Source organism: Desmodus rotundus, chromosome 11 (assembly GCF_022682495.2).
Source record: "Desmodus rotundus isolate HL8 chromosome 11, HLdesRot8A.1, whole genome shotgun sequence".
NCBI classification, from domain to species: domain Eukaryota; kingdom Metazoa; phylum Chordata; class Mammalia; order Chiroptera; family Phyllostomidae; genus Desmodus; species Desmodus rotundus.
The window spans coordinates 2,548,224-2,692,402 of NC_071397.1; the positions used below are offsets into that span (position 1 = coordinate 2,548,224).

Consider the following 144,179-nt stretch of genomic DNA (forward strand, 5'->3'; position numbering starts at 1 on the left):
TAGCTGGAAACACAGAAGGGCGGCGGCGCCCGCCGGCCCGGCAGTGAAGGCAGGCCTGGTGCTAACGGTGCCAGGGAGGGAAGGCACTGGCCCCTGCTCATCAGAGCCCCGGTGCCACAGAGAACTTCGCTGCCGGACAACATCTCCTGTTGTCGGTCAGCAAAGCACCAGCGAGACCCCTGCAGTTAACTGCTTCAACGGGACCCGTGCCTGTCAGGGAAAACGCTTCTTGGCACCGTTCCCTTTCCTGACTCAAAGACACCACGAACAACCCGAACTGGACCTGGTAAGCTCGTATGTTGTCACAGCAGCCCAGCAAAGACACCTTCAGGCCGGGAAAAAACGCACAACCACCGTTACACTGCGGCTCCCCTTCCAGGAGCGCTGACTGTTCTCCTGCGAAGCACCTCCAATCCACGTCACAAAGGTAGCGCGGGGCTGGGAGAACGTGATTCGGGATTCCACTCAGTGCCCAGTTGGTCTTACTTTATTTCCCCCGTAGGTATTTGAGCAGAACGTCAGATGCTGTGACCCGGGCACCAGCAGCAGCGTGCGTGTTTTCAGGCAGGACATGTGCAGTGAGCTGGCGTTTAGACTCCAATCCCATGCTGCTGTTTCTATCCAGTGGGACCCTAACTTGGGGACAGAATTCCTTTCCCAGAGGCAGGACGGCGCCCTAAGGACACTAGTGGCGCTGCCTGTGGTTCTGTGTTTAAGACTGGGAGAGAAGATGCCACGGAGAGTAGAACAAAATTTACACCCACCGACGGACGTCCCCCAGAATGCTGGAGACTCAGTGACACCACCGCCCACACATGCACATTCTACTAGTGGGAGGGAAGAGCAAAAGCTTTTCGAAGTTTGAGTATTTATTAGAATTTTTAAATAATGAGAGCTACGATTCTAATTTCACATCTTGGCTGTTTTGACAAAGGAGAAGCCACTACGGATATAGTGACAAGCTCCTGTCCCAAGCCAGGGACTGATCAGCGCCCCACCCCCCAGTATGAGGACCCTTACTTCCCAACGAAACAACACAAGTGGCAAATGTGGCAAATGACGCCGGCAGGAGACCCGCAGCAACGCTCACCGACGGCCTGCCGTGAGCCCGCGCACCACCATGCAGCTGCCGCTGCCCCAGTGCACGGGCAAGCAAGCGGCCCGACACACCGTTTCTCAGAAGGGAGGCCTTTGGCACCCCCGTGCGCGGCACAGTGTTTCTGAGCGTGCTCGTGGCGCACACACGTGCTGTAACATGACAAAGACAAGCACACACTTGGATTTTCCTCCTGTGCACTTTGCAGGAACTTAACGTGGCCACCCACAATGGGGACAGGGCTGCAGCCGCACTGCCGAGGACACTTGGCCACTTCGGCACACAAAGACAACGTCCAGTTTGGCAAGCTGTAAGGCAGTGAGCACAAGGAGACAGGCCACTGTCGGCGGTAAGTAGCATTACGGAAAAAATTCCAACCAGCAGGACAGGGACAGTGCCCGGCGTTCCAGTTGTTTTAGAAAGTAACCCCCAAAACCCAGTTCAGATCCCTATCGTCGACACGTAGGGAAGAATTCCATTTCTATCATTGTTTCTCCGGATCTGGAGAGGCCATTTGCTCCTGCCTTGGTAATAAAAAAGAAAATAGGTTTCTTCCTGGATCTTCCTTGGCATGGAAACAGCTGTGAGAAGAGAGGCCACGAACCCTGGATGCCGTGGCAGTGGTGCCCTCTCCCTGTCCCCACAACTGCAGCCATGACTGGGGAGGAGCAAGGACGGGGGGCTGAGTGAGCCACGGGCATCAAAAGGAAAGCGTGAATTGTGAGGCTCTCTGTTTCAGAGACGCCTCGAATTTAAGAAGCAAAACAAAACCTTGAAAAATCTGAACAGTTAAATTCCTCTTCTAAAAGTCATTTATTTACATATTATATGCCCAGTATATAATCTGTAGATAAATGTATCCAAATACATCCTGCAGTGAAAGGAACCAACCTACTGGACATTATAGCACATTATAGAACAAATTCTTGAAAGGTTTCATCTCATATTGGTATCTTTTAATTAAAAAAAAAATTAAAAATCAAAGAAAAAAGCCTGGCCAGGGCTAGAATGACAGACAGGAATACTTCAGAATCCAAGGTAGAGGAAGGCTGTTCGCCTCTTTTTAGAGAATGCAGGAGTGTGACTAGGCAGGGACAGGTCATGCACAAAAGTACTCACAAGTTACAACCCCTCAGTAAGAGAAGAAAAGCCCTATCATTTAACACCAAACAGCAACACTTGCGATGAGTGCTTTCTCTGCTGCCATCATGCCTTATCTGAGAGAGGAGGCCTGCGGGGGGGTGAGAAGAGCGAGGGTGAGAGGGAAGGTCAGGTCTGCACTGCAGTCTGGTTTCCACTTTCCATCTCTTCCAGGTCCGCAGTCATCTGATGTCCGACGTGGAGCTCTGAGCGGAAACCGAGTAGGTGGTGGCCACGACTGGGGTGCCGTTGTTGGCCGAGTAGCCTTGCCTCAGTGTCTCAAAATACGATGCCTGCACGGGTTTGTGGTACTGTAGCATTTTGATGGCATCTTCTATCTTAAACCACTCCCTCTTCCTTCCTGTAGAGGCACACAGAAAAAGAAATAAGGACACCAGGGAAGCAACAAAAGGTTTCTAATCATCTTTTTTAAAAAAAAAGATTTTATTTATTTATTTTTAGAGAATGGGGAAGGGAGGGAAAAAGGGAAACATCAATGTGTGGTTGCCTCTTGCACGCCCCCTACTGGGGACCCGGCCTGAAATCCAGGCATGTGCCCTAGACTGGGAATCGGACCAGGACCCTTTGGTTCACAGGCCCGCGCTCAATCCACTGAGCCACACCAGCCAGGGCTCTAATCATCTAACTTTTGAGAAAATGTAGAAGGAAATAAGAAAATAATGGTTGTCAACATTTTCAAAACATGTATTATAAATACATTTTTTAAATTTTCTTTTAGGAGTGAAAGCAAGCACATTCTATATGCTTCAAATACTGTACAAACGCCTAATGCAGAAATCAGGTGAGCAATCTGAACACTGAAGAGCTGACAGCGACCGTGTGACATACATGGCCCTGCAGACAGACCACAGTAGGCGGCTTCCTGCGGCGCTCCGGCCCCGGCCCTCCCTCGGCTTGCTCAAGAGCCTGAAGCCCAGCCAGCGTGCCCCTCCGAAGCATCAAGCTTCTAAAATTACCAGGATGGTTGGCTTACAATCAGTTACTTACTTTAGAAAACTTATATGAGTAATACAGCTATGTAATAGAAATATTACTTTAAAAAAAAGAAAAAAATCTCAACACAATCACTGTGAACTTTCGGTCTATTTCCTTTATGAAACCTGTGTTATGAGCCATTGGACTGGCTCTGCCCACTCTGTCCTGTCTCCTGTCTTCAGCAGCCCTGTTCAGCTCCTGCAGGCTCAGGCCTACGGCCTCCTTTATTCGGTCAATCCATCTCCTATTTGGTCTTCCTCTTAATACATGCTTTGAAATCTTTTATTTATTCATTTTTTAATAATAGAAGATCACTGTTTAAAGCTGGGGAAACAGAGGAAAGTATAATATAATTAGCCATAATCTTATAAACCAGAAACGACCACTCTCAATACCGTGGTGCATCTGCCCTTCTTTCATCGTATTTCGAAAAGACAATGTATCTGAACAACTGTAATTGACCATGCTTCCAGGTGCTCCGGGTCCCAAAAGGCTCTGCTGAAGTCATGGGTGGGACATGGGAGCTGATGCTAAAATGCTGAGCTCCAATCACGTCACTGGCTCTAAGGAGCTGTGCAAGTTAGTGAGTCTCTGTGCCCTATTTCCCTCATCTGTAGCGGAGGGAACAAATATTACCTATCTCACAAATCTGTTGTGGGAATTAGTATGTACAGTATTTGAACAATGCCTGGCACGTGGTGTGCTCTAAGAGTTTGCTTTTTATTATTACTATTATTATTGTTTCTTTTTTACTTCACAGTGCTTAAGCATTCTTCTATGTTATTAAAAATATAAACACAAATTTTTTTAAATTTATTTATTTTTAGAGAGGGGGAAGGGTGAGAGGAGAGAAACATCAATGTGTGGTTGCCTTTCGTGTACCCCCTACTGGGGACCTGGCCCACAAACCAGGCATGTGCCCTGACTGGGAATCAATCCAGCAACCCTTTGGTTCTTAGGCTAGCACTCAATCCACTGAGCCACACCAGCCAGGGCTGAAAATATGTAACATTTAGTGGCTATGCATTATATCATAACATCTGGCATGGATGTGCTGTCACTAATTTAACCGTTTCCCTATCACTGAACATAAATATCCTACGATTTTAATTATTATAAAGAATACTACGATTAAAAAACCCTTTATATGTTCTTTTTTTTTTAACCTCTCAGGGAAAGATCCCTAGAACTGAGATTGTAAGATAAAATCTGAACTCTAAAGGGCTCATGATACACAGTGCTGAACTGCTCTGAGACAGCCGCACCAACTCTGGTGCCTGCGCGTGTGCCCAGAGGGCTGGTCTCACACCCCAGCCAGCACCCTTGCCTTTTTTCGATCACTGGCAATTCTTTGTTTCCTTTCGAATTATTTCAATCTAACTCTAACTAGTGTGTGTACACACACACACACACACACACACATTTCTATATCCTGCTGTTTTCATTCACCAAACTATTTTCTAAGCACTTTTTTTCATCTGAAAAAGGCTCATATGAAGGAAGGCTCATGGCCTTACTCTCCGTGTGTTAGAGTACTTCATCGGGGTCAGCTGCAGAGGCTACAGGGTGGCGGTCCCTTGAAAATCCATACCCCCAGTGTGTGAGCCCTGTCCGACCGCGCACTCCGAGGACAGGGCCACGCCACACTCCTCTCTGCCTCCCTTGAGGCCCCAGCACCGGCTGTCACGGAGTCTATTTTTACTACGGCACCCCCTCCACCTTAAGCACACCGCGTCTTACCGGAAACAGAGCCATTAAAAACTGAAGGGCTGTGAAGTGCTCAAATCAGCAGTGTGGGGGGCAAAGCATACAGGCAGAAGTCCTGGCAAGTGTTTTATTTGTTTATCAATTTAAAACAGAAATTAAATTAATGTTATACTTTTCTAAAAAGTATTTTTGTTCAGAGGCAAAAGATTAAATCATGAACCAACCATTCAATCAGTTTAGTTTTTTAGTCCAAAAGAAACACATCCAACAGTGATCTTAGAGATCAAAGAAAATGGCTCTTTACAAGACCGCCAGGTGACCTGACGGGTGACGTGGGCGACACTGGAAACTGCTCCCACCACCTTGCATTTACGGAATGGCTCTGCAGAGGGGCTCACGCCACCAAACCCACAGTGTCTCTGACGGTGAGAATAAGCACCGCAAGGGCAGCCCAGGTCCTGCTCTCACCCAGGGTTCTGTGGCCAGCACGGGCCTGGCATCGTGGAGGAGGATCCAATCTGATTCTTAGAAACATTTCCGATTTTTCATGGGCCGTGTTTCTATTTGTTGGCCATGTATCCAACTTCAGCTTTCTTTTAAACATTTCAAAATACTAACTTTCACAAGTTTAAAAATGGACATGCTTGTTTCATTGAACACGTCCTCCTATAACTTCTCTTCTCCTCAGGCTGTTTCTGTTCTGAGTAACGACCTGGGCGGCGGCAAACTCTTTGGAGGCCACCTGGGGGGACTTACCGATGTTAACCGAGTCTTCCCAGTCTTCCAGCACCTCCGTGACGATGAGCACGTAGACATACGTTCTGTGCTTCCTCTCCTGGTTCTGAGGGCAGAGAGAGGAGCACAGAGGAAGAGTTACTGCTTACGGGGCTGAGACGACTCCACGGCGTGCACTCTCATACACGTTAAGACCGCTTAGACATAGGGTTCCTTCTGCTTTCTACTGTCCTCCAGCCAAACTCGAAACAGCACCAGATGTCCTACTCGAAACACGCCACAGTTGCACTGGAGGGTAAGCTCTTTGGCCATGCCCCTAGAGCCAAGGCTTTACTCTCTTTTTTCCTTCTACTTTACTTTCCTTAAGTGCAACTTCATGGAAAAGTTGTGAGCAGAGAGTTCATGACTTCTCAAGAAAAAGGCACCAAGTAAATTTAACTAGCTGGGCACCAGAAAGAGAAGAGACTGGATGGGCGAGGCCTCAACGCAAGCCAGCCAGCCAATCATCTCCCACATCCTCTTGCCCCTATGAACCCGGCTTACCTTTATTCCCTGACTTCTCTGTCCCTCCACCTTCCTCCAAATCTCCACCCCAGTTCGATTTCCTTGTTTCTTTCTCTTTTCTCTGTCTTTTCAACACTTAACCGCAATTTGCTGTGCATAACACACCCATGTTTTTGTTCACATTACACGTGGGATTGTTATACCCATATATAATGCGCACCTGTATTTTCCCCTCAAAAATATGGACAAAAAAGTGTGCATTATATATGGCAAAATACAGTATCTACCCCTCCTTACATCTTAGAGGAGGAAATGAGGAGAGGCAGAGACAGAATAAGTAATACAAATAATATTCTGGCTGTTTGGAGGAGACAAAGGCTGCAACGGATTGAGGATTTATGCCCCGCCCAAATTCGGAGGTTGAAATCCTAACCCTCGATGTGGTGGCATTAGGAGGTGGTCTTTGGGGGTGATGACGTTATGAGGGCTGACCTCATGAATGAAACGAGTGCCCGTGTAACAGAGACCTAGAGAGCCACGCTCCCTTTTCCACCATGTGAGGACACAGGGGAAAACAGTGGTCAATGGGCCATGAAGTAGGTCCTCAACCAGACACTGAATCTGCTGCTGCCTTGATCTTGAACTTCTAGCCTTCAGAATTGTGGAAAATCAATTTCTATTATATATAAGCCACCGAATATGTGATCTTTTGTTACAGCATCTGGATGGACTAAGACAAAGATATATGTGGTTATAAATATGATACGAATATGTACAAAGATTTTAACAGACTTACCTCAAAAATTCCGACTAGTCTTCCCAATGTCCCTTTTACTCCAGCCTGAAAAGTAGGGGGAAAAAATTAACACACCGACAGCTTATATTGTTGTCTTATTCTGAATCTTCTGTGCAGTGTGTAAAATAGAAATGAAAAACAAAAAGACGCAGGCCCTGGCAGGTGTGGCTCAGTGGATTGAGTGCCCCCTTGCAAACAGAAAGGTCACCGGTTTGATTCCCAGTCAGGGCACATGCCTAGGTTGAGAGCCAGGTCCCCAGTAGGGGGAACTCAAGAGGCACCCACACACTGATGTTTCTCTCCCTCTCTTTCTCCCTTTCTTGCTGTCTGCCTAAAAATAAATAAGTAAAATAAAATAAACTTAAATTAAAAATAAAAAGAAGAACAAGAGGACACAGTCTGGTGGGGGTCACACCAATGTTCCCTGGGTGTCACTGAGCAGAGCAGGATGTGCGCTGCAGAGGGAGAATTCCCCTCGGCCCCTCCCAGGCTCCTTCACCCTGCAAAGCAGGCCAAACAGAGCAGAAAATCATGGCCATGAATTACTTCACTCATTTACTCATTAATCCAACAAATATACATTGAATGCCTGATTTGAGCCAGATCACACTTGTAGGCACCAGAGATGTAGTGATGAATAGGCTAGAATAAAAGATCCATAAGCGCAAGACCTGTATCCTGACTTGTTCTCAGATGTCTCTGTACAGTATGCCCAGAACAGAGCTCAGCACCCCGAAGGTACTCAGTAAAACCAAGTCAACAAAAGCATAAATCTGGCCACTCTGCCAGTGACAGGTACTGACAGAGATGTTCAGAACAATGTGAGGGACAGCTACTGAGCAGAAGAGCGACAACTTCATAGAGTGGTTAAGCATTTGAGTATATACTCTCTTGCTCCCATTGGCCCTTTGGTAATTTTTCTTATATTTGTGTCTTTCTGATGCATTATCAATTAATTTTTCAGTCTATTCCAATTTACTAATTTTCTTTTAAACTGTATCCAGGCTAGAGTTATGCCAGCTCTAGTCTGTTTTTTATTTGACATTTTTCACTTCCACCCGTTCTTTACATATCTGTTTCCATTATGTACACCTTTGTTTCCGTATTTTGTTCTTTTAAAATGTAAGTTATTCCTTCATTTACTTCTTGATCATCTGAACGTATTTAAGTTGTCCGGCCATGCTGCAAAATTCATTGAATCTGAAGTATGTTCATGTGCCAAATGGTGAAGGGCTTCCTTGTGAGGTGGATTTACCAAGCTCTCCAGAGCCAGGTCTTAAGTGCCAGTTTAGACTCCTGCTCCAAGCTGATGTGGCGAATACTGCAGACAGAGCTATGGAGTCAGACGGTGGCTTGGCTCCATCCTTCATTGTGCACTGCACCTGTGTCTTCTCCTACCTAGGCCCACGTCTCTCTGAAAGTCTCAGCCCATGGTGTCCTTTCCTCTGGGACCCTGGGCTCCCCTTACTCTGAGGGGTCCAGGGAGGCTGCGGCTTTGCTGGGCTGCTCTGTTTCTGTTGTACGGAGGTAGTGTTCACCTTGCTTTCAAGCCACGCTATGTCTTTTTAGCTTTCACATTTTATATTTCATATCTGTCTCCACTAGGAGCAGAAGGGGTCCGTGTAATGCCATATTGCCCTGAAGATTCCAGATCTCGCCTGATCTGGGAAGCTAAGCAGGGTCGGACCTGGTTAGTACTTGGATGGGAGACCACCTGGGAATACCAGGTGTACAGTGTTGCCCTGGCCAGGTAGCTCAGTTGGTTAGTGTCGTCCTGATACATCAAGGCTGTGAGTTCAATCAATGACGGCACACACAAGAATCAACCAATGAATGCATACATAAGTGGAACAACAAATTGATGTTCTCTCTCTCCCCGCCCCTTTCCTCTCTAAAATTAATTTTTTTTAAGAAGTAGTCAAAGGTGAGGGAAAGATGAAGCCTGGAAATGCAATGGAATGCTGTAACTTGTTTCCTATGATTACTGCCTTACTTGTAAAATAAACTAAAAATTGAGGCAAAAATATTCTCTAAACACAACATAGTAGGTGCTCAGTAAATTTGTACAAAATGAGCAAAAAGTTAAAGTACTCGAAAAGTTTTAAGAGATATTTAATAATAGAAACAAAATAAGCCGATTTAAAGGCTTAGACTCCTGGGAGAACTACATCTTGAAGTTAATTTTTGCTAATTATCTGCCAAGGAATTCCAGTCCTTTCGCTTGCCCGTTTCTTTTCCTAGTTCTCTTCTACCTATTCTTGTCCCCATGTGGCTTTTAGTTTACTTGAATGGAAATGCCTATCTTTTCTTACTTAAATTGCTTTTCCACAGTTTTAGAAAAAACTGCACTCTCCGCAGCTGGATGAGACCAGCGAGACTGTTACTTCATGAATGAACCAGTGAAGCAGCCTGAACGAGTGGGACAAGATGGCAGGCCAGCCTGAGCTGGAAAGCCAATTCTGTCCTCTGATCCCGGCAGCCCAGACACTTGCCGATGTGTCACCTGTGCCCTTGCCACAGGTCTGCACTTACAGGACCTGGGAGTGGAGCTGTCAGGGTTGGGGTGGGCGTAAGGACAGACTCATGTAGGCCGTCATTCACTTTTCTCTTCTGCAAAGTGGAGAAAGTTCTCTTTAGTAGCAGTTACTGTCTCTAGTAGCAGATAATTAATTTTTATTTATCTAAAAAAAATCAAGACTTCTGGGCAAGATGGAGCTAAATGCAGCTCACCTCCTTGGACAACCACAGCAAATTACAGCTAGACTACAGAACAAATATCACTCAGAACTGTCAGAAAATCGAGCTGTATGCAAGTCTGACAGCTAAGGAATTAAAGAAACCACATTCATCCAGATGGGTAGGAGGGGTGGAGATATGGAGTGGGCTGGCCCCACATCCACGTGTGATGGATAAAAACAGGGATGGACATCTAGGGAGCCAGGGATCCCAGTGCCAGGAAGATACATCCCCACAACTTCTGGCTGTAAAAACAGTGGGGGTTGTGTTGGTGGGAGAAACTTTGGGATTTTCAGGCGTCTCCTCTTGGCAGCACCCCTGCCACCCCTTGCACAAGGACATACTTAGACTCGTGCCCTGTGGCCCCCTGCACTGGGGCAGCACCTTGAAGGGCACCAGTGGCATACAGGGAGGACCCGAAGTGTCTGGCATCAGGGCAGGAGCTAGAGGACAGCTCTTCCCAGACAGAACTGCAGACAGCGGTCACTGTGCCTGTTCTGAGCCCTTCCCCACGTACAGCCACAGTGCAGCAGCACCATACAAGTCTCCATTGACCTGACTCACACGGCAAGCCCAGCCCTGACGAGTAACTAGGGGTCTGCCCCATTCAAACTATGGGTCTACCCAAGCTGGTAACAGTGGCTTTTCCATATGAAGGCTGGACTAGGTACAGGCTTCAGACCTTCCTAAATCCACTCAAACAAGCAACAGCTGAGCCCAGCCCCCATACCTCTTGCAGAGTGGCCCCAGGCCTAGCACTAGCAGCAGCCATCTGCAGATTGCTTTACACCTTATGTCAAGGGACCCCAGACAGAACAGAGGTGGAGGCTGACCCTGACCCACATCATCTGGGAAACCCCAGAGCCTGCACTGCCAGCAGGCAGTTCCAGACCACATCGGATCACCACCTGACCACCTCCACAAGCCATGGAGGGAGGTGGCTGCTGGCCAGGGGTCACAGCCAGTCCTACCAGCTGTCTCACACTGACCTGCTGACAGCAATCAAGACTCATCTACAAGAGGGAGCACTCAGCCCACACAGATGGAACACCTCAAGGACCCAGTCTGGATGACAGGGGAGGCTGTGCCACTGGTCCCTACAGGACACCTACTACATGAGGCCACACTATGAAGACGTGGAGTCAAAGCAGCTCTACCCAATACACAGAAACAGACACAGGGAGGCTGCCAAAATGAGGAGACAAAGAAACATGGCCCAAATGAAAGAATGACAGAATGGAGATAAGCAATCTTTCTGTTGCAGAGTTCAAAACACTAGTTATAAGGGAGCTCAAAGAACCCAGTGGGTACTTCAACAGCATAAAGACGATCCATTCAGAAATGAAGAAGACACTATGTGAAATTAAGGACAATTTACAGGGAATTAACAGTAGAGTGGAAGAAGCCGAGAACCAAACCAATGTTTTAGAACACACAGAAGAAAAAGGTATTCAATTAGTACAGTAAGAAGAAAAAAAGAATCCAAAAAATCAAGGATAGTGTAAGCAGCCTCTGGGACAACTTCAAGCATACTGACATTCGCATCATAGGGGTGTCAGAAGAGAAAAGGCAAGAACTGGAAACCTATTTGAAAAAATAATAAAAGAAAATTTCCTTAATTTGGTGAAGGACGTAGACACACAACTCCAGGAAGCACAGAGTCCCAACCAAGATGGATACAAAGAGGCCCACACCAAGAACCATCATAATGCAAATGCCAAAGTCTAAAGGTAAAGAGAGAATCTTTATTTTTTATTATTTTTTTAATTGTTCAATTACAGTTGTCCCCATTTTTCCCCTATTTTTCTCCCCTGCCCTACCCACCCCCAACCTCCCACATTCAATCCTCCCCACTTTGTCTGTGCCCATGGGTCCTTTACACAAGTTCCTTGACTTGACCCTTCCCCTTCTTTCCCTTGTTAGTTCCCTCCCCCCTCCCCTCTGGTCACTGACAGTTTGTTCTTTATTTCCATGTCTCTGGTTCTATTTTGCCTCACTTGTTTGTTTTGTTGATTAGGTTCTCAAGAAAGAATCTTAAAAGCAGCAAGAGAAAAACAGAGAGTTATCTACAAAGGAGTTCTCATAAAACTATCAGCTGATTTCTCAAAAGAAACTTTGTAGACAAGGGACTGGCAAGAACTATTCAAAGTGATGAAAAGCAAGGACCTACAATCTAGATTACTCTTATCCAGCAAGGCTATCATTCAGAATGGAAGGACAGATAAAGTGCTTCCCAGACAAGGTAAAGCTAAAGGAGTTCCTCATCACCAAGCCCTTATTATATGAAATGTTAAAAGAACTTATTAAGAAAAAGATCAAAACTATGAACATTAGCCCCTGGCTGGTGTAGCTCAGTGGGTTGAGTACAGGCCAGAACTGAAAGGTCACTGGTTCCATTGCTGGTTGGGGCACATGCCTGGGTAAGTGGGCCAGGTCCCTGGCTGGGGGCATATGAGAGGCATCGGATCAATGTTTCCCTTGCACATCGATGGTTCTCTCCCTCTCTTTCTCCCTCCCTTATCCTCTCTCTAAAAAAAATAAAATAAAATCGTAAAAAAATAAAAAATAAAAAGCTATGAACATTAAACTGGAAATAAATACATAACTATCAACAACTGAATCTAAAAAACAAACTAAGCAAACACGCAGAACAGACACAGAATCATAGATGTGGGGAACACTGGGATGGCAGCCAGTGAGGAGGGGTGTCTGGGGGGGTGGGGGAGAAGGTGAGGGGATTAGGAAGTACAAATTGGTAGTTACAGAATAGGCAGGGGGATGTTAAGAGCAAGTAGAGGAGACAGAGTTGCCAAAGAACTTACATGAACGACCCATGGACATGAACAAAGGAGGGGGGATTGCTGGAGGGAGTGGGGGATGCTGGGTGGAAGGGGGCAAAGGGGGAAAAATTGGGACAACTATAATAGTATTATCAATAAAAAATTTTTTTAAAATCAAAAGTTTAGAAAACGGTCTTCAAATTTTAAGGGCATAAATCAACATCACATTATGACAATTCAGTATGATTGAAACCTTTTTATTTAATAATAATTTCTGCATTCAATACCAACATATACCCTGGATTTACTGTGTTGCATGCAGCTGGGACAAATAAAAATGCATTTTCCTTTATGAAATACATTCTTTAAAAGTCTACTGGAATTCAAATAATGCTGCCACCTGAACACTGACATTCCAGTGGCATTTATTTTCACTTCTCTTGAATCTTCAGGTTATAAAAACTAACAATAGTTTTACTTGTCTCTTTTGTTTCTTTCAAGTTTTGCGTTAACATTTAGGGGATGTACTTGTGAGAATTCTACTAAGGTGACCCTACCAATGATTCCATGGTAAAAAGCAAAGAAATATCCCCGTATCTACCAGTTTCCAAACTGAGATTCAGCAACGTTCTTAGGAGGGCTCTTCTTTAGTGAGAAAGAGGGTTTCAGTTCTTTCGAGTCACAGCGCTGAAAAGGACACAGGCTCCTCGCAGGCAAAGGCCCTCTAACACCGTGGCCGCTTCACTTCTCCGTGCTTTCCCACAGTCTAACTTTCACCTCTCCGCTCTCTCCAACGCCGCTGCGAGCAAGCGGACGGTTATTTTTACCTCTCACATGACCCTTGCAGGGTCACATCTCACAGATACTTTGCTCAGACATTGGGGGTAAGATTTGATTCAGGCTGTATATAAGGTGGTCCAGTCAGGGTGCTGGTATGAACCTGTTTTTCTCAAAATCATTTCAAAGCAGTTATAATTTCAATTTGTATGTCAAAAGCCCTTAACCCAGAGGAGACTTTATTTAAAAGTCCTTCTTAGCTACTAGTAAGCAATCCAAATGAATTCTTTACTGGCCTTTATTATCCAACCATATGCAGGTGGGTGCTTCCTTGAACTTTAAAGTATACAGTATTCTAGCACTTTAGGTCTAGTTAACAAAAATAATCTGAGCAACTGCCTATTTTTAAAAAGAAAAAAATTTCAAATGTCTTTTTTCCTTTAGTGTGTTTTACTGAGATTGGAAGTATTTATCTGCAACGAGCTGGATCAATTGGCAACCCCCCATCTTTCCGTCTAGTAGGAACCCCCACCCCCACCCCCAGTATGTAGGTGAGACTCGGCAGCAGTACTTTTGTGGGTGGGCCGCTGAGCCCACCACTACAATGATCTTCCACCAAGAACGCTTGCTTTGCTGTTTGTTATGGATGGCACAATGTGAGCCATCACCTTCTGAAACCAGTTTTTAACTCTAAGGTAGACATTTTGGCAGGCACGGATCGTGGTCCAGCCCACAGGCACTCCCCCCTCCAGAGCCTTGCTACAGGGAAGACCCAGACTCTGTCAGGTGAGAGCCAGGGACTGGGGTGCCGTGTGTGACCCAGTTCCGGATAAATGGCTCCTGGATGGTGTCTCCCAGGGGCTGCTGGGAAAGAGATTTCCCAGCATGATAAAAAGCACTGCACAAAAAGAAACCCTACGCCTCCTCCTTCTCATGTGGGCGCCTGAGACTTGGAGCTGCTACAGTCATCTTGTGACCGTAAAGGGAAGGCTGAGAGAATCTGCGAGAGGCCGAACCAGACCCTGACGCCGCCAAGCTGCTGAAGAAATGAGATAACCACCTAGCTCTATTTTCTTACATGAGAAAGTTAACTGGTGCTGTTGAAGCCACATTTAACTGGGTATTTTGGTACTTGGATGCGAAAGCCTCCTGCTACTTCTCTCGATTTAAAAGGCAGCTCTTTGAGAAGACTGGTCATCCCAAACCAAACATTCTGCACATTCAAGGGGGTGCTAGTACAAAAGTTCCCTTTATTTAAGCAATAAGCCCAGCCCTAAAATGAGCTCAGGGAAGCAACCCCAATCCAAGTATCTATATGAGGAAACCCACAAACAAAAACAAAGGTCTTCAAAGCACGTAACTTTCCATTTAAGTCCAGCGAAATCCCTTCCCAGGTGTTTTGTTTTTTAAATGAAATAGTTCGAACATTAAATTAAAAGCAAAGAAGAAAGCTCTGAGTGGTGTTGTTCAGTGGGTAGGGTATTGTTCCACAAACCCAAGGGTCGCCAGTTCGATTCCCAGCCAGGGCCCGTGCCTGGGTTGCAGGCCAGGTCCCTGGTTGGGGATAGTGAAAGGCAACCAACCGACTGATCTTTCTCTCACATACCGATGTTTCTCTCCCTCTCTTCTCTTCTCTCTAAAAATAAATGAATAAAATCTTATTTTTTTTAAGAAAGTAAAGAAAATAATAAACATTCAGGTCACCACTAGCCAGCTTTGTCAAATAATAATGTATCATTTTGTGTCTTTTTCTCCAAAGAAATAAAACCACTGGTATAACTAAAGGCCCTTCTGCGCTCCTCCCCCCTGCCAAAGGTAACTACGCACGTGAATTGGTGTTTATCACTCTCTTGCATGTTTTCATACTTTACAACTTAGGTACACATCCACTATTAGTGGTATACGGTGTTTTCTGCATGTTTCTCTACTCAATTTAAAAAAATCATACCTTCTGCAACTTCCACAATACCATGTCTCTGAGTTTCAGCTATACTGACACATGGAGTTCTAATTATTTCATTTTAATTGTTGGACAGTAATCTATTTCAAAAATTTTATCACATTAATCCATTTACTTGTTGGTAGACATTGAGTACTGTTACTATTTTTAAAAAATGTGACCAAACCACAGAAACTCCCTTGTAGATATTCTTTTATCTACCACGTGTGGGAGTTTAATCTCTCTACTAAAAGTCAAATTTCTGAATCACAGGGTAAAAATACGTCCAATTTCCCCACATATCAAGGTGCTCCCTGCAGCAAATCAACTGCAGAAATGGCTGCAATTCACTACCTCTCCCTTTATCCACATCCTTTGAAATGTAATTTTGCAGATCCCCCTATCAAGAGATAGAATCTATTTACCCTCTCCTGTACTAGGCTGGCCTTGTGCCGTGCTTTGGCCAACAGAATGCAGAAAGATGGTGTACCACATCCAAGCCTAGGCCTCAAGAGGCCTTACAGTTTCCACTTTTTCTCTGGGACTCTGCCAATGCCCTGTGAGCTAGTCTCCTAAAGGACGGAAGACCTGTCTCAGCTGAGGATATTACAAAGCAGCCTCCAGCCAGCTAACCTCCCCAATGTGCAAGGGCCTCCTAGCTGAGATCAGCAGAGCTTCCTACTTGACCCAGAGCTGGCTGCAGGCAGCCGAGGAGTCCAGCTGACACGGAAGCTGACTCATGGGCTTGTGAGTAAACGACAATACTTAGTATTTTAAGCCACTGAATTTTCAGACAGTTTGTTATATAACATTAACTGATACATTCTCCAAGTACACATACAAAGTTTTCACCACTGTTGTTCCTCTTTAATATTTGATGTTGTCAGTCTTTTCATTTCAGGTCATTATAATGAGTGTAAAGTTATATTGTATTATCTTTATACTAAAATCATGTACTTTTCCCTATGTTTAATGAACATTGAGTTTTTTCCTCTGGGAATTACATACACTTCACCCGTTTTTCCTGTTTGATTGCTAATGATTTTAATGATCTTAGTGCCTCTGCGGTAAACACTTGCTATTAATCTGGCACTTGTTTTTACCTCTGTTTTTGATGTCCTCTGCTAAACTTGTTTTATAAGCCATTGCTGATTTCACTCACCTTTTCCTTTTGTGTATTTAGTACCTTTTTAAGAAACACATTCCTATCCCAGTGGCTAACTATAAAGTTAGTCTCCTGTATTTTTTATAATACTTTGACAGTTTTATACTATGGTCCACCCAAATAAATTTGGAAATTTATTCCCAAATAGCCAATGGTCTAGAGACTCCAGAATAGACCCATGGTTGTTTTACTAATCTAGTTGTTAATTTACGTAATAATATAACATGGCTTTAACTAATAAAGCTTTCTTTTAATACCTAGAAAGGCATTCCCCTCTTCTGTTGTTCTTCAAAAACTCTGAAGCCATTTTTATACCTTTATTCTTTTTATCACTGAATTTTTCAATTAATTTGAGAAAAACTTGTATTTTCATAATATTTAGTCTTCTCATCCAAGAATAGATTATACCTCTCTATTTACTCAGGTCTTTTTTGATACCTTCAACAAAGTTTTATTGTAAAGATAGTGCACTTTATTAATCTACAGTAAGGCACTTTAGTTTTAGTCTAGTTTTGTTGCTATTGTGAATGGATATGTATTTTAAAGTTACATGTTTTCTAATTTATTACTGCAGGTTTAAAGAAACACTGCTGGTTTCTTGCAACCTGTCTAAATGCTTTTACTAGTTTTATTAGTTTCTGTTGTGCTCCTTAGGTTTTCTAAGTTAATTAATAATCATACCATCTGCAAATAATGACAATTTTGTATCTTCCTTTCAATCTTTATAATTTTATTTATTTTTGTCCTACTCCAGTGGATAGGGCCCCAGTTCAATGGCAGCATGATACCAGGCATAATTGCCTTTTTCCTGTCTGCTATGGGAATGCTTTGAAAATTGAAAAATATGTTATTTGTGTAGGTGTTATTAGATATCCTATTGAGATAGGAAATTTCCTTTTATTTTTCAACATATGGGTACCGAATTTTAATAAGTAATTTTCATTTACTGAGATAATTTTTTTCTATTTTAATTTCTTAATAAAGTAAATTGCATAAACATATTTTCTAAGACTGACCTATCCTTTACTCTTGGGATAATCCAGTTTTATGATACTTTGAGAAGGCTTTAGATTCTATTTGCTCTTATTTTACTTGGAATTTCTGTATTCATGTTTGTATGTGAGAATTTATTGTTCTTTTCTACTTTTAATTATCAAGATCAGGAGTTTGCAAACTATGGCCCATGAGCCAAATCTGTCTTGCCACTGGTTTTTGTAGAAGAAGTTTTATTGGAATACTGCCATGCTCATTCATTAAGTATTATGTAAGGGTGCATTTACACTGCAACAGCAGAGTTGAATATTTGTGACATATACACTATGGCTTCTAACTAAAATATTTTATATACATTTTTTATTGATTATGCTATTACAGTTGTCCCAATTCTTCCCCCTTTGCCACCCTCCGCCCAGTATCCCACTTCCCTCCAGCATTCCTCCCCTCCCTTAGTTCAAGTCCACGGGTCGTACATACAAGTTCTTTGGCTTCTCCATTTCCTATACTGTTCTTAACCTCCCCCCATCTATTTTGTGCCTACCATTTATGCTTCTTATCCCCTGTACCTTTTCCCCCATTCTCCCCCTCCTCCTCCCAGCTGATAACCCTCCCTGATCTCCGTTTCTGTGATTCTGTTCCTGTTCTGTTTGTTTGGTTCGTTTTCTTTTTTTTAGATTCAGTTGTTGATAGTTGTGAATTTGTTGCCATTTTAATGTTCATAGTTTTGATCTTCCTTTTCTTAAATAAGACCCTTTAACAGTTCATGTCATAATGGCTTGGTGATAATGAATTCCTTTAGTTTTACCTTGTTTGGGAAGCACTTTATCTGCCCTTTGATTCTAAATGATAACTTTGCTGGATAGAGTCATCTAGGTTGTAGGTCCTTGCCTTTCATCACTTTGAATAATTCTTGCCAGTCCCTTCTTGCCTGCAGTATTGAGAAATCAGCTGATGGTCTTATGGGAACTACTTTGTAGATAACTCTGTTTTTCTCTTGCTGCTTTTAAGATTCTTTATCTTTAACCTTTGGCATTTTAATTATGATGCGGCTTGCTGTGTCCCTCTTTGGGTCCCACTTGTTTGGGACTGTCTGCTTCCTGGACTTGTATGTCTGGTATAGTCCATTATATACATACACGTGGCTTCACCAGATTAGGGACATTTTCTTTCATTATTCTAATAAGTTTCTGATTTCTTGCTCTTCCTCTTCTCCTGCTGGCCCCTATCATTCGCATGTTGGCCCGTTTGGAGACGTCCCAGAGTCTTCTTATTCTCTCCTCATTTTTTTAAGTTGTTTCTTCTTGCTGTTCTGGTTGAATGTTTATTTCTTCCTTATGTTCCAAATCATTTATCTGAATCCTGGCTTCCTCCTCTTCACTGATGGTTCCCTGTAGATTTTTCTTCCTAGATACGATGAGATCAGGCACATCCAGCATGGCTTGGCCTTAGACTGTAGATTTTTCTTTATCTCACTTAGTTTAACCTTCACTTCTTCCTTTATGGTGTATCTATACGCAATGAGTTCTTTGAGCATCCTGATCACCAGTGTTTTGAACTCTGCATCTATATTTCATTTAGTTCTTTTTCTGGGGTTTTGTTCTATTCTTTCATTTGGGCCATATTTCTCTGTCTCCTCAATTTGGCAGCCTCCCTGTGTTTGTTTCTGGCTATTAGGTAGAGCTGCTTTGACTCCCTGTCTTGGTAGCGTGGCCTATTGTAGAAAAGTGCACCTGTAAATTATGTGGGGCAGTGCCTTATGGGGATTTATGTTCCTGGCTCTGGAACCCTGGGCTATGCAGTCTGGCCTGGGGCTAGGATTGTTTGCTCCCAACGTGGAAATGACCGTTCAGCTGCTGCTGCCACTGCCTCTCCGCACCACGCCTCTCCAAGTCTCCACCCCTCCTACCTGTTAGGATGAATGTGGCTTCTTTAAATCCTTGGTTGTTGGATGTCCATACAGCTTGATTTTCTGACGGTTCTGGGTGCTGTTTTGATGTTTAGTTGTAATTCTTTCTGTGGTTGCATGAGGAGGTAAAGCGTGTCTACCCTATGCTCCCATCTTGACTGGAAGGTATAAAATCTAAAATATTTATTATCTGACCCTTTACAGAAAATGTTTAAAAAAATGTTTTTAAAAATGTTATTTATTTATTTTTAGACAGAGGAGAAGGGAGGAGACAGTGAGGAAGAGAAACTTTGATGTGTGAGAGATGTATCAACTGGTACACTCCCAACTGGGGACCTGGCCCGCAACCCAAGCATGTGCCCTGACTGGGAACTGAACCAGCAACTTTTTAGTCTGCAGGCCAGCACTCAATCCACGGAGCCACACCGGCCAGGGCCCTTGACAGAAAATTTTGATGATTCGCTGATCAAGATTATACCAGCCTTACAAGAGGTATGTAGTTATCTTTCTCTAGCATAGTTCAATTAAGATAAGAATATGTATTTTTTTGCCCTGGCCATGTGGTTCAGTTGGTCGGAGTCTTGTGCCATGTATCAAAAGGTTGCAGGTTTGATTCCCAGTTGTGGTGCAGAGGGGAGGCAACCAATCGATGTATTTCTCTCTCTCTACCCACCCCCTTCCTTTCTCTAAACATATCCTTGGGTGAGGACTAAAAAAGAATGTGTATTTTTAGAAATTTTGGTATAATTCATCTAATCTGATCTTGGTACTTATTCTGGGGAAGAAGGGTGATTACTACTTAATTTCCATAGGGATTAATTATCTATATACAGGTTTTCTCATTTTTCTTCAGCAAATATGAGTAGGTTTTCTTTCTAAAAAGCTTTTATCAATGTTTCAATTTTTTTTGTAGCTCTTCCTAGCATTCTCTTAATTTCAAAGTCTCTATTATATCTGTTGCTATTTCTTTTTTGTTCCTTATTTATTTGTTGCATTCTCTTTTAAAGTTTCCTTTATCAGTCCTGTGAGAGGCTCATTTGTTTTATTAGGCAAATAAAAATAACCTACTTTGGTTTTGTTGATCATTTCTATTTTTTTCTATTAATTTTCGCCCTTTCCCTTGTTATTTCCATCCTTTAACTTTTTTGAGCACACCCAGTTCCCAGTTGTTTTTTCCAGCTTCTGGCAATGACTACTGAGTTTATTCAATGTCTCCTGCGCTTCCTAAGAAAAGCTTCTAAGGCTCAAAGAACTGAGTGAGCAGCATCTCGTAAGTCATGATACAGAGTGCTTTCATAATTGCTTCTCTATTTGCCTACTCATTTTTTTGTGATTTTTGCTTTAACTCAAGGATTATTTAGAACATTTTTTTCTATTTCCAAATATGTTTCTTCCTCTGTCAAGCTGGATCTAGTGTTGATTTCTGATTTTACTGCACTGTATCAGAGTATACACATATAATCCATGTTATTGATGTACTGGGATTTTTAATATTTCTTTTAAAACTTAACATATGGTTAGTTTGTATAATTCTTCCATGTGTGCTTGAGAAAATCATATACTTTTGTTGGATGCAAAGTTATCTCTTGATATAGCTATCTGACCAACTTTGTTAATGGTGTTAATCCAATTTTTCTTACTGTTTGCTGCATTTTCTATCAGTTTCTAAATGAGATGTTTTAAAGTTTTCAATCTGGCTACAGATTTGTCAACTTTTCCCCATAGATGAAGTTTGCTAGGTGCACATAAACTCATGAGTGCAGTTTGTCTGGGTATATTGTTCCTTTTATCAATATCAAATGTCCCTCTTATCCCTTTAAATATTTCCCATGTAATTCTATTTTGTCTGATATTACAATTATTATCTCAGTTTTCTTCTGTTTAGTATTTGCCTGACATACCTGTTCCAATGCCTTCATCCTTAGTCATTCAGCATTACTGTGTCTGAAAACAACATTTGGCAAGTTTTATTTTCTTTTTTAAGCCAAGTACATGTCTATTAATAAGTTGAAGTGAAATCAAGTTACATCTATTGTGATTTAACCTGGAAACTTAGCTTTTCACTGAGCCACACAGGGTCCCTTCAAGACGAGTTAGAAGCTGAGCCCCTAAACTTATTTCCTGTGTAGCAAACGAGCCCTCTGCTCCCACGTCTGCATTCGCAAGGTCAGTGAGCTACAGGGAGTTGCTAAGTGGCACCTCAGCTAGGCTAGTCGGACCTGCCCAGGAACAGTGGCTGTTGGTTGGTTAAAGATTGTGCAGCCTCTAGAGGCAAGAGTTGCATTTAGTATTTGCTGAAACCACTGTGAGTTGTACTGGAGTCAATGAGAAAGTCGGCTGTGGATGTACTTCCTAATGACTAAAACGCCTTTCCTGGAATGTGGAGCTGGGTGGGAAAGCAAATACAGCTCTTCTGGAAGAGTCATCTGGACTCAATTCATTTCGCAGAATGCACTTGGCACCTATCCCAGTAATTCAGTCTCTATTCAGAGTTCCAACACAAACCAGATCAAATACAGTACTATATTCTCTAAGAGGGCAGATTCTAATCTCTACACTAAGCCATTGAATTAACTATTCATCAATGGGTAGCATTAAATTATGTGTGATAATGTAGACAGATAAACTCAGTAAAAAGATACCTTTTTGAAAAAATTCCAGATTTTAAGAAATGGTTGAAAGGTAATTTAGGAGCAGTTATTTGCAGTAAAAGAGAGCTAATCTTTAAATCAGGTTCTCCTAGTTAAGTGTAGAATAAGTAATAAATGAGAACTAATATATATCAAGTCTTTGACTAAAGAGTGGTTCTTTTAAAAAGCAGCTAGTGTTTGAGATAAATCATACATAAAGATGACTGAATTTTTACAAAAACATGACCTACTTAGAATTTTTTATCTATTGAAAACAAGATATCCCTATTCAATGTCTTAGGTGATTAGCTTAGAGCAGCAATTTTCAACTTGTGTGCCACAAGAGTGTTTAAAATATGCAATACCTGACTTTAGTCAGGGGCACTGACCTCTTTCCCCTTAGACTGTCAGATAAAAAAAGAAATGACAACAGCCAAAACAACAGCCATCTGGGGTAAATGAATCAAAATTATACCTTTTTTTTTTGGTCAGATTGGTAAAATATGTATTTTTGGGTGTGCTGAAGAATTTCAGTAATTAGTTTATGTGTGCCACAAGATGAAAAAGGTTGAAAATCGCTAGCTCAGAAGGACAAAAAATATTTATATTTCTTCAGATGAAAAAGTATTTCTTCAGAGTCAAAGGAAAGAGAAGAGATATAATTCTAAAAATAAAATATTTTAACTAAAAAATATAATAGTAGATTGACTAAGCGTATTACCTCTTCTTCCTCAGATTCTACCCAGATGGAAGTAGGGAATAAGACTGGAAAGAAGCTGTTGGAAGCAAAGCGATTTTAAAAATTCCAAGATGCAGACTGATGAATTAGGGTTGAAAGGTGAAGAAAAGCAAAAGAAGCCAGCTCAGCTCCCGGACTCTGGGGAGGCTCCCGGATAGGATATGGCAGGCACACCAGAGTGCAAGCGAGAAGGGTCGTGGAAGCCAAAGGTCTGAACACCAACAGCCATCCCCACACATGGAAGTGGCCTGGAGCCGCGCCCCATCGCCCAGCCAACTCTGCGGGCTCAAACTGAAGCAGAAAAACTGGGACCTAGTACAGCTCATATATCTATAAACATCCCCAGAATAAAGCCCTCCCATTGGAGCATTCTTTAAAGGGCCCGGCACAACATCTTCACTTCCCTGCAGGTCAATCTGCACATCTACCCACTCGGTGCTGCTATTGCCTCAGCCGTGCCTGTGACGGGACAGCAGGACCACCTGACATCCAGAGAAGGTCACTAGAAGGAATCGAAGATCAAAATAAGCCAATGAAAACTGGCTCTGGTAAAAAGAAAAATTCAAGAACTCTGAGAAAATCAGTTCTTATCCTTAAGGAAATTTGAGAACCTGTGGCATCCTAAACAAGAACAAAATGTATATAAAAGCAACAAAGAATTAAAATGTCATCTTAGAACTTAAAAATGATTGCTAAAATAAAACATTCATTGGAAGAGTTACAAGATAAGTAAATAAAACTCCCTAAAACAGAGTAAGAAATGAAAAATACAACTGGGAAAGAGTAAAGGCTCAAGCCCCGGCCAGGCAGCTCAGTTGTCTGGAGAGGCTTCCCGATACACCAAGGCTGCAAGCTCGGTCCCCAGTCTGGGCACATACAAGAATCAATCAATGAATGCACAAATAAATGGAACAAATTGGTGTTTCTCTCTCTCTCTCTCACTCTCCCCCACCCCCCCGCCAGCTTCCTCTCACTAAAAAAGAAAAAAGAGTAAAGGCTCAATCTAAAGAATCTAATACATCATTAATAAAAATTAATATTTCCAGTCAAGATGGCAGTGTAGGCAGACGTGGCTCGCCCCTTCGCACAACCACAACAAAATCACAACTAAAATATAGAACGACACTGACAGAAACCGAGTTGAATGGAAGCCTGACAACTATGGAATTAAAGGAACCACATCCATCCAGACTGGGAGGAGGGGCGCAGACGCAGAACAGGCTGGTCCCACACCCATGATATGATGGATAAAACAGTCATGAAGGAGTGATCGTTTGTCATGGACCCTGCCAACATTCCTTCCTACTTCTTCCTGTATATTCGTCAGTGAGAGAGCTGGGCCAGCCAAGATGGAGGCACAGGTAGAACCTCTTCACTTCCTCGCACAACCAAAAGGATAACAACAGATTTAAAAACAAAAAACAACCAGAACTGCCAGAAAATCAAACTGCATGGAAGTCTGACAACCAAGGAGTAAAGAAGAAACATTCATCAAGACGGGTAGGAGGGGCCGAGATGGGAAGCCGGGTTAAGAGGTCTGGCAAGGCGGTGGACCGGGGTGGATGTGAGTTCCCACATTCATGTGTGGATAAGCCGGCAGGAACAACTGGGGAGCCAAACTGCACAATCCAGGGTTCCAGCACAAGAAATTAAAGCCTCAAAACTTTTGGCTGTAAAATCTTCAGGGTTTGTGGCAACGGGAAAAACTCCCAGTCACACGGGAGAGTCTGCTGGGGAGACCCACAAGGTCCTAGAACATCCATAAGCCCACCCACCCAGGGAAATGCCCCTGAAAGGGCAAAATTCACTTGTGGGAAGCGAGGGAAACTGACAGGACATGGGGCGAGAGCCAAGTGAACTATATTGTTCCCTCTCTGACCCCTCTCCCCACACAAGGAAGTATGTCTCCTCCCTCCCCACACAAACACTTAAGGTTCTGCCCCTTACAATGTAACAGGTGCGCCCAGACAAAGAAATACGGCCCAAATGAAAGAACAGATCAAAACTCCAGAAAAAGAAGTAAGAAACGAGGAGATAGCCATCTCATCAGATGCAGAGTTCAAAACACTGGTAACCAGGATGCTCACAGATATGACTGAGTTAGGTCACAAAATGAAGGCTATACAAAGTGAAATAAAGGAAAATATACTGGGAACCAACAGTGACGGGAAGGAAACCAGGACTCAAATCAATAGTTTGGAGCAGAAAGAAGAAATAAACATCCAACCAGAAAAGAATGAAGAAACAAGAATTCAAAAATATGAGGAGAGGCTGAGGAACCTCTGGGACAACTTTAAACATTCCAACATCTGAATCACAGGGGTGCCAGAAGGAGAAGAGGAAGAGCAAGAAATTGGAAATTTATTTGAACAAATAATAAAGGAGAACTTCCCCAATCTGGCAAAGGTGATAGACATGCAAGTTCAGCAAGCTCAGAGAGTCCCAAAGAAGCTGGATCCAAGAAGAAACACACCAAGGCACATCATAATTAAGTTATCCAAGATTAAAGAGAAGGAGAGAATCTTCAAAGCAGCAAGAAAAAGGAGACAGTTACCTACAAAGGAGTTCCCATAAGGCTGTCAGCTGATTTCTGAAAAGAAACCTTGCAGGCAAGAAGGGGCTGGAAAGAAGTATTCCAAGTCATGAAGGGCAAGGGCCTACATCCAAGATTACTGTATCCAGCAAAGCTATCATATAGAATGGAAGGGAAGAAAAAGGAGTTCATCATCACCCAGCCCTTATTATATGAAATGTTAAAGGGACTTATTCAAGAAAAAAGATGATCAAAACTATGAACAGCAAAATGATAACAGCTCACAACTATCAACAACTGAATCTGGGGGGAAAAAAAAAAACAACAACTAAGCAAACGACTAGAACAGGAACAGAATCACAGATACGGAGATCAGGGAGGGTTATCAGCTAGGATAGGAGGAGGAAAGGGCAGAATGAGAGTAAAGGTATAGGGATAATAGAATTACAAATAGGTAGTCACAAAATAGACACGGGGAGGTTAAGAACAGTATAGGAAATGGAGCAGCCAGAGAACTTATATGTACGACCCATGGGCATGACCTTAACAGGGGATGCTGGTGGGAATGGTGGTTCCCAGGTAGAGGCAGGGGCAAAGGGGGAAAAACTGGGATAACTGTAATAGCATAATTGATAAATTATATTAAAAAATTAAACTAGAAGAAGGGCAAATTAAACCCAAAGCAGAAAAGAAATAAAATTAGCACAGAAATGAATACATTTTGAAACAAAATCAAAAGAGAAATTAAAAACTGGTTCTTTTGAAGTAATCAACAAAAAGTAACTAGGATAAATAAGGAAAAAAGAAGACACAAATTATTAATATGAGAAACTAAATAGGACATCACTACAGATCCTATGAAAATCAAAAGGATAATAAAATATTGTGAATCAATGTATACTATATGCACAAATTTATTTTTAATTATATTTTATTGATTATGCTATTATAGTTGTCCCAATTTTTCACCGTTTGCCCCTGCCCACCCTGCACCCCAGATCCTTCAAGCAATCCTCACACCGTGGTTGAATATACAGATTAAGTTAGGAAGAACTGACATCTTGACAACACTGAGTCTTCCTAGTTATGAACGTGGAATATTTCTCCATTATTTAGGTTTTTATTTTTATCAGTTTTACAGTTATTTTTATATAGATCTTGTGCACATTTTGTTAGATTTATACATAAGTATTTCATTTGTGGGGGTGCTAATGTAAACGGTACTGTGTTTTTGTATCAGATTTCACTTGTTCATTTCTGTTATACAGGAAAGCAACTGACTTTTGTATATTACAGCTTGTATCCTGTGCCCTGACCAGTGTGGCCCAGTTGGCTGGGTGTCCTGCACAGTGAAAGGTTGCTGGTCCAATTCCTTGTCAGGACACATGCCCCGGTTGCTGGGCTGGACCCTGACTGGGGAGCCTGTGAGAGGCAGCCCATCGATGTTTTTCTCCCTGCTTTCTCCCTCTCTTCCCCTCTGTCTAAAAATAAATGTGTAAAATCATTTTGTAAAATTAAAAAAAAATTTACATCTTGCAACCTTGCTATAATCACTTACTAGTTCCACAAGTGTTTTTTTGTCATTATTTTTTTTTAAAGCACCTATATTTTAAAGATTTTATTTATTTATTTTTTAGAGAAAGGGGAAGGAAGGGAGAAAGATAGGGAGACAAACATGGATGTGTAAGAGAAACATCGACTGGTTTCCTATCTCAGGCCCCCAACTGGGTACCTGTCCTTCTACCCAGGCGTGTGCCCTGATTGGGAACTGAACCAGCAACCTTTCCGTTCACAGGCTGGCACTCAATTCACTGACCCACGCCAGCCAGGGTGCACCTATATTTTTAAACTAAAATGGTCACTAATGAAAATTCCTAGTCAAAAGCACCTACATAATAAATCTACAATAAAATGGTCACTAACACAAATATGTAATAACATTTTGAATACCACTTTTCATAAAGCCAAGAGCATAAAGTATTTTTGTAAAAGCCAAAATGAAGTCACTAAAAATTTTCATTTTAAATCTGACTCTAGAAGTAATCAATCACAGAAGTGACCCAGGAGTAGTCATTTGCCATTCTGTAACAGCCTTGGAACAGAGGCACCTTCCTCTGAAAGAAGAGGCCTCGTCACTCTGGTGGCGGCACTGAACTGCCCGCACACCGTGGGCCACAGAGCACAGCCAAGCGCTGAGCACAGGGGTCATCACAGCACTTCAAGCAGTCCCTCCACAGGAGGCAGCGTCTCTGCCAAGGTCTCCTTTCATCCCTGAATTGGAATGGAACTGAGGAGAGGCCCCTTCTGCATTCTTAGCTGCCAGAAACAAGACATTCAATACGGATGTACTTGAGGGCCTTTGCCACAGATCTGCAGGATTCGTTCTGTCCTCTAACATAAAACAGCCTCACAGCAACTTCCACGCTGAGACCTGGTATGTTTTCACTGTTCATTTTATATAATCAAAATTATTTTTCCTAAAAAAAAAGCTCTTTGCTTTTTTTGTTATATTTTTGTACATATGCTTTTCCTAGGAGGGCAGGATAAAGATGCTTCCACACACAAATACATATGTCCATGTTAAGTGAACAAAGGCTTTCCTAAAATTTTAAATCACATCTCCTAATTTATTTAGAAAGAACAAATCATCATCAGAAGATGATTACATATAATGCATTGAGACGTGATAACCTACATTTTATAATATGATCACTAAAGGAGCTAAAAATGTCTCCTTACAAGTAAAAACAAAGACGTGGTAGCACTTACAAAACACAGCTTATCTCAGGGAGAGGGGCGTTCAGCACACTGTTGTACCTCATAGTTTCCACCTTACAATCTTAAATATATTTAGCACATAATAATATTTGTGGCTATTTTCTGTCCAACTTTTTATTTTGAACAATTTCGAACATATAGAAATTTTCTTCTATTTTTGTGCCTGCTTTTAATATAAATCTATAGGTGTGAACAGACACACATGTACCTTATTACTAATAGTTCATATTTGTGTGATTTAAAATTCTTTATAAATTAAATAATAGAAATTCAGAAAATGCTATCTAAATAAAGCCTGCTTTTCAACAAACAAATGGGGATGATTTGTGATCTCTTTTGATTTTCAGTAATTTACATCGGGATATATGAGTATTTTCTCATACTAACATTGTCACTGAACAGTGAAGTATTCCCAAGGTTGAAAACCTTTATTTGCTCTCACTTGTTTAGGAGACTAAAAAAATAAGACTATGTTCTTCCAAAAAGCTGGAGCTTAGTTTATGGGTCAGAATAAAGTGAACACCTGGAGCACAGCTCACCCACCTACTTAAGAGCACATCTTCTGGACGTTTTCCATTATGTGTCTCTAGTACTACTGTTGCTGTTTCTTTTCACCTGTATGCATGTATTACATTGATTAATAAACTTCGCGAAAATTAGTTGCCTACATTGAAAGATCAGGAGATATGACATGAGAATCCAGCTTGAAACATCAGAGCCACGTTGGGTCCCCACTGCCTCATGACAACTGCGGGCTAAGCCCAAGCAGGGACTAGGGCAGGCTCCCCTCACTCCATCAGAGCTCCACCCACCGTTAACCGCCAGCCCCCCTTCCCTACAAGTCTAAGAGCGCAGGACCCTGGTCTACGAACATTCCTTCACCCTGTTTTAGGATGTTGAAATGACTGAAAATACTCAATATATTATGATACATAGTTTGTGATTAAAGTTCTGGATTTTTAAAAAATCATGTTATTCCTTAATAATTCTGTGATACTTTATCTCCATCTTCTATTCACAGTTGTTCACACTGTAAACATGAAAATACAACACAGCCATACAAAGCCTTCATTCTTTTCTCCATTTCAAAAGAGTCGAATACTTATGAGCTAAGAAAAAAGGTTAACAAAATTGTACTGTAAATTATTCCCAAGTAGTCACAAGCTTTTAAAATATTTTACTTGTGTATAATGAGATAGGAAAACTGCTTCCCTGTTAGACACAGTGCTGAGATACCCTTTGGAGAATTCTGGTTGCTAGGATACATACAAGAGAGTAGTATAAACATTTATTTGCAGGAACAAGGAACATACAGTACAAGAACTGGGATAAGAAGACAGACTTTTAAAATAAAGTTCACTGTAGTGTTTTCCATGTTCTTACACGGAAATACAAACGAAATCAAGAAGGGTTACAGTAACGTCTCGATAGGCTGACATAAGATGAGCAAGGCTATAGGTACTTGCGGAACAGCTCTGAGCTTGAGGCAGTTATGACCCTTGCACTATATTAAGGCATCCAGACATCCAAAAGTTTCTTAAATGAAAGTGTAAAACTGTTACTTTACGTAAGACAGTGTGCACCAACAACCTGAGGGAGGGCACCAAGGTACAAGGAAGTCTAAGGAGACGTCACCAAACTGAAGAAATTTCGGAGATGGGGAGTTTATATGACAAAGCAACAGGTGGGAAGAGCCAAAGCAGTAGCAAAGAAATGTGGTATTAGGACACAGTGAGAAAAAGCTACTTTTTTGTTTGTTTTTTAAAGCTAGGCCTATGTCACAGGTAAGTTATCAGGCTACCAACAAATACTTTATGTGCCAGAAATGGTTCCATGGATATGGGCCTTGCCGACAGGAAGCAGCAGATAAAAGGAATGGGCGTTTGGCCACACATTCTCAATTGTCATCACTGACTACATTTTTCTAAGGGCAAAAGATAACCCACAACATTGTCGACCTTGAAGAGAATGAAGCTGAAGGTATGCACATAATTTTCTGTTTCAGTTTTCAGATGTCCTGTATCTTTGTAATAATTTGGCTGAGGTGAGAGTGAGTAAAAGAAGTGGAAATGTTAACAGATCAACATTAGACAGAATAGCTTCAGACACAGATTCTCTTTTCTTCCTGTCAGCCAACAGTTTTACCTTTTCCACTGAATCAGCAAGAAAGAATAGCTCTGAAAACCACACAAAGAGGTGCTTTTCTTTTTTATTACAGGGAGAGTATCACATGGCTGCTCCAGCAAACCTCTGCTGCCCTGGGCTACAGATGCACCAAGGCCCCTCAGGGCACTGGGTGAAAGCCTCTGCCCCTAACCCTTTGAGAGTCACTATATTAGGATTTTAACTATAAGCAACTAAAAGAAATGGAGGCCAGATCACAAAAGGGAACAGGTTAGCCCTTTCTATGTAATTGCTAATTTCAAGCTCTACAGATTCATCTGTTTCAGAAGTTCAGACACTATGCCGCAACTTTTAAGCTGGCTGAACAAAGCTTCTGAACAAGCTGAGTTTGAGGGCTCCTGCCCTGCCATGATAAACTACGTATTAATCTCAGTCCATTCGTGTTTACACAGCACATTCTTCTAGTAACAAAGCAAATACATGTTAATGCAGAAAAAGCTGAAAATCTATGAACTAACTGAAGAGAACCGCAGTGAACGTGTGAGCGAACACTCTTTCCAGGGGCACAGCATTGGGAGTGTGGGTGCTCTGACCAGATGTTCTGGATGCAAATCTTACTAAGCACTTGGGCACATTTGGTTGGGCACAATTTGTGTGGACAACCTATTTACTCTCACTGAACCTCAGTCTTTCTCTCCTCTGTAAAATGTAGACAAGAACAGTTCCTATCTCACAGGATATGGTGAGAATTAAATGAGGCAATACATGCAAAATGCTGAGAACAGGGCTTAGCACACAGGGAGTGTATCAGCAGTGCTATCTATTCTTTCTACACAAATAGTTACATATTTCTTCCCCAATAAAAGATTTCATATCATAAATGTTGCTTTTTAGCCAGCTTTGATCACCTAGGAATGGGTTGCAAACATATTCCTGTATTCCTAAGTGTCTCTTCACCACGTGCAGAGGACCCTCGGGAGAGCTGCTGCAGAGAGTGGGAACACAGGCTGCTGTGCTGTCATACCACACGAATGCGCCATTCTCAGCACAGCTAGAGGAGTAAGAAATCAGCAACTGGGGCAAAGGCATAGCAGACACCTTCAAAATGTCCAGAAGCTGGCCATGTGGCCTGGCAACTCTGCCCAAAGGCCATAACTAGGCAAAACCAATCGGAGCCTCTCTTGGGAAAACTGAAAGTGAGATACACAGAGTCGATGGCAGGTGAGTGGTGACCAGGGAGGAAAAACGCAACACAAAAAGTGGTAAGCAGAGGCCAGGAGGCTGAGGTCCGAAAGGCTGCTCCTCCACATTGGAAGGGAGGGGCAGGGCCACCAGTGCAGGGACCAGGCTGCTTGTACTACGTGGCATTCCCAATGTCCACCCACCGTGAGCAAGACCTGTCTGCACTGTGACCCTGGTTTTCATTTCTGCACAGCCGGGCAGGGCAGCTGCTGCAGTACTGCCCCATTCTTCCTCATTTAACTGGAGGCCCTGGAGGCACGGTCACTCCTAACAACCTGAAGGTGTCTAACTCAGCTGCACTTACATGGCGGCTGCTCTACAGGCCACACTGATAATAGTGATAATTGTAAAATACAGCAGTTGTGTTTTTGTGAGCACTTGCTATGTGTTGAGCACTGGGGATTCAATAGTGAGCAAGAATGAATGGTACCTGACTACACGGAGTATAGATAGAGTTTAGCACAGAAGATTGAAGCAAGCAGTACCCAGAAAGGATGAAAACACCGTGATGCTGGAAGTGCAGACTGCACCGGGCACACAGAAAGAACAAGTCTACAGGGTGGGATCAGGAAGACTTCACCAGAGAAGTAATTCTCGGATTAAGACACAGAGTTAGCCAGATGTGCTAGATGCTGCAGACTGCTCACCCAGTACCCATTCCTGCACACGTGGGCTGTGTGGCCACCAGTCTTGTGAAGTAAGATAGCCCTGACCTCACTTAACGGGGAGGGCCGGTTTCTTTGGTGGGTAAGCATCTTTCAGTACTGGAAATATTTAGAATGAAATATAGAAGTGTTTGAGAATCAAAGTCATAGTAAATTTTATACTAAGAAGGAGACCAGACATATTTCGTAATGTTTAAAAGAATTTGGCCTATTAGATTGTAACCTCAATTTTGAAAATATAATTAATTTATTTCTGACTTAAGATTTTAAGTTGAAAGTCTTAAGTTTACATACACCATGGGAATATGAGGGGGACCCCCCCCCAAAACCAGAATTATCTTCTGGAGGGCAGGGCCCTTGTAGTACAGGCTTCCCCTGCTGGGTGAGTTCTAGGAACCCATCCATATCAGTGTACCAGCTGGTGTTGTTGTGAGAGGCTGCTTCAGTGAATTTTTTGGGAAGACTTTCAACGCATTTTCTCATTTCACGACAGGTGATTTGCGAGTGTACCCAGCCACATTGCATTGAGTGCTCAGCAGTTTTGACCAAAAATGGAATGACCCCCTTGCCCCAGCCTCCCTATTCACCTGATCTGGTCCTGAGCAACTCTTCCTTCGTTTGTTTCCCTGGATGAAAAAATTTCTCAAAGGGAAATGTTTTGCTGATATGGAAGAGGAGAAACAAAAAAATGGCAGAAGCACTAAAAGGCATGAAAATCGACAAGTTCAAACACTGTTTTGAGCAGTGGGAAACACGTGTCAATAGGTGTATTGCATCAAATGGAGAGAACTTTTAAGATGACTAAAGTTTAAATATGTAAGAAAAAATACACAATTTTCTATAAATAAATTGTTTTGTTTGGTCCCCTCATATTTAAAGAATCTAAGACTCACCTTATTTGTAAGTTTAACATATGAGATTCATAGGACATTTTTGTTGAAGAGTTTTGTGAGGTCTTTATTTTTTAAGTCAGATAACTGAAATTCTTTAAAAAGCAGTCAAATATGTAAAATCTGTAAATGCAACCTGAAACATCTGAAAGTCTTCAATTAACTGTCTAAGTATTACCCAAAGGCCTCTTAAAAGTGACTAACAGTCCTGGCTGGTGTGGCTCAGTGGATTAAGCGCCAGCCTGCAAACCAAAGGGTCGCTGGTTCCATTCCTTATCAGGGCACATGCCTGGGTTGCGGGTCAGAACCCCAGTTAGGGGAGTGTGAGAGGCAACCAGTCAGTGTATCTCTCACACATCGATGTTTCTCTCCCTCTCTCTCCCTTCCCATTTCTCTAAAAATAAATGAATAAAATCTTTAAAAAGTGACCAGTAAAGATCTCTGCTTACAGAGCAATCTGATCTATAAGCATTATGAAAGAACCAAGTTTTTGAACGTGTACAAGAAAAAAGTTGTAACATTTTGAAAACTAAACATATCCTTGATTAGTGACTTCTTCTTACTAAAGCTACCCTTTCAGGGCAATAAAAAACATCAACCTACATCCTCTCTGATTCCAAGTCTCATTCTCTGTTGTTAGATACGGCATTGGAAAAACTAACCTCTCCATTTTATTTTCATGGGAGCCACTGAAATGTTTGGTTTTGTAACGACACATTTCCTTAATTTTATTGTCTGTACACACATTTGTATTTGATAACTTATTCTAAAGTCCAAGCAGCCCTAGACATTTCTTTGTCCTCTCAATATAATGGAATGAGGCACAAGGATGGCATGACTCTCCCTGGACTGGAGGGGGAATTTTGCTCAGTCAGACAGGACTCTTCAGGGCTGAGAATGGCAGGCTCGGTTTAATTTTTAAGCTCAGGGTTCCCTTCAAGACGAGGCAGATCAGACACTGGACACATGAGAAATCGTGTTTAATTATCTGTGTCAGGTCATGGTCATTCACTTTCTCACGTGCCAAGCACTTTATTCCTACGTCACTCATTCTCCCTCTCACCTACCAAAGGGGGTGCAGTGTCCAGGAAAGGAAGGCGCGACGCCCTATACCCTGCCCTGCTCCCTCTCTGCGTTTCTTATGGCAACCATCTAGTTTTCTACACCTTAGTGGCACCTGCATAACCTAGGGGCAGTTCAGCCACAACACTCAAGAACAAGAACAGTAACAGCACCTCATGCTAGCTTTCCCAGGACGTGGCCAAACCCAAACGTCCTCTACACAGGTGGAGCTGCCAGAGCTCACCCCACAACTCCCAAAACCAAGCAGCGAGTTTGGAGCAGGGTCTCTGAACTTTCTCCTATCTTTCAATTCTAGACACATCGTTCTATTTCAGGTCTTCTAACACGTCAGAGTGCCACTGCCACCGATCTCTGTTGAACATCACTTCTGCCTAAGTGCTTCAGAACCTACCTACAGGAGCCAAATGGATTTAAATCAGAAGGAGGCAGCTGAGGCCCACCAACTGCCCTGTCACATTTACCTGAATAGTCAAACCTTTGGAATCCTCCAAAAAGAATGCTAGTAATTTCCACTGGGGGCATTTCTTCAGGGTTTTTATTATTTCATGTCACAGAAGCATGCAATAATTACCTTCTGTTCACCGAGCTGTGTACTAGGCACAGAAAGGGAGGATTTAAAGCAGGCAACATCACCTTCGTCCTCAGAGACTGCAATCTAATTGCAGACACCAGCTATATAATGAGAGTGACCCAGGAATCCCCGGAGGATTCCAAGGGTTAGACTAGCCGACAGGGACTTCAGCAAGTGCCGGACCCAAAAGGAATACAGAATTTAGGCTTGCTCTAAGTGTCATTTTACATGTCCTTAGAATCAGCCTTACATCCCCTCTGGAACAAGAAAATGGACCTCAAAATACTACTGATGTGGTGAGGGGAAGTAAATGGGAGTAATGAAATTTAAACCACCAATTAGGAGTTCCTCCATGAGATAACACAAACTGAGCAAGGCGTGGTGTTTCCCCAAGAGGCAGGAAACGTTAGTTTCTTCTTCCCGGTTTTGGATTGCAATCTTTCTTAGTTTCCCCAACCTAACTGTAAGCTCTTGAAGTAAGGGAACAAGGGCCTACGATTTTACTTCTTCTGACTGTTTATTCTGGAGTATCTAGTCAGATACTCCAGTATAAATCTACTCAGATACTGGAGTATCTAGTCAGATGTATGTTGAGTACCATGTGATTAAACTTTTTAAAAGAGATACTACTATCTCTCAAGCTGCACCACTAACAGCTTCTGGCTAACGGAAGTGTTGCTTTAGCCACTGCTCTATGGCCAGGACGGAGGAAACTGGGAAACTAGGGCCGCCTCCTCCTCATCCAAAGGTTAATGAGAACGAGCCATTTATACCAAGACAGCCTGTTCTTCTTATTTCTTAGGCTGATGAACTATTTGATTCTTGAGAGATGCAGTATTGGAAGAGATCCAAGGGAAATCACAGGGCTGTCTGGTATAATTAGACACAGTCACCACTATGAACCCTGGCCCTGCGTAGAGTGGTGCCTAATAAACATCACCATGTCAGAACCTGACTGCAGCAGGCACATGGTAACTGTTAAATGCCTTCCATGATCATGAGTATGTTTATCGTGAGTGGTAATAAATGAAGAACTACATACAGGAGAGCCCCACGACTACAGGGTACACCACGCTCTTGTTTCTCAGCGCATACCTCCTCACAGACTTCACGAGCTGCCGCCACGCTCGGCTCCTCTTCAGGCTCCATGCCTCCTCCAGGGACAATCCATCGGTCTGGATGGCGACTACTGCTCACAAGTAGCACCTGAAAGCCACACAGGTCACATGGGTGGTTAAAACCCTCAAAAGTTACATTCATACAAACTGAGAGTTTAAACACCACAGAAGTAAAATACCTAAGACACCTCTGTTTGTATCTTTCCAAATCACTTCTTGTAAGGCAACATTTACTTCTGTTTGAAAAAGTAGACCATCTACCTAGTAAAAGGAGAAAGACATCTAAAGCAGTGGCCACTACCTCTGCTTTCCTCTCAGACCCTGACACTCGCCCCATCTATCCCCTCCTCCATTCCTTTCTCTAAAGCCACCTGAATGCAGAGCTGACAAAAAAACTTAAAAAGATATGCTATGATAAGCTTGTGAGTGTTGCGAAGGGCTGGCCAGAAGGAAAGAAGTCCTTAGCTATGGTTGGTGCCACAGTTCCCACACCTCCCCTCCAAGGTTTCCACTCCCGTGTGTCCAGGTCCTGCTCCATCTCATGGCCAAGGCCAATACAACACACCATCCTATAGGCTTGAAGTGTGCACTGAGAACCTAATTCTCTCATCTGCATGAGAAGTAGAAAAACTTCTTTTCATCATGCTTTCAGCTGAGATAAAACGATTTTTTTACTAGGAAATTTTATTAAGAAATAAAAAGAGCCCTGGCTGGTGTAGCTCAGTGGACTGAGCATGGGCTTGCGAACTAAAGGTCACTGGATGGATTCCCAGTTAGGGTACATGCCTGGGTTGTGGACCAGGTCCCCAGTGCGGGGCATGAGAGAAGCAACCATACATTGATGTTTTTCTTTCTCTCTTTCTCCTTCTCTTCCCCTCTCTCTAAAAATAAATAAATAAAATCTTTTAAAAAAAGAAAAGCAAACACACAAAAATGCTCATATAAAATACAGTTTACTAATTCAAACTTAACCAGCATTTTAGTCATGGCTGAAATAAAATCTGGAATTTCCTCAGCCCCTCTTCCTTACCCCTCTCTAGGACAGATGCTAAGTAACCACAGTTAGCTGCACTCATTTGGGAGTAAAGTTGGATCGGCATTATTTCCAAAACTAAAGGAATCCTCAACTGTTCCCTAAACCATCACTTTCTGGCGATGTCTTTTGAGCCTCCATCTTCACCCCAAACTACATTCCTTACACTATCCTTCACCTTCAGTCCACCCCAGCACTTAACTTCTACTCTGCAGTTGTCTTTGTTGCCTGAAAGAAAATATTGCTTCCTGCCCTGACTCGTGTGGCTCAGTAGGTTGGGAGAAGTCTTTCAAATGGAAAGGTCACCAGTTGGATTCCCAGTAGGGTACATGCCTGGGTTGTGGGTTCAGTCCCCGGCCAGGGCATGTACAAGAGGCAGCCAACTGATGTTTCTCTCACTCTTTCTCCCTCTCTAAAAAAGAAAAATATACATATTACTTCCTCTCTAGCCCTTAGAGATTCCACCCCTGACTTCTGGTTACCTAGCTTCCAGTCATTTCCTTCCTCTCCCTTAAGGTCTCTGCAACTATGAGCCCTTGGAAATTCCATCTTTTGTTCAGCCCTCAACCCTTTACTTCCTGTCTTCATTATTATTCCTCGTGGTCCTCTACAGAGTCTGTGATCTGCAGGACCAGAGGGGACCAAAGAGTTACAAGAAGTAAATCCATGAATCCATGTATAATCATCAATATACAGCCCATGGGAGGTGGCCAAGATGGAGGCGTAGGTAGATACACTTTGCCTCCTGGCACAACAAAAAAGTATAACAACCAATTTGAAAACAAAAGACAACCAGAACTACCGGAAAATCGAACTGTATAGAAATCTGATGACCAAGGAGTTAAAGAAGAAACATTTGTCCATACTGGTAGGAGGGGTGGAGACGGGCAGCTGGGGCGGATAGGACACACGGTGAGGCAGTGGCTGGTGGACCAGGCGGTCCTACATTAGCATAAAGATAAAAAATGGAACAACTGGGGAGCAAGCAATAAAGACTATGCAACCCAGGGTTCCAGGGCTGGGAATTAAAGCCTTATAACCTCTAGCTGTAAAAACCTGTGGGGGTTGTGGCAGCGGAAAAAACAGCCAGTCTCTCAGGAGAGTCTGTTTGAGTGGCCCAAGGAGTCCTAGAATGTACACAAGCCCACCCACCTGGGAATCAGCAGCAGGGCAGCAACTGGAAGGGCGCCAGTTGCTTGCGGGAAGCAGAGGAAGTGACTGAAAGTAGGGCGAGAGCCAAGTAAGCTGCATTGTTCCCTCTCTGACTCCTCCCCCTTCCACACAGTGCCACAACTTGGAGAAGTGGGTTGCCCCGCCCTGTCAAACACCCAAGGCTCCACCACTTACAACGTAACGGGTGCACTGAGTCAAAGAATATGGCCCAAGTGAAAGAACAGATCAAAGCTTCAGAAAAACACTAAGCGATGAAGAGATAGCCAACCTATCAGATGCACAGTTCAAAACGCTGGTAATCAGGATGCTCACAGAAATGGTTGAGTATGGCCGCAAAATACAGGAAGAAGTGAAGGCTGTATAAAGTGAAATAAAGAAAAATATACAGGGAACCAATAGTGAAGGGAAGGAAACTAGGACTCAAATCAATGGTTTGGAACAAAAGGAAGAAATTAACATCCAACTGGAACAGAATTAAGAAACAAAAATTCAAAAAAATGAGGAAAGGCTTAGGAACCTCCAGGATAACTATAAATGTTCCAACATCCAAATCATAGGGGTGCCAGAGGAGAGGAAGAGCAAGAACATGATCAAGTGGGATTTATTCTAGGAATGCAAGGATGCTACAACATTCACAGATCAATAAATGTGATTTACCACATAAACAAAAGGAAGGATAATAACCACATGATCACATCAATAGGTGCAGAAAAAGTTTTTGCACTTTTTAGTGCAAAAGGAAATCAACAACAAAATAAAAAGACAACCCACAGAATGGGAAAACACATTTGTTGATACACCTGATAAGGGGTTAATATCTAAAATTTATAAACTACTTACAAAAGTCAAAACCAAAAAAACAACCCAATTAAAAAATGGGCAAAGAACCTGAACAGACATTTCTCCAAAGAGGACATACAGATGGCCAACAGACGTATGAAAAGGCATTCAACGTCACTAATCATCAGAGAAATACAAGTAAGAACCACAATGAGATACAATCTCAAACCTGTTGGAATGGCTATCATCAATAAATCAAAAAACAATACTTGCTGGGAAGGATGTGGAGAAAGGGGAACTCTTTTGCACTGTTGGTGGGAATGCAGACTAGTGCAGCCACGGTGGAAAGCAGCATGGAGTTCCCTCAAAAAATTAAAAATGGATCTACCTTTGACCCAGGAATCCCACTTCTGGGAATACACCTGAAGGAATCCAAAATACTAACGAGAAAAAACATAAGCACCCCTATGTTCATTGAGGCGCTATTCACAATCTCCAAGATATGGAAGCAGCCCAAGTGTTCATCAATAGATGAGTAGATAAAACTATGGGACATTTACACAATGGAATTCTACTCGGCCATAAAAAAGAAAATGTTACCCTTTACAACAGTATGGATGGACTTGGAGAACATTATGCTAAGTGAAATAAGCCAGTCAGAGAAAGACAAATACCATATGAATTCATTCATATGTGGAATCTAATGAACAAACTGAACAAGCAAAACAGAGACAGATCCATAGATGGAGAGCAGATGACAGCTAGTTGGAGGAGGAGGTTAGGAGGTAGAGGGATTGAGCAAAAAAGGACTCATGGACAACAGGGTGGTGACTGCGGGGGGTATAGGGGTATAAAGGGACTAAATGGTAATGGAAAAAACATAATTAAGATTATATATATATTTTTAAAGTACAACATGAAGGTTTCACAAAATTTGGCTTTTATTTTTTATCTTATTATTTTCTTTTCGGGTTGATAGAGCCAGCTGAGACGGTATTTTGGGGAAAAACCACATGATTTAGTTGGAGGCACATAAACTCCTCTACCCCAAGGGAGAGCTGAGGACTGGGGCTGAGCCTATGCCCGCCGTTCTCCCTGCACAGCTCCCTTCCCACAGGCTCTCAGGGCAGTAGGGGCCACGGTAGTTGTTCACTTGGGAAAGACATCAGATGACTCAAATACCAGCTTCCCATCTCCGGTTTCAATCTTCTTCACAAGCACTCTCTTGGAGGAACTGGTGCTGGTGCTGCTGAAGGAGCAAGAGCCCCCAGGAGCCCAAGTTGGTTTGGAAGCCTAGGCCATAGCTGAGGTTCCCGTAAGCTGGGCTCAGCCCACCTGAGTAGTCGCTGGTGGTCTTGGTATGGATACTCATGTTCTGTATCCCAGACTCTAGCCGGTTTCCCTTACCCTCCAGCAAGTTGTAGTAGGTGGTGATCTCCACATCCATAGCTAGCTTGACGTTCATGAGCTGGTACTCATGCAGCTGTCATGTCATGTCCTGCTTCATGGATCTCAGAGTGACCTCCAGCTCAGCCACCTTTGCCTGAGGATCCTTGACAGCCAGCTCCCCATGCTGCTCGGCTGCATGACCTCAGTGAAACCCTCTGACCTCTGAGGTCCCTAATCTCAGCCGGGAGCTGGCTAATGTTCCAGTTCACCTCAGAAATTTGTCTTTGTGCAACGCAGCTCATCTCTGCTTCCCAGACAATGCCTGCAGCTCCTCATATTTGATCTGGTACACAGTCTCAGGCCCAGCTCAGCTGTGGTTGGTGATCTCCTCATACTGGCCCTTGACCTCGGCAATGATGCCATCCAGTTCCAGGGAGTGGACGTGTCAGAGATCTGGGGCTGCAGCTCACAAATCTTCTCATCCTACAGCCTCCTGTAGAAGTTGATCTCAACAGTCTGCCCTTCCAGGTGGGACTCCAGCTCAATCACGCTCCTAAGCCTCATCTACATCCTTTGTGATAAGGACAAATTCTTTCTCCAACTCTGTGTGTGCTTGTTGATCTCACTCTTGTACTTATTCTTCAAGCCCTCCACCAGCCCCTGAATGTTGTCAACCTCCACCTCCAGCCGGTTTCTCTCAGGCCAGTGTGTCCAGCTGCCACTGAAGGTTGTTGATGTAGCTCTCAAACATGCTGTCCATGTTACTGTGAGTCGTCTTCTGCTGCTGTAGGAAGTTCCACTTGGTCTCCAGAATCTTATTCTGCTGCTCCAGACTCTGCACCTCATTGATGAAAGGAAACAAACTTGTCATTGAGGCTCTTGATCTGCTCCTTCTCTTGGCTGTGCACGGCCTGGACGCTGGGGTCCACCTCAGCTTCAGGGGCTCGGTGGGCTCTGGTGACTTGGATAGCTGTGATGCTCCCCATACCCCCAGCCTTGCTGTAACCCCTGGCCAGATTCACTTTGGCGTCCAGGACAACCAGGAAAAGGCTGAGGAGCTGATGTGGGTGCGGGGCCCATTTGAGTACGAGCAACTGCTAAGGTCTGGGCACCAGAGGTGTTCACCTTGTAGGTCTTATTGGTCACCCTTGTGGACATGGTAGAGGCTGGAGTGGAGGTGAGGAGGCTGAACCAGACAGAGATTTAAGAAGAGGAAGCCAAAAGGTTGCCTGAGCTTTTGTTTTTAAAGAGTCCTCACTGGACTCTGGCTTTATACCATATACAAAAAATTAACAGAATGGACTAACAACTTAAATGTATAAGCTAAAATGATAAAACGGAGGTAAATCTTCATGACTTTGAAATTGGCAAGATATGCCAAATTCTTAGACACGACACCAAAAGCATTAGCAACAAAGGGAAAAATAAACAGGACTTCATCAAAATTAAAAACTACTGTGCATCAAAGGGCATTAAGAATGTGGAAAGAAAGGACAAATTGGCTGGTATGAAATAGACAGGGGGAGGTAAGAACAGTATAGGAAATGGAGAAGCCAACGAACTTGTATGTACGACCCATGGACATGAACTAAGGGGGGGGATACTGGAGAGAATGGGGTGGTGTTGGGTGGAGGGGGCAAAGGTGGGAATATTGGGACAACTGTAATAGCATAATCAATAAATTATTTTTTTAAAAAGAATGTGAAAAGATGACCTACAGAGTGGGAGAAAAAGTCATCTATGTGATAAGGGTATAATATCCAAAACACATAAAGAACTCTCACCACTCAACAACAAAAAGACAAACATCATTTATCCAAAGAAAACATACAAATAGCCAAGAGGCACATGAAAAGATGCAACGTTATTAGTAACTAGGAAACTGCAGAGTAAATCCACCACAAGATACCACTTTACACCCACTAGACTAGCTGTGACTTCAAGAACACCAAGTGCCAACAGAATGTAGAGAAACTGGAACCCTCGTACATTACCGGTAGGAATGAAAAGTAGCTCAGGCACTGTGAAAAACAGTTTGGTGGTTCCTCAGAAAGTTAACCATAAAATTAAAATATAATCTAGGAATTCCACTCTCAGAACTGAAAATCCCAAAGAACTAATAACAGGTACTCAAACACTTACACACAAATGTTCAGGGCAACATTATTCACAATAGCTACAAAGTGGAAGTAATTCAAATGTCCAGCAATTAATGAATGGATAAACAAAATGTGACTACACAGTGGATGGACTTTGAAAACATTATGCTAAGTGAGAGCCAGAATCAAAAAGTCACATAGTGTATGATTCCATTTTTATGAAATATGCAAAACAGGTAAATCCATACAGGCAGAAAGCAGGCTGATGGTTACCAGGGACAGGGGGAAAGAAAAATGGGGAGTAACTATTGAAGGTACAGGGTTTTTTGGAAACTAGATAGAAGTGGTGGCTGCTAAATGCCGCTGCCTTCTTCATTTAAAAATGGTTAATGTTATATGAACATAACAATAAAACAAAACTGGTTTTAAGATTACAGTATTCTTTATATTTTTAAAATATTTTATTTATTTATTTTTTGAGAGAGAGGGGAAGGGAAGGAGAAGGAGAGGGAAAGAAACATCGATGTGCAAGAAATACATCACTAGGTTGCCTCTCACATGCCCTCAACTGGGGACCTGGCCTGCAACTCAGGCCTGTGCCCTGCCTGGGAACTGAACCGGTGACCTTTTGGTTCACAGTCTGGCACTCAATCCACTGAACCACACCAGCCAGGACTACAGTAATTCTTTAAAAACTAACAGAGTCAATGCCACTACTTTTTTCTTTAGAGTTTAGACTCCAGGATAGTGGCCATCTAGAAGGTTATCCTTAGTTTTATAATATTAAGTTATATAACTAAAATAATATACTATTTCCATAAAAGATAAAGGGGATCATTGTTACACCCATTCTCCCCAATAATTGTGGACAATGTTGTATTTTTTTTAAAATTCCTTGTCAAAAAAAGAACCCAAATATAATTATGTTTGTTAATTCAAGTTAAGAAGTTTTTTAAAAATTCCCCCAAAGACAATTCTAGCCAAGAGCATTCAAGTCACATCTACCTAATCTGCAAGAAAGAGTCCAGAAGTATAAAAGAGGGTTAATCCTTCATTGACTTACTACATAAATAATATGTAGTCCTTCTTCCTACAGTTCCCCCACTTTCTGGCAAACTGTTTACCAGCCATTCTAAACCTAAGCATTTGCTTCAAAGGCTGCCTAGGACCATCCAGTTAGGTGATAGTTCCAACGAAAGACCATTATAACAGGGATATTCCAGACCTAACGCAAAGAAAAGGAAACCTCTAACATAAAGTATAATTTAATTTCTAAGTTTCAATCAATGTAAAATATTAGTAAATCTAGCAAGTGTTATCATTTTGCATATTCCAAGCATGACCTATATGAGGTAATATTCTACGTGATACTGAGGCTTTATAGTTACACTTCAAAGCAAACACTACCACCAGTAAATAGCTCTCCCCAGTAGGTTTCCCTGACAACCCATCAAACATTTCCTGGAAAAGAAAAACATCCAAAATATTCTTTACTTTAGCCAGAGGCTTTACTCCCCTCCCATCTTATAAAACAGTAAGTGGTGTTCTAGTCACTAAATTAGTATTCAAAAGCTTGACTTTTAAATACAAAATTACCTAAGAAGAAATTAAATGGCAAAGCTCTGAAAATGACACACTAAGAAAAAAAAAAAACAACAGACCTTGTGACTTATTCAACAAACATTCATTAAGGGCTATCGTGAGCCAGCAACAGGAGACGCAGAACTGAAAACTTCTGCAGTTCTGATGCAGATCAGAGGGGTACTGGCCAAGCAGTACCAGACCTTTTATAAAACCTGTCACTGAGACAGGTATATCACTGCCTGCAGAGATGCGTAAGTGTACCAAGAGACCATATGAACTCCTGGATTCATGAAGCAGGTGACCCTGCTGGAAAAACCTGTTATACACACGGACACAGAAAATCATTATACTGATTAGGGACACGTGTGCAGTGAAGAATAAAGGAATATGTGGGAATGGTAAACCTAATGGGGGGAGATTTACATAAAGGGCTTCAGCTAGAAACAGTACTGGTTTATTTCTTAGGTTTTAAAACACTGCTTTAATATTGCTTAATACAAATTTTCAAAAGACTAAAAGAAAGCCACAGTCCCTGCCCTAAAGAAACTGAGTGGAGAGAGAAGGGGGAGAAGGTAATGATGCAGGGTAAGGAGAACTCTGGCGAAGTGTGCAGAGGACACCACGATGACACTGAAGAGGCACCTGGCCCAGGCGGGGGGGGGGGGGGCAGCTGAAGGGGGTATGGGAAGGTTTCTTAAAGGAAGTGACTTGAGTTGAATCCAATTGGGCTCAAGAAGAACATTTACCAGAAAAGAAAAAAATCATCAGAAACATACTATGTGCCCATATGCTTGGGACACAAAAGTAAGGCAAGTACAGCCTCAGCTCTTGAGAAATTTAAAGTCTAGTGGATGAGACCAATAAGAAGTGAGGTGAGTAAATAAATTTCAGTGACTGTTATCAGAAACCATAATGCTCACTAGATACATTTCATGTTCTCACCCATAGCACCCAGCTCCCTGCTGTTAGGTGGGGCCGTTTGACTAGCCTTGGCTAAGGAAATGTGCCATGTCACTTCCGCTCTAAGGCAAGGAGAAGCCTATGCAGTCTTTCTCTTCCTCTGTCACAGTGCCCGAGGGCATGGTGGGTTCCAGCTGGTGAAGCTATACGCCTGAGTCCCTGAATGGAAGGGAGTTCCTGTGTGAAGCAGAGCCTCTGAAAACATATGATTAACGGACATCATAACAAGGCATAAACTGTTCAGTTAAAACAGGGAGATCTGGGGATAAATCTGTTACTGCAGTGTAACCTAGTGTATCTGATCAACAGTGTGAGAGGTCGGTGAAATTTCTAAGGACCTGTTCGGCTGACCGCCTCACACCCAATTCCTAAGCAGAGAGCCTGACCCATATAAGTGGCCAATAGATGTCTGAAGAGCAAATGAAAGAATGGACCAATGACTGAATGAACAAACAACTGCTTTTAAAAAGGAATCCAGAGAACATGCAGAAGGGACCACTTAGCTTAGGGAAGGTGAAAAGAGGCAGAGGTTCAATTATAAAGAGTTTGGATGGCAACCTGAAGGCAACGCAAGTCACTGAAGTGGTTTAAGAAACAACACAGGGTGCCCTGGGCAGGGGGCGTGGTCAGGTGGAGCGTCATCCTGCACACCAAAGACCACTGGTTCCATCCCTGATCAGGGCACACACCCAGGCTGTGGGTTCGGTACCTGGTCAGGGTGCACCCGGGAGGCAACCAGCTGATGTTTCTCTCTCACATCAATGTCTGTCTGGTGGTCTGTCTCTCCCCCACTTTCCTTTCTCTCTCTAAAAATCAATAAACATATCCTTGGGATTAAAAAGAAGAACAAAGAAAGAAATAACATCACGCAACCTGGGTTTTAGAAAACTCGCTTTGACTCGCACTGGTGATGGACAAGCCTGGTAACAGAACAGGTTTCTGCAGTTAATTCAGGCTGAAACGGAAGGAGGTCAGAAGTGGCAGTCAGAAAAAAGTGACAGATATACAAAAAGAACCCACAGGACCAGGTGACCGACAGGATGTGGGCTGGATCAATAGCTGCCCTCCAAGGGAGAATGTGAAAGGGTCAGTGGAGGAGGGAACCACAGGGCGGCTGTCCCCTGAACACAGAAATTCGTGAGGTGTCTAATGAGTATTTCTAGTTGACAACCATAAGAATATTTCAAGTTGGAGGCAGACTTGGAAAACAAGAGTCGCAGACTCTTCCAGGCGGGATGAGACTAACCAGTGGGGACTATGTGCACTTGCAGAGCGCTGGTCGGAGGAGCTTATATCCGCATTACCCTACCTACCCCCGGTGCCACGCAAGGTTCCATTCCTACCACCAAAAGTACAGCAGAGGCCAGGTAACCCAGATTATTAAAGTTCTAGAAATAGTTTTCTTAAAAATCGGATTATCTATGGGGATAATCTACATGATGGGAAATCCTGATTAGCAAGCTCTACATCTTAGACATATTACTAATTTCCAGGTAACTGCATACAGGAATGCACCTAACACAATCTCGCTTCCAACAATGTAATGCCCCAGCAGTTAACAGCCCCTCAGCCCCACTGTTACTGCCAGAGAGCTCTTCTAGAATCTCAGATGGCATGAGGACGGCACCCTATCGGGTCTGTGATATGCCTTGTGGACTGCTCTTTCTCATCATTTATGTGTCCCTTCTTAAAAATAAGACCAACATAATAGTGAATATTATCTGTGCTTGCTTAGGTTCCAGATAAATAGGAGTTGCCCCCCCTTTCTTTTTAACAGAACAGCTGCCTTAAGTTCTTGTGCACAACAACCCTATGTTTAGAAGATGAGTAAAGCTGAGTACGAGGTGAAATAACCTGTTCAAATTAAATCAGTGGATTATCTATCACAGGGCCAAGCATTAGTGTTCTCAGTTCCCAGATTTTTAAAGCCCTTTTACCCATTAGTTTCTAACAGCCCCCCTCGCCGCCCCACCACAGAAGCTCAAAATACTGCTAAAGGAGGAACAAGCAGACATAAACAGTTTACAAAATGCCTTACAAAAATCCCTTCACTTTATCTAATCAGTTTTATTTATTTAACAAAAAAGGAAATTCTGTGCCTTGTCCACAGAAACATACTATGCTGTGAACAGATATTCTGGCAATTTTTACTTTGGGAGCAACAAGGTATTTGAAGAACGATATGAAAAGGCAGTGGCACCTGCGAACTATTCTAAACAGGTGTCACCCTTAAGTATGCGTCCTGGGGTATCGAGTACAATACTAGACTTCTAAGTGAGAGCATCCTGCTCTGTCTCCCCAAATGAATGTCTAAATATTAAGATAAGCACACATAACACGTTATATCATCTGGTATCCAGTGACTTTTTAAATTCTAAGAAGACTAAAATAACGAGTACACTTGGCCATATCTGCAGGTTATATAAAAACAAAGATTGGAAGTACACTGTTGAATATAATTTACTGGAACATCCGACATGTTCCTATAAACCTTGACCCCCCCCCACACCTCTGGTAAATACTGACAGAAAACAGACTAATACAAAGGGGAAATAAATAACAGCAGCAGGTAGTATTTATTCAGTTTCCACTTTAAGCCATGTGCTGGCTTTTTACATATATTTTTTAAAGCTTTTATTTATTTTTTTTTTAGAGAGAGGGGAAGGGAGGGAGAACGAGAGGGAGAGAAACGCCAATGTGCGAGAGAAACATAAACATCTAGATCAGCTGCCTCTCGTTTGCCCCCAATTGGGGATCCAGCTGCAACCCCAGCATGTGCCCTGAGTGGGAATCCAACAGCAATCTTTCAATTTGCAGGCCAATGCTCAACTCACTGAGCAACACCAGCCAAGGCTGGCTTTTTACATATTCTATTTTTACTATACTATCTCTATTTTCAAGCAACCATGCAAGCCAAGTATTATGTAATTCTCACCATTACAGCAATGAGGTAACTGAGCCTTAGATTATTTGATAAGGTGGCAAAGGGCACAGAAAGGGTCAGTGCTAAGCCAGGATTCAAACCATGGTCTACGTGCCTGACTGGGACCACCAAGCCACTGAGAGCCCAATAAATCCACAGTGTAGCTGATCCACATTAACTGCCAGTGGATAAAAGCCACAACACCGTTTTCTTCAGGCCAGGTATAAGGAAAAGAAAAAGACAGAGAAGGTGTTTTAATCTGATCTTTGATTCAAATCAAGGATTTTCAATTTTCTCTCCCACATGCTGAGAGTATTTACTTATTTATTAGCTCTTCCCTGGCAGAGTTGTCCTATACATAGAGAGGTATTTCTCTTTGTCTTATACACAGACAGGGACCTTCTTACATTTTCTTTTCTGAAAACATTCATAAATATGTATATATAATGAATACTCATTTGCAATAGACAGCTCAGCTGTTTTTCACATTTGTCTGGAAACTATCGTGTACAGGTAATTCCTTACTTGAGCACTTAGTCCATAAACAACCGCTGTCCAGTCATTATTTGCTTGAGAAATGAACTGAAGCATGGGGGTGAGTGTGGGGAGCAGAGATGCACAAAAATATATAAAGCCTACCCTTGAACAGCCCGCCCTCTACTACAAGGGCTGGAACCTGGCCCACCGGCCAGATCTAGCATACCACCTGTTTTTGTATGCCCCATGACCCAAGAATAATCTCTCAAAATGTTGGAAAAAATCAAAAGAAAAGTGTTTTGACATATAAATTTATATGAAATTCAAATTTCAGTGTCCATAAATAAAGTTTATTGCTCTGCTCATTCATCTACCTGCAGTATATGACTGCTTTCAAGCTACAATGGCAAAGCTGAGCAATTCTGACAGAGATCGTGTGGTCCGCAAAGCCAAAAATGTCTACTACCTGGTCCTTTGTAAAAAAAAGTTTCCTAACCCTTGACCTAATGAAGGGCCTCAGCAGCCACAACTTCATGTTGATAAGAACTATTATGGAGGAAATAAGATTCTGAGAGGGTCCTAGAACACTTTCAGGAGGGAACATTTTAGCTGGGCCTAGAGGAGGAATTTAGTGAATCCAGAAGGAAGAGGTGTTCCAGTCAATGGACATTGCAATTGCAAAGGCAGATGCAGGAAACAGCATCCAGGAGATGCTGAGAAACTCAGGTAGTTTGATATGGTGTGGGGTACATGATGGAAGGAGGCTGCTAAATTTGACTGGGACCAGTATAAAAAGTTCATATGGTGAGTACACTAAGTTATGGCAACTGAGAATCCTCCCTGGTTTGGGGGAGGAAATCGTCAATCTTACTTGTGTTTTGGAAGCCTGAATCTGGAGGCTGAATGAGTGACGAGCTGGAAGTGGGACGAATAGATCAGTTAAAGAGGGTACGGGATCTGGATATAATCAGTATCCCTGGAGATGGGGAGCAGCAAGAGGATTCAAGTCACATTTAGGAGATAGTTGACAGGCACAGGTAGCTAATCAGAGACGAGGGTGCCATGAAGGGGATGCAGAGGCTGTGGCATCTTACTGGGGTCAACAGGTGGACAAGGGATACCACCCATTTCTCAAGAGAAACAAATATAGGAGGGGATCATGTGAAAAAGAAAAAACAGTTTGAGGTACCTACAAGAGAAGTTAGGCTTCCTACACTCTCTGAATATGATACTTCAAAACCTCAACTTAAATGTCCATCTGAAAGCATTCACCCAAGAAACGATGATTGTTTCTATATATACAGTGCAACTGGCAGGGCTGAGGAGGAGACATTTCACTTTAAAACCTTGTGTGAGCTTGAGTATTTTAGAATAAGCACATAAGACTTTTGTAACTGACCAAGAAGAATGCCAAGCGTTATTGCTTAGCGCATTTCTGAAAGCCAAATGGAGTGGATGAAATATTTAGAACACTCAAGTTTCCGGAGGTCATTAAAACAAAGCCACCGCCAACAGCATTCCTGACACCCATAAACTACATTATCCACCCCCCTTCCCCTGCACAGTCTTAGAACAATAGGAATACATTGTAAAAAGGCAGGTATTGTGTCCCCAAAGTAGCATCACACATGAATCACATTTCAGTCTAGTTTAAGAAGTCAGAGTTTAAACCACAGCTGTACGTTGTCTACTTTAAAGAGAAGGACAGTCGGGAGACTTGGGTTACAGTTCTGCCTTCTACCCCAATCAGTCACACAGCGGGGAAGAAAAAAAGAAAAACTCTCTCTCTTTAGACTTTAACTTTCCCAGTTTTAAACGAGGCGGTCCAAATAATCTCTAAAGCCCCGTCAGCATTAACATTCTGTTGTTCTAGGTATACACACAGGTGGGAGTGTCTAGAATTATGGTTCCTACTTCTGCTTTTGTGAGAATCTATTTTTTCAAGAGTACACATGGCACAAGCCTTGTCCCCTACTGCTGTCCCAGACGTGCTTCTCATGAAGACTTCCCGAGATACTCTAGCATACATGAGTATACTTATTTTTCTTTCCTCTTTGTCAACCCCAACAATAACCTATTACATGCACTGCTCTACCTTACTTTTTCACTTAAATTATAAAGATCAGTTCATCAGTACATACCGAAGAGCCTCCTTTAAAAAAAAAATGACCATTTGGTATTTTTAAAACTACTTTAGGAAATTCCAAACTTACACAGAAGTAGAGAGAAAATATAATAAATATCCAAGTCTTTATTACTCAGCTTCAATTATTAACATTTCACTTATTGTGTTTTATTTACCTATATCCCATTCCGAGTATGGTAAAGCAAATCCAAGATATCAATGTATGTCACCACTAAATACTTCAGTTATGTATCACTAAAACATAAGACCTTTAAAAAATACCACCATCTCATTATTAATAACTATCAAAATTATTAATTCCTTTTAATAATCTAATAAACAGGCCATATTCAAATTTCTCCAACTGTTTCAAAACCACTATTTTACAATTGGTTTATTTATATGAAGATTAAAATAAGGTCCAAACACTGCATTTGGTTGATATGACACCCAAGCTAAAATAGTTCCTTAGTCTAAAACAGTTCCTTCTCCTGCCCTGACTGCTGGGACTCAGGGGGTTGGAAGTCATCCTGCAAACTGGGAGGTCATCAGTTACATCCCTGGTCAGGACACATGCCTGGGTTGTGGACCAGGTTCCCAGATGGGGGAGCTTCAGGAGACAGTCAATTGATATTTCTCTTGCACATTGATGTTTCTTTCCCTCTCTTTCTCCCTCCCTTCCCTTCTATCTAAAAATAAAGAAATAAAATATTTTAAAAATAAATAAATAAATAATAAAAGAGTCCCCACTCTTGGCCCTTTGTTTTTAAGCCATTTATTTTACTAATGCCTTCTCTTGTAGTAATACTCAACTTCTTCCTTTATCCTCCCATACTTCCTGTGTCCAGGTCAGTATCTGGAAGCCTAATCAGGTCTGCATTTGAGTTTTGGCAAGAAAACTTCACTGAAGGTGGCTACCTACCTCTTGCGGCATCACACTGAGATATCTAAGACCTGTCAACACTTTTAGTGAAGAGAAGCTGAAACTTCGGTTCAAGTGTTGTCACGTGATCTATCCGTTACAGAGCTCACCATCAACCTTTCATTCCGTGGTTTTAGCCAAAAAGTCCGTATGGTTTGACCATATGGGTTGACCAAAAAGCCCATAAGGTTTTTTCCATAGGATAACGGACACATTTTTCATTTTCACCAATAACTTTACTGATTTAGATATTTTGAGCATGTGTGCTCCTCCTGCATGGTATCATGTTGACTCTCCTTACTTAACGTCCCGATTTGATCACTGTCTCCTTCCACTGGTCAACTGGACTGGGAGCTGCCGCCAGCAAGGAACCTCCAGCACAAAGCTTCCCAAACCACTTCTGACACATTTGATTAGTCACAGCACCTTCTCCATAAGCTGCCCAAATCTTTTTGCATTTCAGTTGCATTTTTACTTTTCTTGAAATAATAAAGCATAATATACTAGAAATGTTGCATATTTTCTTTCATCATCAATATTAAATGGCTACATAAAAATTCACCAATTATGGAGGACTTCAAGCCAAGAGGGAGGTGTAGGTAGACACACTGTGCCTCCTCACACAATCAAAAGAAGGACAACAAATTTAAAAACATAAAACAACCAGGACTGACAGAAAATCGAACTGTATGGAAGTCCGGCAACCAAGGAGATAAAGAAGAAACATTCATACAGACCAGTAGGAGGGCAGAGACGGGCAGCTCCGTGGAGAGGACTCCGGGCAAGGCTGCGGCTGGCGGACTGGGTGGTCCCACATTCGCATGCAGCTAAAACAAGAGGAACAACTGGGGAACGGGACAGACTGCACAACCCAGGGCTCCAGCTCCGGGAAATAAAACCTCAAAACCTCTGACCGCAAACACCTGTGGGGGTGAGGCAGCAGCAGGAGAAATTCCCAGTCTCACAGGAGAGCACAGGGTTGGAGAGACCCACGGGGTCCTAGAACATATACAAACCCACACACCCACATGGGAATCAGCACCAGAAGGGCCCAATTTGCTTGTGGGTAGTGACTGAAAGCCAGCAGAGAGCGGAGCAAGCACCATTGTTCCCTCTCAGATCCCCCCCGCCCCCAAACAGCGGTCACAACGCGGCCAAGAGCATTGCCCCGCCCTGGTGAAAACCTAATGCTCCGCCCCTTACTATGTAACAGGCATAGAAAGACCAAAAAAAAAAAAGGCCCAAATGAAAGAACAGATCAAAGCTCCAAAAAAATACAACTAAGCAATGAAAAAATACCAAGTCTATCAGATGCACAGTTCAAAAAACTAGTGATCAGGATGCTAGTTTTCACAGAATTCGTTGAGTATGGTCACAAAACAGAGGAAAAACTGAGGGCTGTGCAAAGTGAAATAAAGGAAAACGTACAGGGAAACAACAGGGATAGGAAGGAAACTGGGACTAAAATCAATGGTTTGGAGCAGAAGGAACAAATAAAAAGTCAACCAGAACACAATGAAGAAACAAGAATTCAAAAAAATGAAGAGAGGCTTAGGAACATCCTGCTTCAGGTTGGCCCCCGTCTCCTGCTTTCTCCAGCACTGCATTATAACAGTTTTCAAACACGTGGCTAAACTGAGAGAAATGTACAGTGACCACCCATACGTCCACCACCAAGACTCTACTGGTAACGTCTTAGAAATCTTGTTATATCTTTCTGATAGGATACAAATCTTTAATCTCTGTTAGTTTTCTTGTTGTTTGTCAGTGTTAGGTATCTCAGGCTCAGCTTAAGCACTGCCTGCCCTAGATATGAATTTAGCCATTTCCTTAAGGAGCCCTGGTTCCTCTTAGTGGGAAATGATATTTAAAGACCTCAGTGTTATCAATGCTGCTAATCACATAGGGGAAATATACATATTATTAGAAATAAAATAATAAAGCATAATTGAAGAGAAAAATTAATTATGGGTCATACTAATATTTCCCTTCAGATTTAAAGTTACTGAGCTTCTTTACCTTCAGATTTAAAGTTACTAAACTTCTTGGATTTCATGCTCTTTTATGCTAAAGATAACATCAGTCTAACTATTTGAGGTGTCCTGTAATTCAATTTTTCAAATTAACAATATTATTAACCATAAAAATACAAAGTATAATTTAAGATTTCTTTGTAATTCTTCTAGAATAGAGATCCCACTAGAATGTTCAATCAAAACACTGTTTTAAAGTCATATGAAAGATTTATTTTATGTATGATTATGCCAATAGCTTAATATATAGTCAACTTCATTTGTTTCTGTTTGATTCTCATTTTTAGGAACTGCACTTAAGTAAGTAACTTAAGTTGTAACAACTCCAGTTCACGTACACTGGAATGTAGGGATCCTCAGGGTACAATCTGATGAGTCTAATGGACGTACCTGAAGCCACACCCCTCTAGATACACATTTCCATCTCCCCAGAAAGTTCCCTGTGCTTCTTGCCTGTCGATGCCCCTGAAGCAGAGGCAATCACTATCATCATTTATACTACCATAGATTAGTTCAGCCTGTTCTGGAGCTTCATATAAATGAAACAATGCAATGACCACTGGGGATTTTATCATATGGGATGTACTATAATTTACTTAACCAGCCCTCTTTATGGACATTTCCAACTTCTGTTAAAACAATGCTACAATAAATAGCCCTGTACATGAACCATTTCCCACATGCGACTATACCGCTCTATTTCATACACTCACTCACTTGGTTATTCCACTAATATTCACTGAATACCTACTCAGCGCCAACCACTGTTCCAGGTACTGTGGATAAAGCAACGAACAAAACAAAGACCCCATTCTTGTGAAATGTAGAATTTAATGGGAGAAGAAGACAATAAATGTCAGGTGGTCATAAGTACTAATTAGAAAAATAAAGTCGATAGCGAGTAGAAATTAACAGGGTACTTTTTCAGACAGAGAGGTCAAGGAAGGTGTCTCCGAGTGATATTTGAGGAAGTGAGTAAACAAGCCTCAGGGCTCTCTAGGGAAAGGGCGTCCTCAGAAGCAAAGGTCCTGCCTGCCCTTATACAATGTGGTGGTACTCGGGGTCAAAGTAAGGAGGCCAGAGTGGCTAGAACAGAACTAGCAGGGGAGAGTGGGAGGAGGGACGTAAGTCAAAGAGGGCTTCACGGGACAAGTTAAGGAGATAACAAGAACTTTCTTGGGCTCTTATCCCAAGAGCACCCTCGAGGGGTTCTGAGCCAACATTTTTCAGGTACAGAGGTCCAGTGTAGAGAATAGTCTGCATGATGGAACAAGGATGGAAACAGGAGTTCAGTTAGGAGGATCTGTAATAATCCAAGGAGATAAGTGAAGATGGTTAAAGAGGTAAAAGTGGGGGCAGTGAGAAGTGGTAACATACCAACTCTACTTTCAAAAGCAGAGTGAACAGAATTCCTGATGTGAACTATGAGAAAAAGAAGTAAGTCGGATGTGAGGGCGATCTGGCTGTGACATCTGTCACCCCACTGATCGCCAGGGTTGATTCGGCTGATCTGGCTGGCTAGGCACGTGTCCCCTTCCTCCCTCACCGATCCATGTGCGTCCCTCCAGAAGCTGCACGCTCTGTCAAAGAGGACGACCTTCCCAACTAGAGGAGAGGACCGGTCTTCAGTCAAGGGTATATGAGTAGCTGCGCTCCCCTGCTAGAACCTCCAAACAAGCTCTCGAGAAGTCAAGGATGACTCCAGTTCCTAGGCCTGAGAAAATGGATAAAATGGGAAGACAATGGGAAGAGCAGGTTGGAGGGTAATACCAGGAGTTCAGTTTTACACAAGTCATTTATCTGTCTTTATTATACAAACTTTTTTAGGTAGATTATGATACTGTGGTGGTGTTTTTTTCCAACTTAAAAAAAAATTTTAGAGAGGAAGGAAGGGAGAAAGAGAGGGAGAGAAACAGCAATGTGTGGTTGCCTCTCACGCACCCCTTACTAGGGACATGACCTGCAACCCAGGCATGTGCCAATTGAGAATTGAACTGGCGACCCTTTGGTTTGCAGACCTGTGCTCAATTCACTGAGCTACACCAGCCAGGGTGTGTTTTCAAATGTTTATACTTCCTATCTACAGTGCAAATTATTCTGGTATAAACATGAAAAAAGAACCCAGTTTTATTGTTTTCTGTATGACCTGCCAGTTATTCCTATATACATTAATGTCTTTCTTGTCTACTCTTGTTCTATTAATTCGTCTACTGATGACCCAGTTTACTAGTATTCTATTTTAGGTGTCACAGCTTTCTTAGCAACATGGTTTAATTGGACTACACATCATTACTCCTACCCTTCACTTTTCTTTTTCAGAATTTACAGACTATTCTTCCATGTTTGCGTATCCATCTGTATTTTTAAATTTTAAAAAGATTTTATTTATTTATTTTCAGAGACAGGGGAAGGGAGGGAGGAAGAGAGGGAGAGAAACATCAATCGGCTGCCTCTTGCATGCCTCCAGCTAAGGACCTGGCCAGCAGCCCAGGTATGTGCCCTGATTGGGAATCTAACCAGCTATCTTTTGGTTTGTGAAATGACGCCCAACCCACTGAGTCACATCAGTCAGGGTGCCATTTGAACTTTAGAAATTGCTTGAGTGGTCTAAAGAAAACAACTTCTAATTTCACAAGATCAAGTTAAATTTATAGGGTTAGTAAGAACTGATGTCTTACAATGTTGAACCTTCCTACTTATTAATATGGTACATTTTTATTTACTCAAGTCCTCTCAGTAACATTTTAAAAGTTTTTAGTGCGTAGATCTTACACATTTTTTCAGTTTATTCTTTTTAGTTACTGTTACAATGAGGCTCCTAACTATTCTATTATTTATTACTTCAAAGAAGTAACAAATTTTTATAGGTTACTACTAAAATAATATTCATTCCATACATAAGTGATGTGGACCCCGGCCCGCAGGGTCCATGTGTTATGGGTGTGACAAACAAATTCACACGGACTGTAGAAGTCCTGCAGAGAAAAAGGGGACAGCATGGCCACTCTCTGAGTGAGAGAGGGCCCTGACCCCTGCTGGACAGGCTTTTACTGCTTTTCTGGGCACATTACATTGAGGATGGTCCTCATTTACTATGCACAGGTTCACTATAGGTGGTTACCTTTTACAGAAAACAAAGGAGAGGATGTTGCTAATTACATCAAAGAAGAAGGATATTTGCAAATGCAATGGGAAAAGCAGTTGAACTGGATACACTCATCCTTGGAAGGTTTAGCATAAATTTTAGGAAGTTACTTTAAAGATATGCAATAAACATTTGCTGCCTCAATGCTGGGTGAGGGAGTTTTAGGAAAAGCAAGCCTGAAAGCAGCCTAGGTGCAATGCAGGCCTGACTCCCCGCAGAACCTATCCCTGGGCGTGGGTCCCGTGTACCTACCTTGCTCCCCGTCAGTTTTCTGAAATCAGGGGCTGGGCTACATTCCCCACTGCCACACAGAACGGTCCCCTATACATAAGCACAATCAAGTGATGAAGAGGAAATTAATTTTCCCTTACCAGTGTGTCTCAGTTGGTTGGATGTTATCCCGCAAAGCAAAAGGTCACTGGTTCAATTCCTGGTGGAGGCAAATGCCTGGACTGGGGGCTTGGTCCTCTATTGGGGCACATGCGAGAGGCAACTGATTGATGATGTTTCCTTTCCTCTCTTTCTCCTCCCTTCCCCTTTCTCTAAACAAAATAAATAACCCTGAGTAGTGTGGCTCAGTTGGCTGGGTGTCATCCCACAAGGTGAAAGGTCACCAGTTTTATTCCTGGTTGGGCACATGCCTTGGCTGTGCATTCCATCTCCTGTTGGGGCGTGTGTGAGAGGCAGCCCATCGATGTTTCTCTCTCCCATCAATGATTCTCTCCCTCCCTTTTCCTCTCTCCAAAAGTGAGTAAAATCTTTTTTCAAAAAATGTTAAAATGAAGGAAGGAAGGAAGGGAGGGAGGGAGGGAGGGAGGGAGAAAGGGAGGGAGGAAGGAAGGAGGGGAAGGAGCAAAATTAATTTTAAAAGTAAAAAGGAAATTTTAACCTTACACCAACATATTATAAATCATGATGGATTACACTGTGGCTAAAGCTACAAGCAGATGTACAAGAAAATCATGCCCTATGACGGGGCCAGGGGAGCAGGAAGCAGAGGGCAGGCAAGTCACAAACAACTGTTCTTTTGCCATTCTGACTGTGTATGTGTGAATTCCAGCTTATAATTCTTACAAAAATGAGAACAAAAAAGGGCCAAACATATATGGTGCACAGGAATAAGCCAATATTTAATCATATGGGAGAAAATTAAGATGGAAAGATAATTTCTATAAGGAAAATAATGTGATTTCAAGTACTATTTCGCAAATGTTTGTGTTCCTAACTGATTTAAATTTAACTGTCCAACTTTTATTACAAACTACACTTTTAGTCTATTTAGGAAGATGGAGAGTATCACTAGAAATCACAAAAAAAACTAGGTAGTAACTGCAATAAGTCAGATCAAGAATTCCTGGCTAAGGGTTCTTTACTTGAAGACAATTCATTGCTTTAAGGACTAAGAATAAACAGAAGTAACTATGGAGGGAGATGGTTCATTATAGACCAAGATAGTTTAATTATTCCAACTCTACAGAACACTAATATAAACAAACCTTATATAATCAAACATCTATTACTGGAGTCATAAGAAACTGGTAACACTGGTCATCTATAGGGGACTGGAAGAAAACTGGGTGACTAGGGGGACAAGTGTGGGAAGGAGAATTTTCACTACATCCCACCCCTGCCTTCTGAATTTTAAACGATGTAAATGTACTACCCAAAAATATTTAAGAGCCCATTAAACATTAAAAATAACCAGATGCAGAACAATTCTGAATCCTCCACCAACCACATTTTAAAGACACTGTCATTATTACCACTCCAAGTCCCTACATATGAGAATCTGCTCTATAAACACATGTTAAAAGGTGATGTCAAGAAGTCTATTTCTAGACTATCAGTCACTAAAAATGCCATCAGTTGTATCACATTTCCCCTTTATTTTTAAAAGCTAAACCTTAAAGATCTAGATTTTGTGGACAACTGTCCATTTTTAGAATATCTTTCCCACTGATCTTGAAACAATTTTAGCTGGTCTGTTTCATATATTTTTAATTCAGGATCTCATAAATCCTTTCCTTAAAGAAAATAAATATTACAAATTATTCTTGACATTTCCTTTTTTAAAACTATTAAGAGAACAAAGCAAAAATTACTCTTCCATATGGTAGAAAAGCATCATTCCTAAACAATTAATTTGGCCACATTTTTGTAGTGCTTCTTAAATTTTTATTTAAAAGATTTTATCTATTTATTTTTAGAAAAAGGGGGAAGGAGGAAGAAAGAGAGGGAGAGAAACATCAATCAGTTGCCTTTTGCATGTCCCTAACTGGGGACCTGGCCTGCAGCCCAGGCATGTGCCCTGACTGGGAATCGAACTGGTAACCTTTCAGTTCACAGGCTGGCGCTCAATCCACTGAGCTACACCAGCCAGGACTAAACTTTTATTGCAACAATTTAATACTATATTTATCTTCAATTGTACTTCAAAGCATTTGGAGAGTAAGGTGGCCTTACAACACCCATCCAATAAAGTATGTAGAAAACAAAGCCTTTTGATTGACTGTTGTAAAAATGATTGTTGTAACTGTATACTCAAGTAGGGAGAGTTACTGCTTTTCCAGCTTTTGATTTTCATTGGGCATGTGTTACTGTAAGGACAACGCAAATTTCAATTTAAATACCCTTCATTTAATGCAGTTGTTAATGGGCGGCTTCATTTCTTTTGTATCTACTTTTAGAAGACTGCCTCACAAACGAGAGCCGAGAGCCGCACTTCAGAAAGGGAACCGCACAGGCAGATTCAGGGCTGTGCGCCTCTGGACAACTAGACGGCCATTTAAAGGGAGGTTCTTTAGTCTGACGGGATCCGCTGCCATGCCCTGTGAGAGACTCTTTCACAAACTTAATCCCTCTTCTCTTTTGCCAATAAAGTTGTAAATAAAGACCATCATACACTATGATGAAAAAAAGGAAAAAAGAAAACAAGGCCTTTTTATCCATGAAATTATAAATGAATTATAATTTAACAGACCACTCTAAACGGAAAACTTTTCAGAGAATACTTTTACTCCTCATCCTGGACCCACCTCCAGCCCCTGGTAAACCTCCATCGGCTTTCTTCATCTACAAATTTACCTGTTTTGAGTATTCCACAGAAATGGAATCATACGATGTGTGACCAAGAGGTCTGGCTTCTCTCACTTGGCATGTTCCTGAGATCCATCCATATTGTAGATGTGTAGGTATCCATTGTTTCGGGTGGTTAATAATAGGCCACTGTATGTGTAAATTACAATTTGTTTATCTATTCATTCACTGATGGATATTTGGTTGTTTTTATCTGTGGCTATCGGGAATAGTACTAAACATTTGTATGCATACAAATATTTGTTTGAGTACCCATTTTCAATTCTTTTGGCTATATACCTAGAAGTGGAATCATCAAACTGTTTCCACAGTGATTGAACCATTTGACATTCTCACTAGCAACACACAGGTCTTCAATTTCTCTACATCCTCACTAATATGTAATTTTCCATTGTTTTATTATAGCCATCCTAGTGGGTGTAAAGTGTTGAAGCTAGTTTTAAAAATGTCTTGCCCTGGCTGGTGTGGCTCAGGGGACTGAGAGCCATCCTGTGAACCGAAAGATCACTGGTTCGATTCCCAGTCAGGGCATACGCCTGGGTTGCAGGCCAGGTCCCCTGTTGGGGGTGTAGGGTAGGCAACCAATGTTTCTCTCCCACGGGTGTTTCTCTCCCTATCTTTCTCCTTCCCTTCCCCTCTCTCTAAAAATAAATAAATAAAATCTTTACAAAAATGTCCTAATAGTTACCTAACTTCTAAAGGAAGACAGAATGCCTGATCAGTGAGAATGGGAAATATAAACTCCCAATTTTTTCTCCCTTCCTCACAACCCTCCAGAAAACTCAAACAACTAGACTTCTTCTGCCAGAAACTAAGTAAAGATGTACTAGATATCACAAGAACGAGAAGGCGAGTGACAGACTAGAGAAAATATTTGCAGAAGACACAACTGGGAGTTCTGGTAAAGATGGCGTTGTAGGTAAATGCTGTGTTCGCCCTTCCCACAACCACATCAAAATTACAAGTAAATTACAGAACCACCATCCTTCAGAATCACCTGAAGACTAGCTGAACAGAACCCCTATAACCAAGGATATAAAGAAGCAGCCATGTGGAGATTGAATGCCAACTGTAATTGGAAAAGCTTTTTATAAAAGACATATCTGATAAAGGACTTACAAAGAACTCTTGAAACTCACAATAAGAAAATGCGCACTTGATCTGGAAAGACACCTCACCCAAGCAGACACACAGATGACGAATATGCATATGGAGAGATGCTCAGCCTGAGTGTCATTAGGGAAGTGAGTATTAAAACAAAAATGAGATGCCAGTACACATCTCTCAGGAAGTCCAAAAGCCAGAGCCCTGACACCACCAAATGCCGGGGAAGCTGTGGGGCAACAGGAACCCTCATTCACTGTTGGGGAGTGCGAAACGGTGCAGCCACTAGGGAAGACAGCTTGGTGGTTTCTTACAGAATTAACACACTCTCACCATAAGACCCAGCAACTGCGCTCCTCAGTAGTTACAAGGGGCTGAAAACTTACGCCCACACAAAACCTGCACATAAACACTTACAGCAGCGTGATGCCTGAGTGCCAAAATTAGAAGCAACCAATGTGTCCTTCAGTAGGATAAACTGTGGTACATTCAGAATATGGATTGTTCAGTGTTTAAAAGAATGAGATATTAAGCCATGAAAAGACAAGCAGGGAGGGATCTTAAATGTGTATCGCTAAGTGAAAGAGGCCAATGATTCCAACCATATGACATTCCAGAAAAGGCAAAAATATAGTGATAGTAAAAAGGTCAGTGGTTGCCAGGGGTCAGTGGACAGGGAGGGATGAAAAGGCACAGAGTACAAAGGATTTTTAGGGCAGTGAAACTATTCTGTATGATATTATAATGGTGGATTCAGTCATTATACACTTGTCAAAACCCATAAAATGTATAATACCAAGAGTGAACCCCACTGTAAACTATGGACTTTGGGTGACAATGATGTGCCAGTGAGGGGTTACTGACTGCAACACACGTACCACTCTGGTGGAGGATGCTGATAGTGTGGGGGCAGAGGACATATGGGCTCTGTGTGAACTTAAAACTGCTTTTAAAAAGTAAAGTCTAGCCCTGGCTGGTGTGGCTCAGTGGATTGAGTGTCGACCTGAGAACCAAAGGGTTGCCAGTTCGATTCCCAGTCAGGGCACATGCCTGGGTCCCCTGTAGGGGTGCGTGAGAGGCAACCACGCATTGCTGTTTCTCTCCCTCTTTCTCTAAAAATAAATAAAATCTTTTTTAAAAGTCTATTTTTAAAAGTATTAAAATATTTTTAGAAGGTACTGGATATACAGAATGCTCCAAGTGCTATGCACGCATACACATACACACACACACGCATAAAATCTAACTTAATTCTCACAATAACCCTAGAAATTAGATGATGTCAGTGGATGTATTTCTACTTTACACTGGAAGAAACTGGTTTAAAGAGGGTACCTCAGACCTGCACTACAGACTGAACAAACACCATGTTCTTTTCACCACACCCTTGACTTCATCTGACTGCTGTAGCGCTGTCTACCATGATTAGCTAACACTCCTAATGAGAGTCCTGGGAGTCTGCATCTGAATAAAGAGCAAATTACACTCGTTATAGCACATGGTTCTATGGCACATGGTTTAAATTTGAAAAACATGTTCAGCATATAAAGTAACAATCATAACACTGAAACTAGCAAGAATATTATCTTCCTCTCTACTTTTCTGAGTAACCCAAAGCTGACAAATGGTTATAGCAGTTTATGTGAGGCTGCATGATGCGCCAGCAGCCATACCAAGGTTCAGTCAGTTCTAAGCCAGCAGAGCCTGGAAGTCCCCCAGGTCCACATAGTCAGCCTCAAGAAGGATAAAGGTTTACTTGGGTCCCTTTGCAAATTTTAAGTAATGGCCTTTCCTCACTTCCTCTAGAGGAAGGTAGCTATACAAAATAAATTAGTAAAAGTAGCAAGTAATCAAAGGAAAATAAAAACACAAAGGCAGACTTAACTCCTCATTCACCCACAAAGTTGAAAAAGAACTGCGTTTTTATCCTGGCCCATTAAAAGGAGTGAGGAAAGCAGGCTGGTCGTTTAAGGGTCAGAGGCAAATCCGGCAGTTGTAGATCAAAGTCTTGGCCGTGGGGAAAGAGGGCCCAAAACAGATGCATTACGAACACCTAGGGGAGAGTCTGACAAGTATTTGTAGTAATTGCACATTCATAACTTTCACATGTCCAGTTCAAAAGTAGTCTAACTATCAATCTTTTAAAATGCCAGGAAAATTATTCCTACCCCCTCACAAACATTCCCACCCATCAATCATCCTCAGAATGGAAATAATCATGCTTTCAGGGCCCAGCACTGATTCTGCCTCAGCCCTGTAACCTTGTAAATCCATCTTGACAGTGAATTTTCACTCCCACCATTCATCTTCACTCAGCCTGCATTCCTTTCTCCGGTCAAAAGGAACTTTACCTCCGTGTTTGATTTGTGGGTGGGTGTAAATGTGGGGCAGCCTAAGGAGAGCAGGAAGGACAGGAAGAAGAGACATGAGGCAGGGACTCCCAGTGCTCTCCCAGTACAGGTTCTCAGCTTCATCCTAGGGAAGCTGAACAAGGGAGCTGCTTGCTAACCAGCCAGATTGAGTCAAGCTCTAAGACTAAACTTGACCACACTGTGTCTTGGCTGTCAAATCAGTATATTACAAGTCTGCTTTTATCTACTTCTGTGGGACATCAAGAATTAAGAAACATGTTTTAGATGATTATAAAATGTCAGAAAACAAGACTGGTGCAGGAAACAGTAATAGTTCTTACATTGTACTTGTCAATTGCTATAAAAGCATAACTGAATTAAAATGAACTTACTAAGGTTTTGCTCTCATCTAGCAGCTCAACCCTGCCCTGGCCAGGTTGCTCAGTTGGTTGGAGCATCCTCTGGTACACCAAATGGTTGCGGATTCGATTCCCAGTCAGGGCACAAGCCAAGGTTGTGGGTTCAATCCCCAGCTGGGAAGTAAATGGGAGGCAACCAATCAATGCCTGCCTGCCTGTCTGTCTCTCTCCCCCTGCCCATCTTGTCTCTCTAAAACTATTAAACATATCCTCGGTGAGGATTAAAATAAAAGTAAAGAAGAAACACAACCCTTTTATTCTCTAACACTGAAAAAACTGCATCATTCCAAATATTCCCAACAGCAGCTCAACATGTTGTTTCCCGTCTGCAGAAACTTTTTGAAAAACAAGTAATTGCATTTTAAATACTTTTAGAGAAACAACAGGTAATCAATACATAAATCCTACCAATCCTTTGTCTCAAGGCAAATGATTATGGTGCCATAACCTATAATGGACCATTACTTGAATACAGGATACAGAAGAAACACTTACTATAGAAACATAAATTTACAAGGAACATAAATATAATTCTACAAATTTCTTTCAAAATGACTTCTACAACATCTGCAAGTTGCATTTCAACAGACCAAAATTACTGTATATAAACATAATATATGGTGAATATCATCTTGACTTTTTATTAGTGGGAATTAAAAGTTACTCATACCTTCAATGTTATTTACTGAAAGGTAACTGCAAAAAGCATCCTGAAATCTCATTTTCATCATTCTGAAACAAAACTATCCTAAAAATATGAAATAAACCAGTTTTTTTTAAATTCAAAGGTAAAAATTCCATCATATTACGTAAGCAATTTTTGTCTATTTTGTAGACCATTCTGTATTTCAATGGGCATTTTAATATACATGAGGTACCAAACAACTTATCTGCTGACAAAGAAAGCACTTTTCTTATGTGATTATTTTAAACTAAATTATACAATGTGAATTATCTATTGTCATGAAGAATGGTAGAATGTATTCTATATACCGACATTCATTTACTCACTCCAAAACAGTTTCTTCATATTGTGTATGTGCCTGACTCTTGCCTAGGAACCAGGGCTGCACTGCTAAGCAGGACAGAGGTCAAGACCACTGCTTTCATGGAGTCAGTGTTAAAGAGGGGAGTCATATAACAGGTGAATAAGGTAATATCAGACAATAACAGGTGCCAGAAAGAAAGTGAAGGAGCATAATATGACAGTGTATGACTTGGAGAGCTAAATCAGAGAATCAAGAAAGGCCTCTCTGAGAAAAACCAATAGATTAAAGCAAGTCATCTTTTTTTAAAAATTGTATTTTATGGATTTTGCTATTATAGTTGTCTCAATTTTTATCCCTTTGCCCCCTCTACCCAGCACCCACTACACCACTATTCATGTCCATGGGTCATGCGTGTAAATTCTTTGGCTACTCCATTTCCTATACTGTACTTTATATCCCCTTGGCTATTCTGTAACTACCTATTTGTACTTCTTAATCCCCTCACTTCTTCGCCCGTTCTCCTCCTACTCCCTCCCATCTGGCAAACATCAAAACGCTCTCTGTATCCATGATTCTGTCTCTGTTCCTCTTGTTTGCTTAGTTTGTTTTTTAGATTCAGTTGTTTATAGCTATGTATTTATAGCCATTTTATTGTTCATGGTTTTGATCTTCTTTGTCTTAAATAAGTCCCTTTAACATTTCATATAATAATGATTTGGTGATGATGAACTAATTTAGTTTTTTCTTGTCTGGGAAGCTCTTTATCTGCCTTCATTCTAAATAACATCTTTCCAGGGTAGAGCAATCTTGGCTGTAGGTCCTGTTTTTCATGACTTTGAATATTTCTTGCCAATCCCTTCTAGCCTGCAAAGTCTCTTCTAAGAAATCACCTGACAGTCTTACTACAAGGGACACTTTGCAGGTAACTAACTGCTTTTCTCTTGATGTTATTAAAATTCTCTCTTTATCTTTAACCTTTGGCATTTTAATTACGATGTGTCTTGGAGTGGGCCTCTTTGCATCCATCTTGTTTGGGACTCTGTGTGCTTCCTGGATTTGCATGTCTATTTATTCACCAAAATAGGAAAGTTCAGCATACAACTGTAATTGAGTAACAATAAAAATTTTTTAAAAAAGTAATAAAATAATAGGGAAGTTTTATTTCATTATCTTTTTCAAATAGATTTTCAATTTCTTGCTCTTTCTCTTCTCTTGAGGCAAATGTTGGATTACTTGAAATTGTCCCACAGGCTGCTTACACTATCCTTGCTTTTTAAAATTTTTTTCTTCCTGTTGTTCTGATTGGTTCTTTTTTGCTTCCTTACATTCCATATCATTGATTTCATTCTCGCCTTCACCCACTCTATTGTTGTTCCCCTGTAAATTGTTCTTTATTTCAATTAGTGTATCCTTCATTTCTGACTGGGTCTTTTCTATGCTGCTGAGGTCCTCACTAAGTAAGTTCCTTGAGCACCTTAGAACCACTGTTTTGAACTCTGCATCTGATAGATTACGTATCTCCATTTTGTTTAGCTCTTTCTGGAGTTTTGATCTGTTCTTTCATTTGGGCCATGTTTCTTTGTCTCCTAATTCTGCCAGCATCCCTGTTTGTTTATATGTATTAGGTAGAGCTCCTTTGACTGTGTGTCTTGATAGCGTGGCCTAATGTAGTAGGTGTCCTGTAGGATCCAGTGGCACAGCCTCCCCATCACCCAAGCTGGGTAACTCGAGGTTTTCCTTCCATGTGAACTGAGTACACCTTCCTGTTGTAGTTGATCCTTGGTTGCTGTCTGCAGATCAATGGGAGGGATTTACCCAGGCCAGTCAGCTGCAAGGATTGGCTGTGACCACTGACCACGAACCTCTGCCCTCCATGGAGGATCAGTTGTGTAGGGGCAGGGTGGTGGTGGTGCTCCAACATGGTCTGTAGGTGTCCACTGGGTAGGCTGGCCTTGGGGTTTCCCGGGTGGTGTGGGCCAAGGTCAGCCCTCACCTGTGTTTTGCCTGGGGTACCCTGCCTAAGAAGTAAAACAATCTGAGATGGCTGCTGCTTGTGCTGGGTTTGGAGATTCCCAGGTAAAGCCAAGCTGTGAATCTCATCTGTCTGCCACTAGGGCTCACTGAAGCCAGCTGTTGCTTGTTTGATAGGATTTATGAGTCAAGACCAACCCACTTTGACGGAAAAGCACCTTGGGTGGGGAAGAGCCTCTGGGGATCTCCAAGGGGAGTCAAAGAGTGTTAGTCATGTTGATGGAGTCTTAGATACCGCACCAGCTTACTGGCTCTGCTGGGGGAGGGTTTAGCAAAGGGACAATGGGTCTGCTCGCCTTGATGCCAGACACTTCAGTTTCTCCCTGTATACCATTGGTGCCTTTCAAGCTGCTACTCTAGTGCTGGAGCTTAAAGGGAGTGAGTCTGAGTAGTGTGTGGGTTCTTTAAGAGGAACTGCTTAAAGAACCTGCTTAGGGTTCTGAAACTGCTGAAACTGCTTAGGGTTCCAGCAGTTTCTTCCACCAACTCAATCCCTGCTGGGTTTTGCAGCTAGAAGTTGTGGGGACTTATCTTCCTGGCACTGGAATCCTGGGCTGGGGGTCCTCACTCCCGAGATACCCCTCCCAAATTTTTATCCACGTGGGTGTCAGACCAGCCCGTTCTGGGTCTGTGCTCCTCCTACCAGTCTGGATGGATGTGGTTTCTTTAATACTGTAGTTAGACTTCCATTCAGCTTGATTTCCGACATTCCTGAGTGATGCTCATCCTATATTTTAGTGTAATTTTGATGTGGTTGTGCAAAGAGGTGAGCCTTGTCTGCCTATGCCGCCATCTTGGTTCCATTCGTTTTAAAAGCACAAGTATAATCATATGAGTGAAAATATGGATGAAATAAGATTGGCCAACTACTGATTAAAGGTGGAAGATGAGTACACTGAGTTTATTATACTAACTGCCGTGTATTTTTGAAATTTCCACAAGAAAATATTTATTTAAAGATTTTATTTATTAACTTAAAAAATCTTTTTAAAAGATTTTATCCATTTTATTTTTAGACAGAGGGGAAGGGAGAGAGAAAGAGAGAGGGAGAGAAAGACCAATGTTGCTTCTCACATGCCCCCTACCAGGGACCTGGCCTGCAACCCAGGCATGTATCCTGACTGGGAATCGAATCGGTGACCCCTCGGTTCACAGGCTGGTGCTCAATCCACTGAGCCACACCAGACAGGGCAATTTACTAATTATTTGAAAGAAATGGAGAGAGAAAGAGAGGGAGAGAAACATCAGTGTGTGGTTGCCTCTTGTGCGCCTCCTACTGGGGACCCAGCCTACCACCCAGGCATGTGCCCCAAATGGGAATCGAACCACCGACCCTTTGGTTCACAGGCTGGTGTTCAATCCACTAAGCCACACCAGCCAGGGCAAAATGTTTAATAGATAAATAACAACAAAGAAACAAAGACCCAAGGCCAAAGTCTATGGCTGACAAGGACCTCCATGGTCTGGCCCCACTAACCTCACTTCATATTTATTCTTTGCACCTCTAATCCCTCTAGCCTAATTTCATTCTTCAAACGTACTATACTCCTCGCTATAGTGTTTGCACACACTGAACCCTCAAAGTGGAATGCCCTTCCTAATGCCTAGTTAGCGTCTACTCATCCTTTAGAGATCAGGGCAGCCTTCCCTAAGACACCCTACCCACCCAGGCTATATCAACATCCTTTGTTCTCCCCTCTTCCTCTCTCTGCTAATCCTCCATGCAATCTCCATTTCTGTGATTCTGTTCCTGTTCTAGTTGTTTGCTTAGTTTGTTTTTTTAGATTTGGTTGTTGACAGTTATGAGCTTGTTGTCATTTTACTGTTCTTATTTCTGATCTTCTTTTTCTAAGATAAGTCCCTTTAAATTTCATATAATAAGGGTTTGGTGATGATGAACTCCTTTAACTCGACCTTATCTGGGAAGCACTTTATCTGCCCTCCCATTCTAAATGAAAGCTTTGCTGGATAGAGTAATCTTGGGTGTTGGTCCTTGCCTTTCATGACTTGGAATACTTCTTTCCAGCCCCTTCTTGTCTGCAAGGCTTCCTCTGCTTTCAAATTTTTATAACAAAACACATTCTAAATTTCAAAAAAAATGATGTTATTTTGGTTTCTGTTTCGCTCAATTTGCTACAGAGAAATTGTTCACATTTATTCTGTTTGAGGAGCCTTTCACATGAGATATTAGAGTCCTCAACATTTCTATGATAAACGTATTATGATTACCAACCAAAAATAACCACACAAATCCACACCCTAGTCTTACTGCACTCTTCTTTATAGTTGCATCTCCTCTTCCCTCCCCCAAATCAACATCAAAGAACTGGAAGACACTTGGGGATAAATTCCCTGCCAGACCCCAGGAGCTTCCTTCCTTCAGTCCTTGCTCCAGATGGCCGGCACACAGGTTGCCATCAGAGATGCTTCAGCAGAGCCCCAGGACTTCACTTCACTCTGCTTTTTACGTGATCGCCACTAACATTCCTTCTGGGATGTATTCCGGGCCTCATCACAGTGACATTTAAATGGGCTTATCTTTTTATTGTATCAAAACTTGGGTGATGGGCAAAAAGCAGAAGACATTAGAAATTAAATCTGATTTAAGTAACTTTGGTTATTTTATCATGTTAACATTCAGTGTAACAATTCACGTAACTATCGAGTGACATCTTGAACATTAATTTCAATACTTCTTAGAAATACAGTGCTGGGACTAAGGACCCTTAAGTGCTCAGCACCCTAAGAAATAAAATGGCCAGCCAAGAGACATGATTCATCAAAATACCATCTAAATTAAAAAAAAATAATAAAATGCATGCATCTGGCACAGGTTTCAACAATTAATTCAGACATCATTTCATTATATGAAATGTTATAGGGACTTATATAAGAAAAAGAAGGTAAAAAATATGAACAGTAAAATGACAACAAACTCAATTATTAACAACCACACCTAAAACAAAAACAAAAACTAAGCAAACAACTAGAACAGGAACAGAATCACAGAAACGGAGATCACATGGAGGGTTATCAACAGGGGAGTGGGAGGGGGAGAGAGGGGAGAAAGGTACAGAGAATAAGTAGCATAAATGGTAGGTAGAAAATAGACAGGGGGAGGGTAAGAATAGTATAAGAAATGTAGAAGCCAAAGAATTTGTATGTATGACCCATGGACATGAACTATAGGGAGGGGGGAATGTGGGAGGGAGGGGTTGGGCAGGATGGAGGGGAATAAAGGGGGGAAAACGGGACAACTTGTAATAGCATAATCAATAAATTATATATTTTTAAAAAGTCCTTGAGATATGAACATAGAAAAAGGGTCTACTATAGTTTTAAGTTATATTTTTAAACATAAAAGTGGCTTTTAACACCAGAGCAGGGGAATAAGTAAACCTTAAAATTCCTTTTTAAATGTTTAGGACAACATTCTTCATAAATTTTAACGAATTACTAAAAATTGTAACAGAAACACTATCTACTCAAAAGCTGAATGAGGGCATTGAAAGATTTTCATGCATTTTTAGGAACTTTTTTGCCAAGTTTAACAGAAATTATCTTTTAATCTAGTAAGGGAAGTTCTCAAGACTGCTTTATCATTTGCTGATTATAAAACCAGGGCTAAAGAGGAGACCTTCGAAAAACAAGCTCATTCTCTACGTAAAGGAAAGGCTTTATTTCAGTTTCAGACAGATGGAGTCTATCTTTAAGGAAAGACGTGAAGGCCTATTACAGGGATTTTTTGCTGATTGTCACTAGTCTCAGGTGTTCGCCTTTGTACTTAACTAACTCCTCCTGCTTTCATTAGTTTCATCCTGGTGTTTATTGGAGGTTTATACATTCCAGGACACTTATTAAGTGACTCCTCTTCTGTTTTTCTCTTTAAGAAGTGTGGCTCTTGCCCTGGATGGGTGTCTCAGTTAGGAGGAGCATCATCCCGTACCCCAAAAGGTTGAGGGTTTGATTCCCAGTCAGGGCACACACCTAGGTTGCAGGTTCAATCCCCAGTCAGGTTTCAAAGGAGGCAAGCAATCAATATTTCTCTCTCTCTGTTCCCCTCTCTAAAATCAATAAACATATTCTTGGGTGAGAATTAACCAAAAAAAAAAAAAAAAAAAGAAATGTGGCTCTTTATCTGGTTGTTACTAGGAGATTTAAAGTGGTAGCATGTATTTCCAATTAACAGTATGTCGGCCTAAGTGACCATCAGTAGATGAGTGGATAAAACAACTATGGGACATTTACACAATGGAATACTACTTGGCCATAAAAAAGAAAATTTCACCCTTTGCAACAGTATGGATGGACCTAGAGAACATTATGCTAAGTGAAATAAGCTAGTCTGAGAAAGACAAATACTGTATCACCTCACTCGCATGTGGAATCTAATGAACAAACTAAACTAACAAGGAAAATGGAGACAGACTCACAGATGGAGAGCAGGATGACACCCAGTGGTGGGGGAACATCAGGGGGTGGAAGGACTGAGCAAAAGAGAAAAAGGTAAGGACGTGGACAAAGGTGTGGTGATTGCTGGAGGAGGGAGGATATAAAGGGACTGAGAGGTAAAAACATACAACGAAGATTAAATTATGTGTAAAAAATCCAAACGAAGCAGTATGTATGCATGGCTCCCAGGCAACACTGACCAGATGTTCAATACGCCATTCAGTGTGTCTGTGCCACTTGAGGTCTCAGGATGCCTGAGAAGACTGTTCAGACTCTGTCACTCTACACAACTCGTGTCATGTTCATCACACAGTTTTCCTGCCAATCTGTTCAAATGTGGATAGGATTTTTAAAATCGGTCTACTTCTTCACCTATCAGCATATTGCCCATAGGTGGAATAAGGTGACAGCTTCCAGTTCTGTATTCCCTGGAAAAAGGTTTGACTGTACACATGACTTTTCTGATGAAGTCTTACCTATAGCCCCAGCCATCTTAAGGGTTATCATCAGTCCACAACAGAGTGCTCACTCTGCAGAATGGGCTGTCATCTTCCTATGCAGGATCAAGAAGTCCCTGGATCATCAATCCAGGGTGCAAAAGTAACAAGTTAAGGTTACTAAAACTCAACCTATGAAAGTGTTAAGAGTTTAGGCCTGGCTTGTGTGACTCAGTGGATTGAGTGTCAGGCCTGCAAATCAAAGGGTCACCGGTTCAACTCCCAGTCAGGGCACATGCCTGGGTTGCAGGCCAGGCCCTCAGTGGGGGGTGCTCAAGAGGCAACCACACATTGCCATTTCTTTCCCTCTCCTTTCGCCTGTGTCTATAAGTAAATTTTAAAAATCTTTTTTAAAAAAGTTTAACATGTAGGGAAACAACTGCAACACTCAATTAACCAGGTCTGATCACTTCAGAAGGGCTAGGCAGCTCTTCCCAGCAGTCCCTGTGCTACCAGGAAGAGGTGACCCAACCAAAACAAGTCCCATAAATCCTGGACTTAGCCACACGCAGGCAGGAGTAAGAAAAGGCTGATCGTGTGTGTTCTTTTCAAACTCACACGTGGCGTAACACCAGTCTACAACGTCACTTACAGATACAAAAACATGACGATAGAGGGGTGGCACAGTCAGGGTTGGGAGCAAAGGGCTGGAAAAACATGTGCTGGGCTGGCCAAAAAGTCCGCGTGGTTGTTTCCATAAAACAACCAGTAACCACTGATTTGGATATTTTGAGTATGTCTGGTATCTCCTGTGTGGTTTAACACTGACTGTTCTCAATTAATGTCTCAATTTGATCCCTATCAACTTCAACGGGTCTACCCAAGCGTGGAGCATTGTCCAGTGAGAAATCTCCAGCATGAAACTTCACAAACCACTTCTCACGTGTTCAGTTACTCACAGCACCTTCTCCACTCACTGCACAGATCTTATTTTCCATTTCAGTTGCGTTTTTACCTTTCTTGAAATAATAGAACATAATATGCTGAAAATGTATATTTTCTTCTATCTTCAATATTAAAATGGCTACCTAAAAATTCACCAATTTTGATAAGCTTTTTCAAAGTACACGTTGATATGACAGCTGTCACAATACAATCTAACAAAGTTGTTTCAAGTGAAGTTAAAGACAATTAAGCACTACTAGAACCATCTTATGAGAAATCAACAAACTTTTTGGCCAACCCAGTATGATGCAGACTGGGTTTTTGTTTGTTTTGTCGGTTCTCCTAAAGTTAACTGTTTAAAAGCTTTGGCTTTGATTATATACTTTATTAGTGAAGATGAATTTAGGTTTCACATAAAAGAACAAATATTAGGCAATCCACTTTCAAATGTATAATCACTCTGATTAGGCAAAGTCCGTAAACAGTTCTAGGAATGAATAACTTAACAAAAATGTGGTTCATTAATTTGCTTGCTTTTCTTCCTTCACGAGAAACTAGTTGGCCATTGGTTTTACAGATCTGTATCTTATATCAAAGTTCATTAACACACTGTACATAACTGAAGGCTGCGTTTTCACCTGATATCAACAACTGTTTCCACCCTTTTGTATTTCAGTTACTGAGTTTTTCTAACACCTTTGTATACTATTTACAACAGAATTGTAAGAGACAAGATGACTATTAAAACAGGAAAAAATCTAAGGTAAAACTTGACTGTGAAAGCTGATTATTTAAATACATATAAGACATTACACCCTAATTAGGCAGTACACTTAAAAATATTCCTTGACCTGGCTGGTGTGGCTCAGTGGATTGAGCACCAGCCTGCGAACCAAGGCGTCGCCAGTTCAATTCCCAGTCAGGGCATGTGCCTGGGTTGTGGGCCAGGTTCCCAGTTGAGGACACTCAAGAAGTAACCACACATTGCTGTTTTTCTCCCACTCTTCCTCCCTCCCTTCACCCTTCTCTAAAAATAAATAAATAAAATCTTTAAAAAATATTCCTTGAAAGATAAAAGAAATTTAAATAAACTTAAAGAATACAAGTATCCTCTATCCCTCATTTCGTGAGAATATGACAAAATGGAAGCTCTGTAATGGTTAATCTTAGAATTCAGTTGAGATAACCAGATAGGAAACTCACAAGTAGCCTAACGTGTTATAGTACATTACTGCAGACTATCCTTTTGTGGTTTCTTGGCCATTTCACAGCTATACATGACTTTGCATATTACCCTTAAATGCCCCACCCTCACTCTCTTGATTTTTGTTTTACCGAGAATATAGAGCAATCTAAAAAGAATGTCCACGTTTCCATGTTTTTCTTCCTCTCTTCCTCCCTCTAACAGTGTACTACCAGAAAGAAAACATAAGAAAATAATCCCCTCTATAATTAATTGCATCAAAAATATAAAATAAAATACCTAGGAATAAAGTTAACTAAGGAGGTGAAAGATCTGTTACTAAAAACTGTTAAGATATTGATGAAAAGAGCCCTGGCTGGTGTGGCTCGGTGGACTGAGCACCAGCCTGTGAACCAAAGGGCTGCCAGTACGATTCCCAGTCCGGGCATATGCCTGGGTTGCAGGCCAAGTCCCCCCCAGCTAGGGGCACGTAAGAGGCAACCCCACACTGATGTTTCTCTCCCTCTCTTTCTTCCTTCCTTCCCCTCTCTCTTAAAAAAAAAAAAAGACACTGATGAAAGAAACTAAAGACACAAATAAATGGAAATTTATTCCATGCTCATGGATTGCAAGAATATTGTTAAAACATCCATACTACCCAAAACAATCTACACATTCACAACAATCTCTATCAAAAATTCTGATGACACTTTTCACAGAAATAGAAAAAAAATCCCAAAATTTCTACAGAACCACAAAAGACCCTGAATAGCCAAAGTAATCTTGACAAAGAAGAGCATAGAAGGAGGCATCATGCTTCCTGATTTCAAACTGTATTACAAAGTTATAGTAATCAAAACAGAATGGTATTGGAATCAAAACAGACATATACATCAACAGGACAGAATACAGCTCAAAAAGAAACTCATGCATTTATAGTCAATTAATTTACCACAAATGAGTCAAGAATATGCAATGGGGAAAGGACAATCTCTTCAACATCTAGTGTTGGGAAAAGTGGGCAGCCACATACGAAAGAATGAAACTAGACCCACATCTTACACCGTACACAAAATCAACCCAAAATAAAGACTTGAACCTAAGGCCTGAAACCATAAAACTCCTAGATGAAAACATAGGGGGCTCCTTGACATCAGTCTTGGCAATAATTTTTCTTTGGATTTAACACCAAAAACAAAATAAATAATCAAGTGGAACTACATCAAACAAAAAAGCTCCTGCACAGCACAGAAAACCATCAACAAAATGAAAAGGCAACTTACCAAATGGGAGAAAATATTTGCAAGTCATTTCTCTGATTAGGGTAATATTCAAAATACATAACTCATACAACTCAATAACAAATAATCTGATTAAAATATGGGGAGAGGATGTAAACACATATAAATGGCCAACAGGTACAACAGGTGCAGTGATTTTGAAAAGGTATTCAACATCACTAATGGCAGGCAAATGCAAATCAAAACTGCAATAAGATATCAGCTCAGACCTATTAGAATGGCTGTCCTGAAAAAGACAAAGAGATAACAAGTGTTGGATGTGGAGAAAAGGGGAAGTCCTGTGCACTGCTGGTGGACATGTAAGTTGGTACAACCACTCAGCAATTCCACTTCTGGGGCCTTATCTGAAGAAGATGAAACAATCAAAAAGATATGCACCTCTATGTTTACTGCAGCATTATTTACAATAGCCAAGTTATTAAAGCGACCTAGGAGTTTATCATTAGAGGAATGGATGAAGAAGTGGATATGTGTGTGTGCACACACTGGAATATTACTCAGCCATGAAAAAGAAATAGACCTTGCCATTTGCGACAACTTGGATAGACCCAGACAGAATTATGCTAAGTGAAATTAAGTCAGAGAAAGACAAATACTGTATCATTTCACTTAGGTGTGGAATCTAAAAAGCTAAAGAAATGAACAAACAGACACACAGATACAAAAAACGGATTAACTGCCAGAGGGTTGGGCAGTGGGGGTTTGGGCAAAAAGGTTACAGGGATGAAGAGACACAAACTTATAAATGAGTCACAGAGCTGGAAAGTACAACATAGGGAATATCAGTAGTATCACAACAGACAGTGTACTTTGTGTGGTGATCACTCTGTAAGGTGTATAGATGTGAAACTCACTATGTTCTACACCTGAAACTAATACAATATTGTATGTCAGCTGTACTTGAATTCAAAAGGCCTACATTTCAGAATAAAAACTAAATATAAAAAGAGGGAAACAATATGGAAAAATTTAAAATAAAAAATTAAAAACTGAACTACATATGATGCAGCAATTCCATTTATGGTATATATCTGAAAGAAACGAAACCCTTATCTCAAGGAGACACCTGTACTCACGTTCACTGCTGCCTTGTGTTCATAGCCAGCGCACGAACACACCTGAACGTCCACTGACTGGTGGACGGGTGAAAAAGATGCAGTGTGGTTACACACACTCCCAGTGAAATACTATCAGAATATAAAAAGAAGGAAACCCTACCATTCACAACAACATGGATGGACTTTGGGGTCCATCTATGTACATACAATATGCTATATATGAAGTCAAAGACAAACACTGCATGATCTCACTTACATGTGGAATCTAAAAAAATGAGCTCACAGAAACACAGAACTTTCTGTGGCTGCCAAAAGTAGAGGTGAGAGGTGGGGAGTGAACACGGTCAAAAGGCACAAACTCCCAGTTATAAGGTAAGTTAAGATCTGGAGATGCAATGCACAGCATGGCGACTATAGTTCAGTAATACTGGACTATATACATTTGAAAGTTGTTAGGAGAATAAATCTTAAAAATTCTCATCACAAGAAAAAAAAAATTTTGTTAACTCCATTACCAGTAGAGAAGCCAGCCAGACACCACCTTAACCAAGCGATCGAGGCAAATATCACCAGTAGTAAGACATACTGACATCATGTGCATTAACCAGGGCATAGCACTCCCGTGATATTATTGCCAAAAATGCATGACCGCAATCTAATGAAGAAAAAACATTAGACTCAAATTTTAAGGAACATTCTATGAAATAATTCACTATGTATCTGTGTGCAGCCCAATTTTCTTAATATTTTTCTTTTTTTTTAAAGATTTTATTTATTTATTTTTAGACAGAAGGGAAGGAAGAGAGGGAGAGAAACATCAATGTGTGGTCACCTCTCTCATGCCCCCCCCCACCGGGGACGTAGCCCACAACCCAGGCATGTGCCCTGACTGGGAATCGAATCAGGGACCCTTTGGTCCACAGGCCCGACACGCTCAGTCCACTGAGCCACACCAGCCAGGGCAACTTTCTTAATATTTCAAAACAATGTATTGCAAGACACCGAATGTAGAAGCAGCTATGAAAACCCATCCATCTTAAATTAATCCACACATTAAAGTGATTTGTAAAAAATACAAAACACCACCATTGTTTTCACTAAATCTCACACTTGCTTCTTACTAATGAGCACTGGGGGAAGAGGTTAGTAGATGGAGGTGGTAATTCTTTAAGATAGTTGGTTGTCGTATTTTTTAAAATTTGTACTTTGTGAGACTGGAAAAAGAAAACCAGCAATTACTGCGGTTGCCCATACTCTCTTCTTTTGTTATTTAACAATGTCATTTCCAACAGCAAATAAATTCTTTCATCCACTCAATAGGCATGCAGCCATTAAAAATGTGTATGCCAAGTTCAGATTAGGAAAAAATGTTTATTATATGTGTACATGAAAAAACATACAATTGTATATAAATCAATCACAATGTTCTAAAAACTAAAAACCATAATGACTGAAGAAAATAATTGTTTCCATATGTTTTTAAGGAAATTATCTGAAGGATGAATGGTGTTTTTCCTCACAACAATTGTGGGCCTACTATGTGTAGAGCACCACAGAGGATAAACAATGATGAGCCCAAGACACAATCAGAACTCTGGTGACTTAGTATCTAGTGGGCTCAAAAAAGGAGTGTTTTCCAAATTTGCTCTAAGTGAGTATGAAATACCTTTAAATGATTTTATTTATTTACTTTTTAGAGAGAGGGGAAGGGAGGGAGAAAGAGAAGGAGAGAAACATCAATGTGCGAGAGATACATCAATCAGTTGCCTCTCACACATGCCCAGCTGGGGGCCCATCCAGTGACCCAGGCAGGTGGCCTGACTGGGAATTGAACTGGCAACCTTTCGGTTCACAGGCTGGTGCTCAATCCAGTGAGCCATACCAGCCAGGGCTGAAATATATTTATAATGAAAGAAAGACTAATAAAACTGCTTTAAAAAATATTGGTTTTGGCATTCAAAATTCGCCCAAAATACCCATGTTTCTGATAAACTCACCTTCTTCCTACAACACATGCTGGCTCTAAGATGTGTGACCAGCCGCAGCTAACTGTGACGAGAGAGCAACAGACGCTGCTGAAGTCAGGCTAGATCACCCTTCTATGATTTTACCTCGGCCTTCCAGTCCACCTGCTCTGTTTTCATGCTGATGCTGGGAGTCAGAAATACGTGCTCACTCAAGTCTCTTCCATTCCACTTGTTTAACTCCTTTTGTGGATCTGTCAGAAGAAATTTGTGTCCTTTCTGCCTTTGTACACGTTATTTTACCAGAAACCCCTTTGGTTTCAGTTCCCTTATCTAACTGAGGTAGCTGGATAGATCACATCAAAGGTTACTTCCAGGTGAGGTCTTACCTCCTTCCATAAAGCCCATTCAAAGTAAACTCTACAGCTCCATTTGCTGCAATAAATCCTTTCTTTCCCAGTTCCTGTGGTTTTGGGTCACATGCCACACTGAAGTCTACTTCTGTGCAGCTGCGTGGGGCTGTCCCAGTCGGGATCTGACTGTGCTTGTTAATGCCTACACAATCCGTACTAACGCAGCAGCAGCGAACTCCTCCCTACCCTTCCACACTCAGACCTACTACTCCTTTCCCACTGCTTCCAACTTCCCAATTCAGCATCAGCCACTTCCCCATTCCTACAGCATTTGGGGCAGGGCTCTTTTACAACACAGATCTCACCATATCAATGATTTCTTGAGCACTGTGATGGCCAACAGTGCCTGAGTGCTCAATGTGCCTCGGAGGCCCCTGATCTACATTTCCTCATTCAGGTCATAGTGACTTTGTGAGTTAGGTACTATCAACGCCCATTTTACAGATGGAAAAACGTCCTTCCCCCTCAGCTGTGTGACACCACGTCTCTGCGATCACGGTGCCCGAAGCTCAGGCCCTGCCCTCAGCTTTTCTCTTTGTGCGCTTTTTCTCATGCTGACTTTCCAGCGCCCCCATTTAGGTCCCTGACATTTAACTCTCTCCCTGTAGTCCTGACTTCTCACTCCACGTCTAGTCCCACATCTCCAACCATCAACTCGTTCATTCAGATCCAACCAGACAACAGCCAAAGTCTCATCTTCTCTCCAAAACCAATCCTGCTTCGAAACTTCCACTTTTCCGGTCACCCAGGATCAACATTTAAGAGTTGTCTTTAACTGCAATGCAACCCCCTTCCTCTTTAGCATACCATCTGTTGCCCAATCTGTCTACTCTGACTGCAACACCTCTTAATTTACTCCATCATCCATTTCCCTGTTGCCATGGCTCTCAATTCTAGAGCAGAATAGCACTCTCCCAACCCTTCCTTGTGGTGAAAAGCCCATCAAGTTTGGCCTGCATTCCACCCTCAAACACCCCTTTCCACAACAACCCTTACAAGAGTAATCATGGTTCCCACAACCTCCTCATCCTCCAAAATCAAGGTTCTATACCCTCAAACTCCCCCATCCGCACTTCTTGCCTTCCACAGCACTAGTCCCAATCCAGGCTCATGTGCTCAGAGTCTCTGACATGCAACAATCTCATTCCTACCTCCAATCATGCTGGATCCCCTTCTCCCAAAAGACCCTTTCCCCTTCTTCCCATCTAAACCCTGTCTATTTCTGAAAGCCCAAGATGAGCACTTCAGCATTCTGCCTCCCACATGAAGTACCTCCAAAGCACAGCCTTTCTGCATTTTTCTAACTGTTCCATGTACTTTAACTCCTGCCTCTCCCATTTTTCTATATGACCCCACACAAGACACACAGCAGCCACTTGTTCAACTGTACTAAAATGGCCAAAGGAAATAACTCATCATTTTAGAAAAGCATTCTTCCTGGAGAGCAGGAAACATGCCCAGTTTTTTAAATCATCATGTAGAATAGTTCTTTGTATAAAGTAAACACAGAACTTGGAGATGACAAGATGTATACTTTAAGAAGCATCCTACAGTTTTCATAAACCTGCACTTTAAAAATTCATTTTGTATCCGGTCCTTGATACCCGTAAGGATATTAAAGTATTAAAAATTAACACACTCACAAATATTCTTTAGGACAATTCTAAAAAGAGAAACTATAAGCATCAAGGGTGGAGAGGATTTGATGATGCTGGTAAACATTTAATAAAAAGATCAACCGGTCCTGACCAGTGTGGCTCGGTGGGGCACCATCCCGCAAAGCAAAAGGTCACCAGTTTAATTCTCAGACAGGGCACGTGCCTGGGATGGGGGTGAGTCGCAGGTCAGAATGTGTGTGAGAGGCAACTGTTCGATGTTCCTCTCTAACATCAATGTTTCTCTCCCTCCCTTCCCTACTCTCTAAAAATATATAAATAAATAAAAATTTAAAAAGATCAGAGTTCAAGCCAATGTTAATTACTTTTGCTCTAATTCAACTGGAGTAGATTTTGGCCATTTAAAATCAATTTTATAAACTCTAGAATGAAGACATTTTTACCACACCACACACACACCCACAAAAGAAAAGGAAAAAATGTTAAAGTCTGCTCCATGTACAAAATTAAAAAGCTCCCCCACAAATAAGTAAATAAATCTCAACACATATACATTTCTTCTAGTGCAGTAGATTAGTGAGGAGATTACCTATACAACTACCCAGGGTGTACATTACACAGTTATTGGGTTGCAAGCAACATACGCTAAGTCCGGTTTTCTGTAGCCCAAAGAAATGAACTAAAAGAAGTATCAAAGGACCAGAAAAGTGGAGTGGAAGGTCTACAGGGCCACGGGCACTCCAGGGCTGGTAGCAAAAACCATGGCCTGGGTCTAGAGCATGAACATCCGTCAAGAAAGCGCCACCGCCCTCTCTTCACCCTCCACCCAGACATCTAGAGAAACCTGAGTCCTGCATGCAAACGGGCACACCAGAGAAGGGAGCCACCACCATAACCCGCCCATTCAGTTCCGGGGTGGAGGGCGACCCCTTCCTCCTCTCCAAGAGGGGCTGTCTCCAAAACGGAGAGAAAACTGCTCTCAGAAGGATAAGATGGCCAGAGACCCTAGAAATAACAAGTACTTCTCTCTTTTCCCAAAGATATGCCCACTCCCAAATTATTCACAGAACAACTCTTAGAAATATTTATTCTACGCTCTGTAATCTTATGCCAGAAAAATTCAATACACTCACATACAAATACAAATCCCTGCACCACAGCCACCCAAACTCTTCTCCAGAGACTCCACTGTGTGCTATTGCCTGAACTTGCCCTTGGCCTCTTCTGCCAGTCTGACCACAGCACATTCTCCCCCAAGTCTCTTCATCAAATCCTCTGCCAAGTCCTTCCTAGTCACACACCTTGGCACACCCAAGAATTCATCTGCCCTCTTTTTCTCCCACAACCCTGTATTTCTAGTTTAAAAAAAAAAGTTTAATTGCAAAAGCAACCCACAGAGATTTTAAATAAAATACAAGTTGTTAAAATAAATCAGATTTTTTTAATGCATTTCAAGTAATTTCTTAGAACCCTGGATGGGTAGCTCCGTTGGTTAGAGCACCGTCCTGATGCACCAAGGTTGCGGGTTCGGTCCCCGGTCAGGACACACAGGAGTCAACAATTAGTGCATAACTGACTGGAACAACGAGTCCATGTTTTTCTCCCCCCATCCCCTACCTTACTCTCACTCTCTAAAGTCAATTAAAGAAAAAAAAATTTTTAAATAACTTCTTAGACATGCAATAAAGTACTAATTTTTAATAGTATGTAGTATTACTATTATGAAATAAAAAGTACATTAAAATCTGAAAGATTTTCCCGTTCCCAGTGGCAGCTCCCAGGTTCAAAACCAATAGGGTTCTCTACAGCGCGGTGTGCCTAGGAACAGGGCCCACCGTCACCAGTACTCCGCCTGTCTGGTACCTCTCCTAACACGGAAATGTCATAAAAGACGAAAACAGAATCATTAAATTACTCTATTTTAAGGCCTTCTACTTTAAGTATCACAGCATACTGCAACTGCTGGCTTAGTCATCTTTCCCTACCTCCAGACCATAAGCAACACAGAGGCAGAGCTCTGCCTGTCTTGTTCATTGAACAGAACACAGTGCCTACAGCTCCAGAAGCACTAACAAACCCACCACTGAGGCTCAGAAATTCCCATAACCTCTTCTTAGTGCAAGCTCAACTGCAGTGAAGCTAGAAATTTGCCTTTTTCTGCAATATTTTTGCTGCTATATCTCCTAGGGCAAGGGAAATAAAGGAAAAAAATAAACAAATGGGACTACATCAAATTAAAACGTTTCTGCACAGCTAAAGAAATCATCATCACAATGAAAAAGGAACTGACTAACTGGGCAAACATATTTGTTAGTCAAATGTTGGACAAGGGTTTGATCTCCAAAATATATAAAGAATTCATATGACAACATCAGGAAGACAAGCAATCCAATTAAAAAATGCACACAGGACCTGAATAGACACTTCTCCAAGGAAGACATACAGATGGCCTATAGACATATGAAAAAATGCTCAACGTCTCTAGCCATCAGAGATATGCAAATTAAAACCACAATGAGATATCATTTCACACCTGTCAGAATGGCTGTCATCAATAAATCAACAAAACAAGTGCTGGCGAGGATGTGGAGAAAGGGAAACCCAATGAACTGTTGGAGGAAATGCAGACTGGTGCAGCCACTGTGGAAAATAGTATAGAAGTTCCTCAAAAAATTAAAAGTGGAATTGCCTTTTGACCCAGTGATTCCATTGCTGGGAACATACCTTAAGAATCCTGAAATACCAAATCAAAAGAACTTATGCACCCCTATATTCACAGCAGTGCTATTTTCAAGAGCCAAGTGTTGGAAATAGCCTAAGTGCCAATCAGTAGATGAGTGGATTAGAAAACTGTGGTACATTTGCACAAGAGAATACTATGCAGCAGAAAGGAGGAGGAATTCTTACCTTTTGCAACAGCATGGATGGAACTGGAGACTATTAAGCTAAGTGAAATAAACCAGTTGGTAAAAGACAAATACCACATGATCTCACTTATAAGAGGAATCTAATGAACAGAATAAACTAGTGAGCAAAACAGAAGTAGAGACATGGAAACAGAACAGACTGACAGCTGCCGGAGGGGAGGGGAGGGGAGGGGGGAAAATGGTGGGCGGAAGGGGAAGGGACTGATGTATGAATGACCCACTGACAAGGACAACAGTGAGGGGACTGACTGTGGGAGTGCTGGGTGGGCCAGGTGGAGGAGGGCAAAGGGGAAAAATTGGGACAACTGTAATAGAAGAAACAAGAATAAAAAAAAGAAATGGACTTTTTCTTAGCTTGATAATTACACAGCTGACATTAAATGTTTACACATGTCAGGCAATGGACTCTGTTATACACATTAAGTGATTTCACTTAATCCTCCAACAATACAATGAAACAGGAAGGAACTATTACTGTCTCCATTTTACAAGTGAGAAAATGAGGCAAAAAGATATATAATAGGTTGAGATCACCAGGCTGGTTAGTGTTAAGAGCCAGGGCTTCCGTTCAGATCTGCCTGGCTCCAAGGTCTAAGCTCGTGATGACTGAAGACGTCAAACTCAAACGTCACCCCGTGGGGCCTGGGCAGGGGGTGTGAGTATGTGAAGTCAGTCAGAGTGTGCTCACATAAACACATCATGATTCCGAAATAAAGAGGTAAGAGTATTTTCCATCTCCGGAAAGAAATAAACACTTTCCCCTTTTTCTTGAAACATGTTGCCCTTTTTATCTTCCATCTTCCAACTTTTGAGAGAAATCTGAAAGGGTACCAGAAATATCTGACTTTGCTCTTAATTCCACCTTTACAAGGCAGCAGCCTCTCAGCCACCACAATAAACAGCAGCTGACACTGGGCCTGGGAGCCCCCACAGGGAGAGCCTAGGGCCACCTGAGGGGGCATGAGCAGTGCACGGGCAGCAGCCACTCAGCTCTGGCCAGTCACTACGTAGGAATGTCGGCCCAGTGCTGCCAGATCTCGTGGTTTTTCAAGAGTCTTCTACAGACCAGGTTTCTTATTGAAGATTTTCAGTATTAAGTATTAACAGAGGAATGGACACATGGAACAGGTTGATGGCTGTCGGAGGAGAGGTGAAAGGCAGCGAAGGGATTAGCCAAAGAACACATGTGCATAATTCACAGACACAGACAGTGGTATGGGGTGAGGGATGGGTGGAAGTGGGCAAAGGGAGGGAAATTTGTAATACCGTCAAAAACAAATTAACCTAAAAAAAGAAAAAAGACAATTTCAATATTAAAATGTCGGCAACTAATTTTTTAAAAATTACTTTATCATCTTGCAGCCCAAACACGGCCATAAGCCATTAGTTTGTGGCCCTCACAACACTGTCAGACACAGCCAGGCCTCTGACTTTCCACGGCCTACCCGGGCCAATGCCTTCCACCTGGAGTATTCTTCATCAGCTACCCAAATCCAAGCAAGATATCCAGTGTGGCTCCGTGCTCCAAAACAGTTGTTCCCGACCCTCCAGCTCATCCCCACAGACTCCTCCATCAGCTCTCTAATCACCGCACACTCACGACTGCATCTTTCCGACAGCTCAGAGCGCCTCTGGAGCTCAGATTCGGTAGTCTGTACATTTTAAACTCCTCAGTTCAAAGTATTCTTTACAGATATAACAATTACTTTCGTAACAAAAACTTAATTCCTTTTTGAAAGAAAAATCACTCATCAGAGCTTGGCAGAAGAATGACCTTAAGCTAGCTCCTTGTTAAGTAGTTGCTGAGCCTATGAAAACACCATAGAAACACAATTATTACACACAGAAACTCTGGGTTATTTCTCCAACTCATTTTACCAACAAAATCTGTTAAGTTTTGTCTTATTCTACAAATCTCCTGGGAAGAAATCAGCACCACAGTGACAGATGGAAAAGCCAAGCAGGGCTCAGAACACTTAGTAAATGACTGAATCTAAGCAGTAACCAAATCATTTCTGCAAAGAGGAAGCAAATGAAAACATTAAACAAAGTTCCAATTATTTAAAATATATTAGTTCAAGGTACTCACATATAAAAAGTGCTATATAAAAGCACATAACTTCTCTTAAAGCACATTTTTTAAATATATTTATTGATTATGCTATTACAGTTGTCCCATTTCCCCCCCCTCACTCCACTCCATCCTGCCCACCCCCTCCCTCCCACATTCCCCCCCTATAGTTCATGTCCATGCATCATACTTATAAGTTCTTTGGCTTCTACATTTCCTACACTATTTTTACCCTCCCCCTGTCTATTTTCCACCTACCATCTATGCTACTTATTCTCTGTACCTTTCCCCCCCTCTCCCCCTCCCACTCCCCTATTGACAACCCTCCATGTGATCTCCATCTCTATGGTTCTGTTCCTGTTCTAGTTGTTCGCCTAGTTTGCTCTTGTTTTTGTTTTAGGTGTGGTCGTTAATAACTGTGAGTTTGCTGTCATTTTTACTGTTCATATTTTTTATCTTCTTTTTCTTATGTAACTCCCTTTAACATTTCATATAATAAGGGCTTGGTGATGATGAACTTCTTTAACTTGACCTTATCTGAGAAGCACTTTATCTTCCCTTCCATTCTAAATGATAGCTTTGCTGGATACAGTAATCTTGGATGTAGGCCCTTGCCTTTCATGACTTGGAACACTTCTTGCCAGCCCCTTCTTGCCTGTAAGGTCTCTTTGGAGAAATCAGATGACAGTCTTATGGGAAGTCCTTTGTAGGTAACTGTGTCCTTTTCTCTTGCTGCTTCTAAGATTCTCTCCTTCTGTTTAATCTTAGATAATGTAATTATGATGTGCCTTGGTGTGTTCCTCCTTGGGTCCAGCTTCTTTGGGACTCTCTGAGCTTCCTGGACTTCCTGGAAGTCTATTTCCTTTGCCAGATGAGGGAAGTTCTCCTTCATTATTTGTTCAAATAAGTTTTCAATTTTTTGTTCTTCCTCTTTTCCTTCTGGCACCCCTATAATTCGGATGTTGGAACGTTTCAAGCTGTCCTGGAGGTTCCTAAGCCTCTCCTCATTTTTCTGAATTCTTGTTTCTTCATTCTTTTCTGGTTGGATGTTTCTTTCTTCCTTCTGGTCCACACCGTTGATTTGAGTCCCAGTTTCCTTAGCATCCTTATTGGTTCCCTGTACATTTTCCTGTTTCTCTTAGCATAGGCTTCATTTTTTCATCTGGTTTTCGAACAGATTCAACCAATTCTGTGAGCATCTTGATAACCAGTGTTTTGAACTGTGCATCCAATAGGTTGGCTATCTCTTCCTCGCTTAGTTGTATTTTTTCTGGAGCTTTGAAGTGTTCTGTCATTTGGGCCTTTTTTTTTTTTTTTGTCTTGGCGCGTCTGTTACTTTAGGGGGAGGAGCCTTAGGTGTTCCCCAGGGTGAGGTAACGATGGTTGCTGCGCTGTGACGCTGTACGTGGGGGAGGGGCCGAGAGGGAGCAATGGTGCCCACTCCCCTCTCCACCAGACCTCAGTCCTTCACTCTGCTACCCACAATCAAACTGGGCACCTCTGGTGCTGGTTCCCGAGTGGGTGGGCTTGTGCACACTCTAGGCTCCTGTGGGTCTCTCCAACGACCTCTCCCATGAGGCTAGGAGTCTCTCCTGCTGCTGCCCCAACCCCCATGGGTGTTTTCAATCAGAGGTTTGAGGCTTTATTTCCCTGCGCTGGAGCCCTGGGTTGCACGGTCTGCTTTGCTCCCCACCGTTTGTCCGGTTTATCTGTGCGCGAACGTGGGGCCGCGGGGTGCTACCCGCTGTTCTGCATGCCCCGTTCTCCGCCATTCTGAGTCCGGCCCTCTCGGTTTATCTGCTCAAACGTGGGGCCGCAGGGTCTGCCAGTGGTCGGACTGCCTGCCCTGTTGGTCCCACACTCCGCCAGTCTCAGTCCCACCACGGCAACTCGAGTCCTCTCCGCCCTGGCTGCCGGTCTCCGCCCCGCCCACCGGTCTGGATGAATATTTATTTTTTATTTCCTTGGTGTCGGACTTCCTTGCCATTCGATTTTCTGTCAGTTCTGGTTGTGAGAGGAGGCGCAGTGTGTCTACCTACGCCGCCATCTTGGTTCACCCTTAAAGCACATTTTATTAGGATTCTTAAATATTCAAAGAAAAAAATCACTATTCTTCCTCCTTTTAATGGAAACGCAACAGAAGCACTGGATGTCCTAGTTCATATCCATTTCTATTCATCATTGCTAAGCTGCTATTATAAAGCATATCAGAAAAGTGTAAAAAAAAAGACACAAAACATTTTCTAAGCAGTTCTTCAAAAAGTTTTTATTATTTATTTATCTATCTATTTTGAGAGAGAGAGAAAAGGAGGGACAGAAACATCCATGTGTAAGAGAAACATCAATTTGTTGCCCCTCGCAGGCCCCCAACCAGGGACCTGGTCCTGACCAGGAATCGAACCAGCGATCTTCAGGTTTGTGGGGTGATGCCCAACCCACTAAGCCACACCAGTCAGGGCCCAGCGGTTCTTTACTGTTTTAGGAATGAAGAGGTCAACTAACTATATACAAAGAAAGTCTATTAAGGGATTTTTTTAAATGTTTATAATACTCTTTCTCCTCTTTATAAACAGATTTCTACTTGCTTTAAATTTAAATTTTTATTTTGTAATAATTTTTTACAGAGTAGAAACTCAATCTCTTTCTTTTCTTTCAGAAGTGCTCACAAAATACACCAACATAAGATCTTTTGTGACACTCAAGTTTATTAATTTTCCATTTTGAAAATGAGTTAAAAAGCACCCTAAACTGTCTAAGAATTGTTAAAGTATTTTTGGATAAATCACACAAAAGGCACAATCGCACCCTGCCTCAGATACATTACCAGATTTGCAGAAACTGTCTATTTTTAATTAACTACACTAAAAAAGCAGCAGCAGCACACAATATAAATTATAAAAATGCCAAAAAAGAACAAGGAAAAAAAAAACCCTCACGAAAGTACTTTTGGTGCTCACATTTGAATACAGGTGTATCATTATAGTAATTTTTTTCTGTTTGGAAGTAAATAAGGAGAGTGCACTGTGATGATGTTTTTTGGTCAAGTTTTCCCATACCCAGCTCTGGCATTTTGGGAGGACTGGTAGGAAGAGATAGAAAAGAAGTTTATTTTAAGGCATGGTTTGCCTCAGGAGATGAAAAGCCACAATCCCACTCAGAATTCCAAGGCCCCCATTCCACAGCTGGGTGCAAAGGCACATGAATAAAGTAAACAGCTTCCTACAAGGTTTAGGCACATACATTACCTTGAAGAGGAAGGTACTTTGGCTTAAAAGGTGGACTCTGAGTAATCTAAACAATGAGACCAGTTAGAATCAGCAACCCCAGGGTAACCTAGGTAACTGCTGAGGATTTTCCAGGGGCTGCTCGCCTCAGTTAGGCAAGCACCTTCTGCACAACAGCACTCTCCCGACACACACAGCCCACTACCAACAGACTTTCAGCCTCACAGTAACTGGCCCTACACACACACAGTGCTGCATGCCCAGCAATTCCCCACTCTAGAAGGCCCCCCGCACTTAAGGTAACCAAACCTCAGTGAAACTAGGTAAGTGTTGAAAAACCATGGGTACTTGCGTGCCCCAGTTCAAGTACATTTCTAGGAAAAACTGGCACACCTTTGTTCTATCAAACAAAAAATTTCCCCAGTATTTTACTTGCAATGCATGGCAGTATTAACTTTTGTAAGTAAACTACCTGACCGTTAAGCGCGCGCACACACACACACACACACACACTCAATCTCTGACGGGGAGGCTAGGGCAAATCTGGTGAATGGGAGTTGGGTGGCTAGAGAAGATGTGATGTAAGGAGATTTACCTTTCACTTTGTATCCTTTGTACCTTTTTCTTTTTGTATTGTGTGCGTATATTACCTATTCCAAGTAGTCTTTCTGACTAACCTACCCTGGTAAGAGTATAAAATATAAAACTGCAGGAGCTGTTCTTGGGGTCCTTTCACAGTACTGCCCCGCCCGGTGTGGCTTGGTTGGTTGGGCATCATCCCGCAAAGCAAAAGGAGGCTGGTAGATTCCTGGTTGGGACACATGCCTGTGTTGTGGGCCAGGTTCCCAGTTAGGGGAGTTGCAAGAGGCAACCAATCAGTGCTTCTCTCCCACATCAATGTTTCTCTTCCTCTCTTTCTCCCTCCCTACCCCCGTTTCTAAAAATAAATAAAATCTTTTTTAAATATTTTTTAAAAAAAGAAAGTGCCAGACTTTTGGCCAAGATGGAGGCGTAGGTAGATACACATTACCTCCTTGCACAACCAGAAGAAGGACAACAACAAATTTAAAAACAAAAAGGAACCAGAACTGCCAGGAAAATCAAACTGTATGGAAGTCCAACAACTAAGCAGTTTAAGAAGAAACATTCATCCAGACCTGTAGGAGGGGCGGAGACGGGCAACGGGGTGGAGAGGACTTGCGGCAACATGGCAGCTGGAGGACCGGGCAGTCCCACGTTTGCATGCGGATAAACCAGGAGGAACAACTGGGAAACAAGACAGACCACACGATCCAGGGTTCCAGCACGGGAAAAGAAAGCCTCAAAACCTCCAACTGAAAAAACCTGGGGGGCTTGGGGCAGTGGGAGAAACTCCCAGCCTCACAGGAGAGTTCACTGGAGAGACCCACAGGGTCCTACAACATACACACACCCGGGAATCAGCACAAGAAGGGCCCAATTTGCGGGTGGGTAGCGGGGGAAGTGACTGAAAGCCGGCGAAGGGCCAAGCAAGCAGGACTGTTCCCTCTCCGACCCCTCCCCGACACGCAGAGCCACAACACAGCGAAGTGGGCTGCCCCACCCTGGTGAATACCTAAGGCTCCACCCCTTACTACATAACAGGTGTGCTGAGACAAAGCTATATGGCCCAAATGAAAAAACAGATCAAAACTCCAGAAAAAGAACTAAGCAATGAGGAGACAGATAACCTATCAGATGCAGAATTCAAAACACTGGTAATCAGGATGCTCACAAAAATGGCTGAGGATGGTCAGAAAATGGAGGAAAGAGTGAAGGCTATGCAAAGTGAAGTAAAGAGAAATGTACAGGGAACCAACAGGGATAGGAAGGAAACCAGGACTCAAATCAACAGTTTGGAGCAGAAAGAAGAAATAAACATTCAACTGCATTAACAGAATGAAGAAACAAGAATTCAAAAAAGTGAGGAGAGGCTTAGGAATCTCCAACACAACTTTAAACGTTCTAACATCTGAATCACATGGGGTGCCAAAAGAAAAGGAAGAGCAAGAAATTGGAAACTTAGCTGAACAAATAATGAACGAAAACTTCCCCAATCTGGCAAAGGAAATAGACTTCCAGGAAGTCCAGAAAGCTCAGAGTCCCAAAGTTGGACCCAAGGAAGCACACACCAAGGCACATTATCATTACATTACCCAAGATTAAAGATACAGAAAGAATCTTAAAAGCAGCAAGAGAAAAGGAGACAGTTCCCTACAAAGGAGTTCCCATAAGACTGTCACCTGATGTCTCAAGAAACCAAAGGCAAGAAGGGGCTGGAAAGAAGTATTCCAAGTTATGAAAGGCAAGGACCTACATCCAAGATTACTCTATCCAGCAAAGCTATCATTTAGAATGGAAGGGCAGATAAAGTGCTTTCCAGATAAGGTCAAGTTAAAGGAGTTCATCATCACCAAGCCCTTATTATATGAAATGTAAAGGGACTTAACTAAGAAAAATAAGATGATCAAAACTATGAACAGTAAAATGACAACAAACTCACAACTATCAACAACTGAACCTAAAACCAAAACCAAAACCAAACTAAGCAAACAACTAGAACAGGAACAGAATCACAGAAATGGAGATCACATGGAGGGTTATCAGCAGGGAGGGGAAAGGTGGGATTGGGGAAAGGTACAGGGAATAAGAAACATAAATGGTAGATACGAAATAGACAGGGGCAGGTTAAGAATAGTATAGGAAATGCAGAAGTCAAAGAACTTATATGTACGACCCATGGATATGAACTAAGGGGGGAATGCTAGTGGGAGGGGCGGTGCAGGGTGCAGGGGAATGAAAGGGAGGAAAAAATGGAACAAGTGTAAGCATAATCAATAAAATATATTTAAAAAAATGTTTTTAAACAGATCACAGTACTTTATCTCCACCTGTACTTTAAACAGCTTTTTCTAATAAACTCCCATCATTATATGCCCCTTTCAGGGGTGTCCAACCTTTTGGCGTCTCTGGGCCACACTGGAAGAAGAGTTCTCTTGGGCCACTCATTAAATACACTGTGACACATAATCACACCACCACCTCATAATGTGTAAGTAAAGCTACGACTTTGTGTTGGGCCGTATTCACTGTCACGCAGCCCACAGGCTGCAGGTTGGACACCCCTGCTTTACATTCAAAGGAAAGAAGGTGGTTTCATGTTATGTTACTTGTTTCTTTGCTGCCTTGCTTTAAGTGATAGAGACAGGCCAGGATAATGGAGAATCAAGAAAATGATTAGGCTAACAAGGCCCCACAGGATCTGGTTCCCTCCCACCTCTCTAAGATCTCCCACCACTCTCCCTGACTCTGCCCTCCAGCTATAGCGGCAGCTTCCTGTTTTTCCTTCTTGCCAAGCTCATTCCCCACTTGGTGCCTGTGTAATTGCTCTTCCTCTGCCTTTCCATTTGGGTTCACCCAATCAAAATCTGCCAACCACCCCACCACAGCCCACAATCGTATCACACACTTATTTCCTGCCCAGCACCCACTGCTGCCTAAAATCAAGTTCACTTACATTTTTGCTCATTTACTGTCTCCTTGCATTCCTATCGAATGCTCCACAAGAGTGAGGGCTTCCATTCTGCCTTGTTCATCACGGTGTCCCTAGAAAAGTGTATGGCCTGAAAGTAGGCACTCAATACAAGTTTACAGAAAAAATGAGTGAATAAATGAATAAATACAAGAATGAACATTTTGCCCTATTCAAAGGGTTTCAGAAAGGCTCAGGAAGGGTGGGGAAAAAGATACGAACATTCTCAAGCAGCTTCCATGTTACTTTAGGGCAGAAACTCTGACACTGGATTCAAGTAAGTTTTATGGGGTGTTTCGAGGACTTTACTCAGAAAGTTGACTTAGCCCTGGCTGCTGTGGATCAGTTGGAATGTAATCTGTGACCAGGATTATCCAACTTTCTGGTGCCTCTGGGCCACACTGGAAGAGTTGTCTCGGGCCACACATTAAATACACAAACACTAACAAAAAAAAAAAAAAAAGGTTTTAAGTAAATTTATGATTTTGTGTTAGGCTGCATTCATAGCCACCCTGGGCCACATGTGGCCCGCAGGCTGGGCACCCCTGCATGTAACCGAAAGGTTGCAGGTTTGATTCCCAGTCAGGATACATGCCTAGGTTGGGGCTTTCACCCCTGGTCCAGACATGTACATTCCCCAGTCCGGTGTGTATGGGAAGCAACTGATTGGTGCTTCTTTCTCGCATCAATGTCTCTCTCCCCCTTCCTCTCTCTGTAAAAGCAATGAAAAAAATGTCCTTGGGTGAGGACAGGAAAATAAACAAAAAAAGAAAGTTAGACTTCAGGTGTGTAATGTTTTATTACTAAATTTTAGGTTTGATGGCTCTATTTCCTAATTCAATTTTTATTTTTTTTATTCACATTATCTTTTTTGACTATGATGGTTCCTTTGTTCTATTTCATATACTAACCATCATAAATCAAATGCTTTGACTTCGCACCCACAAACTTCACGTTTCTTTCACTTTGACCTAAAGAACAAAATGATGATGACAGAAAATTTTTATGACCATCTCTTACTGACCTTCATCTTCAAATTAACTAGCCTAATAGTAACTAGAATCCAGACTTGACACTGATAGATTCCCCAAAACCCACAATTATCTTCTGGAGGGTGGGGTTCCCCTGCTAGGTGGATGTTCTTAGAATCCACCTGTATCAGTGTACTAACTGGTGCTGCTGTGAGAGGCTGTGTTTGGCTTCAGTGAATTTTTTCTGAAAAGCCTTTGAACACACTTGCCCATTTCATGATGGGTGATTTACAAGTATACCTGCCCACACTGTACTGAGTGCTCAGCAGTTTTTGACCAAAAATGACATAACCCCCGGGGTCCCACCCTCCCTATTCACCTGATCTGGTCCCGGGCAACTTTTTGTTTGTTTGTTTCCCCGGATAGAAAAAGTCCTCAAAGGGAAACATTTTGCCAATGTGGAAGAGGTGAAACAAAAAATGTCAGAAGCACTAAAAGGCATCAAAATCAACACTTCACTGTTTTGAGCAGTGGAAAAAAGTGTCCATAGGTGTACTGCATCAAATGGAGAGAACTTTCAAGTTGACTGAAGTTTAACATGTAAGAATAGACAATTTTTTATAAATAAATTCTGTTTTCAGGGTCCCCCCTCTATTGTAGGCTATGAACCACTATGGGCAATTCATTAAAACAGTATCCACTATATTACTTGACTGGAGTTTGTTGCTGTATTTATTTACTTATTGAGAAAAGGTTCCAAGTTATCAGCAAGTTGAAAATCCTTTTCCCTAGAGTACTGTACCACTAGGGCTGGGGATCAGTACATTATACCAACTACCGGACACAAATCCTACAGTATGGTATAGACTTTCAAGTTCAACAACCAAAAGAAATCCAAAGTGTCCTATCACAGACTGACCCAATTAGATTCAGAAGAGATTGACAACCAAGTGTACATATACTCCTATTGCACTGATACTCAAGATCAGCACACACTCAGTCACTGAGATTCTGGAAACACGGTAAGAGCTGGGAGACTTCTATGAAACATAGTTATCAACACATTATTGGTATACACTAGCATTTGATGTATTTTGGCTACTTTCAGATCTTCCACTAGACCGTAAGCTTCTTAAAAGCAGGGACTATGTTCATTTATTCATTCACACAGTAAACAAATAATACTGACCATCTAGGTTCTAAGCACTGATGATACTGGAGTGAATAAAACAGTCAACATTTCCCTGTAGAAGCCAAAGAACTTATAAGTATGACCCATGGACATGAACTATAGGGGGGAATGTGGGAGGGAGGGGGTGGGCAGGATGGAGTGGAGTGTGGGGGGGAATGGGACAACTGTAATAGCATAATCAATAAATATATTAAAAAAATAAATAAAAAATAAAAGTTCGAAAGGATACATAAGGGGACTAAATGGTAAGGGAAAAAAATACAATAAAGATTAAATAATTTTAAAAGATAAAAAAAAAAAAGTCAACATTTCCTATCCCATGGACTAGCCTGCATTCTAGTTAGAGGAAACATGCAATAAATAAATGAGTACATAATATGTCTGGTATTGGTATGTGCTGACAAGGAAAAAAGCGTAAGAGACACGCAGTGACAATGGACTGCTATTATTTTACACAGGCTGATCATTAAACACACATCTGAGAAGGTGACAATTAATCAAAGACCTGAAGTGACGGGGTGAGCCATGCAGGAAACAGGGGAAGAAACAGCCCAAAGGCCGGTGTGGCTGGAAGAGAGGGGTAAGGAAGAGGGAGAAGGGGAAGAGACGGGGTCAGAGCATGGCAGGGGACCGGGCCATCCAGAGCATGAAAAGACTTCGGATGTACTGGGACAGCACGCCATCGGAGCAGAGTAACATGACCGGACTTCTGTGTTTGAAGAGAGACTCTACCAGTTGTGGCAGAGAAGACAAGAAGAGTGCAGGCAGGTGCAGGGAGACCAGTTAGAGAGAGGCAGCAACAATCCAGGGGAATAATGGGTTAGGTTAGAATAGCACAGTGGAGACCGAAGAGAGGAGGTTACTCAGGACTTGCTGTCAGATAAGATGTGGGTATGAGAAAGGAAGAGGTTAAGGATAACTTAGAGGTTTCCAACGTGAGCAACTGGTAGCATGGAGATTCCATTTACCGAAAGAGGGATAACTGTGGAAGAAGTAGGGTTTTGTTGCTGTTCTGTTTTTTGGTGGATGGAAATAAGAATTCGGTTTAGGCATTTTAAGTTTGAGATGCCTCTCAGATATCCAGATGGAAATATTAAGTACATCACAGGATATTCAAGTCTTGATTTCAAGAGAGCGTCAGGGCTAAATATAGCACATGAAAGTAATCAGTATAAGCATGGTACTGAAAGATGGGACTGCATGAGATAAGCCACTGCATGGGTGTGTGTTGGGGGTGGGGTCAAAGACTGTGCCCTTGTGTACTGCGATGAAAAGAAGGCAGGACAGTGAGGAGGAACACGACAGCACTAAGGAGCAACCAGAAAGGGAGGGAAGGGCTTGAGAGATGCTCTAGAAGCAAGGTGAAGAAAGTGTTTCAAGATGAAAAGAACTATCAGGTAACGTCAGGATTGAGAACTGGCTTCTGGGTTTAGTAACTTGTAGGTTATCTTGAATAGTGGCTTCAGCAGAGTCAGAGAAAAAGAATGCCTAACTGGAATGAGTTCAAGAGAAAATGGGAAGAGAAGGGGAGACATCCAAGTACCGAAAAGTTTTTGCTGTGAAAAGAAAGAGAAAAAGGGGTTGGTAGCTGGAGGATATCTGAGGTCAAGAGAGCATTTTTTTAAAGACAGTAAATCGTACAGCCTTTCTGCCTAGGAATGACAGTGCAGAGAAGGACAGGCGACGAAGCCGGGGTGCCAGGCCACTGTCGGAGGGAGGCTACTGGGCGGTCAAGAGGGGATGGGCACAGCGCAGAACGGGCATGGCTCACCCCATCACTTCAGGTCTTTGCTTAATTGTCACCTTCTCAGACAGGTGTTTATGGGGGGCCGCAGCCTTATTCATCCGTGTATTCCCAGGGTCTCACGCAGAGATTAGCCCATAGTAGGGCTCTCAGAAAAGTGTGCTAAAAGAATAAACAAACAAATGCATTCTTGAACAGGGCCCTTTCTTTTTGAACAATACTAAGCTATGAAAAAAAGCATAGCCTGCTTCACACATAATTGATACACAACACCAGAGTTTAATTGAGAAATGAGAATCACTCAAGAGCAAGGAAGATTAGGGTAAGGAGTAGAAAAGAATGGAGACTGCAGTACGTCTGACCAGGATTCACATCTCAGGAGGGAGGAAGGATGAGAGGTAACAGAAGAAATGTTTAACGACTAACCAGTATTATTAGACAGAACAAGGGAAAGCAAACACACACACACACAAGCCTCCAGGAAAGACTGAGAGAAATGAGGAGCAAAGAAAATAGAAAAAGAAAATAAAGAAAATTTTTAAAAAGGAAAAAGAAATGAGCAGAGATGTCCAGTCAGATGACTGGATCAATGTATCCAGAAATACTACAAAAAACTGCCCGGCCAGCCTGGGCTCTTCCAGAAGTCCTGCATCACGGTACTGCCTCTGAGACTGCCGACAGCCTGTGGCCTACTCCCCTCCCCAGAGCCCGGGGCCAGCTGTGTTCTGCAGTGACATCCTTCCCTCTGCTCCCCTGTGGCATTTTTACCGACATACTCAGGCCACTAGAGTCCTGCCCACTGAGGGTTTTCAATGTCAGTCACCTTCCCATCCAACCTAGCACGCTCAAGGACCCGAGAAAGTGAGACGCAGTGGCCCCTTGCCAAGAGATGGAGGGCTCCTGATGGAATAGCTCCACAAACCTAACGCCCTTAAGGATACTTTGTCCTTTCTTTTTAAAAAGTTTTAATGCACGGGGAAATCTAACTGAGATGATCATATCAGTACTCATTTTCCCCCTTCAAGTACAGACAGGCCCTTTAGGACCAGCTTTAATGTCCCCAGGCACTGCAATGTCATCTGGTATACACACTGACCTTTCCAACTGAGTATTTCACTCTGCTGGGTGTTTCAACTGTCTAGAACGCCAGTGTTAGGTTCCCCACTCCACCCCGGGGAGGGCAGAGAGTACAGACAAGCCCACCCCTAGGGTCTCTCACTTCCTGTCATCACAGAGGCTCCAAAAATGGCAAGAAGTAGGGGAAGAAGAAAAAAAATTAACTGGAAGTGCTTTACGAGGGCCAAAGTTGAATAACATGACAAAGATGGATGTCTTATTACCCAATCCAATGAAATAAAAATTTACTCAACAAGTTTGTCTTCTATACTATTTGTGGTAAAATATTAATTGGGCCCTGGCTGGTGTGGCTCAGTGGATTGAGGGCTGGACTGTGAAGCCAAGGGTCGCCACTTGGATTCCCATTCAGGGCACATGCCTGGGTTACGGGCCAGGTCCCCAGTAAGGGGTGTATGAGATGCAATCACACATTGATGTTTCTCTCCCTCTCTTTCTCTTACCCCTTCTCTAAAAATAAATAAAGTCTTTAAAAATATTAATTGGAAGATATGACAGGTTAAAAATATAAATGTGTATTTATTTGCTAATCTTTGCTGGGAGGTCCAAAATTTTGTCTTTAGTGCAGGTCTACTGTTGAATTGCAAGCTGTCTTTCTTTCATATACCACACCCATCGTGACGACCTATGTTTTCAACATACATGAATAAGAACCTGAAAACATTCATGGGGTGATTAGGTGCAGAGTCCTTCTAGACTTTTAAGACTCCCTCCCAATCTTTTGCAGTTTATTTCTCCATGTAATTGAGCGGTAATTTCTTTCAGTGATTTGAAACGCTCACGAAACCATTCTTTTTAATAAAATCCAAATTTCACTGGCTTACATCAAATTTAATTGCACTAGATAACTAAAGAAGTACCATGAACAAGTACAGAAATACAAGTGACTCTGTAAGTACAGCTTGGCTGGGAGGCCACACGGTCGAGATACATCATACTCACATAGCGGGTTATCAATAACTCACACAGTAAAAGCGAGCATTCAGTGTACCAAGTTGGTTAAAGCGTTAATGGGAGAAACCTGGTTCTTCCTGCCTACTCAGTAGAGAATTACAGATCAGCAAGCCTATTAGTGTACAGGCTAGGTTTATTAGTGCTAAGTTCTAATGGGAGAACAGAAGCAAGGGTAGCAAGAGCAGGGTGGGCAGAGACCAGGTGACCAGAGGTCAGATGAGCAGCACCTGGGTGGCCAAAGGCTGGCTGGCCAGGCACCCCCACCCCCCGGCTACCAACCGCCCCCTGTGGCAAAAAAGGGCCAAGACAGTGAGTCCTTTGTTCTGAGGACTTACACAGTTGGCAGGATGGGGGTGAGGGAATTATACTGACTGACAGGGGAAGGTGGTGCCAGCTTTCCCCCAGGGAGACGTGACCACCCATATGTAGGTATGTGTGGGGGTCTGTTAGCCCAAATCCTTATCTTGCTCCAGACTCCTTTGTTCATTTTGTGCATGTGAGGGGAGATGGGCAACTAACCAAAGTTGTTTTATGGGCTTTTCCTTTGGGCACTGTGGATCCCCTCTCCTTCCCCCTTCTAGGCCTTCGGATGATCACACAGTCTCAAGGTTTTCCTTTCCTGGCTAGTAGAGAGGGTGCGCACAGACTTCCAAGGGCTCCACACTCCTGCACTATCACTGTTTTGCTCGTGTTGTTCAGAATGCCTGGCAATCTTATAGAACAGGCTCAGGACTGCAGAGTTAGTGGGTGAGACAAGTCTTCCCCCTCCTCCCTGCCTTGGTTTACTATCTTTTCTACCTAAGTGCTAAAAGGCACTGCCTGCCAACCAGGACACTAGCCTCCGGCCAGCAACTGCAGCGCAGTCACAGAGTTCTTCCTGTGCTGTCTCCAGAATCGAAAGGGTACGTTGGGTAAGAAAATGTTCACTGTACATCAGGCTCAAAGTACTGTAATGAATGTTAGTTATCATGAACACCCCAAACTTAAAGACTTTAATTTATCAAAATGTAAATCACAACTAGTAAAATTTGTAAGTAGGGAAATTTTCCTGCTGTGGGTTTCTTATTTATCAACAGGAAAAGCATCCAGAGGTTTGAAGGAAAGGGAACTCATTTTCACGCTGTGGGATCCGTTTGCCTTTCCATCTCTCCCACTAGACCCAGTTCCCTGCAGGTCTGCTGCCTTTGTAACTGTACCACAGAGCCTGACACCCAACACACTTGGCTGGTAAACTTGCTGAGTATGTTCACACATCCTGAAATACCAGATCAGTGTTTCGGCTGGCCTATAAATAAACCTTCTAGGGCTGATAAAACATAATGTTAGGAGGTTTGACTCACGGTCTATTATCTGCCAATATCTTCCATCTCTTTTTTTGTTACACTGTATATATGTTTCCTGACACTGGCTAATTAAATTTGCAAATCAGGGAACTATTTATACCTGCATTAATACTGTATTAATACTAATAATATTCTGTAAATGACTTTTTAAAAAAATTCATTGATTTTAGAGAGAGGGTAGAGAGAAAGAAAGAGAGAGACAGAGAAACACTGATTCATTGTTCCACCCATTCATGCACTCATTGGTTGACTCTGGTATGTGCCCTGACCAGGGACTGACCAGCAACCTTGGCGTATCAGGAAGATGCCCTAATCAACTAAGCTACCCAGCCAAGGGCTAAACTATTTTACCTTGATTAAAGTCATTAGTGCCCATTAAAAAATAAAAATGGGTTGAATGTCCTACTGAATTGGAATTTCACATTCCCACCAGTTCCTAGCACTTCTATTAAGAACATAAAAGTTCTTCTGGACTAACAAATTTTCCCATCCAACACAATTATATAATCAGAGAGTTGAGCAGCACTCTGGAGATTATTTCTTGGCCAAAATCTCTCCCAATTAAGGGATCCCATTGAAAACCACTCATCTTCTGGGGGGCAGGGAGGGATGTTTATCCCTCATTAGAGAGTGCTGTACCCACAGTAAGCTCTTAATACACACTTATTTAATTGAACTGAACAAGTCTGAAATAGGTCCATTTTATTAATTCTGTTTTTCCTAGGCACCAGCTGTAACATCCACTGAATCTGTAATTAAAGAATTGCATGAATCTTCTCATTAACCAATGTTCAAAAAGAAATTCAGTAGAACAAAAAAGATTTTTTAAAAATTCAGTAGAGGAAACCCAACTTCCGACCAAGATGGAGGCATAGGTAAATAGATACACTGTACTTCTTCACGCAAACAAAAGAAGGACAACAACAGATTTAAAAACAAAAAACAACCAGAACTGCCAGAAAATCAAACTGTATGGAAGTCCGACAATCAAGGAGTTAAAGGAGAAACATTCATCCAGACTGGTGTGCCGAGACAAAGAAATATGACCCAAATAAAAAACAGATCAAAACTCCATAAAAAGAACTAAGCAATGAGGAGACAGACAACCTATCAGATGCAGAATTCAAAACACTGATAATCAGGATGCTCACAGAAATGGCTGAGTATGGTCACAAAATAGGGGAAAGTGTGAAGGGTATACAAAGTGAAATAAAGGAAAATGTACAGGGAGCCAACAGTGAAAGGAAGGAAACTGGGACTCAAAATCAACAGTTTGGAGCAGAAAGAAGGAATAAACATTCAACTGCATGAACAGAATGAAGAAACAAGAATTCAAAAAAGTGAGGAGAGGCTTAGGAACCTCCAACACAACTTTAAACATTCCAACATCTGAATCACAGAGGTGCCAGAAGGAGAACAAGAAGAGCAAGAAATTGGAAACCTAGCTGAACAAATAATAAAGGAGAACTTCCCCAATCTGGCAAAGGAAACAGACTTCCAGGAAGTCCAGGAAGCTCAGAGAGTCCTAAAGAAATTGGATCCAAGGAAGCACACACCAAGGCACATTATCATTACATTACCCAAGATTAAAGATAAAGAGAGAATTTAGAAGCAGCAAGAGAAAAGGACACAGTTACCTACAAAGGAGTTCCCATAAGACTGTCACCTGATTTCTCAAAAGAGACCTTACAGGCAAGAAGGGGCTGGAAAGAAGTATTCCAAGTCATGAAAGGCAAGGACCTACATCCAAGATTACTCTATCCAGCAAAGCTATCATTTAGAATGGAAGGGCAAATAAAGTGCTTCCCAGATAAGCTTAAGTTAAAGGAGTTCATCATTACCAAGCCCTCATTATATGAAATGTTAAGAGAAGATCAAAACTATGAACAGTAAAATGATAACAAACTCACAACTATCAACAAATGAACATAAAAAAAGCCAAAAACAAAAACAAACTAAGCAAACAACTAGAACAAGAACAGAATCACAGAAATGGAGATCACATGGAGGATTATCAGTGGGGAAGGGGCAGGGGGAGAATGGGGGAAAAGGTACAGGGAATAAGAAGCATAATTGGTAGGTACAAAATAAACAGGGGGAGGGTAAGCACAGTATGGGAAACGGAGAAGCCAAAGAACTTACATGTACGACCCATGGACATGAACTAAGGTGGTGAGAGAGGATGGAATGGTGGAGGGAGTGGGGTGCAGAGCAGAGGAGGATAAAAGAGAAGAAAAAAATGGAACAACTGTAATAGCATAATCAATAAAATATACTTTAAAAAACTCAGTAGAGGAAACGCATGATCAGTCAAATCTACTGACATTAATGCTACTAATGTAAGTAAATAATAAACCTTTGACAGAAAAATGGAAAATGAAATCTTTAGTTCGCTTATGACCGACTTATCCGCAATGCTCACATGTCGCACTGGCTGGGTAGCTCGGCTGCTCGGAGCATCATCTGGATACACCAAGGTTGCAGTTTTGATTTCCAACTAGGTCATACATGAGAATCCACCAATGAACGCATAAAAACGTGGAACAATAAATCAATGTTTCTCCCTCTTTCTCTTGTCCTTCCCCCCTTAAAATCAATTTTGTAAAAATCTTAAAGAATTTTAAAAAATGCTCACATGTTCTCAATTTCTAGTAAGATTTTTTAAAAAGATTTTATTCGTTTATTTTTAGAGAAAGGGGAAAGGAGAGAGGGAGAGAAAGAAACATCAGTGTGCGGCTGCCTCTCACGCGCCCCCTACTGGGGACTGGCCCGCAACTCAGACCTGTGGCCTGACTGGGAACCGACCCCGCGACCCTTCGGTTCACAGGCCGGCCGCTGTTCAGCCCACTGAGGCACACCAGCCACGGCTCTAGTACGATTTTTTAAAACAAATAAAGTCTTGCACCACTCACACAACTAAATTATATACTTTCACTTATAACTGGGGTGCCACAGACTTAACCACAGTACTGTGGTGAGACATGTTATTATGCTAATTCGTTTTCCACCCAGTTCCCGTAAGATATGCTAATGAGGAGAACAAAGCCTCTGGAGCAGTAAAACCACCAATAATTTTACTTACTCAAGTATGTACTCCGGGGCAGCGCACGATTTACAGCACGGCCCTGCTTACACTACAAGCACCTATGACAACGCATCTGTTTGGGGGTTTTCACAGCATATGCCAGGACACAAGGTACACATGGCAAAACCCTTGTCCTTCTGTTTTGCTGAAAGGGAGCGCACGTGACCCCTCAACAGCACCACCAGCGCTTCATTAATATTTTTCAGGCTATACCTGAAATTCCCACTTCCTCCTAAATATCTCCGGACCGACGCTCCTGCCCCCCGCCCCGTCCGTCCGTCTCCTCCATCACAGCTGCTTTCCGTAGTAACGGGTCAAGCTGCGCTGCCCTCACCTCCCCGCGGCGCGCCGTGCCCACCCCGGCCCACCGCGCAACGCCAGACGGTAACGCGCCGCATTTCGCCGTCCCTCATTGTTCCCGGTTCAACTGCCATTTTACTTCCCCGCACGTGAGAGAAAGCGTTCCCGCAGGCATCTCGTAAATGTCCGAAGCGCTATGCTTTGCGGATTTACGAAACAGGCTCCTTCTCTGAATTCCCTTTATTCCACAGAAACAGGTTTGAGAGGATGAGATTCCCTTTCTTTCTTTTTTTTTTTTTTCAAGTACCCTACGCAAAAAGAAACTAATTCAAAGCATGTGTATTTTGCTAGCATATTCAACTCCAAGGGCCTTGGTATACAGCAGTAGAGGAATATCAGGGCAAATATCTTGAATACCATGTTCGGCCTTCCCAATTAAAATGAAAACTGTTCAACCCTCCCGGATTATCTTGTCAAACACCCACTCTTCTCTAGGCTACACCAAAAGGGCTGCCCAGCCCCTCGCGGACAACTGGCTTCGGCTTTTGCACAACGCCCCAACCCTCACCAACCCCCGCCCCGCCCATGCCTCACAGGCCCACGCGAATCCTGGGCAAAGCCCGAACCTGTCAACGAGGTGGACTATTCCTCCGCCACAAAGGGGCGGCCCGCGCCTCGCGCACGGCGGCCTCTGCACACGTGTGCTGGGCTGACAAGTGCGGCACGGCCCTTCGCGGACCCCACGCTGGAGGCCCGGCCCGAACACCACGCTCCCCAGTCCCTGCCTGCGCCGCCCCGCACCCCACCCCCGTGGCCACCCTCCCCCGGAGAAAGGCGGCCGAAGACAGGTGGCCGGCTCCGAAATGACCGACCGCAAGCTGGCGTTCCCCTCCGCCCAGCCGGTGACGAATGGCCGCGCTCAGACCCACTTCCCTTCCACCCACCATCCTTCTGCCTTCCCCCTCTCCTTCGCCTCAGGAAATTCCGTCGGCACTTCACTCGGGCCTGGCCGAGCAGTCCTGCCCGGAGCCCAAGCACACAGTCCCCCGACGGCCGTGCCCCACGCCTCGGCCCGAGGCGGCCACCGACTCGGGTGACCCCCGGCCCGGCGCCTCACCTCTTCCTCGCTCTCGCTGCGGAAGCACAGGCACGCGGCCCGCTTCTTGTAGCCGTCGCCGTCATACGTGCGGGTCTGGTTCGACTTGAGCTTCATCATCCTCCGGGCCCGGGTGGGAGTGAGGTGCGGGTCGCGGTAGTGGAGGGTGAGGAGCCCGCTCCGGACCGCCGTGCACGCGCTCGCGCGCGCCCCCGGCTCGGTCGGGGGAGGCAGAGAGAGGGATCCGCTTCTCCGCTACAGGGCTCCGCCGCTAGCCCGCCGCAGCCTCCTCATTCCCCCTGTCCCAGGTCCCGCGCTGCCGCCACCGCCGTTAAGGTTGCCGTCCTCGCTGCTGCCACGGTTGCCACCCCCTTTGCGGCCGCCACCCCCGACGACAACCGCGCCGCCATCTTGGGCGCGCTGCGTCAGTGGCGTAAGGCCGCGGCGGCCCGCCGCAGGACCACGCGCCCGCAGCGCCACCGCTGTCGGGAATCGCGCCCGCCCAGCCTGCGCGGCTTAAGGGAGCGTCCTGAAAGGGTGGGCCGAGAGCGACTCGAGGCGGCTTCTACGCAGGGAGCGTAGGGGTGAGGCTGCGGCGGCGCGGAGAGCGCCTCGGGAAGAAAGCGTGCCGGAGCAGGGCCGCCTAGCTAAGGAATGGCCGGGGTGGAACCCCCGCTGTTCATCCTCGCGGCTCTGCGAAGAGGGAAACAGGGACTGGCACAAGGTCACGCAACGAGTCCGAGGCCGAAGATGAGCCAAGGTCAGGCCGCCAGGGCCTTGACACTGCCAGTCCATCAGGCAGGGGTTAAGAGGCAAGATCTGGGGGGGAAAAGTGGGATACAGTTAAACGCAACGAGAGTGCCCCCCGAGATCCCTGGGATTAGGTTCTGCACCGAAACGGTGGGGGCTGGGGCGGGGGTATGTTGGGAGGGCGGGCACGGTTCACTGACATCCAGAAGGTCTGGAAGTCTTATGGGCTGTGGCCCGTAGAACAAATGTTTGCCGTGGTGTCCTTTATTCGTGCAATAAAGCAAATACTTCCTTTCAAGGTAAACACGAGGGCCAGAAAGGAGGATACGTGTACGTGTGTGGACACGTAATGCAAATCATAAGGCATCATCGTTTCTGGCAATAAATGGAGTATATTGTGAATAGCAGACAGATTCTCCAAGGAAATACATAGTTGGACACACTCGAGCTGGCGTGAGCCCTGTGAATGTTAGCACCCCAGACCTCCAATGCCCTGAACACGTTGAAAATCCTGCATAGGATTTGTCTGTGAGTTGCTTATTACCCTTTTCGAATTTGCTTGTATCAGGATATGAAACCAAACAAACCTAGGTTGGAAACTGAATTATATAGTTTATTTTTCCTCTGTAAAATAGAGATAATAAACCTACTTGGTGCCTGGCACATAGTAGACAGTCAGTATTACATTTGTAATACATTACATAGTATTGCAGCTAATATTACATTTCACACAACTCTTGCCACATAACATGTGGGATTTCAGTTAATTTTAGTCAGTCCTCGTAAGTTTCCCAAATCTTGGTCATTTTGGTTGTCTTTCTAGCTTTTTCTCTGCCATTAGGTCTCTAAAATAAAGGGGGAAAAATACCAAAAGTACTGATTGTAGAAATACTGTAAGAAGCATGTCAAAAACTTGAAAAATACAGAGGGCCTGAGATACTAAATTAATGGATATCTTTCAGCACCTTCTGTAGAAATCTGTGTCCTACTTTTTTTCCGGTCTTTCCCACATGCCGTTAAGTTTTTTAAAATACCATTTCTAATAACCACCTAATAGTCCGTCATAGGGGTGTATCATCAACTATTTTGCCATTTCCCATTGTTAGAAGTTTAGGTTGTATCCTGTTTTTTTAGAAAAGCAATGAACATCCCTGTACATAAATCTTTGCCCATTATCTCAGATCGTTCCTCAAGATAAATTCTCAGGGGCAGATCCAGGGGGTAGGAACGTATTTATGGTTCTTGCCACCAGTTGCCAAAGCCTTTGCAGAAAAGCAGCAGTACAATCACACTAGCAGCTAGACAGCTACGTGTACTATCTGCCACTTTATTAAGGTTCAGAGCAGAACTGCAAGGCATTGCAGGTTTCAGTACACGAGAGCAGAGAGTAATTAGACTGTAAACTCCCTAAGGGTCGTCTGGTGTCAATTACCCTCATATCCCCATATCCCAGCACAAGGCCTTGTCCAAAGTAAGTGCTCAGTAAATGCGGATTGAATAGGTGGATGGAGGTTTTTTATTGGTTTCTAATTCCATCCCCAGCTTTTATGGGCCTGTTTAGTTACAAGAGCCTACAAGACCACTCCCAGATCCCTTGTCTTAGTAGTAATTATTACTTTCTCTTGTTCAGGAAACATTAACCAAGGGATCCCAACCTTTCCTGGAAGACAGTGGGTAAATTTAGATTTAAATTGCTTCCCATAGTCTCAGTTACCTACAGTCGACATGTCGCAAAAATATTAAATGGAAACTCCAGAAATACTTAATTTTTAAATTGCATGCCTTCGGAACACGCCTCATCCCTTAGTTGAGCATCTCCACACTGTACACAGTATCCTCTGTTAGTTACTCAGTAGCTGTCTGAGTTATCGGATCAACTCCCAGTATCTCAGTGCTTGTGTTCAAGTAACCCTTCTTTTACCTAATGTCTCCAAAGTTCAAGAGGACAGCAGATCCTCAAATGACATCCTTTCATTATAATGTTGCCAAAGGAACTTAACTGTTATTTATAAAATTAGCCTATGGTAAAATTGGTTTTATTACATGTTGTTTTGCTTAAAGACACAGAAACGATTTTTTTCTTTTTTTTTAAATCACATTTTATTGGTTATGCTATTACAGTTGTCCCAATTTCCCCCTTAGCCTCCCTCCCTCCAGCCCCACCCCCCACTCCCTCAGGCAGTCCCCACACTGCTGTCCATGTCCATGGGTCATGCACATATGTGCTTTGGCCACACTATTCCCTATGCTGTACTATACTTCTCCATGGCTATTCTGTAACTACCGATTTGTGCTTCTTAATCCCTTCACCTTTTGCGCCCATCCCCGACCTTCACATCTGGCAACCACCAAAACATTTCTCTGTATCTTCTGATTCTTATTTTGCTTTTTAGATTCAATTGTTGACACATATGTATTTATTGCCATTTTATTGTTCATAGTTTTAATCTTTTTCCTAAATAAGTCACTTTAACATCTCATATAATATGGGTTTGCTGCTGATGAACTTTAACTACTTCTTCTCTGGGAAGCTTTTTATCTATCAATTATAAATGATAGCTTTGGTAGGTAGAGTAGTGTTGGTTGTTGGTCTGTGCATTTCATAACTTTGAGTATTTCTTGCCAATCCCTTCTTGCCTGCAAAGTGTCTTGAGAAATCAGCTGACAGTTTTATGGGAACCACCTTGTAGGTAACTAATTGCTTTTTTCTTGCTTCTTTAAGATTCTCTCTTTGTCTTTAATCTTTGGCATTGTAATTATGATGTGTCTTGGTGTGGGCCTCTTTGGGTTCATCATGTTTGGGACTCTCTGCACTTCCAGGACTTGCCTGTTTATTTCCTTCATCAAGTTAGGGAAATTTTCTGTCATTTTTTCAAATAGGTTTCCAATTTGTTGCTCCTTCTCTTCTCCTTCTGGCACCCCCATGATTGAAGTTGCCCCAGAGGCTCATTACACTAGCCTCGTTTGGGGGGCAGGGGTGGGATTCTTTTTTCTTCTTGCTGTTTTGATTGGTTTTTGTTTTGTTTTGTTTTGTTTGCTTACTTATATTCCAAATCACTGTTCTGATTCTTGGCTTTATGCACTGTATTGGTGATACCCTGTGAATTGTTCTTTGTTTCAGTTAGTGTACCCTTCATTTCTGACTGCGTCCTTTTTAGCTATTGAAGTCCTCTCTGAGTCCATCTGCTCTTCCCCTAAGTGCACTGAGCACCCTGATCACCAGTGTTTGGGACTCTGCATCTGGTAGACTGCTTGTCTACATGTTGTTCTTTTTCTGGAGTTCTGTTCTGTTCTTTCATTTGGGCCACGTTTCTTGGTGTCCTCATTTTGACAGCCTCCCTGTTTGTTTCTGTTTATTAGGTAAGCTGTAATGACTCCCTGGCTTGATAGAGTGGCCTAGCGTAGTAGGTGTCCTATAGGATCCAACAGCACAGCCTCTCCTATCACCCAAGCCGGGTACTCGAGGTGCGCCCACCATGTGGCCTGTGTACACCCTCCTCTTGTTGGCGAAGCTTGATTGCTGTTGACAGGTCAATAGGAGAGATTTACCCAGACCAGCCAGCTGCAAGGATTGGCTGTGACCTCTCACCGCCAACCTCCAACCACTATAGAGGATCATCTGTGCAGGGGCCCACTCCACAAAGCAGAATGTACTTCAGCAGTGCTCTGGTGCCCATTGAGGACACCCCTTGAGTGTGCTGCTTGGGGAGATGGTCCGACATGGTCTGTAGCTGTCCAGTGGGTGTGCAGGCTCTGGGGCTTTCCAGGAGTTGCAGGCCATGGTCAGCTATCACCTGTGTTCTGTCCGAGGCCACGTGGCATAAGCTACAAAGCAATATGCGGGCTACTACTTGTGCTGGACTTGGAGGTGCCCAAGTAAGGCCAAGCTGTGATGCCAGCTGCTGCTAGTACCAGGTCTGGGCCACTTAGCCAGAGGTATGGGGCTTGCTGAGGCCAGATGCTGCTTGTTTGAGAGGTGTTAGGAAAACCTGAACCATGGGCTAAGACCAGCCATTCATATAGAAAAGCCTCAGGAAACAGCCTGGGTGGGCCTGAAAGTTGGGTGAGGCAGAGCCTCAGGGAATCACCAGGGTGGGGCAAACCATGTGAGCCAGGTTGATGGAGTCTCAGATATGGTGCCCGTCTGCTGGGTCTGTGGGAGGAGGGCTCAGAAAAGGAACAATGGCCTCTGCCAGCAGTTCTGTCTGGGAGAAAGCTGTCCCCTAGCTCTCACCCTGTGGCCAGACAATTCCGTTCCTCCCATGTACCTGTGGGCCTTTCAAGTTGCTGCCCCACTGCTGGAGCTCAGTGGGAATAAGTCCGAGTAAGTCTGTTTGTGGGCCTTTTAAGAGGAACTGCCTGGGAATGCAGCAGTCTCTGTCTGCACTGTTTTTTATAGCCAGAAGTTATGGGGACTTGTCTTCCTGGCAGTGGAACCCTGGGCTGGGGGTCCGTTGTGGGGCTGGCACCCTTTGCTCCTGAGATATCCCTCCTGATTTTTATTCACCACACATGGGTACTGGACCATCCCATTCTGCATCGCCATCCCCCCTACCAGTCTTGATGTGGTTTCTTCTTTAATTCTGTAGTTGTAGTACTTCCACTGAGTTCAATTTCTGGCAGTTCTGAATAATGGTTGTTCTGTAGTTGAGTTGCAATTTTGATGTGGTTGTGTGAGGAGGTGAGCTGTGTTTACCTAGGCTGCCATCTTGGCTTTCTCTCAAGTCACAGAACCTATTGACAACTTTAAGGATGGATTTAGTGTAGTGATACTGGCAAATGGGATATGCCAAAGAGATGCTATGAAGTGCTTCCTTTAACTAAAAAGGTACATATGTAGTGTGTAGGAAGAAACATTATATATAGGGTTTGGTACTCACAGTTTCAGGCGTCCAGCGGGGATCTTAAAGCTTATGCCTCGTGGATAAGGGGGACTTCTGTACATACTGCCATATTATTCCAGTTAAATACTTCTCCAAAAGTCCTGCAATAAAAATGAATTGTAAAATATTGCCTGTTTCCTTATAGCCAGAGTAAATAGTAAGGTATCTCTTTAGTTGCCTAAGCCAGAAACATGGGAGTCATTTATGTATTTACCTTCCATCTGCTGATGACTCTATTACTACTTCTGCTTTCTTGACATCAACCCAGGCCCTTCCCTCCTTGCCATCTGCCATTACTTCAGTAGGATTCTTCCTCTTGCTTCTTCTTGGCTCCCATCCAGACCTCCCTTCAGCCCCATCCACCCACAGCAGCAAGAGGAATCCCTCTCAGACGCAGAACTGAGTAAGTCGTGGCCTTGACTGAAACCCTGCAGATGCTTTTCAGCTTTTTGAAGTTAAAATCTAAATTCCACCAGGAGGTACAAGACCCTGCAGGAGCTGGCCCTGCTGACTTCCCCCTATAGTCTCGTCATTCTGAACTACCTCTGGTTTCTTGAACCTGCAGACAGCCTTCCAGGTCTCGCACATGCGTCCCTGTTGTTTGAAGGGCTCTTATTCCAAGACCCTTACACATTCAATTGTCCACCCCCACCAACCCAAGGAGAGGTCAGATTACACTTATCCTTCAAAACTCAGATTAAAGTCATCTCTGGAAGCCCTCCCTAACTGCCTCTGTGCCTCCTATCAGCCGGGGTTTGTCCTGCTTTATCACGTTATTTGTCACACAGTATTGTCATTGTTTTCTTGCCAATTTCACATTTCAGACTTCCTGAAGGCAAGGTCTGTGTCTCACTTATCCTTGCTTATTACTTCACTCAGCATTTATCCCAGGACCTAACATAGAACACATCTCAAGAAAAAGTTTGTTAATGAAAGAACAGCTATTGCCCTTCCAGAACCTGATCTTAAGTATAAAGCTCAATCACTTGCCCGGTACGAATGAGACTCACTTGTTATAGGAACACCCCACAGGACACACCTACAATCTGTCTGAATCTGAATGAAGATCACACAGCATTCTCTTTGTCCCACACTTCAGAGATCATCTGTAGTAACTCTATAGGGCCGATCCTGGGTAAAATGACATATAAAATCAGAAAATAGGTTTTTGTAGGTTCCTTACCTGACTCTGCTCCCTTCACATGCCTCCCACTCCTCCCAGCTCCCCCGGACTGCCTTGTTCATCCACCAAGTTCCCCAGGAGCACCCTCTGTGTTTGGTCTTTGCTTGTGAATTAGCTGCCTATTTCTGCATAACAACTCTTCTCCAAAACTTAATGGCTTAAACTCATGAATTATCTATTATTTCTCATAGTTTCTACGGGCTATGGATCCTGGAGTGGTCTCGCTGAGCAGTTTTAGTTTGGAGTCTTTCATAAGGTTTCAGTCAGGTGTTGGCTGGGGCGGCAGTCACCCAAAGTCTTGACTGGAGCTGGGGGATCCAGTTCTAGGGGGCTCCCGCATGTGGCTGGCCATTGGAAAGGGGCTCAATCCCCCTCCATGGGGACTTCTCCATGGGGACACTCGCACATCCTCATGACATGGTGGCGGGGTTCCTCCCAGACCAAATGATACGAGAGTCCAGGACTGAACTGCAGTGCCTTGTATGCCCCAGCCTTGGAAGTCATACTTTATCAGCTCCACGGCTTTTATTACAACACAGGTCAGCCTGCCGCAGTGTGGGAGGAGGGTCCACAAAGGCAGGAGTAGTAGAAGGCAGGGATCATTGGGAGCCCTGTTAGAAGCTGCCTACCACACCTCTAATAAGTTACCATTTGTAAATAGCATCAAAAAATATCAAAATCTACCCTGGCTGGTGTAGCTCAGTGGATTGAGCACAGGCCTGCGAATCAAAGGGTTGCTGGTTCGATTCCCAGTCAGGGCACTTGCCTGGGTTGCAGGCCAGGTCCCCAGTATGGGGTGTGTGAGAGGCAACCACACATTGATGTTTCTCTCTCTTTCTCCTTCCCTTCCCCTTCCTCTAAGAGTAAATAAATAAAATCTTTAAAAAAAATCAAAATCTACAGATAAACATAACAAAAATTGTGTAAGATCTGTATACTGAAAACTACAAAATGTTGCTGAGAGAAGGTAAAGAAGACCTATATAAATGGAGAGAGACATCATGTTCATAGATCAGGAAACTCAGTATTGAAAATAATCTATTTTCCCTAAATTGATACACAATTTAGGGATTCAACACAATTCCTATAAAAAAATATTGTCAGATTATTTAGAAGAAATGGGCATAATGATTGTAATATATATGAAAATGAAAGGATATAAAATAGCTTAAAAAAATCTTGAAAAAGAACAGAATTGGAGGATTTATATTACCTAATTTCAATACTTACTGTGAAGTCACAGGAATCACCCTGGCCAGACAGCTCAGTTGGTTAGGGCATCTTCCTTATGCGCCAGGGTTGTGGGTTCAATCCCTGGGCAGGGCACACACAAGAGTCAGCCAATGAGTGTGTGAAATGAGTGTGTGAATAAGTGAAACACAAACCAGTATCCCTCCCCCACCCTCTCTAAAATCAGTGAACTAAAAATTCACATAACGTGACAGTAGCCAGGACAGTGGAATAAGGGTTTACAGACAGACAGACTAATGGATCAATGGAAGAGAACAGAGGACGCGGAAATAGACCCATGCTTACACGATTATTTGACTTTCAACAAAGGCACCAAAGCAGTCCGGTGGGAAAAAGACTTTTCAACAAAAGGTACTGGAATAAATGGATGTCCATATGGGAACAAATGAACCATGACTCCTTCCTCGCACCATATGCAAAGATGAATTCAAGATGGATCATAGATATTAACATAAAAACTAATACCCTAAAGACTTTTGGGGAAAATGAGTATACCTTTCTGACTTAAAAGGTAGCTAGGTTACAAAAGCAATAACCATAAAAGGAAATCAATACATTTGACCTTATCAAAACTAAAAACTTCTTCTAATCAAAAGATGCCATTAAAAAATTAATGAACAAGCCATAATGGGAAGAAAATATTAATAAAACATATATCTGACAAAGGATTGGTACCCAGGATATATAAGGAACTACTACAACTCAATAATAAAAAGATAAATTACTTAATTTTAAACTGGGCAAAAAGATAGCCTTTTCAACAAATGATGCTGGAAAAGTTGGGCATCCATAAGCAAAAAAATGAACCTCAAGCTAAGTGTCATACAAAAACCAACTCAAAGTAGGTCATGGATTTAAATGTAAGACATAAAACTATAAAACGCTGAGAAAAAAGCATGGGAAAATCTTCATATTTAGCACTAGACAGACTTAGATTTAACAAAAACAAGAAAAAAAGTGACATCAATTTCATCAAAATTTCAGTGTTTTTCTCTGCAAGACCCTATTACAAGATGTAAAGATGAGCTTACAGGCTGGAAGAAAATATTTACAAATCACATATATGACAGAGAATTAGTATCTAGAGTAAAGAATTCTCAAAACACAACGGTCAAAAAACAAAACAAAACAAAGTCCAATTAGAAAATAGGCCAAGACATGAACAGACCTTTCACCGAAGAGGACACGCAGATGGCAAGCAAGCACATAAAAAGATGTTCAACAGCAGAAGCCATTAGGGAAATGCAAATTAAAACCACAGTGTGATCTCTACACACCTGTAGGAATGACTAAAATGAACAATAGGGACTACCATGAAATGCTGGCAGAGATACAGAGAACTTGGAGCACTCCTACGTTGCTGACGGAAATGTAATACGGTACAGTCACTCTGGAAAACAGACAGTCAGTTTCTTAAACAAATTAAACATGCGACAACTGTACAATCCAGCAATTGTACCCCTGAACATTTATTCCAGAGAAATAAAGATTTGTTTACTCAAAAGCCTGTACCTAAATGTTTATGGCAGCTCTACCCGTGATAGCCAAAAATCGGCACCAGTCCAGACGTCCTTCAGTGAGTGAATGGTTAAGCGAATTGTGGTGCATCTATTCCATGGAATATTAGTCAGCAATAGGAAGGGACAAAGTACTGAAACATGAAACAATCTAAATGGACCTTCTGAGAGTCATGCTATGTGAAAAAAGCTAATTCCAAAGGACTGTGTACTGTATGACTCCATTTAGTATCATCTGTGAAATAAAACTAGAAATACAGTCCAGACTAGAGGTCGCCAGGGTTTGGGAGGCTAAGGGGGTGGGACAGAAGTAGGTGTGACTATAAAAGGCAACATGAAGGATCTTTGCGGTGATGAAAATATTCTGTTTCTTGAATGTGTCAGTATCAATATCCTGGTTGTGACATTGTTTTGTAAGATTTTATCTTCAAGATATAGTTTTGCAAGATGTTACCACTGAGAAACAGAATAAAAGGTACATAGACTCTCTCTCTATTACTTCTTACAACTACATGCAAGTCTACAAACATCTCAATATTAAAAGATTAATTTTTTGAGTGTTCGGTTTTTCTCCAGCTTTGTGGAAGTATAGTGGACACATTTAAAAAAATTTAATTTTTAAAAATTGGGCAGCCCTGGCTGGTGTGGCTCGGTGGATTGAGCACCAGCCTGTGAGCCAAAAGATCGCTGGCTGGATTCCCTGTCAGGGCACATGCCTGGGCTGCAGGCCAGGGCCCCAGTTGGGGGCGTGCAAGAGGCAACTGATTGATGTTTTCTCACACATCGGTGTTTTCTCCCATTCTTTCTCCCTCCCTTACTCTCTCTCTGAAAATAAATAAATAAAATATTTTAAAAATAAAAACAAATCCTTATTCAAATTTTTTTTAAATGGTCAAACTATTTAACAGACACTTCACAGAAAAAGATGTCAGAATGGCCAATAAGCACCTTAAAAAGTGTTCAATACACCTGGCTGGTGTAGCTCAGTTGGTTGGGCATCTTCCCACAAATTGAAAGGTCGCCGGTTTGATTCCTGGGCTACAGGTTCAGTCCCCAGTCAGGGTGCATACGGAAAACAACCAATCAATGCTTTTCTCCCTCTTTCCCTCCCTTCCCCTCTCTCCAAAAAATAAAATAAAAAATTAAAGGTGTTCAACATTGTTAGTCATCAGGGAAATGAAAATTATAACTATGTGAATATATGAAAATTAAAACCTCATGAAAAACTACATGAAATACACTAGGATGGCTAAATTTCAAAATAAAATGTTACAAGACCTTGGGCGAACATAGAGCAACTGTAACTCACACACTGTTGGCAGAAATGTAAAATGATACAACTACTTTTGAAACTGCTTGACAATTTATCAAAAGAGTTAAAAATACACCCACCCTATGACCTAACACTTCCATTACTAGGTAGTAACCCAAGGGAATTGAAAATACATGTCCACAAAAAGCTTGTAGAGAATGTTTATAAAGCTAACATAGCTAACATTTGACAACATCCCAGGTGACCCTCAATCCAAGGATGGACAAACTGTGGTATAGCTCACAATAGAATTAGCCCGAAAGAACACACTACTGACACACATGTATCAACATGAATGAATCTCAGAAACATTATGCTTGAGTGAAAAAGCCTTAAACAAGAGTCATGCTGTATAACTCCCTTATATGAAGTCCTGGAACACGCAGAACTAATCTATTTAGGGGATGGCAGGGGAGCAGAAACATGGTTGCTTCGTGAGTATGGAAGATGGTTATTAACTGGGAATGAGGGAAGTTTCTGAAATGATTGCAAAATTCTGTATTTTAATAGAGGTTTGGGTTACACGGGTCGTATTATCACAACACAGTGAAATTACACTTAAGATTTGTGTATTTCAATATTGCTGAGAGGCCAAAAGGGGACCAAATGGAAATGGAAAAAATACAATAAAGATTAAATTAAAAAAGATTTGTGTATTTCATATGTGTAAGTAATACTACCGATCTATAAATTGATGATATCCATGGGAGTAGAGTACTATTATCTGCAATTTCTTTGAACATGTATTTTAAAGATAAGATATATTGGTGGATGGATATATGGATGAAGAGATGGATGGAAGGTAAACAGGTAAGTGATAAGTAGTACAGTAAAATGTTAATGTTAGAATCGAGGTGGTGGGCATGTAAGTGTTCTCTGCAAAAATCTTCATTGAATTTTACAGTAAGTGGCGATATTTTTATAATAAATATTAGTTTAAAATGAACCATGACCTTTGTACCACTCCATATACAAAAATTAATCTGAGAGGATCATAGACCAAAATGTAAAATCAAGACTTAGCGTCTATAAGAAAGTATAACAGGCCCTGACCAGGTAGCTCAGTTGGTTGGAGCATTGTCCCATATACAAGAAAGGCTGCAGGTTCAATTCCCAGTCAGGACACATACCTAGGTTGCTGGTTCAGTCCCAGGTGGGGCACATGTGAGAAGCAACCAATCAATGTTTCTCTCTCACACTGATGTTTCTCTCCCTCTCTCTTTCCCACTCTCTAAAAGAATAAATATTTTAAAGATTTTATTTATTTATTTATTTATTTATTTATTTATTTATTGAGAGACAGGGAGGGAGGGAGAGAGGGAAATGAAACACCAATGTGTGAGAGAAACATTGATTGGTTGCCTCTTGCTCGCCCCCAAATGGGGACCTGGCCTGCAATCCAAGCGTGTGCCCTGACCCGGAATGGAACCCATGGCCTTCCATTTGCAGGCCAGCGCTCAATCCACTGAGCCATACCAGCCAGGGCAATACTTTTTTAAAAAGAAGAAAATGAATAGAGAAGACTGGAAAATGCATTTGAGATATATATTAAACAGATGATTAGTATGCCAAATATTATTTTAAATTTACACAAATCAATAATTTAATGGAAAATATAATCAAACAGATGCTTTACAAAGTCAGACACAAAAATGCCCAACAAGCACATTTAGGTGCTTGAGATCATTAGTTATTAGATAACTGTCAATCACAACTACAGAGAGATGCAACTTCACACCCACTAGAATGAGTGAGGTCAAAGACAACAGCAAATATTGGCCGCAGCTGAAACTGACACAACAGCTGTGTAGTAGTTGAACAATGAAGCCACCACTCTGGAGAATTATTTGGAAAATTCTTAGCAAATTAAAGACAGGCCTAGTGTATGACCCAGCAATTCCACTCCTAGGTATTTGCCCAACAGAAGTGAACGCAAATATTTACAAAGAAACCTTTTTAAAAAAATGATTTTATTTGTATTTTAGAGAGAGGGGAAAGGAGGGAGAGAGAGAGGGAGAGAAACATTGATGTGTGAGAGAAACATCAATCTACGCCTCTCACATGTCCCCAGCTGGGGACCTGGCCAGCAATCCAGGAATGTGTCCCGACCAAGAACCAAGCCAGCAACCTATTGATTTGCAGACTGGCACTCAATCCACTGGGCCACACCAGCCAGTGCCACAGAAAAACTTGCACAAGAATATTTATGGCACCCTTACTCATAATAGTCCCAAACTTGAAGAAGCCCAAGTGTCAACAGGAAAATGGGTAAGCAGTGTTTTATTTAGGGAGTAAGTGGAATACAATTGAGTACTATTCGACAATAAGTACTGATACATGCAACAATACAGATAAAAGTGGAAAAAGTTAGTCATAAAAAGTAAATAATACCCCTGACTGGTGTGGCTCAGTGGGTTGGGCATCATCCCAAAAACTGAAAGGCTGCCAGGTTGGAGGACCTGCTTAAGGTGCAGGCCAGGTCCCCAGTTGGGGGCGCGTGAGAGGCAACTGATTATGTTTCTCTCCCTCTCTTCCTCCTTCCCTTCCCCTCTTTCTAAAAGTAAATAAAATCTTTTTTAAAAAATCAAATATTAGCCCTGGCTGGTGTGGCTCAGTGGATTGAGTGCCGGCCTGCAAACCAAAGGGTCGCTGGTTCCATTCCCAGTCAGGGCACATGCCTGGGTTGCAGGCTAGGTCAGGTCCCCAGTAGGGGGCGCATGAGAGGTACCTACACATGGATGTTTCTCTCCCTCTTTTCCTCCCTTCACCTCTGTCTAAAATAAATAAATAAAAATCTTTTTAAAAAATCAACTATTCTATAAATCCATTTATATAATGTCTAAATACAGATCAAACTGATCTGTGGTGGTAGAAATCTGATACTGGTTGTAGGAGGGTTGAGGAAGGAATTGGCTGGAAAAGGGCAGGAGAAAATACTATGGGAAGAAAAAAGTGTTATTTTCCTCTTGTTTGGGGCAGTAGTTATATGGAAGTATGTAGTTATCAAAATGTATAAGATCTGTGCATTTTATTGTATGTTCATTAAAATTTAACGGAAAGGTCTAAAAAATCATTTTTAATATCCAGCAAAGAACAGAGAGAAAACAAAATTAAAATTAAACAATTCCATTTAAAATAACATAAGAATGTTTAGTAATAAAGTTAACAAAAGACTTTGCACTAAAAGTTACGAAGCACTGTTGAGAGATACTGAAGAAAATCTAAAATAAATGGGGAGCTATGCCAGGTTAATGGGCTGAAAGACCGGGTAGTGTTAAGAAGTCAATTCTCCCCACACTGATCTATACTCAAAGCTATCCCAATCAAAATCACGGCTTCTTTTCCCCCTCAGAAATGGACAACCTGATTCTAAAATTTACAGAGAAATATAAACGCTGAAAAAAATCTTGTAAAACAGCCACGACAATTTGGGAAAAGATAAAAGCTGGAGGATTACCTGACCTTAACACTCTACAGCCGCAGTAACCAAGACTGTGGTTTTGATCTTAGGACAGACGTGAACTGATACAGAACAGAGACCAGGAATCAGCCCGCGTTCGTCACAAGCTACTGATTCGTGACAACAGCGCCAAAGCAAATCAACAGGGAAAGGAAAACATTTCAACAGATAGTGATAGAACAACTGGATATTCTCATTCATGAGAAAAACAATTAACCTTGACCCCTACCTCATCCTATGTACAAAAACTAACTTGAGATGAATCATAAACTTGAATGTAAAAGTTAAAACCGTAAAACATTTGGAAGAAATCATACGAGAACATTTTTTGGACCAGAGGGATTTCTTAGCAGGATCCAGAAATCAGTAATGTAAGAAAAATAGAATAAATTAGACTTCATCGAAATTGTAAAACTCTGCCCATCAAGATTATCTTTAAGAAAATAGATAATCAGACCTGGCTGGTGTGGCTTAGTGGATTGAGCACTGGACTGTGAACCAAAGGGTCACCGGTTTGATCCCTAGTTGGGGCACATGCCAGGGTTGTGGGCCAGGTTCCCCAGTAGGGGGCACTTGAGATGCAACCACACATTGATGTTTCTCTCCCTCTCCCTCCCTTCCCCTAATAATAAAACTTTTTTTAAAAGAAAAGAAAAAGAAAATGGATAATCAATCTAGAGACTGAAAAAATTCATAAAACATATTACAGAAAAAGGACTTGTAAAGACTTGGGCAAAGTAAATGAACAGACACTTCACAAAGAAAAATATACACACGGCCATTAAGTACAACAAAAAGTGCTCAACATCCTTGGTAACAAGTGAAATGCAAATTAAATACTGCAGTGAGATACCACTGCATCCCTATTAGAATGGCTAAACTTAAGAACGACAGGACCAAATGTTGGTGAGGATGCTGAGTAACGAACTCTCATACGTTGCTGTTGAGAATATAAAATAATACAAAGTTTGGAGAACTGTTTGGCAATGCCTAACAAGTTAAACATGTGTCTACCTAATAAGCAAGTAATTCCACTCCTGGGGGTAGTCAGTCAGTGTGATGGGCAGAATAATGGTCCTCCCAATGTGTCCACATCATAATCCCCAGAACCTGTGACGACATCTTCGTACGTGGGAAGGGGGACTTCGAGGTGGGGGATGTCATCCTGTGCAATCTCAGGGGGCCAACGTAATCACCCTTATGGGTCTTATACGGGTCTTCCAAGGAAAGAGGGGGTCAGGAGAGTCAGACAGGAGACGTGATGACAGAGGCAGAGAGAGAGAGTTGGAGATGCTAGCCTGCTGGTGTCAAGACGGAGAAAGGGGCCATGCAATGCAGGGGGCTCCTGGAAAGGGCAGGAAAACAGTCTCCCCAAACCTGCCGGAGGAACACAGCCCTGCGGACCCATTTTGGACTTCTGACCATTAGAATTTTAAGATAATAAGTTTGTGTTGCTTTATGCTACTAAGTCTGTAATAATTTGTTATAGCAGCAATATGGAAAGTATCATACTTAGGAAAGATGAAGACATGTCACAAAAGACATATGAGAGACATTCACAACAGCTTCACTCACAGTAGCCAAATCACACAGATGCCCGTCCGTGATAGTGGGTGGATTAACCGGGAAGGGACACAAAAGAATTCTGTGGGAAAGTAAATTGTGCTGTATCTTGATGGGGGCTGGGGAGTGGTCAATGCCCTTCAGCCCCAAACCAAAAATACACCTGTAGTTAAGGAAGGTTGAGTTTTTTGCTCCTTGCAGTGAGGGAGAATACATGCCATGGAGAAGCAGAGTCTGGGTAAAAAGGTGTTAAGAATGAGCTATTTTAGCACTTGGGTTTGTGTTAGGTGATACGGGGGAGGTGTTACGGAAGTGGGGCTTAGCTTTGGATTGGATGATATCAGGAAGCAGGTGACTGAGTATTTTAGAAAATCTTCCTTAGAAGGAGGGAGGAATGGACACGCCTAAAGCTTTAGCTGCTAGGGAAGCAGCAGTCACCCTGAGCTGGGAGAAGGGAATGTTGTACATTTTAGTGGTTTACACAGTGAACTTGTTTTGTCTGTACTTAGGTAAGATTATAAAGTAGCTCGATTTTTGCCCACTTTACCAGTAAAATGACTTTGTTCTGACGTTGATGTTTGATGACACGGTTTATGTCTGACAGGAGAATGACGGGACTCACTGTGAGCACCAGGCCACCTTCAAGCATGCCAAGGCCTAGCTCTAAGGGTCAGGCCAGCTCCTGGACATCAGGGGCTGCTTTTCTCCTCCTCAGGGTTGTGAGTTACATCCACTCCTCAAAGAGGCAGAGTTGAGCGCTGACTGGTGTGGCTCAGTGGGCGGGGTGTCATCCTACAAAACCAAAAGGTCACCAGTTCGGTTCCCAGTTGGGGGCATGTGAGAGGCCACTGATTAACACACTGATGTTTCTCTCTCTCCCTTTCTCCCTCCCTTCCCCTCTCTCTAAAAATAAATAAGTAAAACCTTAAAAAAATTTTTTTTGGAAAAAAAGTCGTTAAGATTTATATATTTCAAAGTCAATTTTATCCAAAATGCCTGTATAAAAAAAACAACAAGGAAAAAACAAACGGTAGCAGAGCTACACAACGGACTACTATGCAGCAAGAAAAGGAACTACTGAGACAACATTACAGAAGAACTGCAAAATACTGTGCTGAACAAAAGCAGCCAGACACAGAAGAGATCAGACTGTATGGTTCCATCTACCTGGTATTCTGGAAAAGGCAAATTCAGAGATACCAGGAACAGTGGGTACCAGGGTAGTCCTGACCGCAAAGGGCGGCCCGGGAACTTGTTAGGGTGATGAATTGTTCCATAGCTTCGTTGTGGCGGAGGTTACACAACTGTTTCTGTTTATCAAAACTCAGAACGGTATTCCTAAACAAGATGAATTGTACTGCATGCAAATTATACATCAATAAACCCGATTTTGTCTTTTTTTTCCCCTCACCCAACCAAGGACATACTGATTTCAGAGAAAAAGGGAGAGAAACATCCATGTTTTAGAGAAATATCAATTAGTTGCCTCTCATACATGCCCCGACTGGGACCAAACCCTCAACCTACGCATGCGCCCTGACCGGGAACTGGACGTGCCACCTTTCAGCGTACAGCATGGCACTCCAACCACCTGAGCCACACCAGCGAGGGACACGACCCTGGCTTTAAGCAAACAATCGGGTCAGGAGCAAGAGGGGAGTGGGTGCAGGTATCCATGTAACAAGAGTAGGAGAATGTTGATGGCCCTTAAAGCTTGGTGGTGCATATGTGGTGATTTATTACACTTTCATTTACTTTACGTGTTAGAAATCTCCCATAATAGAAAGCTTTTAAAAACCTGTAATGGAAAGGAAAACCCCTGCGTGATGGAGGAGGTGACAGTGAGGGCTGTCCGTCTCCTGGACATCTTCTTTGCCCAGGAGCCGATGCCCCTAGAGTCCTGAACCAACCCTGCTCTTCGTGCACTTAAACAAACTAGACCTATTTATTGGCATTTCTTGCTGGTACTTTTTAGAATTTTTTAATGTCTATTGATTTGTAGCTTTTATAAACTTGCTGTTTTGAGGTCTCCTTACTCCTTCAGCTTGGGTGACCTCTCCTACTTAATACTTATTTTTAAGGATGTCTTTTTCCTCACAGTGGCGCCTTTGAGGTGGCAGTAAAACATGCAGGGCTTGTTTTTCAAGTGGCTGTTCTTTGGACGTGTGCCATGCATTTATCAGGGGCTTCCAAAAAAGCACTTTGAAATGGAAATGGGCTCCAGGCTTTCTATTGGCTGTAACTTTTTAAACAATTCCTTTCATTTCTCCCCCTTAATGCCCTCATTCTGTCCTCATTTCCCTTTCTAAAACGGAGCAATCAAGTGATGGATTCCCCCCCAACCCCCACTAGCAGGCTGAATGTGTATTGTGGTCACTTACGGACTGCGTGGTCTACCCACGGCCACTCTGTACCCAGTGTGGTTTACTATTTCCTGCAGTGGGGGTTCAAGTACTTGCCAAGCAGCCAGCGCTCTTGGCCATGCCAGTCCTCACCTTTATTTTGTTAATTGGCTCAAATCACCCAAGGATAAAACCCAAACTCTTCACACCTGTTACAGTGGCTAACATAAAGACTAGAGAAACCATTGGTGAAAACAAGAAGAAAATGAGACTCATACACTGCTAGTAGGAATGCAAAATGGTACAGTCACTTTAGAACACAGTTTGGCAGTTCCTCAAAATATTAACCACAGAGTTACCTATGACCCCGCAACTCCACCCCCAGGTATATAACCAGGAGAAATGAAAATACATGAAACTAAAACTCGTACAGCAATGTTTATAGCTGCATTAGTCACAACAGCCAAAAACTGTAAACAGCCCAAATGCCCAACACATGGATAAAAAGCGGTGGTATATCCGTACAATGGAATACTACTCAGCAATAAAAAGGAACAATGGACACATGCAACAATATTGATACAAGTGAAAGAAGCCAGACTATAGAGTGCATATTGTGCAAGTCAGTTTCCATAAAACTACAGAAGTGCAAACTAATCGATACTGACAGAAAGCACACCACACTGGTTTTTGCCTGTTGGTGGGGGTGGGTGAGGGATTACAAACTAAGAAGGAAACTTTTGGAGTGATGGGTATGTTCACTATCCTGATTTCACGGATGTATACACATGTCAAAATTTATCAGATTGTACACTCTACAAATACGTGCATTGTGTCAATCACACTTCTCTGAAGCTGAAAAAATAAAAATACAAACTCTTGGGCCAGCCAGTGTTACTGCTTCATGATGTTTGATTTGAAACTGTTAGATTACGCTGCTGGTCAGTGACCCACTAGGGGAGGCCTTTCCTGGATGATATTTGCTCACCTCTTCCCCACAGGTGACCAGTGAAACTTCGGCTATAGCCACCCGGCCACTCACCACTGAGCCCGTGTTTCCAGGCCTGCCTCCCCCTGCTCCGGCCAACCCTGCACCGCGAGCACGCATCTCCGTCACACCTGCACCCCCAATGCAGGCCTGCAGAATTTCCTTTTTGCACAAGTGTTCTTTCCACAGGCGGGAACAGCGTCTCAGAAACAACTCCTCACAGAACACCATTCACGCAGCTAACAATCACAAAGTAGCTTCCGTGCGGGAGGCGCCGAGTAGGCCCCCCAGAGGGGAAATGGACAGGTGTCCATTAGTTCCAATACAGCCCGCTGAAGCTCAGTTGCTGCAGGCACTTAACAGGGAGGCATCCAACCTGACTTTGAAGTAGGGGTGGTTCTGTCAGCGAAGGCTTCTTACCCAGGTGGCGCTAATCTGAAGGATGAATGGTGAGAGCCCTCCTGTGGGTGGGAGGTGGGAGTCTCCCTGTGAGAGGAGGCTGGTGTATGGAAGCCTGAAGCCCACGAAGAGCGTGAGCCAGGATAGCTGATTACGGCAGACGCAGACGGGGAGTTGTAGCCATTAGAGTTGTTTTGCGTTTGTCTGGAGTCTAGAAGACTCCAGAAGGAACGCAGAGCTCCTGAAGGACGTCAAGCTGGGGAATGCCTTGTTTACACTTGTCTTTCTGAAGAATAACCTGGACTGTGTCCCGGAGTGGTTGAAAGCAAGGCAAAGCTACCTCTTAGGGACTGCACTGGTTCCGGGGAAGGTAAAGGCAGTCTGAGGCAAAGCCAAAGAGGAAGGGCTGAGCAGGAGGATCTGTTACACCTCCGCCCTCACCCCAGCCCAGCCACCTCCTCGCCCATAGACCACCAGCTTCGCGTCACAGCTTCCCTGAGATCAAGCCTTTGCTCTGGAGGCCGAACCAAAAAGGCCATCTCTCACCTAGCCCACTGATCCTGCCTGAGAGCCGAGAGTGCTTTAACTCGTTGGAAACTTACTCAAACCTTGCCCCAGAACATTAGTTAAACCAGGGCGTTCCTCATCTGTGGGCTTTGAAACAATTGTCCTAATAAGTGCTATCAACAAGGCTCCTTTCTCCCATCTCATTCTCCCAGGTCTAAGTTAAAGAACTGATAAATCCATTCCAAGGGTTCAGCTGTAAAACGGTAGTAGCCCAAGCTCCCCCAGTGCTGTGGGCCACTAGGCTGCATTCCCGAAACTCTGGGGGAGCAGCGTGGGCTTGGATAACGGGCCTGGCTTTTGGAGCCAAAGGTAGGAAGGGGAATTCCTAGCCCAATGGGCCCACATTGCCCTGCCGAAGCCCACACCAGGCACTCCCACAGGGAGGGTGCTAGTGGGTCCTCACGTCTGCAGAGGTGTAAGTTCTGTCCTTCTTACAAACGTGCCCCAGCACCTAACCCAGACATATATGTAGCTGTTCTTTATTTAAATCTTCACCCAAGGGCATGTTTACCGACATGAGAGAGAGGAAGGGAGGGATAGGAAACGCTGATGCAAGACGGAAGCCAATCGAATGACAGCCTCTCATAGGGTCCCCGACTGGGGACTGAATGGACAACCCAGGTATGTGCCCTGACCAGGAATTGAACCTGCGACCTTTCAGCTGACGGGACTACACTCCAACTGAGCCACACCAGCCAGGGCTGGCAGCTGTCTCCAAAGTCTACTAAATTAATCAAAACAGAAGGGCTGCCCCAGCTGGGTAGCTCAGTTAGAGTCGCCCTGATGTGCCAAGGCTGTGGGTTCGATCCTGGTCAGGGAACATGCCAGAATCATCCCATGAATGCCTAAATAAGTGGAACAACAAATCCATGTTTCTCTCTCCTGCTCTAAAACCAATAAATAAAAAGATTAAAAAACAGAACAGAAGCAGGGCTTCAAGAGTCACAGACTTAGACCTGCTATTGGCACCGCCTATGACTGTATTTTTCAGGGAAAGGAGATCTGTGTCCATATTGGGAAGTTTGTGAATTTACAAAAACCTAACTTCAGCTGCCAATTTCCAAAATTCCTTTAAAAACCTCTTGATGCCTTTTTGGTTGGTAGTATTGAAGGTGGGGATTCACTGGGAAGCTATGGGTCTGGAGACCTACACTGGCAGATGGGCCAAGACCCCCCAAAGCTTTCGTTCAATGACGGACCAATGCAGGTGCCCAGGTGGGCCTGTCTGTACCTCACAACGCACCCACCCCAGATGATTTTCTCAGGCACTTTTAATGGCACGTATTTGTTTTTCCTAGCTTTACTAAAAGCAAACAAAAAACCCCTTCATTTCTGGCATCAGTTTCACAACCAGACACCACCTGACATTTCCATTTTCCAGCGAAACCTTTTGAAGACGCCCTGAATGGTCTCGCTTCTCCCCAGCACCCCCACCCCGTCACTCCGGCCTTCACTCATCGCCCTGTACTACCTTCCAGAGCTCAGCCCGGACATTACGGTATTTACACAGTATCTGGCACGGACTCAAGGTATGGCTTTGGTTTTGTTTTCCTAGACTGTGAGGTTCTCCAAGGCTAATTTCAAAGCTTGTTCCCCAGGGCACTTACTGGCACTGATCTCTGAGCAGCGAATTAATTATTGATCGGCAGGGGTCATTCAGTCTGCCCAGGTGCGAGCAGAGGCGGGCAGGCAGCGAGACCCACCACCACCTGCACGTTCGCACCTACAGCTCTACCTCTGCCTTGTACGGTAGGCTCTCCAGGTTTGCCCAGCACCCACGGCTGGTCTTTTAGAACACAATCTGGAATTAACTGAAATCACAGGGGAAGGGGTTGGCAAAACGCCCTAGTTGAAAAAGGGGTGTTCTAGTGCCAGAAAACCACCCAGGCTACAGAGAAAACCCACCCACTTGCTCGCTGGCCTCGATGTGAAACACAAAGACCAGGAGCTTCCACCATTTCGCAGCGGAATCCAGGTTAAACAATTACGGGCATGTGAACACGGGCAAACCACTTGACATCACTTGAGCCAGCAGTAAAACTGGATAAAAAGCAATCTCTGGCAAGGAAGCACTGTAACAGCTTCCCCAAACACAACCTCTTTCTGCCAAAGCAAGCTTCCACTTACTGGTGGTTCGGATTCCAAAGCACACCTCCCAGCACAGGGTTTAGGTGCACAGTTGGAGTTGCCGCTGGCTGCCACCTCGTGGTCTGAACCAGAACTGCCTATAAAGTCTGAAGTGGCTAAGACAAAACCAGCTGTGTGGTAGGATTATTTGACATCCCACTTGTCTAATATCATCCAGCTTTGTGTTACTCTGGGTTCGCAGTACCCCACAAATACAATCCCCAATTCCCAGTACCCCTTAAAAAGATCCACTTCCATTAGCTACCGGTTTTGCTGGCTGGCCCAGAGCTGCTGCCTCGAAAGCGCTGACCCCTACTTAGAAAGCTCGTAATTATACTGCAACCATCTAGTCACAGTTTGATCTGCAAGTCAGGCCAAAGAAGGCTTTTCAGCCGGCAAACCTGGCTGCGGCTTATGTCCGCCTTTGCTGACACTGCCAGGTAAGCGGTGTTTGCACTACAGGATCACAGAAAGGGTCCCGCCCAATCTTCCTCTGGTACCTGCACCAAAACTGGACTTGGCCCCAAGGGGTATCTCAACACCCTCCCTGCTCTTCTCTTGTCCATTAACTCGTATTTCGATATTCCCAAATTGGCACAAAATCTGTTCCAAGACCAACGAAACAGCAACTTCTCACCACACAGAGCTGAGCCCGCACGGCTGCCTGGTAAGATGTTCAGCTTTCCAACCGCATCCCAGAAATGGTAACACACTGGACAGGACTCTGTAGGGAGGCGTCTGCTGGAACAGAGAGAGCCCAAGGCAAGGCCAAGTACCGCAGCTCTATAGAAACAAGTGATGTCACCCTGGATAAGACAACTCCCAAAGCCAACCCAGTCTTGCCCCGTTTCCATTCTGTCCCTTAGGTCATTCCCGTTCAAGCTCCACACTGCCAACAAAACAGGGGCACACGGCATTATTTTCTGACCACAAGTTTATTCAACACAAAATAACCCCTCCAACTTTACTGAGGTGGTTGACCACGTCCACGACCAAATCCGCCTCTCTGCAAGAGAAAGCACATGACATTAGTGTTAGCAGGAAGCCAGGGCACAGCAGGCCTTCTTCTCCCTGGTGAGGCCACCTCACAGCGCAGGTCATAAATCCTAGCCTTACCTGACTGGCTATAGGGCCACATTCACCTCTCAGGCCTGTTTGCCCACTTGTAAAGAGAGAGTGTGGATACCCACTCAAGAGTGTGCTCACATATACCACATGGAAGCACCAGCAAGGCTAAGATCTTGTGTCTGCCACGCAGGCGCACCTCCTTTTCACTGTGCTGTGAAGACCCGCCACCGGGCAGCTGCTGTCCCAGCAGAGACAGCCCAGCCCCCGCGCAGACACTTGCCCTGGACCAACGAGGCCCACGATTGTCCTGAGATAGCTACAATCATCTCTAGTTTGCAGCTGACGACACTGGGGCACAGATCACACGCTCTGAAGGGAGGCAGATGATCTGACTCCAGTCCAGCTTGGTTCCAGAGCACACTCAATCTCCAGTGACGCTCAACCCTAGGTTTTGGTTCACGACACTAATTAAAGGGACTACGATTACTAAAGAGATAGAAAAGGGCACTGTGCTACATATGTAACAGTACTGATTCGTGAGACTTACTTCAGTCATTCACACACTGACAGAAAGTTCCCGCACCATCTTAATGTAAAACATGTATTTGGAATTTGTGGTTTGGGGGGACAGGGAGAATGAAGGGTGGGGTCCACCACACTACACTACATCCCTACAACTTGCGGACCTCCACAGGGCTGAGGCCACAGCAGTGACTGCTCACGGAGAGCAAACAGGGGAATGGATACTCACAAACTGGAATTCAGTTGCTGACCCAGCCCCGGCCTCAGCTTTCTTGTCAGCACCAGCTGGAATAAGAAACACCAATTCAGGTTCATCACAAGGTCTGATCTACTGCAGGTAAGTAACCCAACCCAGCCTTGGGGAGAACGCCATGTCAGCAAACAGACCCCATGAAGTACAAGTAAATTACACCTCTGAGCCACCTCTGCCCTCTCCCTCTCCCTCTCCCAGGGCAGCCTCCCTTAAATCATCCTTCACAGCCCAAACTACTGCCTCCTCTAGGAAGGCTGCCCTGACTACAAAGTCTGGATTTTGTACCCTTCCTATATGGCCCCAGAGAATTTCCTACTACTGAAGCACTTACGTGCTCTGGATCAGCACCTAGCTTACAAAGGCAGCGCAATGAAGGAAGAACTAAAAGGTAAAGGACACAGTGCCCACAGAAGCAAAAAGCAACTTCACTAAGGCCACGGGAAAGAAGCAAAATGAAAGACCTTGCGCTGCCCTGTCCTGTCCAGCGGCCTCTAGTCCAAAGTAAGAGGTGTGTGTACAACAACATGTCAGATTTTAAGACTTAAGAGAATGCAAAATTTATTTTTTTAAACGTATTTTTAAAAAGATCTTATTTACTTTCAGAGAGAGGGGGAGGGCAAGAGGGAGAAAGAGAAGAAATCATATCAGTTGCCTCTCACACACCCCCAAACCGGGGAACTGGCCTGCAATCCAGGCATGTGCTCTGACTGGGAATTGAACCAGTGACTGTCAGTTCACAGGCTGGTGCTCAACCCTCTGAGCCACTTCAGCCAGGGCAAGACTTAAGAGAACGTAAAATTTAAAAAGAGAGGAAGAGAATGCAAAATATCCCAGTAATGTTTATATGGGTTAAAAAAAAAAAATCAACCCTCATTACTCCCAAAAGAAACCCTGTTGTACATGAGTAGCCACTTCCCCCCCAACTTCTGGCCGGCCCCCTAATCTACCCTTGTGTCTCTAAATCTGCTCAGTGTAGACACTTCACGTAAGGAGAACACACAGTAACGCTCAGGTGAACGTGTGCACGCTGCAGGAGTGGGGGGTAGGTGAGCGCGATTCAGTGAATCTTACTCAAACAGGGTCTCCCTCTGGCCCATTTCAGACCACGCTCACCACATGCTGCTCGCTGCCCCGCCCTTGACCAGTAGGACAGTGCCCTCCCCATCTCGGTACCTGTTCATGCGGGCACCTTGCCCGAGATGCTCACTGCCCCTGAGTGCCCGAGGCTTGGCCCAACTGTCACAATCCCTGTAGGACCATTCCCTGACTGATTCCCCACGCGGCGTGACTTTTAATAAGAGCAGCCACTAACTTTCTCTAAGTGGAGAGCATGTTTGCTGGAGAAATTCATTTCTATTGAATTTGCTGGAGAAATTCAATTCAGGCTGAGTACCACCCTGTGAGTACTCAGGTCAAGTGCTTATTTCTATTCCACAGACAAAGAATCAGGAGCCACGTCAAGAGGGAGGCAAGAGTGGTAAGTCAGTAAAAATTCCTTTTTATACCTTGCTTTTATGTCACAATTTTCCGCTTCTGTAACAAAGAGTGACTCTTTAAAACCAAACTGAATCCTTTGCAAACACCCATGGCTCCTCGTCCCACCCAAGAGAACCCCCCCCCCCCCCCCGTGGTCCACAGAACTGTGGGCCTGCACCCTTGCCCAGTTTTCCACTGTCTTCTGTTGTTTACGCAAGCCAGGGGCTTCCCCCAGAGGACCTTTACCTGAAACGCTCTTTCCCAAGCTAGCCACTGGCTGGCTCCCCTTTACCTCCTTTAGCTGCTTGCTTAAATCTCACTTTTGCAAGGTTTTCCTGAAATCCCTATTGAAAATCACACCCCCCACTTTAATTTTTCCATGCAGCACCCATACCATTGGACACACTCTTGGGTTGACCAAAAATTTCATTTAGTTTTTTACATGCAATGGCTTTAGTAGTGCTTAGTTGTCTTTGATATCATTCAAAACAATTTTGTTAGATTTTATTGTGACAGCTGTCGTATCAGCATGCATTAAAAAAAAATCAAAATCGGTGAATTTTGGTGTAGCTATTTTAAAACTGAAGATGGAAGAAAATATGCAACATTTTTGGTGTATTATGCTCTATTATTTAAAGAAAGGGGAAAAATGCAACTGAAATGCAAAAAAAAGTTCGTGCAGTGTATGGAGAAGGTACTGTGACTGATTGAACAGTGGTTTGCGAAGTTTCTTGGTACTACTGACATTCTGGCCAAATAACTTTTTGCTGTGCGGCTGTCTTATGCGTTGGAAGATGTTCAGCAGCATCCCTGGCCTCTACCCACTAGAACCCAATAGCAGGAGATAGCCGACATACTCAAAATATCCAAATCAATAAAATTACTGGTGAAAATGAAAGATGTGTCTTTTATTTTATGGAAAAAACTAAATGGGGGTTTTGGCCAACCCAATACATACTTACTTTTTCGTATCTTTCTCCTCTCACTAAAATGCAAGTTCAATGAGAAGAGCCTTTTGTCTGGTATGTACACTACCATCTCCGCAGTTCCTGGGACAGTGCCTAGCACACCAGGCATTAAATATACATTTGCTCAATGAACAAACACCCGTTGTTCCGAGTCAATGCAAATATTTGCTATGTAAAAACAAGATTCTACACTATTTTTGCAGTAAGAAAACAAAAGTAATTTGAGTGGACCCTACTCTCAAGAAGCTTACTAAAGTCTGTCCCCAGCTCGCAGGGTGATCCTCCCAATCCCCACTCATCAAATCCCTTCCTAAGGCCAGAAAGCACAAAGGACTCCAGCTGGAGACTGGAGAATGAAACCAAGGAACTGTCCAGTCACTGGCATCTTCGAGGGCTGAGCCCCAGCCAGGGCTGACTGAAAATCCAGAGATTCTACCCCAAAGCCCACCCCGACAACGGTTACTCACGGGGCACAGCGCTCCGCCTGTAAGTGTCTCTGTCGGCTTCCCCTCGGGTGAGTCTCGCAGGCCGCTCGCCCTCCAGACCTACACAAAGAGAACACGCGGTGAACACAGGGCAGTCTGGGAACCGCTCCCTCCGGCCAAGAAAGCGGGCAGCTCTCCTACTTTCACCGGACAACCTGGTTATTGTAAGTTAACGGGGATAGGAAGTCCTACACCCAGAACTGCCAGCTACAAACTCACTGTTGACATTTTGGCTCCTCAGAGGCCCAGGAAAACTCATTCTTAATGAAAATGCCACACATCTGCAAAAGCATTGCTTTTCTCAATACAAATAAATGCACATTTTCCAATTATTTGGTAAATTCAGATATCCAGCTATTTCTACAAACATTTCATTAGCCAAAATTTTGAACTTGATCTATCTCTGAAGTGGAAAACTTCTTGTGCAAAGGAGGCATCACAGATGAAAGCCCCACCTCCAGTATTAGGTATATAAATACAGAGGCCACCTTCCTTCCCCGGGCTGCTCCACATACCTCCCTCAGGCTGTGGATATATTCAGACAGATTTTAAGAGGAACCTGAAAAGCATTCTCAGAGTCAGTAGTAGTTTAACCTAGTACTCTCTCTACCCAGTTACCCTGGACCTTTTAGATCTAGAGTCCACATGGTTAAAACACACACCATCCTTTTGTAACGTAGAAGAGATGCAATTGAACCTGGAGTGGCTCACATAAACCAACGCCAGATCCCACACAGGCCTACTGAAGCAAGAGTCTCTGGGGCACAGAGACAATGGCAGCCCCCGCCCCAAGTGATGCCAAGACACAGCGACTCTATATGCCGTTCTCCAGAACCTGTGCTCTAGTTACATAACCCCGTTTAACCGCCAGAATCCCCTAGGGAGCAGTCACAGAAAAGGGACTCCTGAGCTCCATGAAACCTCTCCCCAGGGGAACCTGGACAGTCTGATGATCAGCTGTGTATAGGAATCTCTGCATCCCACTTCATCACCCCAGACCACAAACTGCTCTTCCTGCAAAGGTTCTTGTGACCGTTTTTTTCAGGACCTAAGGCAATCACGAGCTGGACAAAAATGCAACTGTGAGCAAGCAGATAATTGGCCTTCCCCCCTAAGCATATCCTTTCACACTGTGATGCCCCTGAAAAAGTTACTCAATGCCCTACCACGTGTGTCTGGCCACAGACTACTAACCTGTTTCACGTCATCTCCCCAGATAACCTGAGCGCCCGACTCCAGTTCCACTACCAGCCCCATGCTGGAGGACAAAGGCTCCAGGACTTGACCCAAGGTCCTGTATGCCAGAGTCCCTCTACAACCGACACCAACGGTGTATTACAAGACCATTTCTGTCCCACAAACAAAACCCCACCATTTCACACATAACCCTGCTCCCAGGAAGAGCAGCTGCAAAACAGGCTGTTGGAGGCATTTATTTGGGCACCATACCTTTGGGCCTTGGCCTGCCGGTCTCAGGCCGGCTGCGGCGCAAAGTGGCAGGCACGATCTCAGGGGGCAGGTGGAGGTAATCCCGGAGATACTGGATGCCCTCGTTGGTAAGGTACCAGTAGAAATGTCTCCAGGCGAACTGTTCCTTCACGTAGCCTCGGGACTTGAGAGACTGTGAGACAAAAAACTACTGTTGAGATGTACGTAGAGGCTCGGAACTGTACACCCACTGCAGAGGGAAGCTGAACTGCACAGAATACAAGTCTTCGCGATAAATCTACCTCTCGGCCCCTGCAGGCAGCCAGGGGCTCTGGCTGTCTGTCCTGACCGACCTCCCCTTGGAGTCTGCCTTCAACAACAGCGGAAAACCCTCCCATCTGCACCCCACTGCAGCAGCCCCCCAGCTACCTGCATGGCCTTCATGACGTGAAGGTTAGGCACGTTCTTGTCTGCCAGCTCGGGGTGTTTGGGCATGTGCACATCCTTCTTGGCCACCATCACTCCCTCCTTGAAAAGGAGCTCATAAATGGCAATACGGTTCTTCTTGGGCATCAACATCTGCGGGAAAGAAGCGAATCACGGAGAAAGAGCACTTCTGAGCAATATGGCCAGGGTTCCGGAACCGAGCTCACGACCCCAAAATGACCACACGAAATCACCGTCCAATGAGTTGAAATTTCAAATACAAAAATACACGCAAAACATGCAGGAGGGAGGAATTCCAACTCCTTAGGCTGAAACCTACCCTTTACCTAAAAACACTTCAGGTGAGAAGCTGCCAGGGCATTAAAGCGGCACACATACTCGCTCCGAACTTTCACCCTTAAAACACAAGGGTATGATGAGGGGCTCAGAATCCGTCCGCGGGACGGCGCGGCTGTACTTCCAGCCACGCAGGGAGGGACCAGAGTCGCCTTATTCGTGACAGGCCGCTGAACCCACACCAAAGGACTAAGGACTTCGCAGCCTCATTTTCTGCAGTCCCAGGGCCAAGCGGAGGAGGCAACCGGGGCGAGAGGGGTTTCTTCCCCCTAGCAAAAGTGTGCATGCGGGGTGCAGCCCCCTACCTCGCCCACAGACCCCACCAAGCAAGAGCTTCCTCCTCCCGTACTAGGCCCTCGCCATCGGGACGCCAATCTTTGCCCACAGAGCCCCACTACCCCACAAACTGCGCCTCTGGCACCTCTCACTACTCAGAAATGGGCCTGCGGGCAGCAGGAGAGGGACCTCCGCCCCGACCCTGGGGAAGCGCAGCGACGACGGCAGCGAGAATGCCAGGATGGAAGCCGATAGAATCCATTCTGCACGGGAACTCACCGCAACAACTGTTGTGGACGGGCCCGGAGCTGAAAAGGAAAAGGCATGCGCGGCGCGGCGCGACGTCTCTTCCGGGCTGGCGTGCCCCGCCCCCCGCCAGGACCCGCGCACTGCCTGGGGTGGCCTCCGAGGTGCCTGCGCGACTGGCCGTTTCGGACAGCCGCAAACCCTGACGGTGTGGTGGGCAGTGGCTCGTGGACATCGCTGCAGGGAGCTTCTGAGCCTACGTACCGTACTTTGTCAGCAAATGGTCCGGTTTATGGGCAGGCCGTTTGGAAACAGGCTACTTCTTTATTCCCATTGATGATTTAACTTAATACTGTGCAAGTAATACATGGGATTTGAGCGGGAAAAGAGAGGGCATACAAAGTGATAACAATAATAAAAGACTAAACACAATCCTATCAATCAAAGATAATTATTACTAACATTTTGCATATGTTCTTCCAAACTCATACTCAAGCAAATGTATAAATGTATGTGGGTGGGTATATATAATACACACACATATAGTTGGTCTGGCACAAATAACGCCCCTTTTTATTACAAAATCTTTTATTACAAAATCATAAGCATGTATTTCTGTAACATAACAATCTCACACTCAAACACACCATATGACATTTCAGGCGAAACGTTCAAGTTAAAACTATAACTTATTACACCCATATTGTTACCCTGCCAACCACACTCCAGCAGGCCTTATTTCTGCCAGACCCTGTATATGTATATTTGAGGTCTGTGCAGAAAGAGTTCAACCATTGTTAACATAGTGGGGACGGTTTGTGATGTAACCTGGCAGCCAAGGAGAGTGGACAGGAATGCACTTACGTGAACAATGATGACTTCGCTCTCCTAGTCAGTGGGGGCGGTGTACACCCTTGAATGTGCCTGTGCACTGTGTGGCCGTGGCATTCAAAATGACTGAGCAAGAAGAGCAACAAGTCTGCATCAAATTTTGCGTTAAGCTTGAACATTCCTCCACAGAAACTATTCAGATGATTCAGAAGGCCACAGCTATGGGCAACTGGTGATTGGCAGCTTTATCAGGACAACCCGCCTGCTCATGCATCAGGCCTAGTGCAGAGTTTTTTGGCAAAACATCAAATCACTCAGGTGACTCAGCCTGCCTACAGCCCAAGAAGGGAGATTCTTTCTGTTTCAAATGGCTATGTAGTTCTTCCAGGATCATTTCCTGAAAAGACTGTTCTTTCTACATTGAATTACCTTGGCATCCTTGTTGAAAATCAATAGATCATAAATTTCTTGGCCTACTTTTGGACTCGCTTTTCTTTCCTGGAATCTCTTTTCCTTTCCGGATTCTCTTTTCTTCTCCGTGTATGTCTATCGTTACACCAATATGATGCTTCCTTGATACCATAGCTTTATAGAAAATCTTGGTATCAGGCAGTATGTCTTCCAACTTTGATACTCTTTTTAAAAAATTGTTTTGGCTTGCTCATTAAAATTTTTCTTGATAAATGTCATAAAAGAGAAGGAGAGACTTATGAATTAAAGGAGACTAAGAAGAAATAACAATGCAATGTGGGATCCTAGCACAGATCCTTGAAACAAAAAGGGACATTAATGAAAAATTCACAAAATTGAAGTGAGGTCTGTAGTTTAATTAATAATATTGTACCAATGTTATTCCTACTCTTGGTTTTATAGATATTAACATTAAGGGAAGCCAGTTGAAGGATATAAGAAAACTGTGTACTATTCTTGCAACTTTTCTCTAAATCTAAAAGTAGTTTGAAATAAAATTTTTTTAAAATTGTGCACATACTGATTGTTACAATAGTACCACTCTGGTGTGGAATGTTGATACTGGAGGAGGCTGAGGGGAGAGGGGCTGTGGGGGAAGGTAGCAGAATAGGAGGTTTGTCTGGAAAAAGTCCAGCCATTGTTACTATAACCAGAACAGTCTGTGCATCGATGTCACCTGGCAACCAAAGAGAGTGGACTGGAGCCCTAGCTGGTGTAGCTCAGTGGATTGAGCATGGGCCTGTGAACCAAAGGTCGCCAGTTCAATTCCCAGTCAGGGCACATGCCTGGGTTGCAGGCCAGGTCCCCAGTAGGGGGCGTGCAAGAAGCAACCCCACATTGATGTTTCTCTCCCTCTTTTTCTCCTTCCCTTCCCCTCTCTCTAAAAATAAAGAAAGAAAATCTTTAAAAAAGAAGAGAAAGTGGACTGGAATTCGCATGCGTGAACAACGAGGACTTCACTGTACTAGTCAGTGGGGTCAGCATGTGTACTGTGTGGCCGTCACATTCAAAATGACTGAGTAAGCAAAGCAACCATTCTGTGTCAGATTCTACGTTAAGCTTGAACATTCCTCCACGGAAACTATTGGATGATTCAGAAGGCTTTTGGGGATGATGCAATGAGTGTAGACTAAATGAAAGTGTGGCACAAACGCTTCAAAGACGGTCAGGAATCTGTTGAAAGTAATCCACATTCTGGGGAAGGACTGCAGCAAGCAGAACACCTGAGACTGTTGAGCGGGTACAGGCTGCAATCAACAAAGATCGGTGACTGACAGTGTGAGAACTAAAAGCTGATCTGGGGATTCCCAAAACTACAGTGTCCAAGATTTTGATGCAGGATCTGGTGTGAAACATGTGGTGGCAAATTTTTTCCCACGGCTTCTGCTACCAGAGCAGAGAGAACATTGTGCCGCAGTTGCTGATGACTTGATTCAAACGCCTCCAATGAGCCCGACTTCCTCACAAAGGCCATAACCGGAGATGGACCCGGAAACGAACACCCAGTCGCCCCAGCAGAAGTCACCTGGTTCTCCAGGCCTGAAGGAGAGGCAAAGTTGGAACAAGATCAAGACCACGTTAGCTGTGTTTTTTGATTAGGAAGGTGTTGTCCATCACAAGTACACCCCTCCGGGTCAAAAAATTAATAAGGAGTACTATCTCAATGTTCTTTGTTGGTTGAGAGATGCAATATCACAAAACAGCAACAGCTATGGTGATCGGCAGCTCCATCACAACCATGAGTCCACTCATGCCTCACATTTCATGCAGAGTTTTTTTGCAAAACATCAAATCACCCAGGTGACTCAGCCCCACTACAGCCCGGATTTGGCGCCCTGGGACTTCTGGTTTTTCCCCAAACGAAAATCACCTTTGAAAGGGAAGAGATTTCATACCATGGATGAGATTCAGGAAAATACAATGGGGCAGCTGATAGCGATTCCAACAAAGGATTTTGCAGAGTGTTTTGAACAGTGGGAAAAACACTGGGAGAACTGTGTGAGGTCCCAAGGTGCCTACTCTGAAGGGGACTAAGGTGTCATTGTCCTATGTACAATGTTTCTTGTACATGTTGTATCTTCTTCAATAAATGTCTCTTTTTCACAGTACATGGATGGATACTTTCTGGACAGATTTAGTAATATAAGAACTTTACTTTTTGCTAAATTTTGCTATAAACCTAGAACTGCTCTAAAAACAAAGTCTTTTAAAAAGAAAAAAGGCATGAAAATAAAAAAGGATGAGATAAGAAAAAAACTTGATATGTTGTTTTGTTTTGTTTTCTTGCAGATAATCCCCCCAATTATCTTACTGTGGTAAAATACAAATGATGTAATATTTACCTCTTAACCATTTATAAGTGTGCAGTTCAGTGGTGGTAAGGAAGTTCACATTGTTGTGCAAATTGTCACCACCCATCTGCACAATATTTTCATGTTGCAAAACTGAAACTCTGTACCCGCTAAACAGTAACTCCCTTTGCCCCATCCCCAGCCTCGGGCAACCACCATTCCGCTTTCTGTCCCAGTGTTTCTGACTGCTCGAAGTGCCTGTGGCTGGTTTGTTTCACTTACCATAAAGCCCTCAAGGTTTATTTTGTAGCACACACACAAAGAAGGCACACATAGAAAGAATGAGAGAGGCGAAAAGCTTGACATGTCTTTTAAATTTCTTATAATTTACAGGTTCTTCCTGTGCCTTGGTTTTGCTATGCTGTGTAACAAATCATAATGAATTTGGGGGGTTAAAACAATACACATTTATTACCTCACAGCTTCCATGGGTGAAAAGGCTGGGCCCGGCTGAGCTGGGTCCTCTGCTCAGGGTCCCACAGGCTGCGGGTAAGGTGGTGGGTGAGCTGCTTTCTCATTGGGAGGCTTGACTGGGGAAGAATCCACTTCTAAGTTCATTCCGGTTGTTGACAGAGCTTGCTTCCATGTGGTCTCACAACGACGCCCCAGACGTTTGCCGGCTATCGGTCAACGATGTCCTTGGGTGTTTTTTCATTCAAGACTAGTAGGAGAGTCTCTCCCTCCAGTCTGTTAAGATGGATCATATAACAAAACCGACGGACTTCCTGTGACTTCTGCCATGTTCTACTGGCTAAGCACAAGACGGGCCACACCCACACTCAAGAGGAAGAGATCATACAAGGGCAGATTCCCAGGGGTCACTTAGGGTAGGTAGGCCACACTCTCCACTCCTTTTTTCCTTACAATTATTTACGTATTTGTTTGTTTGCTCGCTTTATTTTATTTTTAAATCCTCACCCAAGGATATGCTGATTGATTTCTAGAGAGAGAGGAAGGGAGAAAGGGAGAGACAGAGAAACATCGATGTGAGAAAAATTGATGGGATGCCTCCCCCACTTTCCCCTTCCCTTATGCACCCTGATCGGGGATCAAAACAGTAATTTCTTGGTGTGTGGGACGATGCTCCAACCAACTGCCAAGGTCTTACAATTAAGTTTTTGAAGTACAGGGGCTGCTCGACCTTCTGGCAAACTAGCAGCTGGACCCAGAGGATTCATCACACTCAGGGTGAATTCCTTTGGGGAAGTTTCAGCAGGCAGCATGGTCTGCCCTCAGGAGGCACAGGATGTCTGGCCACACCTCTTTCTGTTCCAAGCCGTTGATGCTCAGTACCTGCCTGCATCAGTTAATTCACGGTAGGTAGCAAAATGGTGATGTTCGAACCCTTCTACTTCCAGTTAACTAATTAACCCTTCAACTTACCAGTTGCAACACTTTTATAAAGAGATGCTTCCCTTCATCTAGGTTACCCTGTAGTATAGTTCACATAGGGAAACAGGATAAATGCTTGATTCATTTCTTTCATTTACCAGTTTCCAAGATAATAAATTGGTTCCCTATCAAGGTGACCAATTATTTTTTAATAGCATTATAAGTCATGGATTTAAAGCTGTTTGATCGATTTGAACCCATTGCAATTCTTATCCTTATTAAAGCTCCCATGGTCCAGTGGGAGCCTCTTCAGAGTGGCTCCTGAGTCCTTTGTCATGACCCTTTCAGTCTTGGAGAGCTTCCTGCTAGCTGTTGTGTCAAGGCTGTCCAGGCTCAACTTGAACCCGGTGTCTTCCTGCTCTAGACTTGAACCCAGGCAGTTCTCCAAGCCCGGACTTCTTCTTCTTCTTTTTTTTTATTTCACAAGTTTAATCAGAAACATGTAAATTCAAACAATAAGGTGTCATTCTTGCCCTTCAAATTATCCATAGTTGAAATGATTCATACCGTATGTTAATGAGGGTATGGAAGAGAGTTTCTATACTGATGCTGTATTGATGGGAATTCATGTTGGTGTCATTTTAAAAAAATTATTGTGTTATCAAAATATGTAACATACAATTTACCATTGTAACCATTTTTAAGTGTACAGTTCAGTGTCATTATTCATATTGGGTTTTTTTGTTTTTATTTTTTAAGTATCTTATTGATTATGCTATTACAGTTGTCTGGGGTTTTTTCTCCCCTTTATCCTCCTCCTCTCTGCACACCCCCTCCCACCAGCATTCCCCCCTTAGTTCATGTCCATGGGTCATACATATAAGTTCTTTGACTTCTCCACTTCCCATACTATTCTTAACCTCCCCCTGTCTATTTTCTCCTTACCATTTATGCTTCATATTCTCTGTATCTTTTCTCCCATTGTCCCCCTTCCCCCTCCCCACTGATAACCCTCCATGTGATCTCCATTTCTGTGATTCTGTTCCTGTTCTAGTTGTTTGCTTAGTTGTTTTTTTTTTTTAGGTTCAGTTGTTGACAGTTGTGAGTTTATTGTCGTTTTACTGTTCATAGCTTTGATCTTCTTTTTCTTAGATAAGTCCCTTTAAATTTCATATAATAAGGGCTTGGTGATGATGATCTCCTTTAACTTGACCTTATTTGGGAAGCACTTCATCTGCCCTTCCATTCTAAATGAAAGCTTTGCTGGACAGAGTAATCTTGGATGTAGGTCCTTGCCTTTCATAACTTGGAATACTTCCTTCTAGCCCCTTCTTGCCTGTAAGGTCTCTTTTGGGAAATCAGCTGAAAGTCTTATGGGAAGTCCTTTGTAGGTAACTGTCTCCTTTTCTCTTGCTGCTTTTAAGATTCTCTCCTTATCTTTAATCTTGGGTAATGTTATGATGATGTGCCTTGGTGTGTGCTTCCTTGGGTCCAACTTCTTTGGGACTCTCTGAGCTTCCTGGACTTCCTGGAGGTCTATTTCCTTTGACAGATTGGGGAAGTTCTCCTTCATTATTTGTTCAGCTAAGTTTCCAATTTATTGCTCTTCTTCTCCTTCTGGCAACCCTGTGATTCAGATGTTGGAATGTTTAAAAGTTGTCCCAGAGGTTCCTCAGCCTCTCCTCATTTTTTTAAATTCTTATTTCTTCATTCTGTTCTGGTTGAATGTTCATTTCTTCTTTCTGCTCCAAACTATTGATTTGAGTCCTGGTTTCCTTCCCTTCACTGTTGGTTCCCTGTACATTTTCCTTTATTTCACTTTGCATAGCCTTCATTCTTTCCTCCATTTTCTGACCATACTCAACCATTTCTGTGAGCATCCTGATTACCAGTGTTTTGAACTCTGCATCTGATAGGTTGTCTATCTACTCATCACTTAGCTCTTTTTCTGGAGTTTTGATCTGTTCTTTCATTTGGGCCATATTTCTTTGTCTCAGCACACCTGTTATGTAGTAAGGGGTGGAGCCTTAGGTTTTCACCAGGGCGGGGCAACCCTCTTCGCTGTGTTGTGATGCTGTAAGTGGGGAGGGGGTCAGAGAGGGAACAAGGCTACTTGCTAGGTTCTCAGCCAGCTTTCAATCACTTCTCCCACTACCCACAGCAAATTGGGCCCTTCTGGAGCTGATTCCCAGGTGGGTGTGTTTGTGTACATTCTAGGGCCCTGTGGTTCCCCCAGTGAACTCTCCTGTGAGGCTGGGAGCTTCTCCTGCTGCCTCAACCCCCACAGGTTTTACAGCCAGTGGTTTTGAGGCTTTATTCCCCCAGGCTGGAACCCTGGGCTGTGCCATATGTATTGCTCTCCAGTTGTCCCTCCCGGTTTATCTGTACAAAGATGTGGGACCACCCAGTCCTCTGGCCACTGCTTTACCACGTGTCTTCTCCGCCCTGGCTTCCTATCTCCACCCCTCCTTCTGGTCTGGATGAATGTTTCTTCTTTAACTCCTTGGTTGTTGGACTTCCATACAGTTTGATTTTCTGGCAGTTCTGGTTGATTTTTGTTTTTAAATTTGTTGTTGTCCTTCTTTTGGTTGTGTGAGGAGGCAAAGTGTATCTACCTACACCTCCATCTTGGCTGGAAGTCCAAGCCCTGACTTCTTTTCACAGGAAATGATATTTCAAGACCATAGTCTTGGCTCTAGGAATGTTCATTGGTGTTGGGTTGATTGCTATTTGTAGCCTTTTTTGGTGGACAGAACTAGGAAATACATGTATAGTTTCTTGTGATTCATCTGATGTAAGAAAGAGGGTGTTGGAGATGAGAAGCAATAAATTCACAACTGGCCCATCCACTTTTTATTGGCCCTTCTCTTTTCTTCATTTCTGTTGTCCCTGTTCTGCAGCTCAATTTTATTCTGCCACCAGCAATTTCTCCCCAGTGTGAGGTCCTGTCCCCACAGGGCGGGGAGCCTTGGTAGGTCTCTTTCAAGAGTTGACAGGATCCAGATCACTCCAGCCCCTTCTGGTCCCTTGCACGCAGCCACACTGTGGTGTCGGCCATGGTGAGGTCAATGGACGTGGCCCTTCTGTGAGAAATGCACAAGAAATAGAGGCGGGGGAACCAGGTGACCTGATCCAAGTGCCTTTACTTGATGCTGCTCTTGGAATCGGGCTGCGTGCGTCTGGACTGACTGCAGCCCTGGGGGAGGCAGGAATGGGTTTTTTTAAAGAAAAAGCGTGGGGTTTGTGAGGGAGCAGGGTAGGGGCTAGTCTCTTGTTCTTCTGGGTGACTGCCTCGGGGTTTCAGGATTTGTGCTGAGACAATGGGTTAGGCAAAGGGCGGGCTGTTCCCAGGTACAGGAGGGTCAGTCTGACCACCGGCCATTGTGGCTGGCGCCAGAAGTCTATTGCACGTGGTGGGAGAGAGCTTCGATGAAGCCTCGGGCTACCAATTGAGTCCAGATAACTGAGTCCTGAGCAGCCCAGAGGGTTGGGAAACTGGCCCGACTGGGTCATGAGAGCCGTCTGGTGGGTTGGGAGACCGGCCTGCCCTTTCACCTTCCCCTCCCATGCCTGAGGGCTGGTCAGATGGCCACTGCTCAGAAGGAACCAGTACCATTTTTGGAATGGGTTGTAACTCCCTCCTTATCTCCTTTTGGGATCAGCTTCTTGTCCTATGACTGCTGGTGATCCTTTAACACACTGAGATAATGTCATTTAGAGTCACCCATAGGACAGTGCCCCCTTCGTCTGGGACCCCTTCTGAGGAACCTCAGGCTGGAGGAGGCGCGGTGTCTCTCGCACTGACCCGCTGCTGTCAGTGCGCTCCCCAGTCGTGTAAGAAACGGCACGTCCACGTCTGCCGGCCCTCCGGGTGGCTTTTCTGGAATATCACGAACCCTTAAGCAGCTCCGCGTTTGAGTGTGGCGCTCCTGTGCTACAGCTGCCCTGGTTTCCCATGAATAGCAGGTTACCAGATGCTCTCCCTATCGCGCCCCTCTGCTTCCGCCCCCACAGGCGCAAGTCTTGGAGCTTCTGCAGTTTGTCTGCACCCGCTTGTATCTTAGGCTTTGCGGAGATAGCTTGTTGCCAGCTGCACTGTAAACCTTGTCTGCACCCGCTTGTATCCTAGGCTTTGTGGAGATAGCTTGTTGCCAGCTGCACTGTAAACCTTATCTAGCCTTGTCTGTGGTTCTCCGTGACCGCTTAGGTCACTCAGTGAGCTGGTGGCTGGGCTAGGCTGGAATGGCCTCATTGGGCATTCCTCACGTGGCCTCTCTCTCCCCACATGGTGGCTCTGGGAGTCATCTTAGCTTCTTTAAAATTTGGTTATAGCTTCCCACAAAAGAAGAAAGTGCTAGGTCTTCTAAGGTCACTCCCACTGCATTGTGTTGGTCAAAACCTGTCAGGATACCTGCCCTTATCCAGGGGGAGGGGGACAGGCTCCACCCCCTGGTGGGAGGGGCTCTATTTGGGATGGGGATGAAGGGGGCAATTCAGGCTTGTCAAGCTTAGGCTCCTGGTCATCCCCCCTGAAGCCTGCCCAGTCACTGAGGGGTGGGCTGAGCAAGGGAGGGAGGGGAGGCCCCTGGTCTCCACAGTACTGCACTCTGGTTGGAGTTTGCACCTGGGGTTCTGTGAGCCTGGGGATGGGTGGGGCCCTCCTCCTGCAAGACCAGCACTATGGAAAGGAATTAGCTCTCATCTTTCCTCCCTGCCCTACCACTCACAGCTCCTCTGAGGGCTGGCAGGACATATGGCCCTGCTGGTGGGTAAGTCAAGCCGGGAGCCCTGCCAGGGAGGGCCAGATGGAGCAGGGTGGAAGGCACCATAAGTAACGCTCCTGGGCTGCGGGGCAGCTCTGCAGGCCTGTTTCAGAGTATCCAGGCTGTTCTCCCCTCCTGCCTCTGGCCTGAAGTCTTAATGGAACTGCCTGGTACAATAGCTCCTTGCAGCCCAGAGGACGAGGAGAGCTCAAGGGGAAAACTGATCATTTGACGTGCGAGGGCTGCTCCAGAACTCATTATGTTGTTCCTACCTTGCTGGTTCTATGGGGCGAGGCTGGGCCTCCTGGCTGAGTGTGGGTATAAGACCTGGCCTGGGGCCCTGGTATTCTAATGGGCAAAAAGGCAGGGCATGTTCCTTTCTGATGCCTCAGCTCTTTTTCTGGGACTGCCTAGGAGCACCCGCACGGATGAGGGCCATATGGCAGTTCTACTTCCTTAGCTGCTGAAGGGAATTTTTTTTTAATTGGAGAGTCAGCCCACAGCCTTTCCACAGCCTGTCTTTTGTGCCTGACTTTCTCTCTTCAAGGTGAAGATTTGACTTTGTCTCCAAATATCACATGCTGAAGCTTTGATCAGAAAGCAGCAGAAGCGGAAACGAAGCTACACCTGCCTGAACTCCCCAGGCCCCTGCTGTCAGGCTCACGATGGGCCACGGGGCCAGGAGAAGCGGGACTCAGTGCTCCCTGGGGCTTGTTCCTCCCTCACTCGGTTCAGTGGAGTTGTTTTGAATTGCGAAACCTCTTATTCTTAAAGTGTAGCTCAGGTCCCATGTGGGAATCACCCAGCAAGCTTTTAAAAATGTTAGGCCCCAGCCCTGGCTGGTGTGGCTCAGTAGATTGAGTGCTGGCCTGCGAACCAAAGGGTCACCAGTTCGATTCCCAGTCAGGGCACATGCCTGGGTTGTGGGCCAGATCCCCAGTAGGGGGCGCGTGAGGGCCAACCACACATTGATGTTTCTCTCCCTTTCTTTCTCTCTCCTTTTCCCTCTCTCTAAAAAAAAAAATAAAACATTAAAAAAAAAGTCATGGTTCCAAATCAAAACCACCAGACACCACCTCACACCCATTAGGATGGCTACTATTAAACAGAATCAAAAGCAGGCAAACAAACAAGAGAAAGCCCAGAAAAATGACAAGCGTTGGCAAGGAGGTGGAGAAACTGGAACCCTAGCGCACCATTGGCAGGAACGGAAACTGGTGCAGCCGCCATGGGAAACAGTGTGGAGGTTCCCCCCAAATTTTAAAATAAACTTACCACATGATCCAGTAATTCCACTTCTGGGTATGTGCCCAAAATAATCGAAAGCAGAGTGTCGGAGAGATTT

At 43.2% G+C, this 144,179-nt stretch overlaps 2 protein-coding genes across 3 annotated transcripts; both read right to left on the reverse strand.

Moving 5' to 3' along the window:
- Positions 1 to 1,885: 1,885 nt before the first annotated feature.
- Positions 1,886 to 103,679, reverse strand: NUDT3 (nudix hydrolase 3). Its single transcript, XM_024557996.4, has 5 exons — positions 103,261 to 103,679; positions 35,624 to 35,734; positions 6,975 to 7,019; positions 5,696 to 5,780; positions 1,886 to 2,597 (listed from the first exon to the last, which is right to left on the reverse strand). Exons 1-5 carry the CDS (start codon positions 103,357 to 103,359, stop codon positions 2,419 to 2,421), a joined length of 519 nt encoding a protein of 172 aa, XP_024413764.1. The 5' UTR covers positions 103,360 to 103,679; the 3' UTR covers positions 1,886 to 2,418.
- Positions 103,680 to 126,497: 22,818 nt separating this feature from the next.
- On the reverse strand, positions 126,498 to 133,208 carry RPS10 (ribosomal protein S10). 2 transcript variants are annotated; one of them, XM_024557997.3, is made up of 6 exons: positions 133,120 to 133,208; positions 132,211 to 132,360; positions 131,803 to 131,974; positions 130,336 to 130,413; positions 127,401 to 127,456; positions 126,498 to 126,587 (listed from the first exon to the last, which is right to left on the reverse strand). In XM_024557997.3, exons 2-6 carry the CDS (start codon positions 132,358 to 132,360, stop codon positions 126,546 to 126,548), a joined length of 498 nt encoding a protein of 165 aa, XP_024413765.1. In that variant the 5' UTR covers positions 133,120 to 133,208; the 3' UTR covers positions 126,498 to 126,545. The 2 variants fall into 2 exon arrangements, with proteins under 2 accessions (XP_024413765.1, XP_045049176.1); XM_045193241.2 differs by lacking the exon at positions 133,120 to 133,208 and adding an exon at positions 132,986 to 133,103.
- Between the last annotated feature and the right edge of the window lie 10,971 nt (positions 133,209 to 144,179).

Excerpts from the sequence above, each read along its gene's own strand:
- NUDT3 (XM_024557996.4), bottom strand. The coding sequence starts at position 103,359 with ATGATGAAGCTCAAGTCGAACCAGACCCGCACGTATGACGGCGACGGC. Across the intron at positions 35,735-103,260 it reads GCAGCGAGAGCGAGGAAGAG|GTGCTACTTGTGAGCAGTAG; the intron begins GTGAGGCGCCGG and ends TGTGGCTTTCAG. Across the intron at positions 2,598-5,695 it reads GGAAGACTCGGTTAACATCG|GAAGGAAGAGGGAGTGGTTT; the intron begins GTAAGTCCCCCC and ends GTGCCTCTACAG.
- RPS10 (XM_024557997.3), bottom strand. The coding sequence starts at position 132,360 with ATGTTGATGCCCAAGAAGAACCGTATTGCCATTTATGAGCTCCTTTTC. Across the intron at positions 131,975-132,210 it reads ACGTCATGAAGGCCATGCAG|TCTCTCAAGTCCCGAGGCTA; the intron begins GTAGCTGGGGGG and ends TTTGTCTCACAG. Across the intron at positions 127,457-130,335 it reads CAGGCGGAGCGCTGTGCCCC|CTGGTGCTGACAAGAAAGCT; the intron begins GTGAGTAACCGT and ends TTCTTATTCCAG.